Here is a 121,896-nt window from a genome sequence, read left to right as displayed (position 1 = left end):
TTTTGGGATCAAACTTGATATTTAAGATTTTAGCCCTGTGCCCAGGAAGCCAACACTGTGATCCACCCAGCTTCTCTCTTAGAGCTCAGAGAAGATAAAGGCCATAATAATCTCCTCACTGTATAAACTGTTATAAAACAGGTGTCACTTCTTTAGTCTCTGTGTATTAACAGCAATGATGTGCATGAGAGAAGAAAGAGGAGAATGACTGCTGGCTGTACGTGTCTTTTAAAAAGGCAAAGCATCAAAGAAACACAAATTCAAACAGACATTTTTATCATTTCTTCTTGCAGATTGCACAAAGACTGAGCCAAATATGAGGCTCACCACGTAAACAACACACCCTGTGCTCCTTTTGGAATAGCACTTCAAGGAAAAATCCAACAACAGAATTCATTAGAGTACCTGCAGATTTAGAAAAAGCTAAGCAATGAGAAAACACCTGAGACCTAATTAAAGTCAGCCAGAAAGGATATAATCTGAAAGTCATTAACAAATCAGGTGGGGCTGACAAAGAGAAGGATGTCTGAGTTGCTCTGTTGCTTTTCCTTAAGATTTCAAAACATGTAACAATAGTGGTATATGTGCAACAGAAGCAGCTTCACGCATTGCGAGCAGCCCCATAAGATGCATCCTGTTAGAGTCTCTAGAGGTTGTCGTCGGGGTCCGCATGACCGCACAGGCAGAAGCAGAAAAGGACGCAGCAACCGATGACCAGGAACAAACCCAACAAGATGTAGACCAGTGTGGTGGTCCAGAAGGCGAACAAGTAGAGAGTCTTGTTGCAGTACAGATTCACATCAGTCGCGGTCTTGTTGTAGTTGGGTTCATAAATTGAGTAGATCCACACATTACCTTGAGGAAAAAAATAAATACTGATGAATGTGGTGCAATCTGAAGAGAAGATGAGTTAGAGCATTGTTCCTGTGTAAAGGTCTAACTTTGTCTTGTCAAATGTACAACCCCAGTTCAAAAACGAGTCTGATGGCAGGAACAGATCTCAAAGAAGTTGGAACAGAGTGATGTTCACTATTGTGTAAATTCTTCTTTTAAATGTCTGGAAAGTGAGGAGACCAGTTGCAGGCGTTAAAGCAGAGGATTGTTGTCCCGTTCTGGTCTGATGCTGGATTCTAGCTGCTCAAGTAGCTGTTCTGGGCCTTTGTCCCTGGATTTTTAGTTTCATGGTGCTCAAATGTTTTCTATTAGTGAAAGGTTCCCTGAAATAGATGATGTCTATTGGGAGCACATGTTGCTCTGAAATCTCTTTGTACTTTTCAGCACTGATGAAGCCTTCATAGATGTGGAAGTAGCCCATGTTATAGGCACTAATGCAACTTCATACCATCAGGGACTTTGAACTCCCCACTGATAAAAACTTGCATGGTCTCTCTACTTTTTATTCTACAGGACACGGTGTCCATTGTTTTCAAAAAGAATTTCCCATTTTTATTAATCTGACAACAGGGCAGTTTACCACTTTGTCTGAGACCATTTGAAATAAGCTTTGATTCAGAGAAAATGTTTATGGGTCATGTTTACATATGGCTAATTTTTTGCAGGGGGACACTTTAACCTGCATTTGTAGATTTCCTGCTGAACTGTGTTCACAGACAGTGATTTCTGGAAGTGTTCCTGAGTCTATGCAGTGATTTCCAGTAGAGAATCATGTCTGATTTTGTTACAGTGCTGCAAGGGACTGAAGATCACAAGCATCCAGTTTTAACCTTTGGCTTTTTTCCCTTGCACACAGAGATTCCTTCTAAATCTTTTGATGATATTATGAATTGTAAATGGTTCGAAAAGTTTTTACAATTTTACATTGAGGACCAATTTTCTAAAATTGTTTCATGTTTGTCACAGATCTTTATATCTGAGAGGCTCTGCCTCTCTGAAATGCTCCTATACTCAGTCATGTTACTGACTTGTTGTGAATAAACTAATTATTTGACAAATGCTCCTCCAGTTTCTTTATTCATGCCAATTACTTTTCCTGGTTTTTGTTACCCCTGGTCCAGATTTATTTATTTATTTGTTTTTTGACATGCTCCCGCAATTAAATTAAACAAGCCAATATTAAAATGTTTAATATGTTAATATGTTCTTTTACAGGGAGAAAATATACAGATTTTAGATTTTTAAACCATTAAATTTGTTTTTTATTTACATTTTACACAGTTTCCAAAGTTTTTTGGGATTAAAGTTGTAAAGTGAAACTAACTGAACTGGATATAATGTATGAGGTTTAGAGGACAGAGAGCTGACAGACTGAACATGTGCTTTCTCAGTAAGTCGCATGGCCAACAGATGGTTCAGCAGAGCAGCAGTGGAGCGTCACTGAGACTGGAATGTTTTTCTAATTCATTTTACATGAAAACAGGAGGCGTTTTGCAAGTATTTATTAAAGAAGAAGAAAGTAAGGTGGACATCTAGTGGCTCAAATCTGTTACTACAGCAGGTGACTTCCACAGCTGGCACATCTGAAATATTACCCTAGAGCAGGGATCAGCATCTCTGCTCCTCACAGGCTGGTGTCCTGCAGGTTTTAGATGTTTTCCTGCTGCAACACACCTGATTCAAATTAATGGGTCATTAATATTGCTGGCATTTTACAGTATTCTTGCCTTAGTGTCACAGCTCTGGTAAGGTGGTGTGTTATATCTGCCACAAGTTCACAATCAGATATGCAACACGAGGATCCATACACACCTCCAGGTAATAAACTCCACAGGGAGTCTTTAATGGAGGGAATGTGAGAAATTAAAGCTTGGGGGGAGGAAGCTGAGTGAGAGATAATGTCTGTTATGTTGACTGCAGTGGACAAGGTTGAGGAGGTGTAGATTATTTTCTACAGAGCCATCATGATGCCTTACTTTTAAGTTTTTCTGAGTTTTATTAATCTAGATCAACATAAGATATCGTGCCCTGGTAGTGATCAGAAGTTTGCAGTTTATTCATCTTTGCAATAAACTCCTCATGAAATGGTAATAACCGGTCAGTCTTTCCTAAAGGTGACAGGTGCAGATGAACTGTGGTGCCATCTAATGGAAGATGCTGCAGCAGAAAGTCACATTTATCATGACAGTTTTCAAAGAGGTAAAAGCTTTTTTTTAAATTTAAAAATGTATTTCCAAAAACTGATGAAGAGGCAGGTGATTTTATTTTATATTTCAAATTCATTATAAAAGAGATAATGTACCTGTAACATAATTTTAAAGGCTGCATTCAGTATCAGGCAGAACTCCTCAGTGTTTCCATAGAGAAGTGTTAATATTTAATCTCACTGGCATCCATTTAGAGCAGTGGTTTGTCTGCTGAACGCAACTATTTACACGTATTTAGGGTCTCCCTGGCAACCACAAGCAGGCCTTTCCTCTGGTGGTGGCTAAATGAGTCACTCACCTGTGATGAACCAGCAGAAGAGAAAGAAACTCGTCAGCGAGTTCCAGGCGGTGCAGATTCGGCTCAGCAGGTTGACAGTGCCGTCTTCGGGCTCCTGAGCACAGGGCAGGCAGCTGAGCACTCCAAGTATCAGGCCAAAGACCCCCGACACAATCAGATAGATGGGGATGTATTGCTGCCGTGGACAGTCATTCAGGTATACTGACCCTGGTGGACACAGGGAAGAATGGCAGGATATTACTGAGTAAAACTATTAAACTCTAATAAATTATCCTGTTCGTCCATGAGTGATTCTGTGACTCACCAATTGCAATCTGAGCAATGGGCAAAATGCAGAAAGCCAACTTTGAACATCCTGCAAGACAATATAATCAAACTTCCTGGTTATTTTCTGTACAGAGCAGAAATTATCCGATGAATGTGTGTGACTGATTTTACACCTCACCTAGAATCGGTGCTGGGAGTTGAGAAGTTCTGCGTATCTGTCCGAGGAGCCTGTTGTTTGACATTATAAGCACTCTAACCTGTAGAGGAATATATGTGGTTAGTGAGTCGCCAGGTCGACACTTCAAACAACTGATTCTGCTCAACAAACAGACCAACCAATCATACCTTATTAAAATACACATGACTGAGATGATGAAACCAGTGGATATTTTAGTGAAAAAAGGCTAAATAATTAATAAATGGCTAAAAAAAAATGTATCCAGTAATTTTATTCATCTGGAAGTCTTTGCTTGATTTCTATGTTATTTATATGTGGTGATATCTTCTATAGGCTAGTAAAAACATATGCAGTAAGAAGATCTAGTTTGGGCTCTGTGTTTTTAAAAACAGGTATTGACTAAATAAATTTCCAAATACAATCATAAACTTTCCTCTACAGCACAAACACCAAAAAATAAAAAAAGAAAAGAAAAGAAAAAGAAAAGCTGCATGTACTGTAGATGTGGCTGCAGTTAATTTTTGGCCTTTTTAAATATTGACTAAATTTCTTTCATTTATCTCAAAACTACAAAAATGTTCGTCCCAACTGACTACCATTATAGACATTATTTGATAAAGCTGATAAAGTCAAGACATGGGGATGCAAACAAGAATGGTCAAAATCAAAGCAACAGAAGCTGAAATACCATGAATTTTACTCCACTTCACAAGTCCCCTTAACAAGAAATACATTACCCAGAATGCAACTGGATTTTTATTTCAAAAACAAAAACCTAGATTTCCTTTCTTTCAAATACCATACAGACAGTCAAATTTAGGGACAGGTGATAAGTTAAATCAGAAAATGAGATGTATATGTACTCTAAATGCTAAACTAGCCCGGTCAGAATATTAAATAGTTACAGTAAAGTGTAAAAGAAAAGAAAAAGTGTGCTTGCATGACAGGTTTTCCTCTGTATTACTCATGATAAGGTTTGGCTTCATTCCCACAGTCTGGAAGTCGAGCGATAACACAGAGAAAACTGGTGAAAGTGAACTTTGGTATCTGTTTAGCTCTATTTTGTATCAATAATAAGCAACAACCAATACGCAACTAAATTAAATTAAACACGGATTCTAAAAAAACAGAAACCATTTGTCTAACTTTTAAAAGCAAAGCTGAAATGTTAATAACTTGAGCAAAAGTCTGCGTCACATGTAGGAACGCCGTCAAACCAGAAAAGGAGATCACTGAACACGGTCTCGCCTTTAACTCTTAAGTCCGCAGATGAGCTCCGTCCCGCCGGCGAGCAGTCCGACCCAGCCGTCCGGAGAAGGAATCCGTGTCCAAATACAGCCGCACACAGTTCCTGGTGTCCGCAGGAGATTTCTGTAGTCTCGTCTTACTAGTTCTTCATGTACCTTTCCACTGGGAGGGTCAGTATTCACTTTTTGTCTCCTGCTTTGTTTCTGACAGCCGCGCCTCGTTCTGCAACTCCGGAGGCGCGCGTGCCTGCAGGGAGGAGCGCGGTCACGGGGTCAGATGATCAGACCACTAAAATAGAAACGATCCCTCGGATTTCTCTCTTCTCTATGCGACCTAAAATTATGAAAGCAGTCCATACAGGTAATGACTAATAAATACTACAGATTAATGTCTAAATTAGAAGTAAGTTAAATGTAATAGAATACAAAGTCTTCTGTATCAGTCACAGAATGGAAGTAAATTTTATACTTACTATCATCAGGTTGCTTTTCAGTTGTTTTTTCACGCTTCAAATGCAGCTTATGGTTCAACGGCAGCAGGGCATCTCCTGATAGACAAATGTTGTCAAATAAGCACTGATAAGAGCTGAATGGACCTTTTATTAAAATGCATTGAAACAACACTGTGAAGCTCTACCTACATAGAGCCATGTAAAACAAAGGGGCACATAAATATAAAAATAAAAATGATCTGGTCATTACTATTAAAATGTAAGCAAATGCAAACATATGACATGTCATTGTTTATTGCAGTCAAGTGCTGCCAATTAGCTGCACTTGATTATTTATAAATCTGCCACCACAGGGCGGTGTGGCTCAGTGGGTAGAGTGGTCGTCTTGTAGCCTGGGGGGTGTTGGTTTGATCCTAGGCCTGTCGAGCTCATGTCGAGGTGTCCCTGAGCAAGACACCAAACCCCAAATTGCTCCTGATGGGTCGTGGTTGAGCGCCTTGCATGGCAGCTTCCGCCATCAGTGTGTGAATGTGTGTGAATGTGTGTGTTGCTGGTCTGCAGCATTCAGATCTGTCTTCTTGACAAGACAGAAAGACGTTTCGACCTGAGGGGTTATAAGGTCATTTCCTATTGATGTTATTATTTTCAATACTTTATAATCCAGTAATTTCTGCAAAGCTCTGAGGAACTGCAAAAATAATAATAATAAAATAAAATAAACACAAGTCTTAAATTTTAGGCTCTACGACAACTATGATCTCGGTGCAGCAGCAAATCTGCAACAGACTATATGAAAAAGAAAATGAAACACTGTGTTGGCAGTGGTCGAGTGGAAGTCCAGACCTCAACCTGGTTGAAATGCTGTCGTGGGACCTTAAGAGAGCCATGCATAAATGAAAACTGCAAACCTTAATAAAGCGAATTAGAAGTGTGGACAAAATTATCCACAATAATGTGAGAGACTGATAAAAATATAGAGAAAATGCACCCTAGGCAGCTGAAGTCTCTACACATACTGATTTCAACTGTTCTTGCTGTAAACTGCGTGAGGGCATCTGAAGGTGGTTAAAGCAGAGTTTGCATATTGAAAAAGAGTTAGAGTGGGTTTTTTGCACTGATTTGTATTTCCTCACCATATTTAGAAAACACTATATTAATAGCCTTACATATTCATGCTATTTAATGGCATTATTACCTTTAGGTCAGCCGTGACATGGTTATAGCCATTTTATTACAGTTGCATTAAAACCTCTGTGGATATAGTTCGGAAAATTTCTTTGCTTATGTTAAAACAGACATTGTTTAAAAAAAAAAACTTCTTTCATGCTGGTGTTGGCAAACTTCCTGTCTTTGATGACTCTCTCCATATCTCCACAGCTTTTGATTTTTGATGCATGAAGCTGCAATCTTCATGTGGGGAAACTCTTCATGGAGTTGTGTTTAGCCTCTCGTCATCACAGATGTTGGTTCAGTAGCAGCCATGAGTCCCACGTCGTCCCACATCTTTACGCCCAGCGTGGACAACCAAAATGTCCTTCCAAATCTATGAACTCTGCTTTTGAGTTTTCACCAAACTTATGCCCCGTCTCCTTGGCTGATGCAACTAAACCCAATGATCCACATCTCGGTCTCTGTGCTTCTTCTTGGCATTCTGAAGAAGGGTCTGCATCACACAGAGACTTCAAGGTCTGTTCTACCCTCTTTTCAAGTTTAAACCAGATCACACAGTCGAAGCAACGATCTAGAGGTCCTTATTCATCCTTATTCTGTCCCTTTCTGGGGAGATTTCCTTGATACCTCTGTGGTCCATTGAAACTTTACATGTTTTTGTTTCTTTTTCTTCCAGAGACAGTACCTGAGTAATCTTCCTCCTCTTTTTTGCTGGGTATCTGCTATTGAAGGTGCTATTCTCCATGTTTTCTTCATCCACCCTCTTTCTTTTTAATGGACACTTCCTGTTTTGTTCCTGGCTGCTGCTGCTGTTTGACAGATTCTATGTCCACTAAAGTTGGTTTATAGGCAAGGCCACGTTTTTTGTATAGCACACTTTTTATGTATGAAGCAATTCAAAATTTCTAGATTGATGTTGTGTCTTTAGGGAGGAGGGTTTGGTCTGTCTTCTCCCTGGCTTATGTACAGATGTTGAAAATTTTTCACACATTCTTTGGCAAGTAATGTTTTGTTTAACTGTGACTAAATTATTGCTGTTAGAAATCTTAACAAATTCTAACTGTTATGCTCTGTTATGACAGCAGCTTCCTCAGTTGTCTTCTGTAGAGACAGCACTCTGTCCCACAGCCCAGCAGCCAGCAAATACACAAGTGTGCTTCACTATATCACCCCTGTTTTAGCATCTAGATATCTTCATGTTTTTCTTGTGTCTCTTTCTTTATTAGATATGGACCTAAATTTTACTTTGTTTTTATGTGCAGCATTGTACTCAATTGAGAGCTATTCAAAAGTAGACTTTCTCATTTGCATGCTGGACTTTTTCCCTTTTAAATGTAAAGAACAGCAGATTATTAAGGTCTTTTTAAAAGGATTAAATTAATCTTAATCAATGTGGATGTTTATCAGTGGTGAAATAACAATCATACAATAGTTTTTGTTTAACTGTATGAAAATTAAATAACAGTTTAGTCATTTTATTCCAAGCTATGCTATTAACAACAGATAACAGTAAAAACCTAACATTTTAATTGTGGCAACAACTCTTTAACAAAAAGAAAAAAGGCAAAACAAAACGACAACAATCAAAATCTTACTAAATACATTATAATATCAGGCAAAAACTAGCAGCGGTTTTACTTCTGAAGGAAGGATGCCTGTGTGTATGTCTGGCCAGCAGATCACCGCAGAGCCTTTTGTTATTAACTGAAATTGAATTCATGTTTTGGAGCACAGTCTGAGCTGCTGATCTCAGTTTTACTTCATTTCCATGATGTTGTTTTGTTTTTCCACCTGTGCAGCTGTTTCTTCCATCAGCGCCCACCTGAGAGGACAACGGTAACCAGGGTAACCTGACAGACGATGTCACAAATCTGTGAGGCACACGCTGGAGGATGTCTCGATGTAGATGCGACCTCTGAATCCTGAGCGATTCTGGCTGCCTTGCAGCTCGATCGCCAGGCTTCTGCTCCTCTCAGATTCTGTCGTCTGGAGTCGAGCCCCTCCGAGCAGAGAGTCCCACAGCAGGCCTCTGCTCCACAACTGCACATACAAACACACAAAAATGAGATTTTGTGTGTGCATGTGTACATCTGTCTTAGGGTTAAATCAGGGAATATGATAGTGTCAAACCTCGATAGAGATGTGTGTGTTGGGGTATCTTCTATAGAAGATGGCTCTGAGGTTGAATTCAGGATTTTGTTCCTCCTTGAACACCTGCGTTCTGATGGTGTCGTTCTCACATCGCACCACAGCATAAACATCTGGAGCTATAGATAAAGAAGAAAGAAAGGGATAAAAGAAATGAACAATAGCTCAAATGTTTGAAATCTTCAAGACATATGATGTACATAAAATCTACAATGTCTGACTCCTTTTCTTCAGGAGGTGTAACTGTCCTGAGTCACCTGTCTGTTTGGGGTGACTGAGTCCGGATGCTCTGCGGAGATGGACTGTGGTCACCAATGTGAGCTGAGGTAGAAAACACTGGAACAAAGAGGGAGATGGCAGGTCTTCCTGCAGTTCCCTATATGGAAATAAAAAAAATGAAATCAGCTGGGTGAGAAACAATGCTGCATTAGATGGCAACTGGAAACCCAGAATTTTCTGTTTCCCGTTAATTTTGGCACATCATGCTGTAGATTGAAAGTGATGTCATTTCGAGTTCCAACATCCCATTTTCAACATTCATCAAGCGTAGATCCCAGGACTTTCCTTGGTTCCATTTGTAGTCTGACGCTTGTCTGAGCAGTATTGACCAATCATGATTGAGCACATTTATGTTAAATCTTAAAACCCTAAGATTTTTTGTTCCATTTGAACTGTGAAGCTCAAAAGAATTGAAAAATTCAAGTGTAATATTTAACTTAAAAAGTTGGACAACTTAAGTTAGCTTGACCTTAAAATCCAAAATGGCAACCTGCTCATCAGTGATGGTGTTACAGTCATGCAGGAGTCATGAGTTTTTTTTCTCCTGTTTGAACATGTTCTATGTGCACTTCATTTTATTTCAAACTTTATTGGGCTTACACTTGTTTGGTTTTGTATAACATTGAAAATGAATTGTTCAGGGTTAAAACACCATGAGCCATGGGAGCTGAGTGAGTATAGAATGATTTATCAGTGAAATATAGTTTTAAATTTTGGCACCTCATGAAGGTCAAAATGCACATAAGATGCCAAAATATGCCCATATGCATAGATAGATAATATTAGTTTTTTTAAAAGACTAAATCTAAATTATCATCACATTTCTTCAACAACACAAATTTCCTCACTCAGTTTATGAGTATTTCTACTTTGACTTGAACACAAACACATTTTACACACCAGAATCTGACATGAGAGTGGGAGAAGAGACGAAGTAAGAAGCGTCCGGTGGTTCCTGGTAGGAAGGTGGTGGGCAGCACAACATAGCGACCCGGAGTCAGAGTCCCCCTCCACGTCACACTACGGGAGTCCATGTAGATGGAGCTAGCTGCCTGTTCCACCACACGCTGCACCCGGCTACGGCGGTTCACCTCCACCTGGCGGATGAAGAGATTGCAAGGGGGATGGTTTTTGAAGATTTGAAAAGATGAGGTCACTTTTCAGTCTGTTATTGCCTCACCTTCAGCACCTCAAAGCCGATAGGCAGGTTTTCTCCTCCTCCGTTTTTCCTCCACATCCTCCTGTCCTCCTGCTGCAGGCAGATCAGCACCTCCTCCTCTTTGTTTTGCACTTCAAACATGAACTAACAGAAAAAGGTCATTTGGATTTGCAGGACTTCTGTGGTAATTTTCTATAAACTTCTGCTTTAGTTTTACCTGTGGATTGTGCAGAAAGGTGTCCCTGTGGTTGATACATCCCCCACATCGACTCCTCCTATCCATCTGTGCTTCCCAAACTCCATCCACCTCTTCACCTTCATCTTCCTTTGCTATGTTCATTCCACTCTTATCATGATCAGAGGATATCCCTCTCTTTTGTCCTTCCTGCAGACTCTTTCCAAGTCGGGCTTCTTTGCGGTTCCCTCGTTGCTTGGCTCCTTTGGGCTTGACGTTGTTTTTATTCAGATTCAGAGTGGTGTTACTGTGGAGCACCGTGGATGGAGGTGCTTCTGAGGCAGCAGGAGCCAGAGTCCACTCCCCAAAGCACTGAGCTTCTCTCCAGTGTAAGCTCGGCCACAGCAGAGTTCTCTCCACCAGCCGGCACACCATTACATCTGTAAAGAAACAACAGAAGTCCTGGAAATCCATCCTGAAAGGGAAGAAATCAGCATGAATTCAACTGGAAATCAGCAGCAGACACCATGCATGCTTTATTTATTTATTTATTTTAAATTTAATAGGATTTAAAAAATTTTTCTAAAAAGTTTTACCAGAACTCCCCAACATCACGAACAACGAGTCCCATCTTCTCTCTTTCTGCTCGACTCAGTTGTTGCCACTGCTCTGACCTGCAGGGGGCATGCAACAACAAAAAGCTGAGAGCTGTTCTGTTAAACTGATGACATGGCATAAGAAACATACAAGTCCTGTTTCAACTTCTGGAAACCTTTATTGGACCATTTTGACCATTTTCAGAGTTTCTCAGACTTTCATAATGTAAACAGCAGATGTCCCCTTGTAAAACAATTCCCTAACTATTGTAAAATGACTGAAATTGTCCAGAAAAGTTGCAGTGGCGTTGTAAATTTGTTGTAAACCACACTGACACTGTTAAATGTCAGCAGAGACTGTAGTCCCAGGGCTTCTATAAAATGTACTCAGCAGTCAAACATGTGGCAGAAGCCAGAACAAAAAGGGTTCAAGCATCCTCACCCCTGACTCCAGGCTCCTCTCCAATCTGTGGTCCCCCATGGGTTCCTCATGCGTACCATAAAGAGTCGGGGCGCCCCATTTGTTTTCCACAGCTTCTCTCCCAGCCTCACCTTCCTCACTGCTGTGATCCCGTAGGCGTGTCCTCGCACGAGCCCACAGTCCAAAACCGACTCCACTGTCTCCCCTTCAGCTGGCTGAGAAATGCAAAATACACTGAAAATATTTAAACTCATAATTCAGCAACATCAAAAACATTGAAGGCTCTCAGAGTTTTAGAATAAAAACGCCCTACCCGTATGGAGCAGGTGATGAGGGATTTGCGTTCATGGACCTTAGCTAATGTCTGGAAGAGCACCTTCCTCTGGTCACTGTGTAGGCTAAGGGCTTCATGATCCAGGGCGAGAGGTTCAGAAACTCCGCCTGTAAAGTCGATGAGGGCCTCTGCAGTGTTTCCTCCTTCCAAGGCCTCGTAGCATCCATTAAGTCTGGAAGACAAAAGAAAAAGAGATTGATTAAGTGACTGGTTCAGTGTTTCATCCATCCTCCCCCTTGTCATGTTTCACTGTGAGGTTTAGGCATTTAAACATAGTTAGGTTTAGGAAACATAACATGTTATTGAATTACAATGATTACAGTCATATGGGAAAGTTGGCCCTTTCACTCTCTACTTTAGGAAACCCACATCGTAAAGTTTGTTAAATGTAATATTGTTATATGCATATCTCAAAAACCAATATTTTATTCAAAGCTAAAACAGTGATTTTGGGATTTTCAGGCTCTTGCTTTCATGGAACCCCAAAACAAATCTACAAAGCTGAATGGAGATGCTACAAAAAAAAGCCATCATTAGTACTGGTCAATGTCTTAGGGAAGAAGTTAAAGTTCCTTCCAAAAGAACATGAAATACTGTTTCTTCCAAGCAGTGTTTCAACATGTTGTATTGCCTCCTACTTGGCGTAAGCCTTCTCCAACAGGGCGCTCCAAAACTCTCTTGGTGTTGCAGAGCGGCAGAAGAGCAGTATTCCATCCCCACTGACTGGCAGGCGGTCATCCACCACAACATCAACCCATCGACCGAAACGCCAGAACCGGAAATGGAAGATTCCTGCATACAGGTCAGGACGCTTTGGGTTCCATTCCTGATCCATGTGGTCAGGAATTACCTGGAGGAAGAAAAAGCGAATTCAAGGCGACTAATTCAGGGTTCAAGACTAATAGTAAGAATAAATTTAAAGGAATGGCGAAAGAGAAGAAGGCTGATTGGAAAGTAAAGTAAGAGGGATGGACAAACCTTCTTCCATAGCGATGGCTCAGATGCTAGACAGGAAATGGCTGCAACCATCCAGCAGTTACCCAGACTGCCTTGGTGCAGGTCACGAGTGCTGATGCCATCCACAAACAGACGAGGATCTTTACATACTTCCTATAGTAGAATCAGAGGAGAGAGAGACGAAGTTAACAACAAAAAGAAGTTTAACCTGAAATAATTAGTCTCTTTTTCTGCCACTTGGAGCAGCGCAAACAACTGAAAACACATTGACTTATTATTACACCATTAGTCCACAGCAGAGGCTGTTGTATACATTCAGTAGACAGTCATTCGTTTGGACAGAAATAGATTACTTTAAAGAAGATATAAGGAGATGTAAGGAGCTTCTATGCTGCAAAACTGGAAGGGGGTGAGAGCAGTGTAAGTGAAGTAAAACATGTGGGCTTCTACACTAAAACAATGAGCTGAAAGACATTGAAATACTGTACATAACTGGTTGAGAATGTAGAAATTAATTCAGTTCAAGTCATCTTTATTTTTATAGCATTAGTCTCAAGGCACTTTTAAGTAAACAGTCTGATAGGTTTAATCCAATGAAGTCAAAATTATTACAATCCACATAAGTCCATTATATCATAACTTGATATACAACTAATTCATAAATGCTGCCTAGCTAAGGAAACTAATGGATATTATTAAATCACTGCATGCACAGGCCAGTGGGAGACAGTGAAGAGGAAAATCTCCCTAAGAGAAAGAAACTTCTAGCATAGCTAGACTCAGGAAGGGCAGTCAGGGAAGAAGAGGAGAAATACAGTTTAATGACAACAATAATGTAATATATTACACATGGAAAGTGAAAAGAAGAGAGCGCAGGGAGGTGCTCAGTACATCACTGGACATTCCCTATCAGCCTAAGCCTATAGCAGCATAACTAAAGGGATGGCTGAAGGTCACCATAGCCAACCTGAACTATGAGTTTTATCAGAATAGGAAGGTTTTAAGTCGAATCCTAAAGGTACAGAAGGTGTCTGCTTCCCTAACCAAACTGGAAGCTGGTTCCAATTAAAGTGCAGCCTGATAACTAAAGGCTCCACCTCCCATTCTGCTCTTACAGGCTCTACAAACATCGAGCAAACCAACAGTGAATTGCTCTGTAGGAAAATATGCAACAATGAGATCACCAAGTGCTTTATATAAGATTACAAGAGTTGTAAATTCCATTGGATTGAACAGGAAGACAATGAAGAGAAGCTAAAATTAGAGAAAAGTGTCTCTTGCCAATCCTCTTCAGAACCTATCACTACAGCATTTTGGATCAAATAGAGCCTTTTCAGAGCATCTTTGGGACAGCCCAATGATGAGAAATAGCACTCGTCCAATCATGAAGCACCAAATGCATGGACTAGTATTTCTGACCGTTCCCTTAGCAAAATTATGTTGGTGAAACTCCAGGAAACAGAAGGTTGTCCTAGAAATTACTGTTTTGCTTATCTCTGCAACCAATTATACACTGTTATTTGGTCTGCTTATTAGTTATTGCCGTTTTAAAACACAGTGCTGTGGAATAAACTGTTATTAATGACAGTGGCACTTAGTGTCATTGCAGTTTTATGAGGCCCTGCAAACTGATTCAGAGTGTCAGAACACAGCTGAGTGGGCAGATCCTCTCTGTGTGGACCCGGTGATCTTAGGGTCAGGTAACTGTAGAAGGGCTGCTGGACACAGACACATGCAGAAAGACGCACTCAGTGTTCATAACCTCCTCAGCTGCAACTCGAGAAAAGATATCAACCATCTGAACATCTGATATTGTGTTCATGTGAAGATGAGGCCACCCAGAGAGTGAACTGGATGGTTATGATAGCTAATGAGTGAGTTTTGTGGGTACGTGTGTGCGTCAGGTAAGTGAGATGACCTTATCATACACGCTTGAAATGCTTGAGTGGGGCATTAGAAACACAATACTGTTAACCCCTTCTCTTCAGCACAGAAATCAGCTGATTAATCACCAGTGGGGTTTTGCATTCATTGCAGCCACTTCATGTTCTCTACGAGGGACTGATCCTGTTGGGAAATACCTGGAATTTCCTAATTTTACATGCTGAATTAGGCCCTGTTTTGTTAGTAAAATACAAGAGAAAAGACCCATTCAGTCTTCATTGTGAAATGATAAATACTTTCCTAATAATGATAATACCTTACACTGTCAGGTTTGTATTTTATCCATCTGCACTGGACAATAATAAATTTAACCTTGAATCTAAACCTCATGTTTCACCACTTTTATTTAAGTCCACATAGCTTAACGTGGCTGCAGTTAACACTTACATGTAGAGACAGCTACACCCCTATCACAACACTGTGCTAAAAACACCTGGGCTATTTACATTTGCGGGTGCTTTTTCTAAGCTCAACTGTACACACACACACACACAATCATACCAATATAGCTGTCCATTAGCAGCTCACTCCCCGAAGGATAAGGTTTCACTGCCTGACTCCACTCCAGTTAGAGAAAGGGCTTTAATTAATCCAGTCTGTTGAAATGTAACATGTCAAGGCTGTCTCTTCATTTAGATTAGGGAGGAGAAGCAATATATTTATCAAATGACTGTTTACAGCTATTTGAATTGCTTTCAATTATTTAAAAAAACAAGGTGTACAGTTTAGACAGTGCAGCGTGAAGTTGAATAGACTATTTTTTTTACTATGTTAAACTCACCCATGGCCTCTTCCAGGTCAGGTCTGGCGGAGGTGCTCTCTTGTAAAAGAGGGATTGGTTGGAGGCAGGGAACAGAGGATCCTTGAACAGCGCGCCTCGGCGCAGGCAGGCCCGCCTCAGCTTGTGAAAGCTCTGGCCCTGGAAGTCATTCACTCGTTCCGGCATTCTGGTCGGACCTGAGATGCTAAATTTGAGGCGGAAATTAGATGGAGAAAGCAAAATAATTTTATGGTTTAAGGAACATGTTGAGAAGCTGAAGCCACGCTCTGTTAAAGCAGTGATTCAGCTGGTCTGGAGTTTATCCCAGCAGTCATATGGCAAAGGGTTGAATATGTCCTGCAGAGGTTGCCAATCCATCACAGGGATCTTACATGTCATTAAGTCTTCTTTTAAATTTTGATCAGTCAGACAAATGTCAAAAACACCAGCTGAGGATTACAGGTTTTTACCTGAGCTTTAACAAGCGTTATCATCCATATGGAAAACATGGTCTTTTTTAAAGAGCTATTTTTCCAATACTTTGTGGTCGGGCCTTATTATTCTAACATCCTTGTTTATTTGATCTTCCTAACATGTGGTTAATGATAAAAACCAAACCAAAATCTCTTCCCAGGTCTAATTTTGGTGCCTAAACTTATCCAAATAGTGACTGAAGATCAAAGTAATTTGATGTTTAAAGTGAAAAATTCTATGTGCATTTTTCCACCTAACAAGAAACTTGCCACACTGTTAAAAACAGGACCACCCAAAAAGGCCAAAGAGAGAGAGAAAAAAAAACTTAATAAAAATCAGTGTCTCAATAATTTGGAGCCCTGATTCAACACAGGCTAAAACTGAGCCTACAGAAGTTTGCACCTGGCTTCCATTGCATACCAGTGCACTATTTTTCAAGATCTGTTATGATGTTTGTCTGCAGAATCAACTGATCAAGCTATCCAAAACCAAATAAATGAGTGAAATAACACACCAAATCCCCCACAATGAAAAGGAGAAACAAAAATTGAGAAAATTCACAACATTTTTTGTTACACTTCTGATGGAAAATATGAGGTTGATGGACAAGCATCAAGGACTAACAAGGACACAGAAAGAATACAGAGAAAGCAGTATTGTGGGTTTCGCTGAGACTTGACCGCACGAAAAAAATCAAAGACTCTAACATGACTATATGCTGCTTTAAGACTGTTTGAGTAGATCAGGACCACAAAGTAAGTGGAAAGCTGAAAGGTGGAGGTGTTATTCAACTTGGACTTGTCATGGTAAATAGAATATCTAACTGTTTGGAGATTTATGAGCTGCGAGTTTTGCTATTAACATGTGTAGACATCTATTAGCTTCAAGCGAGCTCCTGGTTGGATATGATGGGAGCCGAGGGCCAGCATGATTACAGCAGCAGGGTCATGGTGCCGTTTTAGTCATTAGTGATATGAACTGCTTGGGTCTCTGAGTCAGCAGTGTGTGTGCGTATGTGAGCATCAACTAGAGCATGTGTGTGTGTGTGGGTGCCACGGTGGGGTCAGATCAGGGTCTTGCTGTGCAGAGTAAAAACTCTGCTTGCAGATACCATGCAGGTCAGTGTGATCAATTATCAGTGAGATTTTATTTATTTTTCCTGTATTAGATTCATGCAAATGTACACACAAAGTAAACGCTCACTTCGACCAAATCTGGGACCAGTTATCTCTTGTTTTAGGTGGTTTACTTTACATGTTGTCTTAATATATTCAGTTTTTGTTTGTTATTGCTGCTTCTTTACATAACGTAAGGGACTGATTGTGACAAGAGTTTATTTCTGGCCTTTTATCTTGGAATCTGGAGTTGGTGCATTGTTTTCTGACTCCTTTTTCTTGACCACAAGACATTAAGAACTGATGTGGTGTTTGGACTCCTTCACATCAGTTAAGGTGTCGTCTGGTGTCAGATCCCAGAACTGGCTGCACCACTTATGTTAGTCTGAATTAAACAAACACAGTAATAGTTCTAAGGAGGTTGAACAGCAGTTGACAGAAAGTCTGAGGACTAGACTCATGAGATCTGAGTTTAAAACCACTTCAGGACGGATCTTTTTAACATCACTGTTTCTTTCTCACCCAATGTTTAGTTTGGTTTGACGGTCTAAATTACTTATTAAGAATTAGGAAAGGAGTTTGGTTGAAGAAATACCAATTTAAAACATAAATCCACTGCTTTAGATGATTAAAAAAAACTACTTTTACTTCTTATAATCATAACTATAGTCAGAATTATTCAAAATTCATGCTGTTTTTACTCCATAATGAGGTATAGTTTCATGTAAATGAGATCTATTATACTATACATAACAATCATTAAAGTCATTAATGTTAAATTGTTATAATTTATTGAAAACAAGTTGACTAAAAGGTGTAACACAAAGGTTTGTACTAATTTTATATTTCATGCTTTATAAGCAGTCAAAAAGACCAAATTAATTTGATCCATGAGGACAAAAGGTGCATAGTAAATGTGCCTTTACAGCCTTTACATGTGTATGCAGCTTTGCTCTGTGTTTTATAGCTGTTGAATGCATGTACAAATGGCACCGCTTTCAAATTTTAAAGCCAATATGAGGCAATAAATTCTCAACTTGAATTCAGGCTGTTATAAATACACCAGCAACAAGCAATTCAGCTTCTATTTAGAAAGGTTTAGAAAGGAAAACTGTAAAACCAGTTTTTATGTATCTTTAGTGGTCAAAACATAGAGGTAGTTTACTTCTGTGGCCAAACCACACTTTGACAATTTCCAGAGGAAAACACACTCACAACAATAAAGGAAAAAAGAAAGTTAAAGTTGTATTAAGTTGGCAGAAAGGCAAACATGTGTTGACATATTTTCAGCGTATTTCAATGGTTCATGCATTACATTATATTTACACTGATAATGTGGGAAGAAACTATTATTAAAGAAGCGTCTCCAGCGTCTTGCACACAGTTGCTGTAATAGCCAGTGTAAACTACAGCTCAGTTTATATTAGATAAGGCAGGATTTTACCTTTCAGTCAACAGAAATTTATCCAGTTTCTTATCTCAGATGCTGCTGCAGATTCAGGATCTATCAGTCATTTGGAAAACCCCTTTTTTGAGCCCTCCATTCATGTTCTGTCTCACAAAACAGGCAGTCCGTGTCCACTCTTGTTCTTTCTTGAGCCACTGTCAGCTGTTAAAGGCTGCCTGGCTGCTGTTTCCACAACAACGCTTTCCTCGTCTTTCCTCCGAATCTGCCAGGAGTGTTTGTCTCATCTCCTCCAGGTTTTTTTTTAACTCAGCGTCATCTTTTGTTTTACTTGATCTTGACGTTAAAAAACTAAGTGTGAGCGCCTAGCTGATGTGAGCGCTGCAGGTCTACTTGCACCATCTCTTACAGCAGTGTATCATCTGTGTGTGTGTTTATGTAACTGCTTCTAAAGTTGATGTGTGAGAGCGTGTGCCTGTGAAATTTTATCTCCCTCTGCACAGACAATAGACAGACAGCTACCACACTGGGTGATATAACATACAATTATAGCCAGGGAGAGCCTCACACCAGGAAAATCTACAGTTACTGCAAATACTCTTGAGTTTCAGACACTTTATCCCATGACATCTGTGTGTAAACTGCTCTGCTGCAGGAAAACATAAACAAATGTGTTTCCAAAGAGTCTGTTTGTGTGTGTAGATATCACTTACTTCTGTCACTCTTCTTTTTGGTGGCTGCACACACCCTTTTCTTTCTTCCTCTTCTTGTGTTTCATGGCTTTTTCTTTCTGTCTTCATTGTAGCATGGCCTGTGACCCTTGTTCCTCTCTTTTTCTGTCTTATCTACTCCCTCTTAGCTTCTCTTTCTTCTTCCTCACAGACTCCTAAAGGATCCGTTGCTGTCAAATGTGGAGCCCCTGACACCTGAGAAACCAAGAGGCAAGCGTCTTCTAATTTAACCGCTTCACTGCCAAAGATCAAACAAATTACATCCCATGGCCAAATTATAGCAAAAATTAAGTGTGACTAAAAGTGTTTCTTTTAATTTAAATTAGGCTACTGTTGTCTTATTTTAGACTGCACTTTTATTCATCTATTCATCTTTATTTTCTTTGATAAGACAGATTTAGAAAAATGTGAATAAATGAGCATCAGAAGCTTCCAACACAACCTAGATCGTGTGCTATAATAAAAGCAGAGTGTGCTTTTATTAGGATCATTGTAGTGGGGTCATTTACACGGTTGTCTTTTTCACATTTTCACAAGGAAGAAGAATATCTTCTACGTGATTATTGGCACAGCCATATTACACACACATGCACAGAGAGAGAGAGAGAGACAGAGAGAGAGAGAGAAAGACAGAGAGAGAGAGAGAGAGAGAGAGAGAGAGAGAGAGAGAGAGAGAGAGAGGTATGTGTGCAACACTTTTAAATGACTTTGCAAAAATCTGCATCTCCCTTTGATAACTCTCTTCTAAAATCACCCACTTTGCTAAACAACCATACCTAGCCAAATCCAAACTGTCATTCACTCCCTGAATTTTGATTATTATTTCCTAGCTTTTTTTGTTTGTTTGTTTGTTTGTTTGTTTGGTTTGTTTTTCTTTTTTTCTTGTCATTTTAGGATTTATTTTTTAAGTTTATTTTTTCCATAACTGATTTCCCCTCTCCCAGAAAAAAAGTGTACATAAAAACAACTAAGAAACTGGTTCATACATTCACATTGAGCAAATTTAACTCTGACACTCTATTTACGGTGTTATCTGACAATAAGTAGGACAGCTAGACATAGAAAGGAGATGGAAATTTGAACATATAACTCCAGTACTGTAGTGAGTTCACCCAGAACCTCCTTAATAACTTAATGGTCTAAAAGAAATATATAACTATTCAGTGTAAACACAATCACCAGGGGGCTACACTCATTCAGAGGCTGTATTTTAGAATATAATATACAAATATATTAAAGACAGCACATAAATCATAGGTTTTAATGGCTTTCAGATCAGTAAAATGTCTAATAGTTTTAATATATTATTTGACCTCATTATCAAAGACAGAAAAGACTGGGTTTTGATTAGTGTATTGACATTTGTGAATATGCCATTTGGCTAAATATATAACAATATATAATATGATTTTTTTTTTATTAATTTATTTATTTATTTTCTCAGTGAAGTCAAACAAAGTATGTTCAAAGCAAAAGGAGAAGTGCGGTTTAATACATGTAGAAATCAACTTGCAAATATCTTCCCATAATTTGGTGGAGATGGGTCAAGAGCAAAATAAATTAAACACATCGTCAGGGAAGGAGCAGATAACCTGAGGCCTGCCTGTGTCAACATTAAAAGTTCATCTCAAAACTTTCCTAGTCTCATAGTGCAGTAATTTCCTATTTTGTGTGTATTTGCTTGCATTTGTGTTTGAGCTACTAAACTCCTCACATTGTTACACTTGGATCTCTATTTCTACTGGTGTGGGTTTATTTTATTTTATTTTCATTTACTCATGAACTGTCTTTGATCATTATAAAGCCTACTGAATGTTCGTGTTATGACGTGCGGTATATAAATAATTTCCACTCATCTGTATCGTGTTGTATATACGTGATGTGCGCGTGTTATCGTTATTTAACTGCATGTATGTACATTATTCTTTTGTGAACAGGACTTTTTAGCTATCGATAATCTTTCATGAGTTTGAAACATCGGCCATCGACAAGTCGAGTCTGTTCTGATACAGTGCGCATGCGTAGTAACAATACCGATGTGGCTAACGTGACACAAAAATTTAAGCTGTTTTTAGTTTGTTTATACGTTTTTAATGAAACAACCATGATGATAATGAAAGTTTATCTTCTGGTCTTGTTTTATGTTTGCGGCTTTGTTACAGCAGATGAAGAAGAAAGACTTCCGAATAAATGCGAAGGTACGACGGCAAAGTGATACCTGCACGTTTCTTTCTTCAACCATGTCTGATTTGTTTACAAATGTCCGTGTCATACGAATGATCAGCGTGCTCTGTTTAGCCTGCATACAAACGTTTAAATGTTGTATCTTCCGGTGTGTCAGTGTGTAAGTTTCTGACAGTGGAGCTGCAGGAAGCTCTGGATAAAACTGGTCGCTCCAAAGAAGTGCTGGAAGTTGGCGAAGTTTTGGACACAGGCAAGAGAAGGAGAAAGATCAAATACAACACCTCGTAAGTTATCGCGAGAATTTAAAAGACATTTTAATGCTGACATAGGCTAAATGCCTTTTGTTACTTATATTTTATGAGAAAACCTGTGATGAGAACTGGGAGGTTTTATAAGGTCTTGGTGAGCTGGCTTCCAACATCCAGTTCACTTAGCTATTTCTGTAGAATCCCAGCTCATCATAAAGACCTTTAACACTTTCAGAAAGCCCACAGTTCTCACTTTTGTGTTTTTAGAAAGCCAGCATTTAAACATCTGTTTTGATTTAGGGAAACACGGTTGACGGAGGCGGTGGACAACATATGTGAGCGCATCCTGCGCTATAATGTTCATGCAGAGAGGCCTGGCAGCCTCAGATACGCCAAGGTAAGCTTTCTCCACCTGTCATCCTCGACGTAACACTCAACAGGTCCTTAAAATGGTCAAAGATGGCATTTTCTTCAGTGTTAAAACACATGTATGTGAATGAGTGATTTTTTTTTCCACTTTTTCTTGATTTTTATTTAAATTTGTGTGACTGCAGGGCTCCAGCCAGACCATGACAACACTAAAGAATCTGGCCCACAAAGGTGTTAAAGTGGACTTGGGTCTGCCATTTGAGCTGTGGGATGAACCCTCTGTGGAGGTGTCTGTCATGAAAAAACAGGTGCGAGGGCAAGCAGTCCTTTAAATGTTGAAACACAAAGTTTTAAGATTGTTTTTTGTTATATGCACACTCATCATATATTCAATAAGTAAACATTGTAGTGATACATGGAACAGAACTGCAAACCTGACTTTAATGTAACTTTAAGTGATTATTTCCCAACAAGTGGACATAAAGAATGAAATCTGAAATTTTGTGTTGTGTGTTCAGTGCGAGACGATGCTGGAGGAGTATGAGGAGGTTGTGGAGGACTGGTACTTTCATCACCAGGACCAGAGGCTTGAAAACTTCCTATGTCAGAGCCACGTCCTCAAGACATCAGAGCAAGGTACGAGATGTTCGACATTTCTCAAGAAAAAAGCCAAATGTTTCTGCAATATAAGGGATTATTTTTTTTCCTCTGTGGTTCATATAGCTCTACATGTAATTTTATTTCCACATTCATTTATATATTTCTACTTTATTTGAATATTTTTTACTGTATGGTAATAGGATGGCCGTTTCCAACCTAAAGCAGAATTGCCCACCTATGAGGACCAGAGTTGTGCTTCTCTGAGATCTCTGCTTTTTCTTGACTGCCACTTAGGTTGGCTAGAGGTGATGTTTGTGTAGTGATTGTAAAATTAAATTTCATGAAGCCTTGAAGAATTCAGTCAGTTGGTTTGGAAAAGGATTATTTTCTCTAAACTTAACCTGCACACAACCCTCCCCCTGCTGGTCAAAGACAGTAAGACAGGCAGTTCATAGTCATTTTAACTGTATGTTAAACTCTTGAAGCTCTTTCTACAGTTTGGACATGAGAATAACTACTGCCTGGATCAAGAAATAAACAAATTTTCTTATGTGAGCACAATAAAAAAGACAAAAAAAACAACAAAAGAAAACAGAATAGCAGCAATCAGCTGCTGGTTGATGCACAGCCTGCAGAACGTAGCATAGTCAACAGAGACACTGACTTCAGTCACCGTGTCAGACTGCATTCTTGTTTTGTCATGTAGACAATCCCGTTGTGTTTGAATCAAGCAAATGATCCACTGTCTGTGTGTGTGTGTGTGTATGCACTGTTATCCATACGGGATTATTAGAAACTTCAGAAACTAAGGAAAATGTTTTATATTACATCTGTTTAACAAGAGAAAAACTGCTGGTAAATAAAATGTTAAAAGGGTTTTTTTTTTTTTTTTTTTGCACATAAAGTCAGTAAAAACTACACATAATAACTGAAGCAAGCCCACACTTCTCTCTGCAAAGAAACCTCCTCTTCCTCCTCATGATATGCGTTTTTCCTCCCACAGAATGTCTGAAAGAAGTGTGGAAAGGAGACATGGGCAGCAAAGGAGAGGTTGAGGAGGCAACAAGCACAGAGGAAAAGGAAGTAAAAAAGGAGGGAAGGACCCATGATGGTGGAGAACTTTGAGAAAAACACTGAGTTAAAGGATATACAGAAGACAACGCTACACCTCAGCTCTTCCCTGAGGCTGCAAATCAATGGACTGAAGTTAAATATGTATTGAAAAATGTTTTCAGAGGAATTGATGATCGTGGTGCATCTGTAGGAAATGTTACATATCTTTAAATGTTGCATTGACTTATTTTTGCTGTTTGATGGCCTACAGTGAATAACATGACACTTTATGCTGTTTGATGTCGACGTTTTCCATTGTTTAAACACATTAAGGCCTTTAACATGAGACTGTTTCAGTGTTAGCTGTTGCAGCGCATCATGTGCCAATATTTTGTGTATTTTTTACTCCAAACTTCAGTACTGAAAAGCAATATGTACAGTTTTTATATGTTAAATAAAAAGCTTTCCTATGACATTATTGGCTGTTTATGTTTAAGCATGGAAACTCTGTAAAATAGATTCTTTTATTAAGAAGTGTGCGTGTTACAATGCTGTTGCCAATCACTAATCAATGCTGAGTAGCCTCAGGTGTTCTGCTCCTGGCCGATCCTGACTGATTATTGAAGAAGTAACTGTAGCAAAGCAAACAATGCCTCTTGCTTCTGTTTGTTTCATGTTTCCTTTTTATATTTTGTCTCATTTAGTTAGTGTGGAGGGCTACTCTTATCAAACCAAACCGCTCTTTCTGTCCTATTCTGAGCTGGCTGCGCTGGAAGCAAACGCTCAGTTAAAGGTTCCTGATGGAAGTACCACTGCAGCAAAAACTGAAGAGGGCAAGACTTACATGGTGAAATGTCACGAAGACAGCATCGAGGTTAAGATCAGAGCTCATTTGTTTGATGCTGGCCTCTCTGAGGAGCCCACACGACTGAGGCTTGGAGCTGCCAGTGCTGCAGAAGGTCCCTGCACTGCCAAGCTGTCTGCAGATGGAGAGTATGTTATCAGAGCTCCACTGGATGAGTGTGGGAACAGAGTGATGGTTGGTGAGCTTCTTTAATGCCCAGCTGATCCAAAGCCAGATCACGGTTGCTTAATGCTCCCACCTAGTGGTCTAACCTGTTCTGTGCTCTCTGTGTGGCTTCAGTTTACAGAAAATGCTGTGGTGTATAGAAACCTGCTTTTCTTCCTCTTTCCTCTATTTTCACCCAGTGATGCTTTTCAGATGGGAGCTGTTGTTCCTGTGCTGTGTGAATATAAAAGGTACACTTAACCCTCTTTTCCACTAGTACCTACTCAGATTGACTCTGGTGAGACCAGCGATGTTTTATAGTTTGGAGACTAGAGAAAAAGACAGGAAGCAGAACTGGAGGTAGCAGAGGCTGTTGTTGAGGTTCTCTTTGGAAGTGAGAATATAGATGGAATAAGAAGAGGGACAGCACTTGATAGATGTTTTGAAGACTAAGAGAGGACAGACTAAGATGGTTCAGGCATATACAGAGAAGGGATGGTGATTATATCAGTAGAAGGAGGCAGCGAGGAGGCCAAAGAGGAGTTAAAGTTAGCTGGTGTAAGAGAAGAGGATATGGTTAGATGTAGGTAGATGATTTGCTGTGGTGATCCTGATAGAACGGCCAAAAAAGAAAAAGGTCTTTAAATTTATTAAACTTAATCTAACAAGGATGTAATTGAGCAGAAACCTGACAATGAAACTGTTACATTAATTCAAAGTTACCTGGGTTGTGCACTTATTTTCATAATCAAATTGCATGTCAACCATTTCTGTTATAGAATTTTATTTTTATTTGTTATGCAAAAGTCCTCCTTTTTCCATGCAGAAAGTACACAGTGAGCAGTGGACCGCTAAGGCCAACCTGGACTCCCCAGGTCTCTGTACAGTCGGCTCATCTCAACCTTGATTTCCACCTCAGGCTCATGACAAGTAGGTTTGCTTCAATACAGTAAAAAAAGAAACTACCACCCGTTACCATGAGGCATGGCATTTGGAAAATGTATATATTGGGTTTAATTTTAGAAGAAAATCTGGTCAAGAATTTTATTTATGGCATCTGATTTTCTCTTTCAGATGACTGGAACACTGAGAGAAACTCACCTGTTTACTTCATGGGTGAAATGGTCAACATCGAGGCCTCAGTTGATCATCATCATCCTCTACGCCTGTACATAGGTGGCTGTGTCGCCACTCTGACCCCCGATGTGAATTCTGACCCCCAATACCCTTTCATAGACCACCAGGGGTGAGTCCTTTAAGGTCTACCATAGTTCCTTCCTTCCCCCTTTCTTTTTCTTCTTCCAAATGAATCCTACTCCCTGCTGCCATAAATCCATCCGGTTCCTGCATCCCATTATTTTCAAGTGTAAATAAAAGCTCTGGGCTTGAGCTTAATCTGATAAGGATTTTCTTGTTCTTTGCAGATGTTTCACAGACTCCCAGCTGAGTGGCTCCAGCTCACGTTTCCTGCCTCGCGTCCAGGACGAACTCCTCCAGATTCAGCTGGAGTCTTTCCTCTTCCATCAGGACCACAGACACACTGTCAGTGCCAAATCCAGTGCTTTCTTTTTTTTTTCGTCACCAGTTTGTACAAGGAAGAAAAACGACTGAGCATGCTTCATTTTGTCTCCTGTAGATCTACATTACATGTTACCTGGAAGCTGTGCCCATTTCAAAGAAGGATTCGGAGAAAAAGGCCTGCTCATTCATAAACGGGAGGTCAGTGTTTTGGAAGTACAATCTAAAATATTTTGTAATATTCATGTAATGTAAACATGGTCTATTTGCTGTCAGGTGGAGGTCAGTGGATGATGATGATTATGTGTGTCAGAGCTGTGATAACTCTGCAGAGATGGTTCACAGCAGCATTGCCGAGTTCAGCCAGAAGAGGGAGCAAAGGAATAAAAGGGAGGCCGCACAAAATGGTGTAAATTGTGCTTTTAGTTCTGAAGATGACTTGTAGTTTGTCATTTATATTATTAGCAGGTGGATAACTCGATAGTTGTGTTCTTGCAGAGCTGCACAAGGAAGCTACTTTGGGCCCAATCATATTTCTTCCAGAGCAAGCCCACAGCTGTGAGAATCACCTATATCTGGAGTGACAAAGATGAGTTTAATAAAGACAAAAAAAGGCCGCTGATGACTGTGTACTCATCTTTTGAGCTTTTTGGTGGTTTAATTTCGATGTGCTTTAATTTAATATAGCAGTGTTATGTTCCATGTCTACATATCGGAGATTTACAGTCAGATCTGTATCTATATTTGCTGGTGTGAAGCTCTGTAAAATGGCCATTAATGACAATGAGAACTCAAAGGATAGTAATTGGTTTATTCTTTTCATTAGTTAAGCTGCTATATGTAAGAATCAGAAGCGATATACATTTACTATTTAGCTGTCAGTGTGTTGATCATAGACTTGTTATATGGTTTATGTAGTGATGGTTTGCTATGTGTTTCTTTTCTTTTTTTCTTTTTTTTTTGTTTTGTTTTGTTTTGTTTTAGCAAGATGGGACCTTAAGAAAAATGTTATGAAAAGTTTGAGAACTCCAAATTAAATGTTCATCATCTTATTGATGCTGTTAATACAATTAGGTGACTTTTGACAAAAGAAATGCTGTAGCAACCTGAACTCTTTCTGAGCTCCTTTACTTTTGCTGTAAGGTAGGAAATCCAAACACTCGGAGCCCAAATGAGGTTAAATGAATGATTGCTCATCACTCATTGTGTCATTAACTCCCGAACTAAAAAGAGGGGTAGCTTAACAGTTTAAAACAGTTTCAAATGTAATCAAATGTTCTCATGTGATTTGACAAGTACAGTTATTTTGAAACAAAACTGAAACTTGTTTATATTTGTAGGAAAAGAAGTGTTTGCTCATGTAAACGCTAGTGTTACGGCAAGCTAATAGTGGTTTGTACGGCTGTGGAACTGCTAATTTAACAATAAACAGCAGCAGTAAAATGAATTTGAAGATGTGGCAAATGCAATGAATGGGAATAGTGCTATCTAGCTTGTAGTTTTGGGAAAACAAACTAATGGTGATGTTAAAATTAGCCCATTAGCAAGCTAAGCTAACTTTGGCTTGCCTTGTTGTGGAACTGCTAATGTTAGCTTTTGTGCCAAAATTACTACAGGTGTAGTAATGGATATCTCCGGTGACTGAGTGACAAGTGTAGTATCTGCAGAAATTTTACTGTTAACATTAGAGGGATTTTTTCAAGGAAAGTCGCCATATCATTTGTTTCCTGTTCATTAGTGTTGGGGTATGGAGTACTGTTTATAGACTGGAATGAGGCAGTGGCACAGCCTAAGTTACACGATACTTTTTAAAATTTTATTTGACAAAGTCTTCGGTTTCAGTCTTAATTGATGCATTTCCTCTGGTTTCTTATTTAACTATAAACATTCGTCAAACCACCACACATACAAAAGTTTGCTTTGTGGGAAAGTTTGTGTCTTTATTGGATAGAAGACAAAACAAGATGTGACAGGAGAAGAGGGTAGAGCCAGTGAGGGGTTTGACAGTCCTTGGCCGGCATCTTGGGCCCACCAGGATGTCCCATAAATACTTGACCTGAAGAAAGCCTGGACTTTGAGTGCAAAGTATTGTTATGTCATTATCTGCAAAAGCTAAACCACTTCTGCATTTTAATCTTGTCTCTTGCGCATTGATCACTGACCTCAACAGGTTAACTTGCAGGTGAGTTTTCTTCCCTGAAGAACAACACGACTCACCATCAACACCTGTCGGCACTCGTTCCAGACGCAAAGTAAGGGAAACGCAGGAAAAACAAAAACATTGCATTTGGATTCATGGCAACGAGGATGATTTTCCACTCTGCTCTTGGTGCCAACTATGTTTTAGAGCCAAAACACTTAATCAAAATTGTGTGTGTGTTTCAAAGACATTACCCTCATTGTTAAAACAGCAAAGAAAAAAATTTAAATCACCCATAAACAAATACCTGGTGATTTTTTTTTAAATGCTAAATCTTTTTTGATCCAATAGAAGAAGCCAGCACATCTCCACATTAATTATGGATCTTCTTACGGCCGTCTAAGCACACAAGGAGTTATGTTATTTTAATGTCTTTACTCTCAATGTTTAACTTTTAATTTAAATATGTTGCTGTCACCAACATGTGAGCTGTGCATACTGCAACCTCACTTCCACAGTGATGATAATGGTATTGAATCAGTTTTTGATCAGTAACTTTAAGGTTTGTTGGTGTAAATACCATCAGGAAAATGGTTAATGGGTGTGACACAATATCTTATGTGAGGAAAAAATGTAACACGCAAAAACACCTTGGCTGCATTTACAGAGAGATAATCTGGAACAAGTTTGCTAGTCTGTATTCTTATTAGTGATGTTAAATTTCTTTTTTGGCATGGTGTTGACACCAATAATCAGCTAAATATGTCCATATTTTATCTTTGCTCTCTTGCAGAGAGCAACTTTTTCCCAGCATTCATGGCATTATTATTAAACCTGCTTTTAACATGATAACCAACTGACACGTAGACATGAAATGCAGTCCATACAGTCTCTGTGCAACCACAGTCTCAGAGTTTGTTAAACTGCAAAGAGACTTAACTCATTTGTTTGTGCTCTTAGATAAAAAAAAAAATGTGTGTATATATAGAGCAGCAAATTTGACAGGAAATGTGCTGGTGACATTAAACATGATGTCCAGAACACAAATGTTAGTGACCCGGTTACCACCTGAACCACCTCTTTAGGTTCAGGCATTGAAAACTACTTAAGGTAAAGGAAACATCGTGGCCTGCTTTAGAAAAGACTTTGTCAATCTCTACTACATTTCCAACAAGGACGTCCATCTTTTCTCCTCTCTAGATGACCAACAAGATCTGAACACAGAAACCCACAATATAAATCCATTTCTCTGAAAGCTGCACAAGTCTTCTCCATCTGCACAGAAAACTGACATAGTTTTAACTACTTGCAGAATTACATTTCATTTATGTAACTATACCATATTCAGCCTCAGGAATATGTTATTTTAATGTCATATCATTGCATAGAGTAAAAATAAATTGTATGTCTTTGTAACTAGTTTTTGTTTTGAATTGTAGCACAGCAGGACATTGGGTGTCAATTTGTTGAGCCAAAAGATGCCCAAGAGAGTTTATCTTGTGTGTCTTTATAACTGAGAGATAAAAACAAAACTAAGTCTCTATTCATTTCAATTTCACCCCCACGTCATCAAACCAAGATACATTACCATATTTTATTTACTTAAGCACAGCTAATCTATCAAACTCAGACATCCCATGAATTGTGCAATCTTATGTCCTGATGAGTTAATGTTGACTTTTATAATTGCACTTACCTTGTATTTTGTTTATTGTGATTTTTGTTTCTTAGTGTGCTGTTGTAGCTGCAGGGTGCAGTCTTTGGCAGCACAAAGCGCATGTCAAGGACCACCTTAAGAGTTTGCTTGAGTAGTAAAATGCACTCTTATTTCATTTTAGGAATGATTTCTGTTACCAATTAGTATTTGTGTTTGTTAAATTCTTCATTATACAACACCAATTTGCCTCTACACCAGTCCACTGAAGTCTCTTGTGTTTCGGTAGTTATGTTGCCAAAGTGTGTTATTGACGCATAAACGTGCTATTTCACTCCTCAATTTACTTTATTGCACTTGTCCTACGTCCAAGGATAGCATTTCTTAAGTGCACTGTAACTGCGCACACACACACACAAAGCACACCTGGGGAAACATTCCTCGAGGGAAGCCATCAATCAGTTTTATGTCTTTCACTGGGAAAGTTTCCTCCTCTCCAATCAAGCGTCTTCCCTCCTTCCTCCTGCCTCAGTTCTCCTTATATTTCCATCTGTATCAGTTTTGCCTCACATCTGAGAACCATCCACTCTAGCCAATTAACTTCAACCATTTTTCTTATTCCACTGAGGGATAATTGGAGTGAACCAGAGGGCAGGACCTTTGTCTGTTCAGTGAGAGATAAGACTGTTAGCAACAGGGTTTTGTCTGTGTTTTGAAATTTGCCCATTAAAAAAAAAAAAACCTGAAGCTGGAGGATGTTTTACAAAAAGGGGGTAAAAAGTTTTTTAAAGGCCATGAAATTTTGAACAGTCTTGAAATGTTAGTTTTCTTCTAAATCGGGGGTGAAACTACAAGAATTGGTAAAAGTTCAACTTTAAATATGATGTTAATCAACCTGTTTGTGTTACGAAAGATTTTTATTATGAAAAGCGCTATTAAAATCTATCAAACGTGAGTATTAATGTGACAATTTCAGCGGGTTATGAGAGATTCATATCAAACTTTCCACATCCTGGTTTCATTTGAAATCATGTAAGCCTGTCATAATAAAGACATAGTGTGTAAAATGTGTTTTCTTTCTCGCTGGGGAACTTTTTATTCCAAGTTTTCGGCTAAATTTATAGCAAAACATTAGATAACAACAAAAATCTTTAAAAAGTCTTCAAAAAATGACACTAAAAACACCAGATTGTCCATAATAATTCACAAAGTATTTCGGAAAGAATCTACAAAAACTTGTCTTGTTGCCTGTGAATCAACTTTTTTTAGTCTCGGGTTTTCTAGTATTTCTGCACAGAGACTTCAAACTACAAAATCTAATTTAAACAATTTAAATCTGAAATAACTGAACTCTTAATTGTGCCTGAGTCTGTTTGGGACTGATTGAAGAGCGCTGGTTACCGTTTGCGCTAGTTTAAGGTGCGGGATGTTTCTCTTTACGAAGTGGGAGCTCTTGGCTCAGCAGTTGCTGGGAGAGGGGAGAGACACCTCCCAGCTGATCCCGTTAATTTGCAACCCCCCTCCTTCTCCTCCTCTGCCTCCTCCCTCAGTAACCGGTGAGTTGCGCCCTCTCAGTGCGCTTGTCTTCTGCTCGGAGCTGCTCTTCTGCGGACGAGCTGGATGTGCGGACACTTGCTGCGCTGCTACGGATGATCAGGAGGCATCGCGGGGCCAGAGGGAGAAGGAGACTCACTGGGGACGCACATGGTGAGCTCTGACACGTTTTGTTTTTCATCCTAAAAGACTATAGCTGATAGCTGAGTCGTTGGGATTTTTTCTGTTGAAGTGCGGCTGAAAAGAAGAAATTAATCTGCTAGAAGTGCCCAAATTATGAAGAAATGTGAGGGAAAATATTTGCAAAGTATGGCCCATAAATGGATAATTTGGAAAAGGGGATATGGTGATGATTTTTAATGCAAATGCATTTCTAAAAGGGCTAATAAACCTCAGTATTATTGTCCGATTTTACTGCCCAACAGCAAGTTTTCATTCTTCGCCGATTATTCTTTGATTCAATCACTTTTCAATTAGATGAACATAAAATAAGTGTTTTTTTCTCTTTTTAAAAATTAGATTATCCTTTACATTTTGCAAATAATTTAATAATTTTTGCAAAGTAAATCTTAAAGTTGACATTTTAAAATATAATAATAATAATAATAATAATAATAATAATAATAATAATAATAATATTAATATTAATAATAATAATAATAAATAGCTGATTATTTCTTCTTTTTGCTCTTGTATTTTAGGATGTAGGTTTTTTTCCTCTCAAGTTGTTGCTGCAGATCAAAAGTAAAAATAACATAATGACTAAATAAAACAACATACTACATTTAGCTGACCTGGCCTTTATTAGCAGCCTATAATTAATCCTAAATGCCATCACACACAAGCCTAATTATCAACATTAAACATCTGATTTCAGTTGTTTGATCAGCCCGATTGCCTCCCTGTGCAAATATTATTGTTTCTCTCTCAGATAAAACTAATTGACTGCAGCCAATTTCTACTCAACAAGTGCAATTAGCTCTACTGAACTGAAGCAATTACAGTCCGGACTTCACTCTTAGCTTTTGCCAAAGTAATCAGACTAAATATGATAAACATTTATGTTTAATGAACCGCAGCAAGTGAGTGAATAGTGTTTGGTTTAAATGCAGCTTCAGGAAACCTGCGACTGGCTGCAGGCTGTTTGTCTTTTTAAGGTCATTTTGTTCTTCATTCCTGCAGCTTTTAGTATTCAAAAGTCACACAGACCTTTTCTTTCTTCCTTTTTTCTTTCTATCTTCCTTTTCTTCTTTTTTTCTTTCTTTCTTTCTTTCTTTCTTTCTTTCTTTCTTTCTTTCTTTCTTTCTTTCTTTCTTTATAATCAGCTGTTGCACAAGTTGATAAAAACAAGCTGTGCAGCTTGTTTACTTTTTATTATCTTTTAAAAAAAATCTTTGCTGATAATAAATTAGCTGACATGAGTAATGGCTGTTTTTTATTTGTTTTGGTACTCATATCAGACTCAGCCCTGCGGTGTTTGGGTTCATTTTACCGCCTGATTCTAATTATCAACCTGCCGTACTGTGATTTAATTGACACACTATTACAACCGGAGGCGAATTTCTCTCTTTTTAATTTTTTTTCTACCATCCTGCCCGTGGTTGTCTTTGGCTGGACTTCAACATGGGATCACAATGATTTCATCTCCATCTGTTTTTCAATATCATCATGTGAAGCTGGAGCTGAGTGGAGCCTCTTGCCAACTTGTATGAGGCTGTAAAGGGGGAGATTTGCAAGGAAAATCGCCTTTAAATATCAAGTGTGTAACATGTGTTTTTTTATTTAAAAATGAAGCAAGCAAAGCTCCAGCATGGGTCAATGCAGAGTCAGAAGCACCTTCTGACTTGGCCCCTGGGAGGCCTTGCAAATGCACCAAGTGGCACTTTGTTGGAGGTGCGAACTTGAAGGACAGAGGCCTTTAGCTAAAGATACAAGCAGTGATAATCTATTTTGTGCTGTGAGCTTCCACCTCCTAAGCAGCCCCACTAAAATTAGAATATTACACCTAAAACAGAACTCCTGGAATCTGCTCCGTGTGGAATAACACACATATGGGCTTTGACTGGGCAGGCAGGAATGCAGTTTGGGAATACAGACTGCATGCATGGCCGTCCTCTTCTCACCCAGAGTCCAGTGTTGTATTTCTGACGGGGCTGAGGACAATTGCAAATTAACAAAGGTGTCAGTTTGGTAACATGCGCCAACAGGTGCCTCGGTGCAGCTTCAAACATACAGGCTGTAGGAGAGAGCTTATATAATTGATCACATTTATTTAAAGGCTTCGGGTCTTGGAGCAGAGCCACAATGTAGACCCCTTGGAAATCTTCCCATCGACTATCTGCCTTATTAAATTGCACAACTTTGTGTTTATTTACGCAATTTGGTCTTTGGAAACCCATCACAAAGTAGCAGGGCGGCTTGAACTTGACATTTGCCTCTGTCTGGTCGGCCGGAGCTGCTGCCCATGACGAAGAATGTTAAAATGTGTGAGACAGGCCAAATCCAACTCATCTGCTGAACAGAAGTGCTCCAGATCCATGATATGATCACAGCTCTTAAGTGTGAATAGGTCATAGGCAACTTAACAGGTTGCAAGAGAGGATCCCACATATCAGCTTAATTTAAGATGACAAAGAAGTCCTCTCAAAAACACGCTTCAGAAAATTTCTGATTTAAGATTTTGATTTTAGTATTTGTTTTATTTCACTTCCCTATTAAGACATGCAGGACTTGAGCATGTGGCACACAGAAACATAAACCACAAAAACAATGATAAAAAACAATCTAATGGACCTTCACATCTCCTCTATAAAACACCTATTATACCAGTAAAAATATGGCATTTGTCTTCATAGCACTTTCTTGCATTGGATGAATATTTCTGCAAATACTTTTCCTGTTTGTATTTTAGTTAGCTGATATTTTTTTAAGCCTCCTTGCATCCATTGTGACTTTTAATATATATATATATATATATAATATTAAATTCTGCAACTTAAGCATGATTTAGCTTCTGCTCTTCTTCACGCTTTGCAACTCAATACACATTTCATCTGAATGAAGAATAGGAGATTCGCATTTGGGGGAGAAAAAAGAAAGGACTGCAGAGCATGAACATAAGCGTTGCTCTCCTCACTCCTCATCTGTTCAACTATGCTGTAAACATGCCCCCAGGTTGTCAGCAAGTATTTTTCCAGCCCCTGGCCGGCCAAGCATAGCTGCTTCTAAAGATCACCCGCTGAAGATGTTGATCTCATCATACCACTATTTGGCTATTTTAGCTTTCTAAAAGACACATTTCTGCCAAGTAATTTAAAAATGTCTTTATTTGCACTAGTTTTACTAATGATTTGTACGTTTATAATGCCTTTTTTAGTTGTACTACATGTCTACAAATGTAAAAGAAAAAGTCATTAGTAATGAGTTGACACCCAATATGTATCATAAGAAAAATTTGCTGTTTTCATCAAAACACGCTTTAATTGAAAATGCCGCTCATCTTCAACATGTGCTTCAGACGCGCTGTGTGAATTTATGGAAAGCGGCAGAGAAAAACTGCAGAAACTGTATCCGGTGGGTTAGGTTAGCGGTGCCAGACAGTTGATCTAGTTTCGTATGAGGAGAGAGTCTGGATTTGGCCTAGAGGGGCACATTATAAACCTCAGGGGCCTTTCTCAGATGAGCATCCATTTATCAAAGCCTTTGTAATGGGCCAATGTTTAATTAGACTTGTAATGTGACAAAGACAAAACCAAGTGCATGTCAGGGGGAATGTTAAACAACCTCCCCCCTTACTCCACCTTGTGTGTGTTCATCCCCACCTGCCTACACTCGCTCAAAATTCCCTGCCCAGAATGAATTCTTCAGTACAAACCCAACACTGCACCGCTTCCCTGGATCCTCTTGTAACCTTTTCCCTGCTTTTCTCTTTGAAGTTGTCTTCTTTTCTTATATGACTAGGATACTGACACCAAATGAAACCTGAGAACTAATTAATCACCCATCAACTTATAAGTCCTGCTTCTTATCAGTGCATTCAGGTTCCCGTGGGGCATGTCTCAACATGCCAAGAATGGCTAGCTGAGGCATTCTGGACCCCAGGAATGTGACTCAGTGGAACCAGGGTCACAGTCAGACCACTCATCACTGCACTTGTAGCGTTTCCTGTAGCAACACCACAAAACACAGCCGGCAATTAGACCCCAAATTTTCCCCCTTTTGTCCACGACCAGATTTAGCTGATTCACCTTTTAGCCCGCCGTTTGCTTTTGGAGGTCAGTAGCGGAGCAGTTTGTCCGAGGCAGCAGAGGGAGTGCCATGGCCAGAGCTGTGTGGTCCCGAAGGGAAGCCTCATATTTCGGTGGTTGGCTAATTGAGCGGGATGACGAGGCCAGAGAGGCTCTCAGCCCCATCCTCTCTTACGAGTTTGGTTTATGCAGCCCTGCTGACTTTGCTGTCAGTGTCAAACGCTTGTTAGAACATCATCAATCTCAGAGCAGTTAAGAATATTCCCAGAGCAGAATGAAGGGGGCAGGTGATAGATGATCAGGCAGATAAGAAGCAGAGAGAAAGTTGTTTGAAAATGCGCAAGAAGTGTGGTGATGGTTGACAAAATGAAATAATGAAATAAGAATTTCCCAAACATTGAGCAGGAAGGTGTTGAAATTTCTTTACAGGAAACAAGAAATGTGCTTCTGGGGTTTGTGCAACCAGTAGAAAAAAGCAATAAGTCACTGCTTCCAGAGAAAGTCGAGGGATTGTTCAGTTTGTCTGCATACAAAAATAAATGCCCTCTACCATAAATTTTGACAGAATAATAATTTACAGTTACCACCAGTTGTAAGAAACGGGAAGGGATTTGTTCACACACAAGAGTTTTTATTCACCACGGAAGTAAGAAAGTATGGGCTCAAGCCGAACACACATTTTAATCTATAAATCTTTCCTACCGTCCTCAAAACTAATCTCCAATCCTTCTTCACCCTCCCATCTTTTCTCTCTCCATGTTCTCATGTCTTCCATTCTGACCATGACAGGACACACTGCTCATGCGCAGGCCCCTCGCTAGCCTGCAGCCCCGACCGACGGTAAAACGATTTGAAAAGAGAGCAATAAAAGTGATGGATGCGGTCCAACTCAGGGTTTAGCTCCAGCTGTCGGGCATGTTTTTTGTCATTGCAGACAGACCTGCTGGGTGCGTGTCCCTCTTCACCCTCACTCATCATCTCTTTTCATGGTTGAAGGGAGTTTTAAGACGGATACCTTCTTAAAAGTTGTCAAGATTATAGGTTCAAAACAGTGGATGACACTGCTGTGAAGCTCTGAATTACATTTTTACGAGATGAGGTCTTTACTGGCATCTATGGAAAGCCAGTGAGGTGAAGTGATGCCATTTTCTTGTATCATCTGCTTGTAATAAAGGCACAGGTGGCCTATCTTAAATTTCCTTCTTTTTCTTCTTTAAATGTGCATCATATAAATCAATCAGTTTGTTTTTTCTTTTATGATATAATGCTTATGGATTTCTCTTAAAACTTATAACTTTTCTTTTTCTCCCACAGGCTCGATGACATGATGTTCCTATCCTTTTCCCCTCCCCTCTCCACTTCTCTCATTCCTGTTTTCCTCCGACTCTTCCTCTTTTTCCTCCTTCCGTCCCCTATCTCCTCTTCCTTCTCCCACACCCCATTGAGCTGGACGTCGCCTCATGACCCCTGCTACCACCCTAATGGCCGTCCTCGACACTGCCTGTCAGAGTTCATCAATGCCGCCTACGGAGTCCCGGTTAATGTTAGCCACTCGCTACACGGGCTGGATTCTGATGGCAACATCACCACCTTGACGGACCTCCACAACCCCCACAACCTCACCTGCTGGATGGCTCATGCAGGAGCTGACTCTGGAGACTGGGTCCTCACTCTGCCACTGGGGCGCCGCTTTGAGATCACCTACATAAGCTTGCAGTTTTGTAACCAAGGGGAGCCGTCAGACCCCATTGCTATCTCCATCCTCAAATCGATGGACTATGGACGAACCTGGAGGCCGATGCAGCACTACTCCAGCGACTGCTTAAGGTATTTCAAGCAGCCATCCCAGACCATTGCTCAAACGAGACACCAGGAGACAGAGCCTCTCTGCTCAGACCCTCGGCCCCTTCAGAGGCAGCGGGGCAGCATGGTGCTTGCCTTTTCTACTCTGGATGGACGGCCATCTTCTCCAGATTTTGATTACAGCCACACCCTTCAGGATTGGGTAACAGCTACAGACATCCGCGTGGTCTTCCACAAGCTATCCAGAGATGTTAGGATGGACATCTTTGATAAAGTAGAAGAGGAGGCACAGTGGCTTGATGGTTCACATAATACCAGAGAGACAGGGGCTCTGAGGTGGAGATCGGATGTCAAGGGTCACAGTGGAGATCAGGTGGACAAATTAAACAGAGATAATACACTGGCATTTTTTGACAGGGAGTCAAAAAACTCTGAGATAAGAGGAAGGAGCAAAGAGGAGAGGGTTAGAGAAGGCCGCCATAAAGAGTCAGGTCGAGATGAGGATGCACATAATGTGACAAGCAAGGAAGGGGAGGATAGTTTCAACACAGACTCACTTGTTTTGCCAAAGAAAGATGGTAAAGGCAGAGTACGTGGTCGCAAGAAGGAAAGTAATCACTGGGCACCTTGCCCTAACAGAGGGTGTAATTGGATAGTTGAAGGGCGGGCCAGGAGCAACAGAGGGCAAGAACTGAGGAAGAGGAGGAACAACAATCTCAACATAAAACAAAGCATCAGAAACCTACATGTGGGACAGCCTTCTGCTCTCACATCTCCTGCGCGAATTTCTCTAGCCCTCGCTGACCTGCAGGTCGGAGGCAGGTGTAAATGTAATGGACACGCATCCAGGTGTCGCCGTGATGATGCAGGCCGTGCAGTGTGTGTGTGTGAGCATCACACGGCCGGGCCCGATTGTGATGTGTGTGAGGATTTCTATTTTGACAGACCATGGCATCGAGCTACGCCCACCCACCCAAACCCTTGTGTTGGTGAGTCCTTGTTTCTGCTGATTAAAGTTTAATGTGACTTTAAGTTCAACAAAGTTCTTCCTTTAACAAAACTTTACACCATCTTAAAGTAATAAACAAAATCTACAAACATGTAGTTGTCTGTTTTACAATAATATAACTGGATGAAATAAAAATGCATGTAATTTACAGTGGATAACTTTCAAATTTAGCTCAGTTAAAAATGTGTTCTTAGTTAAAAATCTCTAGTTCTGTAGCACTTACAAACAGCAGGCTTTCTCATTTTATTTCCATCTTTATACTGATGGATTTTACAGAGGGATTTGTTCATATACAATACATACTGATTTATATAGTATCTTTTCCTGAAACACAACAAAAAATAAGACCTATTTATTTCTGGATGTTAAAGGTATTTTTTTATGTTTTATAGTGATTAAAATATGAACTCCTTCAGTAAAATTCTTTGAATCTTATATGTCAAAATGATGAAAAAATAGCCCTATGTTCAGATTAATCTTAATTATTATCTAAAAAATAACTAAATAAGTACAAAATGTAAGGACATTTGTGTTTGGGGAATTATTTCTTTGTTGTAACAATGCTTCTTTGCAGTAAAAAAAAAGTAAAACTGTTTAAAGTATATTTCTTTTTCATGTAAATTGGTCCGCACTTGTAGGGAAAATGGATTTGTGGGATAAGCAGCAGGGTTGAGTATGTGGGTTGTGCCAATGAAAGACATGTTAGATCTTCTTTCCCAATACCAAACAGCTTATTGACTCGTTTTGAGCTTCTAGTGCCCCAGGTGCTGATTATCGGCGCCTGATTGTCAGTGTCCGCTCCAAGCATGCCACAACTGACTGATTTGGATAGGGCCCATGCCATAAGGCAACATCAAGCTGGTGTTCTACAAACCCAAGTTGCAGCATTGTTTGGAGTGAGCCCTGGTACTATCTCCAAACTGAAAGCCAAGTTCCAAAAAGAGGGGATGTCAGAGACAGGCTGCAACGTGGGCATCTCAAAAAGACAGCGCCACAAAAAGAGTTCTTCCCCCTTTCAGCACTTGAGGACCTTAGGCAATCTTCCACAGATTTGCAGTCTAGGTTTGCAGGACGATATGGTTGATGGTTCTCCACCCAGACAAGCAGTTTTAAACTGCACACAGCCCGTCTGGTAGGGCTGCCAGGAGGCTTGCCATGACTGTCCTTCACCTTCAGGCCTGTTACAGAGTCCAGATTTTGCCTACTGCGGTTAAATTATACAATAAAAGCGTGGAGAGGACGAGGAGAACGCCATGCTGATCCAACAATCAAAATTATACAACAGTTAATAGCAGAATAAGCTGATTGACAATTAACAGAGAAGATTTAGCAAGTTTTCATTGGTGCAACTTCTCATCAACTTCTCATCCCACAAAAGCATTTTCCTGACAAATGTGGCTCCAAATAGATTTGGAGCCACATATTGTTTATTTCTTAAATAGAAATAAACAATACAGTTTTTACAGTATACATTTTATTGCCAAGAAGCATTGTTACAATAAAGAAATGATCCACCAAACACAAATTGCTTACTTTTTGTGCCAAGTGGAATTTACAAAACTAAACATTTATTTTCTAAACCTCTGTAGTACACTTTAGAAAACATAACCAAAAGAAATGTTTATTGTATTACTTTTAAGTTTGATTTTACCATTTTCAGTCTGACCTAATCCTGCTTGTTTGCAACCCTGAACTGGAGTAAGTGGATACAGAATATTACAGGATGGACAACTGTCCACAAATTTGTTGGACAAATTAAAACATTGGCCCTAAGTTTTGATAAACTGGCCCCTTCGGAAGAAAAAAAAATGTAAAAAAAATTTTGTCCCTGCAGTTAGACATTTTTATTAGTGTATTTGTTTGAAATGAACACTTTAAGCGCTGCAATTCTTGTGTGTTTCCACCAATTTAATTCAGGAAATATAGCAACATATCAGCCATGATTGTATTTTTTATGTACTGTAAAAAAACATCTTGTCTAAACACGTGAGCTCATTTTGCCGGGTATATATTAAATTGTGACCAAAATATGTATTTTTGCTATTAAAATATGCACCCAAATTTCTCTGGTCAAGCTCTAAGAAACAGGACCATCTCGTAAATTAAAGCTGCCATTTTATTTTTTGGTAAATTGGATGTCATCTTAAAGATACGTTTGAACTTTCCTCATATTTCTATCCAAAACTGAACCAAAACATTTTTAACAAACCAATATAAAACCTCAAAGATGAGGGCATTCTCACTGATCTTTTGTTTTGTTGTTTGTTTTAGCCTGTGAGTGTAACGGCCACTCAAGCAAATGTCGCTTCAGCATGGAGGTGTTTCAGCAGTCGGGTCGACGCAGTGGAGGTGTGTGCCAGAAGTGTCGCCACCACACAGCCGGACGCCACTGCCAGTACTGCCAGAACGGATACACCCGCGACCACACCAAGCCACTCAACCACCGCAAGGCCTGCCAACGTCAGTAACTTGATGTGTGTGTTTGCTGTATGTGTGATGGGAGAACGGGAAGAAGTGCTTGGCAGGTTTCTTTGATTAACGTTCCTGGAGGATAAAAAGGCAAATCAGAGTATGTGACAGAGTTAAAGTGTACTTTGCTGTGTGTGTTTAAATGGTCGATGTGTCCGTCCAAGCATACAGAAGTGTTTATGGTGTGGTTACGTTGTAATAGTGGTCAGCTATTCCTGTTAGCATTGCACACAGAAAGAAGAAGAAGAAGAAGAAAAGAAAAAAAACACCCTCTGAGCTGCCACCTGTATCCCCATCGTTACCACCCTAGGCATCTGCCATGACTCCTGACCTTTGACAGGTCACAAGTGACTGTGACACTCTGGCATGCGTAAGTGGAGGTCTGAAAACAAGCCTAATATATCCAAAGTGAATGGACTCTTTCAGCTTAGTGGACGTGCAGGATTGAAAAACAATACTAGCTATGGTTAAATATACTCATATTTTATCACTTTTTATGCATGAAGCAGCTGTAACTTGAAATACACAAGTGTCAACATTTAATTTCACATCTTAGCCTCACTTTATTGATGCTATATTTCATAGAGTAGGTATTCAGAGGCAAGTAGTAATGTAATTACTCATTTTCTCCAGTCAGGCTGTTTGGATTCATTGTAAGGATCTGCATAAATGTTATTCCAGTGTGACCAGAGTCGCTGAAGTGTGGCTTCCGTTCTCCATCTGTCAACTTTAATTTGGTCTTATTCTGTAATAGCTGTGGTAAATAAAAAGCCTCGCTCTGTAAACCATGATAAATCTAGGTATTAATCTTCATACACCGCTACAGCCTATGCTGAAGGAAATTGATAAGGACACAACATTTGTCTAAATTTGGGCTATGGTCGTTCATCTTGTCTAAAAGCCCAAGGAAACCATGCTGTGATGTGATATTTTCTTGTTAGCCTCTTGGAGATTTGTCTTCATTTACCTATCAAGAGATTACCTTGTATATACTTTGTTTTAGCAGGACTGTCCTTGTTTCACTCCAGGACAAGCCTGGAAGACAGATGCCTGCTGTCATTCATAGTTAAATGTGTTACTACTGAATGGTCTTCACCTATTTTCTGTCTGTCCATTGCCATGTATTTTTACTAAGATTTTATACTACATAACTTGCCTGCACTTCATTTCTTGAAGCGCTTATGAGAGATCTTGTAGTTTTGGTTGTAAAGTCTGACAATTTTTGGCTCATTCATTTATTAATGCTGGTGTTATAGCTTAGTTTATGTGAATAATGTCAAAGGTTTAAACTTCTATGCTCTAAAAGCAAATTCTTAGTGTCTAAATTTGCAAGACAAGGCCTTTGAGACATAAATTGTGTCATCTGCACCAGTTTGCAAAAGTTCACAGGGCACATCTGCTGCCAACTGCATGCAGTCCCAAATTTTTTGCCACACAGATTGAGAACCAATAGCAATGCATCTAGTGTGATCTACTTGAAGTCTGTGGTGTAGCAAAAGAAAAATATTTGCACTTGTGTAGAAAGACCTTAAAGGAAAACTGACACTATCCATGCTTTTAGAGTGCTTACTTTACCGAGCAGAAGGACAATAGATCAGTTAGATGCCCATTCGTGCAGTTGATATAGCTTTTCCTAAATATAGTATGAATAGAACTATATGCATCTTTCCAGAATCCCAATTAGTTCACACACAAGTGGCAACCATAAATTCATCTTAATCTAACAGCTGTTGTTTACCTTGTTTGGTGAACCTAAACGAAGATCATAAAAGGTGCTTTAACAGATTGCAAATGTGTCAAATGTCCCGCACTTTTCTTTTCCAGCATGTCAGTGCCATCCTCTGGGGGCAGTAGGTCACTGGTGTAACCAGACATCAGGTCAGTGTTTGTGTCGAGACGGAGTGACAGGCCTCAGGTGTAACCGTTGTGCACCAGGATACAAACAGGGCAAGTCCCCCCTGCGGCCCTGTATAAGTAAGTTTATTACCTGAAATTATATCAATTTGAAATCTGGTAAAAACGAAGGAAACTTGTTTTGAGAATTTCAATATAGACTAAATTGTTAAAAACTGAAATTGGCCTGTAAAGGTTTTTAATGGTCGTAATGTCTGTTAACTTGCATTCATTTTAAGGACCCTACAAAAAAGCATTACCTAATAAAAAATAACATATACTTGTTTTTGCTACACAAGAAAAAATATTGGTTTCTGTTAACAATGCTCAGTCCCTAATTAAAAAAAGTTGTTTTCTCCCCTCTAAACTGAGCCTTCTAGCTTCTAATAGTTTGTTGTCAGTCATAAAAAAGTGACGTCTTTCCTTCAGCTACATTTGCTCGTGGCCTAAATGGATTCAATCAATGTATCAAGCTCTTTAAGCCTTTTATCATTTAGCTAGATATAAAAGGCACCGCTGCCCTCCATGCTAATTTAGCTCAATCATTCATCATGTCTCCTTTTCGTCATCCCTAGAGACGGTTTCCACAGCAGCGTTAACATGAGCTCAACAATACAAGGAAACCTCATCTCCCACTGATCAGGGCTCAGTGTCAGATCAAGAGGATTGTTCCTACTCCAATAACAATGACAGGCCAGAACCAAAAATTTGCATTGAGTACAAATTAACATGCAAATTCCAGGCTAATCAGATGAGTACAGACAATTTAACCGGCGCTGACGCTTTGTAAGGCCCAGTCAGGTGATAAAGGAAGTCAGAGGCAGGGAGCTTCACACCTGTTACATGGCTTAAAACTCCCCCTTGCAAGGCCCAGACTCATAACTCTCCCAGTGAAAGGAGGGAGTGAAAGAAAACCTTGTTTGTTTTTACTGCCAGACCATCTCAGGCTATGTATAGCATCTCTCTGTCCCCACCACCACCTCCGACACCTCGCTTCTTCTCTCAAGCAGACAAAAAGCAATACAGCTAAAATCCTAAACTTTTTAAACCTTTTTTTATCACCTTGAATATATTGAGAGGTTCACAGTATTAATTGTATTTTTATTATTCTGCCTTTGGCTGCAAGTTTTAAAAAAACTTTGCCAACCAGACAGCTAAAGCATAGAAAGCTGGTCATTGAGCTAGCTGCAGCTAGCTTAGCGCCAACAAAAAACGTACTTGTAATTTGCTATTGTTTACATACAGACATATGTTGATTTATACATGAAAAACTATTGTTGCTATGCTTTACAAAATCAAGCATAAAAATAGATGAAAAAAAACTTCCTGCCTTAGCTAAGACTGACGATAGCAAGCCAAATTTTTGTTTTTGAGTGTTTTTTGAGTTCCTATATGTGCAGCAGAAACAAATTTTTTTAACTGAATATAAAATTCTAATTAAAATGTAGTTTATTGTACAATAATTTATTATTGTAATGTTGTGTGCTTATGTTTGACTGAGTGTCTTTTAGCTTCAACAAGTTTATTTTTCTCCTTTCCTGTTTGTTCAAGCCTAGTTTGATGGCAATTCATGAGTTGAATATGAATTATGTTGGTCTAAATATTATGATACCAAATTTAGCCTGCTGTGGCAAAAAGGTGCATTTTATATTTCTGCCAGTGGTGTCCTGTCATATAGTACTATACCATATCATACCATACCATACCATACCATACCATACCATACCATATCATACCATACCATACCATGCCATACCATACCATACCATACCATACCATACCATACCATATGATACCATACTAGCTTTATTTATAAAGCACTTTCACATGACAGCTGAAAAAAGTGTTGTATATCAGTGATAAATGAAGTGTAACAACACAAGACATAAAACAAATAATTAAACAATAAAATACAACTAAAATAGAAGCAAAAGACCTACAATTAAAAAACATAAAATCAATAAAAACAATGCCTCATACTGGATCAAAAGCTGGTAAGTAAAAGTGGGTTTTATGGTTTTAAAGTGGACACTGAAGATGCCTGTCTAACATTTAAAAGCAAAATTTCCACATTTTTTTGGAGCAGCAATAGAAAATTCTCTGTTCCCTCAGAGTTTCCAAATCGATGTTGGTACAACCAGGAGCAGCTGATCAGCTGAATCATTTACCAACACTAAGTATTATCCTTGCAACTCTAGATTAGATAGCAAGTAAAATGTAAAACTACACCAAACTCGTCCAGGACCATACACTGGTCCAAAGTGATCCAAATGCTCTGACTATACTACCATTACAGGGGCCAGAGCTCAACATATCAGCCTTGCAGTTAGAGGAAGGTTCTTTACTTTAAATGCAACAGCCAGTAAAATATTTCCCTTGTCAATGTTTTGTAATTTAAGATTTATCCACAAATTACCTGAGAAAATATTCAGCAGAGCAAATACTTTGGTTAAGGCAAATTTAGTGCAGAATGTGAATTATTTATGGAAGCTGCAGACATGTAGGGCTTATGGCATTATAATAAGATCAGTTAATTGGACTTAATTGTTGTTATACTTGGACCTTTTTTTTTTTTTTTTTTTGCCTGATCTGGTGAATTTGGTGAATTTGAAAATTATATTATAGGTATAACAGATAATTTACAGGTAAATATTGTGGACTAAAAATGCAAAGTGGAAAAATTGTTTTGCAAATTGTTTTAGACTGCTGTATATTAAAAACACACATCACCTCCCTGCCTTTTATATGTGGGGTACTGTAAGCTGGGTGGGGGTGTTGGGTGTCACTGGCCCAGTAGTGTCAGAGAAAACAGAATAGCCATAGGACGCAGCGTTGGCTTATATGGTGGCACTCCTACACTCACACACTTTTACAGGAGGCCTGGGTAATGTACATCCAGCCGACCACATTGTTCATTTTTATTCCCTAACACTGGCATGCACACATCCACACAAGTAGGGAGTGAGTAACTTTACTAGACTCTGCTTAATGTTTGAGACAAAACCATACAAGATGTGAAGGTCTGACCTTATTAAAATACTAAAAGTAAAGTTTGTGTCTGTGTGTGTGTTTGAACGCACCTCACAGAGTGTGTTTCTAGACCATAAAAGGACCACACACTCTGTCCTTTTGACATTTGCTTATCTTTTGTGCGGGCATGCCCTGTTCTGAGAGGCGTTGAAGCACAACACATATAAAACACCTCCAGTAAACTGACAGTTCAGGTAGGTAGCCTGAGGTTTCTCTCTGTATCCCACACCTTTCTGAAAATGTGTTTATGCTTGCAGGAATTCAGGAGGTTGCTCCCACCCCCATGTACCAACCTCAATACAGCATCGGTGAGTAAAACTACCAGAGAATTTTTTTTTTTTTATTGTAATCTTAGCTGTATAATTACTTCCATCTTTATGTAATGTGCATAATGTAATAACTGTATGTGCTCGCTGCGTGTGTCCTGCAGGAAAAGTTTAAAAATAAGGAAGTACATTGAATTTTTTTTCAGCAAATTAAACAAATTTTTTAAATTCTGTATTGCTACACTAAAGAAATTATATATTTCTTATAATTTACATATAAATTATATAATCTTTTCAAATACCTTTTTCACTAGTTTTTAGTTATTTTACCGTTATGTTTGTATTTTCTTCGATCAAGTTCTTTAAAGCCAATAAAGAAGGTTTGAGTCAGAAACAAAAAACGTCAACAGCAGCTTCAAGAAGGTCTTTAAGAACTTTCCATATGCAGTGATGAGATGTTGCAGGTTGCAGAATAAAGTCAAAGTAAACACAATTTAAATATAATTAGACTCAATTTTTGCTGATTACTGGACAGCATTGCAGCTGTTACAATATGAAGACTCTTCCTTCCCTCTGGTTGATGTCACCTCATGTACAAATCCTGCATGAAGGCGTTCTTGGGAGCTACAGCTCTTACTCCACGTGAAGTAGCTAACCACTCCCTCCTAGCGGCAGCTCGAGGACTGTCCCACCTGCTGCAGCTGGGATCATGTGTTAGTCAGTGGATACTGTGATGACAAATAGAAGCAGCCATATTGTAATTAGGGGAAAAGACATGTGCTGATATCCATGCTATGAAATGACACCCTCTCATTTGCCGCATTCTCCCTCCCTGTTTCTTTCACTTCCGCAGCTGAGGAGTGTGTTTCATACTGCCAGCCCTCACAGGTTAAAGTCAGGATGAACTTGGAGACTTATTGTCTCAAGGATTACGGTTGGTGCCATGATTTTGCTTCTTTACTGAGTTTTTAATTTATTCTTTCACAAAGTCATTTAAAACCGCATTGATGTCATTAAGGTAATTAACATGTTATAATGCACAATATACTTTTTATGTGGAAAATATAAATAAAATTGACCTTGTTAATTTAAATTTGCTGTACTTCAAGCACAGAATAAACTCAAGTCAGTATGGTCATTTTAAGAAATGTTTAAGCATGTTTTGTGTGTCTTTGTCAGTGCTGAAGGTGCACGTGAGGGGGATGGAGCGTTCAGGTCCCTGGTGGCAGTTCTCCATCTCTGTCCAAACCGTCTTCCGCACAGGGTCTACCTCCCGTGTTCGCAGGGGCTCCCAGTCCCTCTGGGTCCCCGACCGTGACCTCAGCTGCGGCTGCCCTGCCCTCCAAGTGGGTCGGACATTCCTGCTTATTGGCGCAGATGAAGGAGAGCGGGGTTGGAGCCCTGGGGAGAGTCGCCTGGTTGCGGACCGCTCCACTCTGGCTCTCCAGTGGCGGGAACACTGGAATCCCAAACTTAGGCACTTCCGTGGGCAGGACAAGAGGGGCCGCTGCCTTCCTATATCCCAAAATAGCCACCACCACCGCAAGGAGCACACAAAGACTCAAACTGTGTACATACCCCCTCACCTACTGACTGACACACACTCTGTGAAAGAGGATGAGACTCCGATATCAGTGGGGCCGCGCACACTCTCAAACAAAGACAATGGTGTTAAATCCACAGAGATGCCATCTTTCTCTTCTTATACTCCTGCTCGGGTGTGCACCACCCAGAATCCTGAATAAAAACCAATAATAAAAAAAAGAATGCAAAGAAAATACTTAAAGACTGACACTTTAATTTTTATCTTCCATCTTTGAGGACACACTGTAGAACTGTAGAGTGGGTACAGGTAGTAGAAATTGCTCTTTTTGAACTCACTTGTAACTTTTTGAAGGTATAAGTAAAAAACAAGAGGGTTTGTCTTGAAGAAAAATCCGAGAACCCCCACTCTACGGAGAAAATCACACCTGCTTGCACTGTAGCTGTTGGTGTGGGTTTGTAGTACTCATAAAGCAGAGTTCTGTCTAAAGTGGTAAAACTCACCGATAATAAAAGATTTCCACCAACAGTAACGGTGCTATGTGAAATATAGATATTCAAATTCTCCTTTTCTTTTAAAAACATTTGAAAATTAAAGTCTGAACAGTCATAAAGCATATTTGTCTTATAGATTTAAAAAATATATATTGTGTGTCATATTTATTTATTGAATTATTTTATATGAAGGGAAAATTTGACACCTAAATGACACATTTTGTGCAGGTTCACCGTGACGATTGATATTTGTCCTCACATTGACACAGTGGTTAGGCATAAAACATCTTTAACTTTTGTATTATTAACTGTAATAAATAATAATAACATGTTGATTAATTATTCTAAATTAAAATGATTTAATATAGAGGATTCATATCTGTTTGTCAACTACAAAAGCATGAAGAAATATGTCTTTTTTAAATATTTTGTGCAGGAAATTGTGGATTAATCTTTTTCAGGAACTGGATTTTTCTGTTTTGCTTTACATTCGCAGTATTGACATTAATTAGGGCAGAAGCTCAACTTACACCTGTCTCGTACACCCTAATATTTATGTAAACTGACTTTATCTGTTTATCTGTTCTCTCACTGAGCAGCTGACACAGAGACCAAACTAACCTCAGCCTTATTTTCTAACCATACAGGAATCTTCAGATAGTCCGTCAGGAGCCCAGATACAGATCTAAAAAACATCCGTTCGACCTGTCGTCATGACTTCTGTTTCCATTTGGGAAATATGGCATCATAGCTCATGGGAACTCGTTGTGGGGTATTAAGACAGATGGAGGAGCTCCGATTTGCCAGGCGGCCATATTGTTTTGGTAGCGCCGTGTCAGCTATTGGCTGTGCGGCTGTGTTGAAGCCTGTGATTGAAAATAAAAAGAGAAAAATAGACTTGCTGAGTGATGACCTCGGAGCAGGGCTGAACATACTGTACACGGAGGAGGGTGGGAGTGTGCTTTTTGAGCCTCTTTCTCCGCAGTTATGAGGTCCAACCAGCTGTCAGATTATCGGGGCCCCCAGACGAGCAGATCACAAACCCTTGTTCAGTTCCTGTCTGCTATAGCTCCATATCTGCTCTGTTTTCTGAAATGTATGTATGAGGAACTGACATTTTATTTAGTTATTTAATCTTTTTCCTCCAACTTTGCTCCAGAATACATTTTAGCCAAAGAAAATTTGTAGGGAATGCAATGAAGGACTTTCACTGGTCCTTATTCAATGTTAAGTAACTAGTTCCGTTAAGTATCACATTCTGACTTATAAGCACTAACTTTCATCATGAAATTATTGTCCACAGCTGCAAACTCAACATCACGCTAATGCAAACACAGATTGTCGATACTGCTGAACATCCGATGTCAGAAATCCAAGATAATAGTAATAATAATATTACCATTCACATTTGATTTGAGGAGGAGAAGTAAGTCACCGTGTGTCATTTCTTATTTAATTTGCTGTCTTTTTCTGGTAAAAGGTCCATTTCTATTTTAATATTAGAGCTGAGGAGAAAATTCTTTCAGTTACAACCATTTTACAGAGCGATTTAGACTGTTTAGAAGTGTGAATACATTCTGTTTGCTCTTTTAATTTACTGGTCTGCAATGCTATGATCTATTGGCGCATGCCATTTTCCTCAGCCAAACTAAAAATGAGTCGAAAACAAAAAGGTTGCATTCTTTTTTTTTCTTTTTTTTTTTTTTACTTTAACATGCAAAAGAAAAAATAATAATTACATTTAATGCTATGCTGAGGTTAGATTTCAAGATTTTAATGCAATAAATTAATCATCATGGGTCATTTGATCAATTTCTTGGTGATCAGCAAATATAAACTCAAAACATTATTTTTTTTAGTAGCATACATGCTAGTGTTTAAAAAATATGATATAAAATTGTTCAAATCATTTAGGGAATTTATAATAGATAATATATTATAGATATGAATAATCACCATATAACCTCCTTATTTAATTTTTTCTCTAAAACAGTGTTACGAAAATTAATGAGTATCAAATTAAATATGTTCTGATTCTCATTATTTAACATAAAATAGTGTAATATATATTGTGGATGTGACATTTTGACTTATCTGAGCAAAGATGTGTGTTGAGAGATAAAAAAAGCTCAAGTCAAAACTGAGCAGTACATGAAAAAGTGTGTTTCTTTTTTATTCTGTCATCTGACGTGATGACTGGGAACTGTGCACAGTCCACAGTTCTACATGTAAGAAATATTTATAATGTAAGATTTTCTCATGTTTATGTAAGAAATGTTGTACTCGACTGATGTAAAGTAAAACCACATTTCATTGTGTGATCATGTGGATTATTAATCATCAGATGTTTGAAGTGAAACACCTTGTCCTGTCTGAGATCAGAGCTGAGAAATTAGGATAAACACTCACTACGTCAAAACCAATGAGACGGGAGAGGGAACATAAAATCCAAGGTGACGCTACATATGACATTATGGGCTTTTTTTCCTTTAGAAAATGGGAAAAACTTTCGTTCTTGTAATTTTTACGGTCTCTGTCATATGAAACCATATGTAGCCTTGAAATCCCACAGATACCCATATAAAAGAAAAGAAAGGAAAAGAAAAGGAAAGAAAAGAAAAGAAAGAAAAAAAAGGAAAAGAAAAGAAAAGAAAAGAGAAGAAAAAAGTTGAATGTCTTTGTTTTCCCGGGTTTGTCTTTGCCACAAATCTCTCAAGACTTTTTATAATATCCTATAATTCGTTTTTTATGCCTGTATCTGTAAAAATCTGTTAAAATGAACCAAACTTTATATCTGCTCTGCTCTACTTTACCTCATTTATTTTCTTTATCTTTTTTTTTTAATCTGTTACTGTGATCTGTCCCTTCAGCTGTCCCCAGGTTCACTCTTCATTTTGATGCTTGCAAGTAATGAATAAATTTTGTGCTCAATGGCTTTAAAAAAAAAAAAAAAAAAAAAAAAAAGTCTTTAATTTAATGATGATGGTCCAGGTTGAGACTGAGTCGAGCTCTAACATGTAACAGCAGAAACTGCATTTTTCTAACATACTTGATGTACATGCTTTGGCTAAAAACATATTTATTGGCATTTCTTTTAATTTTTTATTATCTTTTATTTTTAGTTCTGTTCTGAATTATTTGCTTTTTGAGCCAGTGTTTAAAATCATCCCACATTATCTAAAGAATGAGGATATTTTTAGTTTGAAGTATAATTCTGTATTTAGTATTTTTCAGAATTGGGCAGCTGAATACGCATCAGGAAATAGAACTGAAGACCAAAACAGGGCTAAAAGGAGAAAGAATACTAGACTTAGCTCTATCCGTTGGTTGTTAACAGCTACCAAATGATTGCTAATGTTGCCGTGTATCCGCTAACTTATAGACAATTACTAAATCTTGTAGAAATGTCATAGAAATGTGAACAGTGAAGATGCATATGTTTTTAGTAGAGGACATTTAAAATGGTTTGCAGCAAGAAATCCAACCAAACCCATGAAAACAGCAGGTGCACACACAGCAACTATAAGAGTTAAGTTTAGCATGTAGCACACAACTCCTGTGTGTCAGAGGGGAGAGGTGGGAGTGGGGGAAAAAGTGTGTTAGTACATGCACAATCATGTCTTGGTGGTAAAGTATCTGCCTGTGTGTGTGTGTGTGTGTGTGTGTGAATGTGAAGCACCTGCTGCGTTGCTACAGGAAGCACCTGTCAGTGGTCGTCTCCTCTGTGCTGGCTCTGTCGACATGAGGGTTTGATCCTGAAACTCGCCAAACACACACACTTACACAGACACTAACAGACAACTTAAGCCAGCAGCTCTGCGCTGCTGCAAGGCAGCACATTGTCTGCAGCTTTGTTCACGTTACACTGGCCATACTTTGTTTTGTCAAGCACTGCGAAGGTGAGCAGGGCCGCTGTTTTGAGCAAATGGAAAAAAAAGTGATTTTTCTTTTCTGGTATGGGAGGCAGCAGCGTGTGAGTGTGTGGTATTATGTTTACAGCCTGACCAGGGTAGTTTTTACGAGAGGTGACTCCTCTTGCACTGCAGCCAGAGCCAAAGTTCAACTAGACTTCTTGTAAGCACACACACACACAAACACAAACACTTCACTTTACCCCACTGTGCTTCTTTCTCACCCACAGTTTAATTTTAGTAAATTCATCAGTTGCTCTCATCCTCCACATTCTTGTTTTAGATCTAAGAGCTCAGAGTTTCTGCAAGTTTCCCTATCAGTGTTTTCAGTACCAGCACACACACTCACACACACAGGGCTTCTGTTAACCTGAGAGGCAGAGGGTCAATCCCTGTGATCCGCAGCCTGCATGCCTTCCATGCAGACATGCCGCCGACACAGCAACCCGACTCCCAGCTAGATTACAGCTAATCAAGCATGGCAGAGCTTTAGGCAGCGACACCATGACACACACGGAGACACACACAGCTAAAACATGTGTATTTTGTGACACAAACGTGTAGCATTTCAATTTCAAAATTTTCCACAATTTGACTGAAGTCAAGAGAAATCACGGACTATAAAATAGAACTGAGTTAACAGTAGAAAAAGACATCGGTCAGTGAGTTGCAGGCTATATTTTTGTCCAAGTTCAACGTTTTGGCCTTTGACATTTTGTTCTCCTGAAAAGGATGTTATAAACAAGTAGTGGATCTAAATGTGACCTGATAAAGCAAAACCTGATAGATGATCTGTTCTACTCTAAATGGGACTATAAGCATAAAGCAAGTTTCAATGTACTTTGGCAGGTCACCTAAAAACAGTAATTCTGCATCAGTCTTGCATCCTGTCTCTCCTCTGAGCTCTCTCCACCGAGAAAAAGTCTTACTCTTACTGTGTCACTTTCTCTCTTTCTATTTCTTTTTCTCATTCATTCATTCATTTTCTATACCGCTTAGTTCAATTCAGAGTCGTGGAGAAGCTGCAGCCTATCCCAGCAACTAGCAGGCGAGAGGCAGGGTACAACCCGGACAGGTCGCCAGTGCATCACAGCCTTTTTTTCTCATTTCCTCCAATAATGTCCCCTTGGGTTTCTTTGCTGAATCAGCCATGGTGGGTGTCCAAAACAGCCAATGTGTTAAAATCCAGTTACTGGCGTTTGACTCGGTGCTGTAAAGTAAAATGCAGCTGTCACGTGATGCTCCAGGTTAGACAACAGCCCTGGGTCCCTACAGGACAATGGCAGTTTCAGGAATGTACATGTGAATGCTTGTGTGCCATCAAAATGAGTCAAAAGCATGGGTTTTTAAGCTCCAAAAACTGATGTAGTATTGCTTTAATCAAAGGCTGTGTGATCACTAGAGTGGGCCCCTGCTGGCCATCAGATAAAATACAGCTTTAAGCTGCTTCTGCATTGGCTTCACTTCACAGACCTGGAGGCTGGATTGTTTTTTACATGCAGAAATGTTGCCCTGGTAAGTTATCCAGATGTTTAATTATACATATAAGTTTTTATTCTTGCATTTTTGTTTTTAATGTGAAACTTATTTTAATTTTAAACAGCAAAGCTCAGTAATTGCATGTTTTTGGAAAAATTTTTAAAAAAGAGTTTTGCACAAGTTTACATGTAAATCAAAATGGAAGTTGCATTGTTTCTGTTGGGTTTCCCACCAGAAAGTTTTCATCTTAACCCCTCAGAGTATTCTCTTGTAACAAAACTACTCTTACAAGCTAAACGATGTATTTTGTTTCAGTGGATTAAAGAAAATCCCCCAACAGTAACACAATGGTACAGAGAGCTACAAAGATTTTGCCGATGAAAAATCTCTCTTCTGCTCTAAAGGGAAAAAATGCTTAATTAAAAGTATGGTAACCAGTCGTATCTTATGCGCCATTTAAATTTCAGACTTGCCACAGAAGGGTGGACTAACTTTTAGAATGAACCCAATATTATAAGAATGTTTTTTTTTATTATTATTCTGTTTTTTGTTGTTGTTGTTGTTCTTTTTTTTGTTTGTTTTTTCATTTATTTTTCTATTTTTTCCCCTTTTTTGTATTTCTGACCATCTTAAATTAATCTCTTCTATGTTTAAGAAAAAAATGGAGGTTTATGCTGGAATATAATGCATTTCTTTTCTACACTAATCTAGTTTACTAATGCACTTATGTAATGTTATTATATGGCTGTGTTTGTGAGTGTTATTTTATTTTATTTTATTTTATTTGGTGCTGTTGTGAAAGTTGTGTTATTGTGCAGCTGTGGTTTGTTTATTGTTTGTTTGTATACTTTTTGTGGAAAAAATCATTTAAAAAAAGTAAAATAAAACATTATCTACAGATATTTAAAGCAGAAAGTCAAGGCTTTAAGAGACTAAAGTTGTGGGGCAAATCTGAAGTTCTGTCACAGCAGGCATTTAGAAAACGTATGACTCTAATATGTAAGAATTTCCATGTGAGTTGCCACTGTGTAATAATTTTCCAGGAGATGATGAGGACCTGGCCATAGCTTGACTTTTCCCATTAAACATTTTTCCAGCAGCTCCAGGTGTCGACCAGCCGCCTGCCTTTGGTCACAAACGTCTGGGATGTAGGCCTTCGTCAGCTCTGTCGTCTTTGTAGTTGGCAACGCGAACCTGGTTTTGTCTTTGTAGTCGTCAAGTGGAACCCTATCCCGGCAGCCACCGTGTTAGAAGAGACAGGTGATTTATGCTGCAGGGGGAAATGGGGTGATCCCACCATCCGTTTCTCCTTTTCTGGAAGTTGAGGCTTGTTCTGGTTGTAGTTACGGCGTCTGCACACACCCTCCAGTCTATTAGTATTCTGAGAGCTGGACTCAGAGGTCCAGGATTAGCGATCAAAAGGCCGATTGGGGGGTTTTCGGGTAAAAGGAAACACTAAACCGATCTGCCCAGGTGGTGTGCCTGAAAAGAGACTCCCATCTGTGGCATGGATGGGTCGAACATGGGCCGTGTGTTTGTGTTTGACATTTATGGGGCGTACACTTTTTGGTGAAGTTCATCTAGTTGGATTTGAACCTTGACCAATTGGATTTCAGGCTCTGAAAAGTGACCTTTGACCTTTTTACAACATATGTCCCCTTGATTTTTCCTCAACCACATTTTAACTTTACATCACACTATGTACCACCCAGTTTATTCACCAGCCAAGCCAGGATATGTACTAACGTTTGGTCAGTTTAAAACCTTTATACTGAAAACAATTAATTATTTTCTATTGCTTGATTAAGAAGGTTAATGGGAAAAGCTCAGAAAATGTAGTTTTATTGTTTTCCTGTTGGGTTTTCATCAAACTTATTTAATTCACTAGGATAATGTAGATAAATAAAACAAAAAGATTTATAAAGTTCCATGTACTAGTATTTAGACTACATTCATATATACTTCAAATCTGGCTTTTATGCTAAATGAGAATATCCTCAATGGGCTTTTTTTCGGTAGATATTGCATTTTAAGCAGCAGTTAAACAATGCATCTCAATTTTTTCTGCTGTTTTTATTTTATTTCATGCATCTATAACATATATTCATAGCTCAACATTTGTAGCTGATATTTTATGAGACATATAAAACAGAGTGATGTTATTATGATGTCTGATAACCAGATAATGCAGAAAATGTGAAAAGATTGCCCTCAAATGTGCTAAAAACTCAGAGTCCAAATTTTTCTTATCAAAAAATATCTTTATTGTCTTACACTCTCTACTCAGATGTCTTGACTTTTTCTATTTAAATCTCCTGCCAGCCATCTCACAGATGGTGGTCTCACAAGTGGGTGGTCTCATCTTCAGCATCTGTGTCATGTGGCAGAGAGGTCTTGGCTTCAGGGAGGTTGTTACACTGCAGGTAGCAGAAAACTACTTGGACCTAAATGCAAACACAGAGACAGAGAGATACATGTTCACATGGAAAGTAGCACAAGCCTTAACTTTTACATCACATCTAAATATACTAAGGTGGAAAATGGATAGCTTGTAATTAGGAGAATAAACATATATATATATATATATATATATATACACACACACACATATATATATATATATATATATATATAATCCTAAGAACACAGCTCTGCTTTTCTTGTCCGTACATCACCATGCCCACCTGTATCACCACCTCCTGAGAGATGTCCACACTGGGCCTGCTGTGCCCAACTCCAGCCACAGGGGGGCGTAAGAGGCTGGGCCCAAACACTGTAGCCAGGTTTAGCTGAGACATCTTATTAACATCCTGCCTCTGTGCAACTCTGGAGAAGAAAAATATTTTTAAAAACATGAGATGCAGAAAACTGGAGACACCACATAGAATCTAATTCTGAATTATAGCTACTGCTTGGCTGTGGGTTTCCGTCGTATTGTAAAACCAGGTGTGACAGCATTCAGTGTTATGAACCAGCTGTTCTTTCATGATGTATGTGGCTAAACATCGTTCACATCTGTAGACCTATAAAAACTAAATCTAGCTGAAGTAAAATCTAAGTAAAATGATCATTTAATGCCTTCAGGACAACTGGAAGGTACATGTGGTTGTGTTTTCTTTTTCGGACCGTTGGAGGTGATGCAGAAGGTAGATGAAGGTGTGGCGGTTGGCATCAGGACAGGACTGCAGCAGAGTCAACATGGAGACGAGCCGTGAGTTTAAGTCCTGGATGTCTTCAAGGGATAGAAAAAACGTGCAGCTTAAATTTAAAAAGTGGGGGGAACTGTCATTGAAGCTTATGGACCATTTATTGTAATATACAGCCGATTTGACTAACATTAGCTTTATTTCACAAATACAAACAAACTCTAAACAAAAGAATAAAGAGGTGAAATCATGTCAGGGTTTATATCCTTGCTAAAGGCTACCTTGCTAAAGATATCAGGGAATACACAGGAACGAACACAGTCATTCTTTTTTTAAATAAATGCTGCTGCAGGGTCCTCTTTGGTCCACTGTCCTGCAGGTTTTCTGCACAATGACCCATTAGTTTGAGTCAGGTGTGCTTAAACAGGGAAACCTGCAGGACACTGGCCTTTAAGGACCAAATTTTGAGATCCCTGCTCTACTGAGAAGCGTTCAAAAGATGCAAACTCCTGTATATAACCAGTGGTTATATAGGAAATATTTAGATTCTTTACTTAAATAAAAATGTCAATACAGCAATGTAAACTTACTCCCTCCATCACAACATACAAAGATGCTTTACATATGTTTTACAAGCAGGAACAACAATACAAAGTGCAATATTAAAAAAAAGCACATTGCTCAAGAAACTTAAAACCTAAAAAACAAGAATATTTAAAACAACAGGTCAGAGCAATTACAGGTAATAGGAAGTGAGTTCCAGAGGTTAGGGGCAGCAATCAAGAAAGCACGGTCACCCCAGGTTCTGTACTCGGCCATGAGGGGAATGGAAAGAAGGTTAATATAAGAGGAGCAAGGACTGCAGGGTGGTGTATGGTAATGATGGAGGTCAGCCAAATAGGAGGGAGACAGGTTGTTGAAGGTGTTGAATGTGAAGAGGAGGATTTTGAATTGAATATGTTGCAGAACTGGAAGCCAGCAGAGTTTGCAGAGCACATGGGTGGTGTGGTCACAGGAACAGATGTGAGAGAGGAGTTGATTGTGGGCAGAAAAATGAGGTTAAAGTGCAGCATATTAAAGTAAAAGTGCTGGTTTGGTCCTTCTGATTGGTTAATTTCATTATGTAACTTCACTGATTTTATTAATGACGCACCAGTTGGTGTAAAGGCACTATGTTACTGTTGTGGCTGCTGCTTTAATCACAGTTTTGCACACAATTACACCAAATGCATCTAAGAAATCATGAGATAATATGTGAAAAAGGAAACTTAAAGAAAATTCAGGTTCTGCTGCAAAAAATGTGTTTAAGGTGTCTGGTTTTTCACTTTGATTTTTGGTGGGCTATTTGAACAATTAATAATAAAATGAAGTCAGACAGTGATTAACAGCTTCCCCATCTCAGGCTTCTGAGTTATAAAATATGACAATTTATGAGACATCAGAAGCCAAAAATGTTGGATTGCACTGTTTTAACTATTTTAAGTGTTTTGTTTACCAAAACCTTAATCTTTAGTTAACTAAATTAAACCAAACTAAGAACTGCAACAGGAATGAAGTGTAAAATACAAGATCTATATGAGGTATATAGCAGAATGTGTATAGAGAGTAGAATATGCTACATAAGTTCATGTCATTTCCCATCACAATGATGAATTAAACTGGTTAAAAATATATATACACAAAGAAAAATGGCTTCATAAAGAGTAAAGGTCGTCACGTGCAGGGTGTGTTGGTCTTACCCAGAGTGCTCGCCAGTTTCTGAAACAGCTCAGTGGGTATGAGAGGCTCAGGCAGCTCTCTGAAGTAAAGTTTGAGAACACCAGACACGACATTGACTTCTGCACTTCTCAGTCTGGTTACTGCTTCCCGCAGGTCTGAGTAGAACCAACAGAGGATGACTCTGATCAGAATTACCCTATCTTCCTTTTTTAACAAGCATAAAAAAACTATATGAGCAAAAAGTCAAGTGTGTTAACCAGCAGACGAGAGATTATGACTCAGAGTTTCTTACAGGCATACGAAAGGTTTGTCTTTCAAAAGAGAAATGTTTCATTTTGAGCTTGCATATACACAACATAACACAAAATAAAATGTAAAAAAAATTGTGTGGTCTCAAAGTTAGGCAAAATTATTCGAGGGGAGCTTATAAGGCTGTTTCCAAACTATTTGGAGTTCATCTTTCTGAAAATATTATTAAGTGGAAAACATTAAAGACATCGTCAACTTTCCGACACGTTAATCTAGTAGCCTGATTATGCAATGCTCAGAGAAACTGTAAAAAAACGAATAAATAGCAACATTTCTGACACTTCAGGAACCAGTTAGCATGTTAAATGTTAAGGTTTGTAACATTAAAATTAGAAAAAGACTGAAAGACACTTAAAAAAAAGAAAAAAACAAAACATCAGGAAAAATCACAAGACTTCTTAACCAATATTCTTTGAACAAGACCAGAGTGGAGATATTTGGGATAATGTACATCATTACGGCTGGTGATGTACTAAACATTTAATGAATGTCAAGTACAGTGGTGGACTATTAAGTCAACCATAGACTCTTCTGTATATGAAAATATCCTGGAAATTACATGTGAGGTCATCTGTGTAACCACTAAAATTTGGCCGAAACTGCGTCAACAAGACAATCGTCCATGAAAAAAAAAGTCTAAATGTTGTAATGACCAAGTCAAAGTTCAGACCTGAACGTGACTGAAATGATGTGGCGAGACTTCAATGTCTCAATATGAACTGAAGCAACAATAAGCAATCAATGCTTAGACTGGTAACACAATGTAGAAAATGATAACTTCAAGTTCTTGCTAATAAAAGTGATTCTACAACCTCATGACTCATGAGATGTACTTTTTTTTCACACCTAGATTCTGACTTTGATGGATAAATAAAAACTGTGTAATATTTCACGTCCTGTTGTCCATCTTTGGTTACATTTTCTTAACTTTATGGCTTCATAAGGACCAGATGAGGTCAAGTTTTGATGGTAATCAGACATTTTTAGCCAAGCTGCAACCATAGTGTTTGTTGTGGTTTTTGGGAGTAACTGTTAATGATTGTTTCCTGATGCATGAAAGCACACCAGTCTTCGCCTTCCTGTGTAAAAACAGTTGACCTGCCTCACTTTAAAATGCAAATAAAAAGCTGGTGTTTTTTTCTGTGTGCTTTCTTACTGCTGTTGAACGCAGCTTTGAGCGCGCTTATGTCGCTGGCAGTCCCTGAGATCCTGTAGATTCCCACCTCATCCAAGCCTCTCCTCTCCACTTCTTCTACGCAGCATCGCACCACATGAGGAACCAGCAGTCCCTCCTGTCTGACAGAGGGTTTAAAATCATCAGAAACATGTCAAGTTTTTGACTCTTGTCCCACTTCTGCTTCGCCTACGGTCCCACAAAACAAGCTGCTTCTCCTTTCAAAACCATCTGCACAAAAAGGCGCAGAAGGGAAATAAAACTCTGAAGTAAACTGTTGCTTTTAGTTTCAAGATCTCTAGTCATGCTTCGATGGGGTCGGCTGGCACTATTTTCTCTTCAGTGTGAGGCAGAGACTTACTGTGCCACTGTTTGAATGGAGACACAGAAGACAGGAAGGTGTTGAGCTGTGGAGCTCGGTGGCTCGAGCGGGTGGGAGCAGTACTTCAGGGATAGTATCACCTCCACCTGGCCGAGCTGTAGCGTCTGTCTCCTCCACCGCTTACTCAGAGTTTTAGACTCAAGCTGATGAACACACAAATTACAGAGTTAGTCTCTTTTATATTCTACTTTTTCAAAAACTGTTTGCTAGTTTTCCCTCAATCCAAACGTGATTGATCCACTTCCATGCTCATCGACAGAAGAGGTTCTTTTCTCATGAAATTCTGCTCCATTTCTTCTCCAAATATTCCTCCGCTCTTTGCAGTCATGGAAATAAGTTCCGGCTTCATCTTTCTCCAGGACTTCTGATGGTCCGTTATGTGCTGAGCTGTGAAGTTTTTCCTCTGATAATGCTACCATGAAGATGGCATTGTGCCAGTGAAGCTGAACAGAATAACACCACCCGTCCAGGATCTAATAAAGCTTCCTGAAGGAAAACCATTTTATTTATTTTCCTTCCTAGCAGTCACTTACTCTCAGAAAGTTGTCTTCATATTCCAGATGTCAACTTAACCTTCTCCACATTCACCTTAATAATCATAATAAAAACAAATAAAATGTTTTGCCTCCTGTTGAAGCTTTAAGTTATGTTCATGTAGCATCAGGTGATCTTTCCTGATTAAATGGATATTTGTGACTGTTATCTCTGTTAGGAACACAGTTAACATTGTTAGCATTTACATAATGTGGGAGCCAATAAGTGTTTAAAGTATTTAAGAGGAAGCAGACAGTAGTAGTAGAGGCAGGTGTTCACCTATACAGGGAAACCAGTTTTTGACTGTACTTTTGCCTCCCAGATGCTGTTGCAGGGACAGCAAACTGTTTCTATATGTTATTATCTGTATTGGACAATAGATGTATTGTTTTTTGGTATAATAAACTGGCTTTCACTGGAGTGAACAGCATTATGCAGGTTCTCATTCAACAGCACCAAGGTGAAGGATGTGTCGAGCTTATTCATCTCAGTGGCTTTAAGGGTTAGCTTATAGCTACAAATTGCACTAGAAAAAATTTATGTTAGTCTGATCAATACCAAACTTTTAAAAATGCATGTAAATTTGTTAGTATAGTGGTTCTCAAACTTTTTCTACCGTGCCCCTCTTTGGAGGAATGAACATTCCCAGCTGCCCGGATTGTCTCCTTGTTATGGGGTGTAGACCAGAATGTTTCCAAGTTGGCAGAACATTAGTTTGTCTGCTACATTTCCCGAATCCCATGCGCCCCCATGCCATGTTTCCCCACCCCCCAGTTTGGGAACCACTGTGTTAGTGTAACCAAAAGCATTTAGACCTTCAAAACCAGACCAGCATACTTAAATAATATGGTTTAAGGTCAAATAACTCCTGCATGCATTGCAACTCCTCAGTAAAACTCAAAAGGACCTAGACATCCTGCACAAGGTCTACAGCTTCATATTTTTGTATTGTTTGACATTTTGTGTGTGTGTATTAATACAGCTAAATTCTGCTCTCTAAAGCTGCTCTTATGCACACATCTGTTCCCTTTTTGTGTCAGACGGTTTAACTAAATTATTCTGATAAGAAGCACATTGAGACTATATTATGTCTCAGAGTTATATAATGTTGTACTGCTGTTATAAAATTTTGTTTTAGAATCATATTATCTCACAAAATCATTATTCCAGTAACTTAAAGAAAAATTTGTGCAGTAAATTCTACTAAAAAAGTCTTGAACATCCTTCACATTGTCCACAGTTTTTGTCATACTTTGGTGAATAACTATTTTACCTTCTCTTGCATGTATTATGACAGGACAGTTGTCCAAATAGACTTTTAGGTCAAATTAAAACAGTAGCACATCTCAAGTGGCCATGTAACCACCTGAGCAAGCTGCACACTTAACCTAATAAAAAACATCTTTTAAACTGAAAAATCTCAAACTCTGGTCCTTGAGGGCCACCGTCCTGCAGGTTTTACATGTTTCTAACTAAACGGTTCACATATAAATGAGGGAAATATTGATGTTACATGTCTTTGATGCACTGTTAGAGTTTAAAAGTTCTTGTACCTTTACAGTAGTTTTTCCCAGAACAGTGTCTTCCTCTGTATCTGACTGACTCACACACAGGACCTTCATGCTCTGTGCGCCGTCCACCTGGAAAGACAGCTCCTGTTTCAAATAAGGAAAACATAATTAAAGCTGACAGACTTTCTCAAGCTTCAGAAAGGAGAATTTTTTTATTTTAAAGTGCTTCAGTCCTGTCTAGCAGTTAGACTTCATGTGGATTTTATTGGTAATGTTTAAAGCACAACCTGGTGACAGAGCAGGAGCAAAGCACAACATCATGTCAGAGACTGTCTAGACATGCAAAACAATTTACTATCCTGCACGTGCTCTTTTTCTAATCTACACAGCCATAAAACATTCATTCAAATGTGATGGATTTAATATGGGTATTCTTTTTTGTGTGTGTGTGTGTGAGAGACATACACACCTGGTCCCAGTGTGGGTTGAGGCCTTGGACTGAAGAGTGAGTCTGGGTCTGTTTATCGTAAAACTCATAGCCATCCACTTCCACACATATATACACACCTGAGAGAGAATAAGTCCAAGACATAAACTTCCTCATATTTTTATATTTCTTTATGTTTAGTGTAACATGAAATGGAAACATACAAGCTGGTTGCTGTAGGCCAGACGCTGAATGGATCGCCACACTCAAAGTCCCACATAATGACTCCACTTCCCCTCCTGGGGAGAGACAAACAAACTAACCATCATGGAAGCATGGATGGACCAACATGAATCTAAGCAGGCTGAATGAAAGGGTAACGCTACGTCAGGACAGAGATGGAGGAAGGTGTAAGGAAAGAACGTGCTGAAATTGCTGGTGGGCCACATGAAAGCTCATGCTGTGAGTGTATTGTATTTCAGAAAGAGGATATGATTTCTCTGCAAGACAGAAAACAGCGGAGGAGAGACTGAGACGGTTTTTATACCAGCATAGGAGCTGTGAAGAGGTGGCTGCTGGGTCATTCTCAGTTTCACACATGCACTAGTGAGAGTGAGAAGGTCTGGAGGAACAGTTTCAAGGTCTAGGAAAACAACACAAGTCAGATTTAGGCAGCTGACACAATAACAGTTATGAGATAAAAAGAAATGATCGCAGGACTACAAGTTTTCTTCGGGACAAAGGTGTTATCTAAAGACCTGTCTGAACTGACCAAATTAGTCTGAAATATACGAAAGCAACTATATGGCTACATAAGAAACTCCTGTTTTGTCGGCAGCAGTGATTCAGAGGACTGCATGACTGTGACAGCAGTCTGTATAGAGATAGGCTAAACTGTACAAAGCTGCAACCACTAAAACACCATCAAGACACGTCCTCCTGTGGTTTGTTTGTTTTTTTTTGCAAATCAGGCTGCTGAAGTTAGAAAAGTTGAAGCAAAGCAGATCTGAGTTACAAAGCTAGACTAGAAGTAAACGGATTTTATGAGCTGTAGCTAAGATTGACAGTCAGCTGACTGAAGTGGACTGGCTGAAACAACCAGCAACACCAAAGTATCTTCCCCCCATTCCCTGAAACGGAATATTTAATGGTTAGATCATTTACACCCCATATAATGTCATTTTGGTGGAACAGCACCAGACATTTCCTGGGAAATTTTCTTTGAAATCATTTCTAAGAAATCTTGAAGATTAAAAGTTTCCAACATGATTAAAGAGATAAGGAAATATAGATTATTTTTTTATGGAGTACTAGATCCTTCAAACTCTTTGAGTTAAAAAATCTTTGTAATGAAATAATCTGGTGTTTGTTTAAAAGTCATTAACATTGTTTCTTTTATACGTATGATTGTGGGAACGTGGTGGTACAAATACATGCATGGAAGAAAAAAAGAATGTGTTTTGTAATGAGTAATGTGCACATTTTTAATGTGTAGAAATGTGCACATTACACTATGTTAAGGATGGGCATAACACTGAGTTTTGCAGGAATAAAGGGCTGCTGTGATGGCTCCAGTGTGCAGGGGATCCTTTGGGAAATAATTTCCTAATTAAATAGGCAAATATTAGTCCTCAATCAGAAAAAGGGCAGTTTTTTTGCATTCATTTACTTGTTTTCATTAGTTTTTGGTTCACTGTAATTATGACTCCTTTTTCTCCTTCTTTGGTTTATCAAAGTGACAGAACCTCAAAAAAACTGTGCACAAGAGCGTCTCGAAAATTTTGATGGGGATGCCAGGAGGTCTAACTGGGAAAAGGGTGGTAGATGTAAATAAGACATTTTGAAAGTGTTGTCACATCTGGTGGTTTTTTACATCCTCTTCATGACACATAAACAGTTTAAACAGACAAACATCACATATGCAGATTGTGGGATGATGCTGCATAAATGCTGCATAATGATCAAGAACACTGTTGTAAAATATATATTTAAAAGTTCATTACATGGTGTTTTTTATTTGAACTTGGACCTCTGAGGTTTACCCAGGTAAAGGTTAGTTTATATTGAATATTTTTTAGAATTTGATTGTTTGTTTTTTGGGTGGCACTCAGCAGTTTTTACTGGCTGAAGAGAGCTCAAAAAAGAGACAAGATGCAAGAAACTTATTTCTCAGTTAAAAACCACTTTAGATAAAAGTGGCTTAATGACAGAACGTAAATAAATCAATATATTTTCTCTTCATCTGTGAGTAAATGTTTATAACTCTAGAGTCGTACAGTTGTTGCATCTTAGCTGGATATCTGTTAAAGTGGTCCAGTTGGTCCTCGTGAACCAGGATAACCAGCATAGTTGATTAGCTTAGCACTGATTATTGTTAAATTTGGAAAGAAAAAAAAACAAACATTATATTTCAGCAAAAGCCAAACACAATGCAGCCAACAAGCATATGACCTTTACACATACATTTGACTGTATTCTTTCTTACCCCAGTGTTGTGTTTGCACGGTATGAGAAGTGACGCACTGCCTCTAAGCCTGCAGTGGAGGCAGTCACAAAGCCAAACTGGCTTGTATGCATCTGTAAGCTGCAGAGCACCTTTCTCTAGAAACTGCATGCAAAATTATCATTCTCTAACTTGGTCTGATTGATTTTAGGTGTTTATGACAATGTCCATTTAACATACAACTGACCTAATAAAATAATCTGTGTTTATGCAGCCAAAACTAGAATATAAACTTATAAATAAATCTATTAAGCCTCACTCACTGTCTGTGGTGAGTTTGTGGATGGCTTCTCTCCATTCTTCCAGTTCATACAGGGAGGAGAAGAGGAGATTGTGACTCTACAGTGAGAGATACAAATCATTTTATAAACTCAGTCTTTAATTACTTAAGACTTCACGATCATTGTACTGGAAATATTAGGATATGTATGTGTGTTTGTGCACCTTGCCACTGGGACTGTGCAGCTCCAGCCTGTAAACAGGAGAATGTATGAGCAGCATTAGCTCCATTTGTTCCAGTTTCTTCTTGCTGCGAGCTGCCAAAGCCAGACCTCTTGAACCCTTCTTCATACAGAGAAATGTTAACATTTCACACATCTGTTGAAACTAGCAGTTTAATGTTATTTCTGCATCTCTTTAATACGCACCGCATGCTGCTGTAGCTGCTGTCGTAGGAGGTGCATTTTTGTTCTTATAGTGTGTAAGCGGACGTTTGTGTCATGCTGTCGTTCTTGGTCTGCAACCCAGTGAAGCCTGAGACCTGCCAGAGGCAGATACCAGCAGAACCTGTACTGATCCTGCTTCCTGCAACAAAAATATATATATATATAAAAATATTATTTACCAGACCTTTACCAGACATGTAAAAGAAAGACAGGTTGAAGATCATCTTATGAGGCTTTGTAACTGTGTTGAACAAGGTTGATGCAAATTAAGCATGCAGGTTGCTGACTTTAACTATTCCAAATACTTGAGCATTTGTTTTCTCAGCACACTCACCCTTTGGTTGCATGTTTGAATCTTGTGCACAGCAGGAGGTCGGTGTAAAGGAAGAGGTGACGCAGGCTGCGTTCACCATCGCTTGCATTCACCACAAAGCCATCACGCATCAGCTGACGCCTCTGAACATGCACAGACACATGCTTACTGATATACTCTTAGACATCTACACCTGTGTATTATCAGTTCATAAAACACGACACTCACCATGCCGTGACTAAGCGTGACCTCTCGTTTACCATGTAAACTCTCGTTGACACCAGACAGGAAGCTGCGAGACAGTCTCAGAGCTTCCTTTAAGGCTCCATAATCCCTGTGCTCCTCTGGTGTTGTCTTCAGGAGGTCCTACAAGCCCACAAAGATGTTGCCAAGTCACACAAAAACACACAAATACAATTAATCAGTCAAAGAAACTATCCAGGGTTTTCTCACATGCAGCACTAATGTGGTCTTGGTTACTCTATCCAAAGGTTTGTACAGTAGAGCTGTGAAGGGAAAAGACACCTGTAAGACACTGACAGCTGGAAATATAATGAAATAAACACATCTACAATATGTACCTTCAAATGTGTATTTAGTCCGAGTTTTGTCTGCACCATTGTTAGACATCATGCTCTGGAGAAACAACAGATAATGTGACACTGAAGCAGTATTTTACATTTGTACTCATGTATTATAGTCTGGAAATGCTGAGTTTGTGGTACCTCTGCAAGAGTTCGAAAGCGAGAATCAGAGTGCGTGCACTTCTTCACAACTTCAACAGCTTTCTCGTAGTTCTCAATAAAACCTCCATAAAGGCTGATGTGGTTTACCTACAATTTAGAATGGTTGGGCCATACTTTTACATCTCTGTACACACACCAACTTCCCTCACACAATAACTGCACGCATGCATGCATACAATGAGAATGTGATCCTTTATTGTAACATTGACTGCTTTGTTTATATATTTATTGCAATCTCTCTGTGGTGTCAGATATGAATTAAAAGGTTGTTTTTGACTTAGTATTCATTAAACCCAGTTAGCATTTTTGAGTTGAAATTTGTTTATATGTAGTCGAAACCTGCTATTTTAGTTACTACTTTTGACTGGTTCTCTTGCCTAATAAAGGGAAGAGCATTTGAGAAATTTATCTGGATTTCACTTCAACATCTTTCCCAAGGTTTCTTCCACTCCCAATCTCTAAGCCAGGTTTTAACTTTCCGATTGGTGGATGGCTGCCCTTCTCTCTGAGAGCTGCCCAAACAGCATGTAGAAACAGCTTTAGCAGCAATACCCTGAAGCAATCATTTCCCATATGATGTTATCAGTCTGTCAGTGGCTTTTTCTTCTTAGACCAATCTGTTGTAGATTTGCTGCTGTGTTGTCACGCAACACAGTTTGAATCTGGGTTAAGAAAGTAGAACCACAACTCTTGTTTTGTCTCTATTCCTTTTGTGCTGAATTTATGCAATTCATCTGCCCATTTCTCTGTTATTTCAGCATTACTGTGTTTTTAAAATGATTCTGTCTTCATCCACCTTGACAGGAACAGGTGGAGCAGTAGATCGTTGCCAGGAATTTACCTGAACGCTACTGGATGTTGTCACCTACTTCTGTAGAGGTGAATGGATGCAAGCACCTGCTGACTCAGTTCTCAGTTCATCCATTCCTCACAGAACATGCTACATAACCACACAATCTCACCCTGCAATAGTCAGGAGTCTACAACATCTCTATCTACTGTGCAAAAACAGTCACCGTCGATAACCTGGGGCTCAGTGCCGGGAGAATTTGACAATTAAGTGAAATCCAGGAACTATTGCCTGATACTGGCCAGGCTGCAGAAAAAATGTGAGACTGAGACTACTGTATAACTTGTGTTAATCCTGCATATAAATACTAAAGCATGTGTATGCCTCTTTTTTATCTTTAGGAAATGTTTAAATATAAAAATTCCAGAAAATATAAAAAACATGCCATGGGTCCATTAAATGTTGTAATTCTGTGCTGTTGTCTTTCAGCCTATCATGCAGCTCTTTTTCTCCTTATCTTGGTTCTCCAAGACTCCAGGAGTCTTCCACCTTCATCCAGAACTCCACTGCACATCTACTCTCATACATCTGCCCTTCAGAAATACTTTTTTTACCATAACTTGTCTCTTCTTATTAAAATAAACAAATTGCTGCATTCAAGCCACATGATTCAACTTTCTTCCCGATTCTGAGGCTCATTTTGAACTTCAGCGAGTCCTGATCGTGTCTACATCCCTAAATACATTGAGTTGCTGCTATGTGATTGCTATTTGTGTTACCAAGCAATTGAAAAGGTGAACCTCATAAAGTGGGTGGTGACTGTATATTGTGTGCTTATCGTTATTCTGTCTAAAGATTAAGAGATATTGAGACTCAAAACTGAAACATAATGACAATAAACTTACCATTTTCAGAAAAAGGTCCCCCACCTCAAGCTCAAAGTGTCTGTATCTCATTCCTGTTTCCTCATCAGAACTGAGCTCTGTCTGAGAGTGAGTGCTTAGACGGTCCTTCAGGTCTGAATAGAAGCTTTGGTGAACATCTCTAATCTCAGGCACCTGGTAGAAAACAGTCTGGACCTGTGGACTGGATAGCACTGGCTGAGAAGTTCCAGCCGAGGCACGTAGAGCCTTCATGGGCTACAAGAAAGTCATTTAAAAGTGCAATAAGTCATAAGATAGAGCAGAGCTAAAGGCCAGATATGCATGGCAGTGTTCAAAAGTTAAAAATAAAAAGAGAAATGGGCGTGGAAGTGAAATGAACAAAGTATACAGTTCCAAAATATCTGTTCAGCTACGCTCTGACAGACACTGAAACCAACACTATAACAAGCGGAACACACAGCACATTCACATAATTACACACACACACTAACACATGCATAATGCTTAACTACAGAAGCAAACAGCAACCTTACTCAACCATAACACATGGCCTAAAATAACTTTCATTTCAGTTCTCATATCCATAGTTTTTTTTTGTTTTTTTTTGTTTTTTTTGTTAAATGAGTCATAACTTTACAGAAAAGGGAAACAGGGATTGGTTGTTGATGTTAATCACAGAGAGAAAAGGAGAAGAAATTGACTATAAAGCAAACAGCCTGCCAGTATTATTCCATCATTTCCTGCTATCAAAAGGAAATATTTTCACAATTTTCTGAAAACAAAATAACATCAAGGTCCTTTGTGAGCCCAACACATTCACAGTGCCTTGAGAAAGTATTCATACAAAAATATCCCAAGCACTGAACAGCTCATGGAGCGCATTTCAGTTCATCATTTGAAAATGGAAAGAGTGTGTGTGGTTCCAGAGTTTTCAGATTTTCATTTGTCATACTTTTCTACTTCGCAGTCATGCACTACTTTGTGTGTTCATCCACAGTTTGTTGTTGTAAAGTGACAAAATGAACATAAATAAACTAGTTTCGTTAATTTTATACCTGTAAAGCTGAATTAATTAGTGCTACATAATTCCCATTTTATGTTTAAAGGGACATTGTGTAACATTTTTTTTTTGTGAAAATTGAAGCATGCTTGTAAATATGTGTTATCATTGGTGTATTATGACCTCCGGTAATGATCTGACACATTTGTAAGTGAATAATATTAGATTTATTTATACATATGACGGCTGTAGCACCAACATGGAATCCATGCGAGCCAGAGCACAGTGATTGATACTTGGAGAGGCTTCCTACCTCGGCAAGCTGAAAAATCTGTTAAATTGTTATTCACAAAAATTCAGGACCATGCATATGCAGCAGCAGCGTGGGAGGCGTTTTCACCATCGCAAAGAAAGCGAAAAAGGACACTTAAGGGTAAGGTAAGAGATTTTTTCCAGGACCATTTTTACTATATTTCTTAAAATCCCCTTTACACCCTGATTGTAGCCAACTAATTAAATCCTCTAACACAAAAATAAAAAAAAGAATCAGTCAATTGTGGAACTGAAAAAACACCATCCAATCATTTTAACCAACCCATTCTAAAAGCTTGGTTGTGATATGTCCCCCTTAACCACTCTGAGCGTCCCCCTTAGAGCACTTGTAGAGGAAATGAAGTGAGAGGCGAACTTGGTTAGCTTACTACATGTAAATACGGTACACACTTAAACGTAAGGAACATTATGTCAGGTATTTTCTTACCTTTGAATGAGCTATGCAGAAACGTTAGCGAAGATAAGCGAATCGATGCTGCCCAGCGCTCGTGAACCCTCGGGAACAAACATTGCATGTTTCTGTATTTTGCTGGCGTGGTTTCGGGGGGACGTCTAAAGGGGTTCAGACTTTTGAATTGTGTCTTTTTAAAAGGCAGCATGTCCAGACGATACAAAAAAGGGGGAACAGCACTGGTCTAGGTGGGAGGAGCTCAAGAAGTAGAGAGATTTTAAAAGGGATGCTGAAGCTGACAGCTTTTTCTCTGACAAGTAAGTCAGCGGTACTGCCAAAATGAGCCTGTTTTTGTTTTTAGTTTGATGGGATGCAGTTTGCAGTACTTATAAAATCACAAACCTCTTCACTTGAGCGTACACTCCATGAACTATTGGATGACGTGCTTTCATTGGTGTTGTCAAGGCTTCTTGAGACAAAGCAGCTGCCGTGGATGCAAATCGTGTTTGAGATATTAAGGTGCTGGAAAGTGCCATACATTAGAATGTAATACACAATTCCAACACTAGATGGCAGTAATTCCTACACAATGTCCCTTTAAAGCCAAAGTGTAACTGAAGACAAAGACTAAGCTAGGCTATGCGCTAGCTAGCATTAGCTAGACTACCTTAGCTACAAAAAGCCAACAGAGGCTTTAATATACTTCAAACATTCATAATTAACTTAACTAATCAGATAAGATGCATTTGTCTTTACAGGTGTCTGTCTATTGTCCAGTGCTTTCCAGTTTAGACTTTGTGTTATTAATTATTGCACATCAACTTGGAGTTCAATTATTCTTTAGAGAGACAAACTCTATTAAACCTATCTACCCTATTAAAAACGAAAACTAAACAATGAGATATTAAATTTAAACCCATGACTAATTCTCATACAACTGAAAAAAAACATGTGTATGCAGAAGGATTTAAAGCTATCACAGAACGGGAAGTAACACGGTATATTTAAATAAAGTATAAAAAAAAAACTGTGAAACAAAACTGTCTAAAACTGTCTGTCTAAATATAAGTCAGCTTAATAAGTGTGGCAACAGATGAAGTAAAAAATGGAAGTTAAACAGTGATGATAAGAACAGGGCGTTTCCTATATAGATTGAATTATGTCTGAGAATATGATGGTGTATGAGACTAAATTTTGATACTGAATTAGAGTAGGTTCCGGTCCTGTTTTAATATAAATGATGTAAAATGAGTGAAATTAGAATTTATTTTAATGCTTCCATGTGTGTTCATGTTACCATCAGCAAGGTGTCCAGCTCTCTGAGATAAACCTCCTCACTCTCAAGGATACCTTTCAGGACCACAAGCCTTTTCTCCAACATTTCCTCTGGGCTGCATAGCGTCTGGAAAACAGACATTTAACAAAATGACGATACATCAGGGAATCAGTGTAAATTGACTCAACAAAGAGAGCAAGGGGTCAATTATATCTTTACGTGAACCTGACAAATGACAAGATTTGCAAATGAATACACTGTGTTAAAATTATTCTGCATATGCTGTTTTTGTTCATTTCTCCTACACAATCAATGCAAAATGACAGTAAATACAGTTAAATTGATATTACTTAATATAATAGGCTGGGTTTTATTGAAAAAGACTGCAGGTGATGAAAACAGTGTAATATTTAATTCTTAACAGTTTCAAAACATTAATTTTTAGGAACTAAAAATTAAACCTTTCATGTTTTTTGCTCTATGTAAGAGGTCATTTTTCTAAAACCAAATCTTTATGCCTTGTAGGAAAATGATTTTACTAATAAAGGCATGGTTTTTCTTTTATATAATGACAGGAAATGGCCAGTTAGTAACTGCACATATTTAGCAGAGATCATTTTGACACCCTCAGACACCCTAAAGAGGCCTACCATCTCACTCCCCATTATTCAAACCCAAAACATCACTCCACCACCACATTGCTGCCATCCCACCCTTATTATAAAAGAAAATCAGGAAGTTGTATGTCTGTCTGTGTTTAAAATTGTGGTTAAAAAAAAAAAAAAAATCTATTTCTGCAATATAAGATACTTCCCTCTGGGTCAGTGTGCTTTGACTTTGCTTGTGGTGTTAGAGAGGCAGTAAAAGTTAATTTAACAGGCTCTGCATACTCCCTCTTCCTCACTTTAGTTTCCCTGATAATTTACTCAAATACAGGTACATGAATGGATAAAGAATAACTAAAATATTTCTCTTTTAAAGTAGTAAGTGCACCCAGTCGGTGTTGTTTTACTAGGATTTTTGGTGCATCTTGTATTTCCCATTTAGCCTTGGATCCATCTCAATTTACCAGCTGGTATCATGGAAATTAGATGACTGAAAGACTAAATGCCCACAAGAGAAAACAAGTAACTATAGAGTCTAGTGAGTGATAGGCAACACTTGTAATGTGGATTAAAGGTGAACTCACTGGAGTGTCCGGGAAGTCTATGCTCTCAGTGTTTAAAGGTGAGAGAAAAGAAGACACTGCCTCCTCCTGGAAAACATCCTCCTCCAAAACATCCACCTCTTCTTCCACTGCAGCAAACACACACATACAAAAGTAATAAGTATGAAAAGACAATAATAAAAGTTCTTCAAGCCCTATTAACGTCGAAACACTAACATTGTTCAGTTAGTGATGATGTTGATTGTGCAAGTAGGACTTGCTCAATTTTAGCAAAGCATTTTTTAACAAGTATCATGCGTCATTCCCCCTCACCTGGAACACGATGTGAGTCCAGATAAAACACTGCTTCTTTGTAGATATCCATACAGCAGAGATGAGTCTTCTCCTCGCAGCACAAGCAGAGTACTGGAGGTGCACCGTGTGAGCAGCTCAGAAAACTTCCTCTTTCTGTTTAGGATGAATACAAAAGAGGAAAAAACTGCTTCCTGTCTGCACGAAACCTGGTGAATGTTTATGAGAACTGCTACCTGGCCATTTATCTATTCCTACTGTTGCACCAAGCTTCCTGTAAGTTGGTCTATTTCAACATATTTGCCACAGAGTAAACGTTATTTAAATGTGGCTAATTTCGGGTTGGTATTTTACCATTGAACCTTCTCAATGTGTATAAGAGCTAATTACTACTCTTCTATAAATGGGGATGTCATTTCAAAACAATTCAGCACAAAAAAGGATGCCAATTTGTATAAATCCATTTAGTTGTAAGCTACAGTCTGAATGTATGTTAATTAATATTATAGCATGCAGCAAAACAAACAGCAGCCCCAAAACAATCTAATGTGTGATTTATGAATTAAATAGAAAATAGTTTGCTGGTTTTTCTTCCTTTGTGTTAACATTAAACATGACAGATGACTCTGTTTTTGCAGATCAAGGTTGCCCTCTGCAGGACAGCAGCTGTTAGCGCACCTTCATGAAGCACCAAAGGAAATTAACAGACCATTTCCACATTATGTTTTATACACAGCAACAAATACATCTAGTTTTAAAGTTTATTATGTCAAATCCTGCTGCAAGCTTTGGTGCATTCTTCTATTGGTTGTCCCTTAAATGCTTTCTACTGAAGTCCACTGAAGTGGTGTTTATCTTTTAGGGTGGAGTTCATGAAGGATCTGGATAAAATCATGACAATGTGTTTTCATAAACACAAACAGCTGCTACAAATGATACTGTGTAATAATAGCTGTTTAAAAAAAAAAACAAGTATTGTAACATTTAAATAAGATAAAAGAAAAGATAAGATAAGATAAGATAAGATAAGATAAGATAAGATAAGATAAGATAAGATGTGCCCACACTGCAATGAAAACACACCTGACAACTATCTCCATGTCTTGTGGTCCTGCACACCTGTCCGCAGGTTCTGGCTTCAGGTATGTGTGGACATGTCAACATGGTTTAAATGTAATATTCCTGCAAACCCCACACTGTGTCTACTAGGTGACTTGGGTGACATTAATATGGCAATTAACTCTGCACATATGATACGCACAGCATTATGCATCGCAAAGAAAACTATCCTTGTGAACTGGAAAACCAAAAATAATCTGTGGGGGCCAGCAGTTGGAGTCGCCTCGTGGTGGGGGGTGAGGCCACTGGTGGCGCCTGGGTCGGTGGGCATCGGTCCTGGGCTATTCCGGGGGGGCTGGGCAGGGGTTCTGGGCTCTGATGCCTGGGAGTGGTCCTCCTCCCTCCGGGGTGGTGGGGTCCGTATGTGCCGGGGGTCTGGGCCTGCCCGGATGTGCTGTCATGGTGTGGGTTGGTGCATGCCCTGGTGTCTTGTTGTCGCCCTGGGACCCAGGCTATGGCCCGGGGGCAGGAGGGGTGTAGGGGTTTGAAGGACGGCTGAGTGGGATTCGGGGGATTATAGGGGGAGGTGCTGGGGTGTGAGACAGGGATGCTTGTATGTTGTGTGTGTGTGTCTATGCTTTGGATGATGTTTGTGTGGGTGTGGGGGTATGTTTGTGTACATGCGTATGCATGTGCTAGGATGAGTCGGAGTGTGTCTGGGGAGTGAGAGTGGGAGGTTTGTATGCTGTGTGAGTGTTTATATTGTGTGGATGGGGCTGAGGAGGCATGTATGTGTTAGGATGAGCGGGAGTGTACAAGGAAATAGGTGTGTGCATGTGTTTCTGTGTGTGGTTGGAGCGGGGTTAAGTGCACTTGTGGGGGGGGCCTGGGAGGGCCTGGGGGTGGTGTGCCATGGGTCTGCCGCTGTCCCCATCCTCTCATTCCCCGTTAGGCATGTGGGGGGGTGGGTACCTTGTGGGGTCGGTGACGGCTCACTGGCTGTGGTCCCTGAATGGCCTGGGGATAGAGGATGGGTTTCAAGGAATAAAATTGTTTTCAATTTGGACCCAGTTCTTTTTGCCAGAGTGAGGTCCAGAGAGTCAGGGGTGATGCCAATCATGGCCCCAGCTTTTTTAATCAACTTGTTAATTTTATTTTTGTCATCTGCACAAATGCTGCTTCCCCAACACAACACAGCATAGAAAATAACACTGGCTAAAATTCCCTGATAAAGAAGGCTTCTGCTTACATTAAAAGATATATTAAAATATGCTCACTGCTCTTTTAAGCTTTTATTAATCATACATTTATTAATGCTGCACAAGCTATTTAAACATGCTAAATGGATCTGTAGTTTAACATTTGGTATAGCCACTTACTGTGAGGGAGTTCCTGGTCTGGGTCAAAACTGACCTAAACCATACTGAAAATTGGCATAAAATGAATGCTTAGGGTTTGATCATATAAAAAGAGTTTTGAATAGTATAATAGTATGCTGTTAACTGTTTGTTTTGAAGAACAGTGAGATTATGAATTGTAAAGATGATATATGCATGTGCATGTTAGTCATATTGCTGTGCAATTTAGTAAAAACAACTTTGAATAACTATGTTCCTGTTACATGCAATATATTTGAGCACACTTGAGGGCAGCAGTTATTGTTCCCCGTCCAGCTTTATGTTCCGTTATAAATGAGTATACTGGGGGGAGGATCACAATTATTTTAAGTTTCGTTATAACTGCTCACTCACATGTTGGGAAAAGGTGGTTAGAAGTTTCTATATTTCTTCAGAGAGAAGTATCTCAAAACGTATGCCCTAAATATAATTATGTCGTAAATATTCATAAAAGATCAAATATTCGACATCCATATTTAGCAAAAGTATGTTGACCTCTAGGATTCGTAGTTTTGTGACATTCTTTTTTCTTCACTTCAAAAAAGTAATGATTTTTCCAGCTTTCAGAGGAATATTGATTTAATTTTGTTTTGTAGTTAATACTTATTTTCAGATGTGGTTTGGTAAATGTAGAACAAAAAGTAAATTAAGTTGTGTTTGGTTAAATATTTCTCCCTTTTAGTAACTAACTGGCGTTGCGTTTAATCTTTGGAAAGTGTGATTAGCGTCAGTTACAAGGAGGTAAACCCCACATTTGTGCTTTTATGAAAGATGTCATACAGATAAACATCTCCTCTTCCTTCTCCTCCTCCACTTTTAGAAAAAAAAAAGTGGGCAAGAACATAGACTATAGCGCGAAACACTTAGCTGAAATGTGATGCTTGACACAAACAGGATAGTGTGCTTTCCGGACTATTTCGCAATTTCCCATGTACAATCTTTTGGATTAAATTTGCAGGAGCAGGAAACTGACCAGCAAGTTTTCAAAGTAGTCATTGAAAACACTGCAGACCCAGTTCAGAATAAAATAACGTTGTAACTGGGGCACGAGTAGAAGCAGAAACATAAAAAACAAGTGTGTAATAGTCTTTGTGGGCAGAACTGAAGCAGAATCACTTGTTAATGACTAAAAACCTCTTTACAGCAGCTAATGTTTGAAGAAATACATATTCTCCGAAGTTTTAAGAATGAAACTACTGTGTTTGTGTGGACATTAGGGTTTTCGAGTAAGATTTTCCCGTAATTCGCCCGCAAACACACTTCCTGTTCTGCGACACCCCTTTCACTTTCCATATTGTGCGATTTCATTGTAAGTTTCTGTTTTCTGGGAAGTGAAACTCATGTGGAGAGGGATGAAGGAATTTGAGGTCAGCAGGGTTTAAGGAATCTCGTTGTGCTAAACCATAAAAGTGCAGCCAGATGGTGAAACTTCAAGTGTTTTTAATCCACAATGTGAATATGTTTGAAATTCGCATTTATGCATTAAATGAAACTTCGAACCTGACTCTGCAGAGGTAAATTTATTGATTTGTCTTAGTGCACAGTGACAAAGCTTTATAGCAAACTAAATCCGTGTCATACAGTTTAACAATGACTACACACTTTGACATTCTGATGAAAGCTCTGCCAGATTAAATCTGATAAGCTGTAATAATTGTGTGAACATAATAGTGTTCAAACATAGCAACACAATTACAGATTTTGTACTTTAACACTTCCCTTTAAAAGCTGCGTGTAATCTGTGCAGTGGGAGTAAAGTTTATCTTGCTGTTGCCAGGAACTGCATGCATACTGTTGCACAATTCAGAAGAATAAGACTATTTCACATGAATGGTGTCAGAGTGAATAAGAAGTAGGAAAACTTATGAGGATAACTACAGTCCTCTCAGTCCTTAGAAATGTCTGCTCACCGCATTTATTTAAAAAACAGGATGTCTAAGAACATTTTTGCTCAACATTCTTTAAATGTAAACAGTACAACCCTTTCCTGTTGCTTATCTGTCTGCTTCCCCAAAAGTTTTATGTGCTCTTTACACCAAGTCCCAGCTTCCAGTATCACACATAACCTTTGAAATTACACCATACAGTTTTATCTAAAGCATTTGTAGATTATGCAGTGGTTAGCAGATGTTTGCAGATAATATTGAGGTTGTCTTGTCGGTGTGCCTGAGAGCATTTTGGTCAATGAGTCCAGGTTTAGGTTAGGCAAGGCAAGGCAAATTTATTTGTATAGCACATTTCATGTACAAGACAATTCAAAGTGCTTTACATAAAACATACAGCAAGTGCATTAAATAAACAAAGATTAAAAGAAATAAAATTAATTAAATAAAAACAGAAAGAAAAGGCTAGATAGACTTACAAAACATGCCCCATACTGCAATACATTCTGGAAACATTAGATATTTAGGCATAAACATTTCTCCCAGATTATCAGAATTAACAAAGCTAAATTATGTCCAGCTATTTAAAACAGTAGAGGATGATCTCTCACGGTGGGGGGCCTTATCCATATCACTCATGGGAGGTTTGCCACAATTAAAATGATAGTTCTACCTAAAGTCAACTACCTATTTTCAATGATACCCACTAAACCATCCTCCAGCTGGTTTAAGTCACTATGGAAAAACAAGCCACCACGGCTCATCCTCAGGAGGGAAGCTGGCATCCCTCTAGTCTTACGTCCCCGTTCTTCACTCTCTCACACACACATGCAGGGCTTTGAGAGGTGTGTACGTTGTGCTGGGTGGACCAGAGGGGGCCATCTCAGTAGCCTCCTTGGCTGCACCCTGTGTCCGCTCACCTCTCAGTTTTAATTACACTTAGACATTAAAACACAACAACACAACACAAACAACTTTTGGGTGGAGTGCCATGTTGTGCATGGTGGGCGGGGCTGCTCGTGTGGTCTCCCTCCCAGCATGGTGTGGTTACTGCCCCTCAATTTTAATCGCAAACAACATACAAATAGTCATGAGCAGGCAGGGTGAGGGCGATGGGGCTCTTTCACACACCTGTTTCTTGGGCGCCACGGGGGGAAGGCAGGGGGTTGCTTGGAGTTCACTAAAAGGGTAGAGTGACCCCAATCTTCATCTCCTCAGAACTCGTGATAGTGGGTGCAGGCTGGTTCTTGTACAAATCAGATCTGGAACTTAACTAACCTAGCATCTTTGAAGATAACATAGGTTGTTTACGACACCAATCTACAGATTTACACACCTGAGATGTGTAAATCTGAGATTCTGAGGGGAAGAAGGGATTCACTATGTCTTGACCTTATCTGGTCAGCGTGACCCCCAAGTATTAATTTAAAGGTATAAAACTTTGTCCTGACTTTGGTCCAGCAGAGTCCTCAGCAAGTAATGACGGTTACTGTCACTTACTTGCAAGCAATTATTTCTTCATTTTTTCTTCAATAAAACTTTGTTATACTTTTACACATTTCAGACTCTTGGTGATTAATTTTTCTGCAACACCTCTTCCTTTTTTCTAGTTTCCTTTTTACTTCTCTTCCTTTTTTTGTCCCCTCCGGTCAGGTCCAGCAAGATTACATAAATTTGATCAATCCAAACAAATAAATTAGAAGAATATATTTAAATAAATACAGAAAATAAAAATGCTAATTTGTTCGGCACAACACAGCAGCCAGGCCATCGTTCTGTTTGCTCCTGATGACCTGAAGCCAGTTAACACTGTTTTAAACTGTATTTTAGACTTTAAGTCATGGATGGCAGAGAACTTCTTACAGCTCAATCAGGACAAAAGGACAAAACATTTGAACTATCTGTCCTAAAGACAAGAGAGAAATCCTTTTTTATCAAAATTACAAAACTTTAAATATTCTCAGTGTGTTAGAAACCTGGGTGTCCTTTTTGACTCTGAGCTGGATTTTATTCCACACGTTAGAAATGTCACAAAGACTGGATTTCATCATCTTAAAAAAATCACCAGTGTCCGCCCAGTTCTCTCTCTTGCCAGCACGGAGATGCTGATGCATGCTTTTTCTAGTAGATTAGGTTACTGTAATGCTCTGCTCTCTGGTCTTCCCAAAAAGTCTATTTCTTTCTTACAATTACTCCAGAACTCAGCAGCACATGCTTGACAAGGACCAGAGGGCAGAAACATGTTACACCGGTTTTAAAATCGCTGCATTGGCTCCCCAAGAGTTTCAGGATTGATTTCAAGGTTCTTACAGTTGTTTATAAATGTCTTGGGCCTTCTTATTTATCAGATCCTGCTTTTAGATTATGAACCCTCGCGGACCCTGAGGTCCTCTGGTACCGGCCAATTAGTTGTTCCCAAAGTCAGAACCAAGACTTATGGTGAGGCCTTGTTCTACCACTACAGGCCTTAACTGTGGAACAGTCTGCCAGAGAACCGCAGGGGTGCAGAGACTGTTAATGTTTTTAAAAAGAGGCTTAAGACCTTCATTTTTAGTCTAGCTTATACCTGAATTTTTTTTGTTTTATTTTTGCTTATTTAACCATATATTTTTCTATTACTTTTATATGGCTTTCTGTTTTATTGTTTACTGTTATATTGCTTCATTTTTACCCAAGTACAGTTTTTAAGCACTTTAATTTAATTTTAATTTTATTGATATTTTTCCTGAACTCCTTTATTTGTATCTTTATTCTTGTCACTCTTATCAGTTCTTATTGTTTATAAGTGTATTTATTCTTTTTTTTATTGATTAACTCCAGTGTTTCCTCTTGGGGTTCCTTCATACCAGTAGCTCTGCCTGCTCTGTCTGTGGGGTTGTTGCCATGGTGACTGCCCTTGTCTGGGTGGCTGGGGGTCCTGCACTGCAGCCCTGTCGCTGTGGTGTGGACCCCGGCCTGTCCTCACCTGGGTGGTTTCTGTGGTGGTGCCCTCTGTGGTCATGGGTGGGCTGGCTTCCGGTGTGACTGGATCCCCAAGGTATGGTTTCTTCACAGCAGCGTCAAGCCAGATGTTTTCATTTTATTTTTTTCAGACAGTTATTAGTGATAAGACTTCATGTTTGTACAGATTGGGGTATGGGCGGGTGGGGGGGAGTGTGAATGCGCTTGGATTGTATGAGTGTGAGTTTGTATACAATTGTGCCTTTTTATTCTTTTTTCCATTCATTCATTCTTCGATGTGTGAAGGCTTTTAATTTATTTATAAGAAAGGCTATTTCTTATCCAATACTGGATAGGATAAGTTAAAATAAATAAACAAAGAAATAATCCACCAAATACTAATTTACTGTCTGTGTGGGATAAAAGTATATATAAAGTTTTTAAAAGAAATTATTAAACACCGTGGTAAACAGACTGTCTTATTTGTAACTGCTTTTTTTTTTTTTGTTTTGTTTTTTTTTGGTTTGCTTGTTTGTTTGGTTGGTTTTTCTTCTGGTATCAAATGGGAAAACTTATGTTTGTGATAAAGATGCATCAAAAAGAAAGCAACACTCATTCATTGGATTTTGTTGCTAAATATGCAACAAGCATATATGACTTCTTATGACGTCTCTAAAAGGCATGGAATGGCCTACTGAAATAACGAATCATAAAATGGTAGATTACACTCGGTTCAAGTGGAAACAATCCGGTTAAAGTAACAATAATCTTGTGACATGAAAAATTTTATTGCCAAAATGAATCAAAGGTTAGAAAACATTAACCTGACATTACCATCTTCAGCATGTGAATATCCTCACAAAACTAAAGCAGCATCTGGCTTCAACAGTGAATCTAACGCGCCAACAGAAAGCCAAAATTTATAAAAATACTGATATTACAAACTGGAAAGCAGAAGTCTAATAGTCCCTCTGATGCTTATTGAAATATATGTTTGAAACAAAATGTTTTGTCTATCACCTAATAACTACAAAATCCAAACAGAAATGATCCACTTGCTAAACATGTTGTATGTCGTCAACGTACGACCACGACATTTTTAATCTTATGCCGTGACGGCCTGTGTGGCGACCACTGTCGTGGTCGACGGCTGATGTCTGGCCCTGATCTTCACCTCGCGATTCATCTGGCACCAGACACATACGTAGCACCAACAGACTGTACAGCAGTCATCACAGCATGAGCCCTGCAGGGGGGGAGAGGAGAAAGAGGAGAAAGGACGATGGGATAAGTCCAGTAGTCAGTCACTGCTTCTACTATTAAATTGAAAGAATAAAAAAAGATTTTCCCCTCAATTTTCTATGAGAGAACCATAACACTATATTAATCTAAATATTAAATACAAACTCCTTTGGGCTAAAAAAAAAAAAAAAATCCAGCTGCCTATATGTAACTAATATGAAACTGTTGAACATGGAAATGAGTTTATAATGGTCACACTCCACCCCAAGCTTCACACAATCAGGATTAAAAAAATATACATATATATATATATATTTACCAAAACCTGATAACACCCACAAACACATGCCTCTTGAGTGCAATGTGAAAGTGCTTAATCTGCATCCATTTTTGTGTAAAATGACGGCAGTAGACAGGTTTTAACTGGTTCCAGCTCCGGCAATGTTTGACAACATTTGAAACGGACGGCCCTATTTACGTATGTAAGGAAGGATATGGTCTTAACCTGATGATTTAAGAGTTGTGAACTTGCTTTTGGGTCAGGATTACAATTAAGTTATGTTTAGGGTTAGGTATTAAGTTGTGATGTTAAGATTAGGCTAGGGACTAGGGATGGATTGGGTCAATGGAGAGCCTTTTAAAAAACATTTTAAAAGTTTAAACTGTGCTTTGTTTAGTGCTGGTGCACGAATTTTCAGCTCCAGCACAACTAGTGAAATTTTTAGGTCTTGAGCTGTTTCTTTATACCTCTTGAATGTCTGTTTTCCTTACATGGTTTCAGAAATAGTATTGAGTATTTTTTTTTATTTGTTTGTTGTTTGTTTTTTGCTACTGCATTTGAAATTCTAATATCGGAACAAACCACAACCCTCCCATCAGCTTCAGGTCTAAGACCTTTGGCCTTAAAGCAGTTTTCATCTGCCTTCACATCCACAACCAGCACACAGGAAGAGCACACTACCAAAGCTTATTAGCTGTTCACCTTACTACTACAGGTGGCAATACTCACATTGCTTGACATTGTAGTCTGCTTCCTGCATTTGGTTTGCTTTTAGGGAACTGAAAACTGCTTTTCTAGGTGGACTATAATTGACTTCATTGCTGCACAGCATTGTGGTTGCAGCCTTAGAGTTGCAGCAGCCTCATCTTTTACCATCAGTCAATCCACAAAGCTCATGTCATACTGGGCTTTGTTATGCTGAAAAGAGCCAACTAGCCCTTGAAACCAAAAACACATTTAAATGGAGACCTCTCTGTAACAAAAACTAAATGCTGTGCCTTGAGAAGTGCTGTTAGTCCACTTGTTCTTTGCAGTGTTGCGGTGCAGGTTGCTTAAAAAAAGGCAAATCTCACGAGCTTTAGGAGACATTTAAGTTGATAATACACCGTTATAACGCTGTAAATCAAACCCATGAACCCTATGTCTTTATGGCTTCAGGATGTGACTATATGAATTTCTTGGTTGTCTGGTTTTATCATTGCAACTAAATATTTTACATAAATGTAACCAAGCTTGAAGGCTGTACTTGAAATCCCCTGAGCACACAGTATTGAATCTGCTGTTGCTGCTCCCATGTGAGGATATAATATAGTCCCACCTTAAGCAAATACACCTGCAACAGAAACACAGATAAAAGACTAAAACATTTCTATAGGGAATTTATACATTCAATCTTTCCCATGTTTACATTGGCATAATCAGCCTATAGAGAACTAGAACTACAACATTTGCATCTAAGTAGAGGAACTACACTTTGTGGAAATACAGATTACTTTATGCGATTTCATACAGTTATGTAAAAAGTAAGAAGCTAGTCAGTCTTTCAGTGTCCAGGAGTTTTCATAGCTATCAGAACAAAATAATATTGTCATCTGGTTCTCGCCAGATCTTAAATTTAGGTTGATAAAATCTCAGATGAACAGCAAAACATAACATCTAGGTGTGTGATAACACGATGCCAAGGAGGAAAGACATCAGCAATGATTTTGGAGAAGTAATTGTTGCCGCTCATCAATCTGTGAAGGGTAATAAGGTCATTTCTCATACAATGTTCAGAGAAATGGCAGAAAAAAAACACAGTTACATCACAGACTCAGATTATTAACGTTCAAAACAGTATATTTATAAAAAGACTGAGCAAGTTTAGCTTGTCAGGAGCAAACCTCGTTTTTTAAAAGATGCATCTGAACAAACCATATTTCTGTAACAATGGGTACCAAGCGTTCTTACCTTTTTACGAAGATCATGGTGTTAATGAAAATCTTCTTATCCTGGATGTGCTCTTGGGGGAATAATAAAGCTAATCTATCTATCTACATCAACAAATGTACAACAGAATGGCTGAAACAAAAGAAGTCAAGGTGCTGCAGTGACCGAGTCAAAGTCCAGACCTTAACTTTGTGAAACGTTGAGGTAGAAGATGTAACCTAAATGAGCATCAACAACCTTCAATGTAAACTGAAGCAATATTGTAAAGAAGAGTGGGGCTAAAATTCATCCACATTGATAAAAGAGATTGATAACATCACCCAGAAAATAACGTTAAGTTATTGCTGCTAAAGGTTTTACAAGATAAATAAATTATGGAAATGTATTTGGCTTTTCAAACACTGCTTCTGCATTTTGGATTAATTTAATTCTTGTCCAGTCTATTATTTCAAAGTGCCAAAAGTGAAATCATTTATTTTAAATGATCTACTCAGTTAATATTTTGATAATTTCAGAATTTCAAAAAGACTCAGTTTGTCTAAAAAATAGATTGCATTAGATGCATCTTAGAAGGGTCACTCGGACTTAAAGTCAACACATTCAATGTGAAATCCTGGGATTTGACTTTGGATCAATACACAGATTCAAAGACATTTTAACATGTGTCCCAACTCCCATGCATTTTCTGGACTTACGGGGATGTCGTAGCGCTCTCTGATGGAGGAGCGGAGTACGCAGGACACCACACCGCAGAAATCCAGGAGGGGCATACCACAGCACCAGCCATGTTTACCGGCTGTCTCACACTGCATGCAGGGGAAACACCAATAACCACAGCAGCCTGGTGGGCACAAGAAGATTATTCAGCTTGAGGGTTCAAAATGAAAGAGGCTGCAACTTTCTTCTCTTTTTTGTCAACATTGAATAAAAATAAGTAGGGCCGGGCGATATATCAGATATACTCGATGTATTCCGAGAAGTTTTACATGCGATATATAAAATGTCTATATATATCGAGTACAAACATGACACGACAGCGTTTAAAGCGTCTCCATGTGATTTTCTTTGTAGTTTAGCTTCTCTCACTCACAGCCCACTGCCCCGCCCATCCAGAAAACTTACCTGTGCGCATGCACGTTGTTTCAGGGGGGACATGAAAGAAGCATGCAGCTAGCTAGCTAGTCTAGGATCATTAAGAGATGGAAGCTGAATGCAAGACGTCTATTTTAACCAGTAATAAATGACGACAAAGACGAGGAGACTAATTGTTCGTGTTTCCTGATGGTCATGAAGTTCTTAGTAGACCAGAGCAGGAAACTCCTCCACCTGCTTCTCCTCCTCACGCTGCTCTTATTACGAGATAAGAGCTAATCTTAAACCAGATATTTTTGCCTGTTTTACAGGTGATGCAACTATTTCCAACGTGCTCTCTGCTGATGTGAGTGTAGCTCATCTGTGTGTGCATGCTGCACAGCATCTATAGACATAATGTAATTACATGTCAACATAAGATAAATAAAACCAGGCTGTTTAGTTTTTATAATAAAATGACTAAATATAAACCTCTTCTAGAGGAAAGAGGATCTTAGATTACTTCTGTTGTGACCTGATGCAAAATTATAACAACCTAAACAGCTCCATAGTACAAAATAAAAAGTTTGCTGAAGGGGAAAATTCCAATAAGATGAATTTTGCTGAGTTTACTTAAATCTAACTGGTGTCTTTTTATGCACCATAACATTGAATTCAATATTCACAGTGCTTTAGAGGAGATCTCAAAACATCAGGATGTATATCGTGTATCGGGATAAAGAGAAAAAATATGGGGATATCAGTTCTGGGCCAATAAATCACCCAGCCCTAAAATGAAGTTGGTTCTTTCTTCTGATGACCACAATATAACTTTGTCTTCAGTGGAGAAGCCCAAATAACCCACTGTATTCTACCTGCTCAGTACAAACAATGAGCATGCAGCAGAGTATTTATCTGCATGTTTTTATGTCTTCCATGGAGCTGCCATTACTGCAGTATCTCCACTCTGATCTCAGGTTTTTAACTGAGTGTAGAGGAGTCCCTCCTCTTAAGGGTATTAGGGTGTGTGTTCACTCTTTGGTTGAAACGTGCTGGCAAGGTGCTCGAGAACTCTGTGACAACAATATTTAGACACTGTTTTATAAGAACTATCAAGCAAGCTGTGATGTTTGAAGAGTTTTTTTGAATGTCACCAACTATTTTAAATCTCCCCACAGTCTTAAGTATAATTAAGATCACATTCAAACACCTAACTGAGCTCAAACAATGTTGGATCCTGAAACTGAACTAATAATCAACTGATGGATGTTATGCTCTGTTTGTGCTCTTGGCTATTTGCCAATTCTTAGTCAACACAGGAGTAAATTTACTCCTGTTATAAACTCAAATTCAAACATGTTTTTCATTTACTGTATGCCTTTATCTCTAACCACTTCCAAGTTACAGTCTTTTGAACTCTAAATGTCTCAACATCCATTATCTTAAAGTGGCATATCTTCTTTATGATCAAATAAAAAGAATGCAGAAATACTTCTTTTTTCCTGTGCTGGTTAACTTACAGGTGCCCATATCAGTGCAGCAGTCGCAGAGGCCGGTGCTCCATCTTCCAGGACCTTGACCGGTGGTGACTGACACCATCTGGACTGACTGATGGACAGGCATGCTCGGAGCATACGGAGCATACGGAGCAGCCGGAGCATACGGAGCATACGGAGCAGCCGGAGCAGCCGGAGCATACGGAGCAGCCGGAGCATACGGAGCAGCCGGAGCAGCCGGAGCATACGGAGCAGCCGGAGCAGCCGGAGCAGCCAGAGCAGATGGAGCAGACGTGACAACTGTGGAACTGGAGCTTATCATGGTAATTAGCAGGCGAAAGGCAGGCTACACCCTGGACAGGTCACCAGCCCACTGCAGGATCAACACAGAGAAACAAACATGAGGACGCGATGCTAACCATCATATCAAGTTACAATATATGTATTAATCTATCCATTCAGACCTAGACAGGTCATGTGTGCTAAAATGCATATTTTAATTGTGTATGGTCATACACCTTTTTAAGTAGATCATATAGTAGCTATAGTCATTGTTGGTGTTGACATCTTTTGGTTATGTGGTTTTTCAGTGAGCAGGACTTGTAAAGGTTGGAACATATGAAATAAACCATCAAACGAGGCATGTATGTACCAAAGATAATGATGTCCCTAAATAGGTTCATGTTAAGCATTACTCTCAAAATGTGTGTTTTTTATATGCAGTTATGTGTATTTACTCATTTAACTATTAGTAATGTGTCATTTGTTAACAAGTCGGCACAAAAAGCCAAATCTTCAGCCTCGACTAGTCAGTCCATGTAGGCAGCGGCAGGACTTCTTAATGATGGACACAACATGCAGCCAATTACATGCAAGGTCAGACTAGGATCATGCCATTATATGAAAGAAGGATTGGAGGGCAGAGGATGATCCAAAGACAGCAAACATTTTTGCTGTTTAAACATAATCAGTCCGGCATGAGGGCCACAGCTTTTAGTTGTCAGTGTGCAATAATGGAAGCATTATACACCTAAAAACTCAATTACTGGTGAAATGTTATTGAGTATTTCTCCTTTTATTTCCCCAGTGTTCCTAGTATTCTTTTCAGTATTTTATTGATCCATATTTACAACATGTTGTTTGGTAATTATGGACAACATTTAGAAATGTCAAACTTTATTGTCTGTGAGTCATTTCCAGGTAAATATACAATGCAAATGACTTGTAAATGGCTGCATGCTGATTCAGATGGGCTATTTAAGTTAGTTTTTAATATCAGTCACAATATTCATAGTACCCTATTTGACAACCACTGATAGCCAGGAAAGCTGAATCTTTTAAGTCTGCTGGTCCAAGTTTTTAGGACTCTGAGTCTGCCAGAGGGGAGGGTGGTGAACAGTGTCCTCCTGGGTGAGGTTGCTTCGGATTTCCAAAAGGAGATTGACAAAGAAAAAAAAGTGAAGAGAAAAGGGAAAGAGGATGAGCAGTCACACGAAGAAGCAAGAAGGGAAAGAACCAGGAGCATGTGAAGAGATGAACTGAACTCTGAGTTTTTTTGTTTTCTTTCCTTCAAATGTAATGTTAAAAAAAAAAACAAACATTGGATATTAGATCTGAAATTAAATGTCTCCTTATACATCATCATACAGACGTTTAATCGTTCTTTCTACATATAAATTATTATAATGCTAAAGCTGTTCTCCATTATACGAATAAGTATTAGGACCACTGAAGAAATAAAAAATTTAATTCTGAGGAAAAAGTTAGAATTCTGACTTTTTTCTCAGAATTTAATTTTTTTTTTCTTCAGTGGCCCTAATACTTTTCCGTACCATTATTTTAGTCGGACAAAAATAAAAGTTTACTTACCTTTTTCAAAAGTTCAGAGAGCAAGAAGATGATGAACTGTGAGTGAGCTGTGACAGTTTGGGTTCTCCTTTTTCTTGCAAGTCCAGCCCCCCCAAAGTCTCATTGGGGGCGAAACCAGTCATGTAAATCCACTGTAAGTAACCAACTGTTTAACAGCAGGACTTCTAAAGTGACAATTGCATCAATATTTCAGTTGAAATTTTGATCAGTTCAGGCTTTAACATTAAATCAAGGGTTTTTATTGTTGTTTTTAGAGAGGAAAAAAAGAAAAATACATCAACTGATTGTTTCTGCAACATGAAATGTCCTTGAGGTCATTTTAAAATAAATCTTAATTTTATTTTTTCATCTTGACAGCATGCTCTCTTTCATACAAAATGAAAAAAGACAAATAATCCCATGGTAGCACCTGCAGATTGCAGGGGAAGACAGAGGAGTAAGGATAAAAAGTAACGCTGCAGTGGCGACCCTAAGAGGCAGTGGGGATTATTACACATCATAAACAGTTGGATGAAAAATAGGAGGCCTCTTAGGGTCACTCCCACTTTGAATCAAGACAGAGCAGCGACAATGTGGAGAGTTTGCAGTGACCCTGAAGGGACCCCATCTCCACCTCCAGGAGAGAGTGGGTTTATAAAAATGAGACGTTTTCTGTCTGGCAGTGACAAAAGAAAGATATAAAAACAGTAAGACTGTAGAGGAGACCAAAGCATTAATTAGTAGTGCAGATAATCCACAACATATTCAGCTCAGAGCAGCTCAGTCTGTCCTTCTGATGGCTACCTGTGAGGAGGCTGGAAATAAAAACAGATAACTTGGATAATATCAAGTTAAAGCTGTCTAGTTCAGCTTTACTGTAAAGCTAAGAATGTTAAATTATAGAATTCATAGGCCAGAAATCTGATATGTAATACTAAAGTTCATAGATGGAAGTGTGTGCAAGTGGTGTTTATATTTTATTTTCCATGTCCAGTCGGCTTTACGCTTCTGAAAACTATTCATGTATTTACTCTATTAGCTTTAAATCAAATCCTAAAGAATTGTAATGCAGGTTTCAGCACGTAGTTTAATATTTTGTATTGGAACTACATTGGATCATATTGCCCCTTTTTAATTAAATAAAAATAGTAAATAATGAAGTAAAAGTAGACGAAGTGAAACCTGTCAAAGAACATTTTAAAATAGCACTTGAAGAATTTACTGCTGTTACAACAATGCCTTTAAAGATAACATTATTAATATATTTCTGCCATTTTTATAAGTAAACAATATCACAGTACAAAAGCAGTGAACACTGGTTGGAGGGGCCCCCTATGAAATTTTGCTTGGGGCCCCCAGAGACCTAAGAATCGCCTCTGGTTGTACCAACAATGGTCTTTCTGAGCACACACAAGGTGTCTCTTCATTTATGGCCTCGACCTGAGTGGGCTACATAAAATGTGGAAAGCAGGTTTGAATGTATTGTCGCTAACCACAGCTGAAATATATGAAAGATTGATTTTACTGTTATTTTACTGCTCATCTCTGTACAGGACAGCGTTCGTGTGGGTGGGGGCAGCAGTGTGAGGGTTCAACTGTAGAGGAAATGCATGTTAGGCTAGTCTAGTTTACTTACTCCCACAGTAAATGACATATTGTATAATTGTGTTTTTTATAAGCAACCCTGTGTTTTAACATGCTACCTCCACCATGTTTAAATTCTTTAGTTATTTTAATAATTGTCTGCTCCTCTATGGTAAAGTAGGCTACTGTGCAGGTTTTCTCCATGTGCAGGTTTATGTGAGTTCGCACAGATCAAGACTGGAAAACCTGGGTTGGTAATCAGCTGCGTAGTAACACTTATTGGGATTGCAAACGTCTGGGTAAATCAATCCGGGAATGTTGATCCTGCTTTGTAGCACAGGCCTCTGGTAGCACCATCATACAAACAGGAAGATATGGACACACCTGAGCAGGAGGTGGCAGCAGCACACAAGAAAATGAGTTGATGGGTTGTAGATTTGTAAGCAGAACATTCTTCTTTATTAACTGATTAAGGCAGGAAGGATCTGTAAAAATATACGTGAACAAGTCATCTGGAAAAATGAGAGGCAGAAACATAAATGCACAGATTAAGATATCAGAAAAGCTTAATTTTGCATTACTAGATTATAGGTTAATATCTTGTTTTCAGACATTGGTAAAGTAATTCAGTGGTTCTTCAAAACAATGTGTAGTACTGGCTGGAAAAATCACAGGGACATTCAGCTTTGTTTGAAAAGTTGTAAACCCTTTAAAATGCTTAAGTTCTGTATTAGAGATAATGACGTTGAGCTTGAGCCTGTCTGCTCGAGTCTGTGTCGACCAATGACACGGAAGTGTCGTAAACATTGTTCCGATAGTCTAGACCCCTGCTGTTTTTGTTTGTTTTGTTTGTTTTTTGTTGTTAGTTTGTTTGTTTTTGCAACAGTGCCATCTACTGGATGATTGTAAAACCGCAACTGTATTTCTGGAGCAGCAGGTCCTCCAGACCCCAGACAAAATGTTTCCAGGACGAAATTGTCTGGAAACTGCAACTACTAAATCAGCGTCAAACTCAAAGACCCATTTTTCTCAAAAGTTAAACTTTTAACATTTTATAAGAAGTTACAATCTTAAAGTAAACATTACATTGCACCCAATTAAAAATACTCATATTTAATTGCTCATGAAGCTTCAAACTAATCTATAGAAAATCTATAAAACTATAAAGTTTTTAAAAGAAATTATTAAACACAGTGGTAAACAGGCCTGTCTTATTTGTAACTGTTTTTTATTTTGTTTGTTTGTTTTTTTGGTTGGTTTTTCTTCTGATATCAAATGTAAAAAATTTATGTTTGTAATAAAGATGCATCAAAAAGAAAGCAACACTCATTCATAAGATTTTGTTGCTAAATATGCAACAAGCATATATGACGTCTTATGACGTCTCTAAAAGGCATGGAATGTGAACAAAGGCCTACTGAAATAACGAATCATAAAATGGTAGATTACACTCGGTTCAAGTGGAAACAATCCGGTTAAAGTAACAATAATCTTGTGACATGAAAAATTTTATTGCCAAAATGAATCAAAGGTTAGAAAACATTAACCTGACATTACCATCTTCAGCATGTGAATATCCTCACAAAACTAAAGCAGCATCTGGCTTCAACAGTGAATCTAACGCGCCAACAGAAAGCCAAAATTTATAAAAATACTGATATTACAAACTGGAAAGCAGAAGTCTAATAGTCCCTCTGATGCTTATTGAAATAAATGTTTGAAACAAAATGTTTTGTCTATCACCTAATAACTACAAAAATCCAAAAAGAAATGATCCACTTGTTAAACATGTTGTATGTTGTTAACATATGACCACGACATTTGCATCTTATGCCCTGACGACCTGTGTGGCGACCACTGACGTGGTCGACGACTGATGTCTGGCCCTGATCTTCACCTCGCGATTCATCTGGCACCAGGCACATACGTAGCACCAAAAGAATTTACAGCAGTCATCACAGCATGAGCCCTGCAGGGGGGGAGAGGAGAAAGAGGAGAAAGGAAGATGGGATAAGTCCAGTAGTCGGTCACTGCTGCTACTATTAAATTGAAAGTACTTAATCTGCATCCATTCTTGTGTAAAATGATGGCAGTAGACAGGTTTTAACTGGTTCCAGCTTGGCATGTACACAACACTTGGGTCTTATCTTCTCTAAGGATTCTGAGTGAAGCGTATCTCTACCACCCATAACATCTCACATGCTGGTTCTAAAACTGACAGAAACAACTCACAGACATGAAGAAATTAGACTGAATAATTTTTTCCTCTCTTTTTAAAATAGTTTTAACCTGTGATGAGGACAGCTGGTAGATTCACTGTGTGAGGTCTACATCCACAGTCCAGTCAAAGGTTGTAAACTAAAGGTCCTTTTATGGTCTGTTTTTACGGAGTGCAGCTATCTGTTGTTTGACGCAGAAGATGAACAATACCGCAGGACATCACGGGAGCAGTGCTGAGCAGAATTGCTGACATGCAATCAGCGAAAGAAACAAACCAGAGAAGAAGAAGAGGATCAGAAGGAGGGGGAAAAAAAGCAAAAGAAGAGTTAAGACGAACACAACAACTGTAGAAATTGTGCACGCTTTTAAAGACTATATGTGAATGTTAAAGGCGTGTCGTGTGGTTGGAAACAACTTCAAACAATGTCTCAAATGATGTCAGCTCGTGGGAGTGTTTTTTTTGTTTGTATTTTGCTACTGGATTTGAAATTCTAATATCGTTACAAACCACAACCCTCCCATCAGCTTCAGGTCTATTATTATTTTTTAATAAGTTGCACATTTTTTACAGAATTTGGCCTTAAAGCAGTTCTCCTCTGCCTTCACATCCACAATCAGCAAACAGGAAGAGCACACTACCAAAGCTTATTAGCTTTTCACCTTACTACTACAGGTGGCAATACCCACATTGCTTGACACTGTAGTCTGCTTCCTGCATTTGGTTTGCTTTTAGGGAACTAAACACTGCTTTTCTAGGTGGACTATAAATAACTTCATTGCTCCACAGCATTGTGGTTGCAGCCTTAGAGTTGCAGCAGCCTCATCTTTTACCTTCAGTCAATCCGCAAAGCTCATGTCGTACTGAGCTTTGTTAATAAAACAGCCATCAGGAAAGTCTAGATAAAACAATTAAACCCAGTGCATCCATTAATCCATGATCACTGGGTCTTTAGGGATGCTGAAAAGGGCCAACTAGCCCTTGAAACCAAAAACACATTTAAATGGAGACCTCTCTGTAACAAAAACTAAATGCTGTGCTCTGAGAAGTGCTGTTAGTCCACTTGTTCTTTGCAGTGTTGCGGTGCAGGTTGCTTAAAAAAAGGCAAATCTCACGAGCTTTGGGAGACATTTAAGGTGATAATACACTGTTATAACGCTGTAAATCAAACCCATGAACCCTATGTCTTTATGGCTTCAGGATGTTACTATATGAATTTCTTGGTTGTCTGGTTTTACCATTGCAACTAAATATTTTACATAAATGTAACCAAGCTTGAAGGCTTTACTTGAAATCCCCTGAGCACACAGTATTGAATCTGCTGTTGCTGCTCCCATGTGAGGATATAATATAGCCCCACCTTAAGCAAATACACCTGCAACAGAAACACAGATAAAAGACTAAAAAAATACTTTTGTGTTATTTTCTGCCACAAACTCAGTCAACCACAAAGATTAATGAGTGGATTAAAAAAGTTGGGGCTGTGATTGGTATCACCCCTGATTCTCTGGACGTCATACTGGGTAAGAAAATCAGTTCTAAATTAGGAACTATTTTATTTCTAGAAAGCCATCCTCTACACAACGTTTTTAATAGTTTTAAAAGCTCTTTTAGTGAATGTCTTGTTATTCCTCAGTGCTCTGCTGAACTACTTCTACTTGCAGCTGTCAGATTTTTATGGTAAATGGTCAGTATTTATATTCCGCTTTCTGTACCTGGAATGATACCCAAAGCACTTTACATTATACATCACATTCACACACACATTCACACACTGATGATGGAAGTTGCCATGCAAGGTGCTAACCACCACCCATGTTTACATTGTGTCCTGTGGTGTCTTGCTCAGTGACACCTCGACATGAGCTCAACAGGCTGAGGATCAAACCGACAACCCTCAGGCTACAAGACGACCACCCTACCCACTGAACCACGCCGCATTGAACATTTGTCATTTTTGTATTGATCCATGTTTTGAGTATCTTTATTTTCTCTGAGCTTATTGTTGAGCTCCTTTTTTACAGTTTCTGTGTTTGTGTCTGAATGTGTGTAATGTTTGGTGGCAAGCAGGCTTGGGGGAATAATAAAGCTAATCTATCTATCTACATCAACAAATGTACAACAGAATGGCTGAAACAAAAGAAGTCAAGGTGCTGCAGTGACCGAGTCAAAGTCCAGACCTCAACTGTGTGAAACGTTGAGGTAGAAGATGTAACCTAAATGAGCATCAACAACCTTCAATGTAAACTGAAGCAATATTGTAAAGAAGAGTGGGGCTAAAATTCATTCACATTGATAAAAGAGATTGATAACATCACCCAAAAAATAACGTGAAGTTATTGCTGTTAAAGGTTTTACAAGATAAATAAATTATGGAAATGTATTTGGCTTTTCAAACACTGCTTCTGCATTTTGGATTAATCTAATTCTTGTCCAGTCTATTATTTTAAAGTGCCAAAAGTGAAATCATTTATTTTAAATTATCTACTCAGTTAATATTTTGATGATTTCAGAATTTCAGAAAGACTCAGTTTGTCTAAAAAATAGATCGCATTAGATGCATCTTAGAAGGGTCACTCGGACTTAAACACACTTAAGTCAACACATTCAATGTGAAATCCTGGGATTTGACTTTGGATCAATACACAGATTCAAAGACATTTTAACATGTGTCCCAACTCCCATGCATTTTCTGGACTTACAGGGATGCCGTGGCGCTCTCTGATGGAGGAGCGAAGTAAGCAGGACACCACACAGCAGACATCCAGGAGGGGCATGCAGCAGCACCAGCCATGTTTACTGGCTGTCTCACACTGCATGCAGGGGAAACACCAAAGACCACAGCAGCCTGGTGGGCACAAGAAGATTATTCAACTTGGGGGTTCAAAATGAAAGAGGCTGCAACCTTCTTCTCTTTTTTGTCTACATTGTATAGAAATAAGTAGGGCCGGGCGATATATCAGATATACTCGATGTATTCCGAGAAGTTTTACATGCGATATATAAAATGTCTATATATATCAAGTACAAACATGACACGACAGCGTTTAAGCGTCTCCATGTGATTTTCTTTGTAGTTTAGCTTCTCTCACTCACAGCCCACTGCCCCGCCCATCCAGAAAACTTACCTGTGCGCATGCACGTTGTTTCAGGGGGGACATGAAAGAAGCATGCAGCTAGCTAGCTAGCTAGTCTACGATCGTCAGGCTGTTTAGTTTTTATAATAAAATGACTAAATATAAACCTCTTCTAGAGGAAAGAGGATCTTAGATTACTTTTGTTGTGATCTCTTACAAAATTAAAACAACCTAAATAATAACACTTTAATATAAAATAATCAAATGAACAAATATATCAGATATTGAGTATTTATAGAAAATAAAATAAACCTAATCTTCTAGGATTGGTGGGAGTTGTTGGGACGTTGGGGCACCCCTCTAATATTACAGTCGGGAAAACTCTGGGTTTTATTAAATGTTTAAGTGCAGCTCCATAGTACAAAATAAAAAGTTTGTTGAAGGGGAAAATTCCAATAAAGATGAATTTTGCTGAGTTTACTTAAATCTAACTAGTATCTTTTTATGCACCATAACATTGAATTCAATATTCACAGTGTTTTAGAGGAGATTTCAAAACATCAGGATGTATATCGTGTATCGGGATAAAGAGAAAAAATATCGGGATATCAGTTCTGGGCCAATAAATCACCCAGCCCTAAAATGAAGTTGGTTCTTTCTTCTGATGGCCACAATATAACTTTGTCTTCAGTGGAGAAGCCCAAATAACCCACTGTATTCTACCTGCTCAGTACAAACAATGAGCATGCAGCAGAGTATTTATCTGCATGTTTTTATGTCTTCCATGGAGCTGCCATTACTGCAGTATCTCCACTCTGATCTCAGGTTTTTAACTGAGTGTAGAGGAGTCCCTTCTCTTAAGGGTATTAGGGTGTGTGTTCACTCTTTGGTTGAAACGTGCTGGCAAGGTGCTCGAGAACTCTGTGACAACAATATTTAGACACTGTTTTATAAGAACTAGCAAGCAGGCTGTGATGTTTGAAGAGTTTTTTTGAATGTCACCAACTATTTTAAATCTCCTCACAGTCTTAAGTATAATTAAGATCACATTCAAACACCTAACTGAGCTCAAACATTGTTGGATCCTGAAACTGAATAATCAACTGATGGATGTTATGCTCTGTTTATGCTCTTGGCTATTTGCCAATTCTTAGTCAACTGACGAGTAAATTTACTCCCGTCATAAACTCAGGTTCAAACATGTTTTTCATTTACTGTATGCCTTTATCTCTAACCACTTCCAAGTTACATTCTTTTGAACTCTAAATATTTCAACATCCAGTATCTTGAAGTGGCATATCTTCTCTATGATCAAATAAAAAGAATGCAGAAATACTTCTTTTTTCTTGTGCTGTTTCACTTACAGGTGCCCATGTCAGAGCAGCAGTCGCAGAGGTCGGTGCTCCATCTTCCAGGACTTTGACCGGAGGTGACTGACACCATCTGGACTGACTGATGGACAGCCATGCTGGGAACAGACGTGACAACTGTGGAAAAGCAGAGTGGCTCATTTTTTCATATCAGGTTCATTCATTCATTTATTTTCTGGTTGCTGGGAAGCTGGAGCTTATCAAAGCAATTGGCAGGCAAGGCTACAGCCTGGACAAATCACCAGCCCACTGCAGGACCAACACAGAGAGACAAACATGAGGACGCGATGCTGACCACCACATCAAGTTACAATATTTGTATTAATACATCCATTCAGACCTAGACAGGTCATGTGTGCTAAAATGCATATTTTAATTGTGTATGGTCATACGCCTTTTTAAGTAGGTCATATAGTAGCTATAGTCATTGTTGGTGTTGACATCTTTTGGTTATGTGGTTTTTCAGTGAGCAGGACTTGTAAAGGTTGGAACTTATGAAATAAACCATCAAACGAGGCATGTATGTACCAAAGATAACGATGTCCTTAAATGGGTTCATGTTAAGCATTGCTCTCAAACTGTGTTTTTATATGAAGTTATATGTATTTACTCATTTAAGAATTAGTAATGTGTCATTTGTGAACAAGTCGGCACAAAAAGCCAAATCTTCAGCCTCTGCTAGTCAGTCCATGTAGGCAGGGGCAGGACTTCTTAATGATGGACACAACATGCAGCCAATTACATGCAAGGTCAGACTAGACTAACACAGATTTTAACAAGTCCTCCATGCCTGCATCAGAGGCTGCATGTGAGGACTTTGCAGACCACTTCAGAAGTAAGATCAATGTTATTAAATCCAGTCTTTTATCTCAACTACATGTTGATTTTAACAGAACTAAGGCATTGTCTTTATCTGAGGAAACACTGGAGAGTTTTGTCCTGGTTGATGCGAAAATGCTTGGTCGAGTTTTCTCCCAACTAAACCCAACAACCTGCCTTTTAGACCCAATTCCCACATCACTTTTATAATTTCTTTAAGCCTGAGCTTTTAAACATAGTAAATTACTCTCTTCACATGGGCGTCTTCCCTGCTGCCTTTAAAACGGTGGTGGTGAGGCCCCTTCTGAAGAAGAGTAATTTAGATCCAAACATTCCTGATAACTACCGACCTTTTGAAGTGAAATGGCAGAAAGAAGTGGTTTTATTCAATTGCATGAGTTTTTGAATAAACAAAAATTGTTAATGACCTTAGACTTAATTTAGACTCACAGAAACTTTCTGTCCTGGTTTTACTGGATCTTAGTGCCACCTTCGATACAGCTGATCACCAGATTTTATTAGACAGACTCAGAAGTCTGGTGGGCCTCTCAGGTACTGTTCTTAAATGGTTTTACTACTATCTCACACACATCAGAAATATAACAAAAACTGGATTTTATCATCTTAAAAATATCGCCAGAGTCTGCCCATTTCTCTCCCTTGCCAGCACGGAAATGCTGATGCATGCCTTTATTTCAAGTAAATTAGATTACTGTAATGCCCTGCTTTCTGGTCTTCCTAAAAAGTACATCTTAAACCTACAGCTACTTCAGAACTCAGCAACATGTGTTCTGACGAGGACCAGAGGACGGGAACACATCACACCAGTTTTAAAACCGCTGCATTGGCTCCCCATGCATTTCAGGATTGATTTTAAGGTTCTTTTAGTAGTTTATAAATGTCTTAATGGTCTTGGGCCATCTTATTTATCTGACTTTCTTTTAAGTCATGAACCCTCGCGGACCCTGAGGTCCTCTGGTACTGGCCTTTTGGTTGTTCCAAGGGTGAGGACCAAGACATACGGCGAGGCCTCTTTCCATTGTTACGGCCCTCGTCTGTGGAACAGTCTGTCAGAGGGCCTCAGGGCTGCTGAGAACGTTGATGTTTTTAAAAAGAGGCTTAAGACCTTTTCATTTTACTCAACTGTACTACTTATTTATTTATTCATTTACTTATTTATCGATTCATTCTTAGCTGTTTTTATTGTTTCTTAAGGTTGTTTAATTTTAATTGTAACTCCAGTGTTTTCATTGTGGGGATCCTCCACGCCGAGGGTTTTGCCTGCTTGGTCTGGGGGCCTGAGGCCCTGCACTGCAGCCTTTTGGCTGTGGTGTCGGCCCCGGTCTGTCCTGAGGGGTGGTTGCCGCTGTTGGACATGGGTGGACTGACCCCTGGTGTGGATGGATCCCCATGACACTGATATTGTTTCCTCACAGCAGCAGATGCTTATCACTTTTAGTATTTTATAATAACATTCAGTTCAAGACAAAAATAAGAAGGGGGAGGGGGGGGCTGCTTGGTGTGTGTGCGTGTGTGTGTGTGTGCGGCTGTGTGAAATATTTTGGTGAGTGTTTCTATTATTATGTATTTCCACTTTGTTTTGTTTTTAATATGCATAAATGTTTTTAATCATGTAAAGCACTTTGTGTTGCCTGAACCATAACAGCAGATCAGCACAACTTCTGCATGGAAGTCACAGCACAAACATGTGTGTTGCCGCTTGAAATGCTTTGTTTCAGTTTCATGTGAGATGCAGAAAAGAAGTGTTGAAATGGGGCACTATAATACTAATACTAACACTGAAAGATGGCATACAACCAAAACTGGTTTTGTTCACTGATGTGGAACCATTATTCAGAAGAGAACTAACGTTCTTTATTCTTCTGCTGTCACTATCACAGCGTGATAGACTGTGAAAAACACACAATGATAAGACCAGCACATATTTAAACCTTTAAATGAATTATGCATTTTTATTTGATTTGATATTTTATTTGAAGATTTATCTTCCATTGACAATGCTGCGTTGTCTAAACAAGGAGCTTTCCAGTGTTGTTTATGATTTATTACAACAAATACACAGACTGCTGTGGGTTGTAACCAACGGGAATAAAAACCAAACATACAAACAAAAACAGCCAAAACTGCTGCAAGCCACTAAACATCACATCATACTATAAAAGTCTAAATGAAGAAAAAAATGGTCCGATATCAAAGTTAATGTAAAAAAAAGGAATGCTGCACATCAGTGAAGCAGCCTCAGGAGGAGGTTCAGAGATGAAGGAGATAAGATTATCATTAGATAAACTCTCTGACTTCCAGCCAACACATTTAAGAAAAAGTGAAAACTAAGCGTCTCGGACATGCCGTCCTCAGATAGGGCCAGGAGGTAAACATGGGCGAGCCCAGAATATGACTTTCATTCTGGCTACACAGCATTTCTGTTTCCTATTGCTAGCTCCAGTTGAATCAAATCAATTCAGGAAATTATTGGTGTTAATCAGCCCTTATAGTACCCTATTTGACAACCACTGCCCTAGATAACCAGGAAAGCTGAATCTTTTAAGTCTGCTGGTCCAAGTTTTTAGGACTCTGAGACTGCCAGAGGGGAGGGTGGTGAACTGTGTCCTCCTGGGTGAGGTTGCTTCGGATTTCCGAAAGGATATTGACAAAAAAAGTGAAGAGAAAAGGGAAAGAGGATGAGCAGTCACATGAAGGAGAAAGAAGGGAAAGCATCAGGAGCATGTGAAGAGATGAACTGAACTCTGAGTTTTTTCGTTTTCTTTCCTTCAAATGTAATGTTAAAAAAAAAATATTGGATATTAGATCTGAAATTAGATGTCTCCTTATCTCTGGTGAAATTGAGGTTAAATCAAAAGTGCTCAAATGCGTGAAGTCCCTTTGACTTCCGAAATTTTACTGTAACATATTTCAACGAGGCGTTTCAGTTCTTCAAATAACAAGAGTTTGCATAAGTTAAGCACATTGTCACGGCAGGTCGAAAATGTCCGTGGCAAAAGCCCTACAAGTTGTTTTTTTATGCGTATACACGAGGTCATTGTTTTTAAATTAACAGGTTCTCTAACCGTGTTTTAATTTATTATAATGCTACAAACTGTTCTCCATTATTTTAGTCGGACAAAAATACAAAAATTTACTTACCTTTTTAAAAAGTTCAGAGAGCAAGAAGATAATGAACATGTGAGTGAGCTGTGAGAGTTTGTTTCTCGTTTTCTAGCAAGTCCAGCCCCCCAAGTCTCCCTCCACATAAACGTTTACTTATCACTCAGTGGGGACGAAACCAGTCATATAAATCCACTTAAGTAACCAACTGTTTAACAGCAGGACTTCTAAAGTGACTATTGCATCAATAGTTCAGTTGAAATTTTGATCAGTTCAGGCTTTAGTCAGGCTTAATCAAGGGTTTTTATTTTTGTTTTTAGAGGGGAAAAAAACAATTTACACCAAATCAAATCAAATCAAACTTTATTTATGTAGCACTTTTCATGCAGGATTGCAGCACAAAGTGCTTCGCATAATAAAAATGCAACAGTTTTTGCATCTTAAAACCTAAGTCACAACCAAGTTTCATTCAAAGCACACACACGAAGATAAAAAAAGCACATGCATATTAAAACCAAAATAAGCCTTTACACATCAAAAAATATCTCGACATATGGGAAAATTTCAAGCTGGGAACTGGTTCCCTCACAGCAGAAGACCAGCCCAGACCTGCTTTTTTTTTTTTTTTTTTTTTTTGCTGTGCTACTTTTTCAGTTACAATTTCAGTTCCTTTTCCTGACAAAGAGCACACATTTTAGTTTCATCCAGGTGCTTAAAACCCTTGAAAATGTTTGAATTTTTAATCTGAATTACCTTCTTTTCATGCACCAGTTTCTCCAGCTCCAGCTTTGCTATTATAATTTGCAGTTCTTGTTTTTAATGTTGAGTTATAACTTTCTTTTGTATAGAGCCCCCTCACAGAGTCTGCTCCGACCTTAAACAAGTCAAATACACACATTTACTTTAATGTATATGCATAGTCATTTTTCATGGCTCTCTAATGCCAATGTGATACTGACTACCCTCATTAAATTAGAGCTCATTCCATCTTCTGACTGTCTTGTGGTGGCTTGTCTTGAGGTGGACACCACAGGCTCAGGTTCATGACTCTTCCCATGAAATAAGCATTGCAATTGATTATTTATAGGATAAAGAGCACTTGAGCACACTTATTAGTACAACAAGCCGACCACCACCAGTAGTGAGACAGTAAAGGTACATCCGTGTGTCAAGACAGGCAAATTGTTAAGTGCATAAAATTAGAAAATAATAACTGAATTGTACTCAAAAGCGTTGCTTGCCACCAGAAAAACCAGGTAGATGCTTGGGGCCCTGAGGCAGAGGAGGGCCTCTAAGAGTCAAGCAAGTTTAAATCAAGACAGATAATTATATTAATTCATTTTGACAGCATGCTCTCTTTCATACTAAATGAAAAAGACAAATAATTCCATGGTAGCACCTGCAGATTGCAGGGGAAGACAGAGGAGTAAGGATAAAAAGTAACGCTGCAGTGGCGACCCTAAGAGGCAGTGGGGATTATTACACATCATAAACAGTTGGATGAAAAATAGGAGGCCTCTTAGGGTCACTCCCACTTTGAATCAAGACAGAGCAGCGACAATGTGGAGAGTTTGCAGTGACCCTGAAGGGACCCCATCTCCACCTCCAGGAGAGAGTGGGTTTATAAAAATGAGACGTTTTCTGTCTGGCAGTGACAAAAGAAAGATATAAAAACAGTAAGACTGTAGAGGAGACCAAAGCATTAATTAGTAGTGCAGATAATCCACAAGATATTCAGCTCAGAGCAGCTCAGTCTGTCCTTCTGATGGCTACCTGTGAGGAGGCTGGAAATAAAAACAGATAACTTGGATAATATCAAGTTAAAGCTGTCTAGTTCAGCTTTACTGTAAAGCTAAGAATGTTAAATTATAGAATTCATAGGCCAGAAATCTGATATGTAATACTAAAGTTCATAGATGGAAGTGTGTGCAAGTGGTGTTTATATTTTATCTTCCATGTCCAGTCGGCTTTACGCTTCTGAAAACTATTCATGTATTTACTCTATTAGCTTTAAATCAAATCCTAAAGAATTATAATGCAGGTTTCAGCACGTAGTTTAATATTTTGTATTGGAACTACATTAGATCATATTGCCCCTTTTTAATTAAATACAAATAGTAAATAATGAAGTAAAAGTTGAAGAAGTGAAAGCTGTCAAAGAACATTTTAAAATAGCACTTGAAGAATTTACTGCTGTTACAACAATGCCTTTAAAGATAACATTATTAATATATTTCTGCCATTTTTATAAGTAAACAATATCACAGTACAAAAGCAGTGAACACTGGTTGGAGGGGCCCCCTATGAAATTTTGCTTGGGGTCCCCAGAGACCTAAGAATCGCCTCTGGTTGTACCAACAATGGTCTTTCTGAGCACACACAAGGTGTCTCTTCATTTATGGCCTCGACCTGAGTGGGCTACTGTGAAAGAAATTTAGCTGCATATGGTAATCACTCATATACACTCGTATTAATCACATGTAATTTTCTTTATTCATTTAATATTGTTAATCCATTTACTTTTCATGTGTGAACCATAACATGCTGCATTTAGGAGTTATTTGCAGCCACATCCAAATATACTGGAATGATCTTCTTTGGTATTGATCTGTCATGGCTCATTGGTAAATTAAAATGGATAATATGGCTCTTTGAGATCAAGGTGTCAAACATATATAAAAGAAGAAAAATACATGCTATTTTACTTTTAAGAATCAACACTGAAGACCTGATCTATATTTCAATCAAGCAAACTAAGGATTTGAAATCTGTCAGAAAGAAGAACAAGAAAAAAGAGGATGGATTAATAAACAGTTTGCTTAGAGGAAAATAAATCCCTGGCACTTAGAGAAAATGGTGATTAATAAATGGTAAAAAAAAAAAAGCAAATTAAAGGAGCTCCTCTTTTAATTGTCAGCAAATAACCAGATAACCAGATGGAAATTAGTTAAAGTAAAAGAAAGGAAACTTGAAAAACTAGTTCAACAAACCTACATTAATATAGGTAAAATATTTTTTATTTTGGTTGTTGTTGTTATTTGCAAAAACACAGGAAAGTGCACTATAAGAATTAATACAGAGGGACCAGGAGAAAATACAAACTATTTCATAATAATCTGATATCCATGGATGTTTTAAACTGATTCTCTTGTAAAATAAAAATAAAGAATTTGTAAAAGAATAAAAGAGAAAAAGCTGCTCGAGCTAAATTTGGTGATGATGGAAACATAATTAACAGAAATTTAAATTGGCCTAATGTCCATATCATCTTGGAGTTTAAAGAATTGATTAAGAAAACTCCAGCAGGCTTCATGTCTTTCCAAAACGATGCCACATTGGCCTTTATGGATCCTCCTACATGCAGGGAAAATCTACCTGCTCTGATTTGACTTTTCTGCAGAACGAGTGACGTAACTGACAAAGTTCTGACTGACCTGAACGAACAGACTGACGTTTACTTGACCTTTTCCTTCCAGCAGGATTTTCTCCAGGACGCTACTCTGCTTCCACACAGGGATGGTTGCTGTGCTTCATAATGCCGCTAACTCTGATGCCATTAACCAGAAACACCTTTATTTTCCTGATAACCAGGACTGATGATGTGGATCTGCCTACAGGAGAAGACGTCTATACTAAATCTCTTTTGAATATGTGTATGTACATTTTAAAATCAAACATGATATTGACCCTTGTGACATTTTGGGATAAACTTTAACAGGTGGAGAAAATTATCACCATGTACACATGTGCTTGTGCTGTTTAAGTCATCTTATCATACTGCTGATGCTGGCTGCTTTCACAGGGGTGATACCGGAGCAGTCGACTTCAGGATCCAGTCGTACAATTTCGTTATTTATAATAACTTGTTTTTCTAGATTACAGGAACAAGCAGATTTTATAATAGATATCTGATATGTTTATGTTGGTATGTGCATGTGTGGCACTATCCTGTGGATGGTTTGAGTGAAAGTCAATGATGTGTTTTAGAATGTTTGTTTGTCCTCATCTTTCTCTCATAAAGCTGGTTGCTCTGGCGACGCAGATACTGTTCTAAAAACCGGATGGTAAGCTGGTTTTGGACGTGTCTCGGGTTGCTGACCTTGGCAGGCACCGTTACTTCTGTTTGTCTCACTCCGCTCGACGTCTCCCTACTTCTCCTCCTCGCTCCCTCTCTCCTCTGCCCCTCCCTTCGCATTCTCTGCTTTGCATGCTGACGGCTCTCTACCTCCTCCTGACCTGCATGAGGATGTGTAACCAGACAAGGTTGAACCTCAGTCCATTTCAGGTTCTCTCTAGCAGGCCTCCTGGTCTTGGAATTGAGCCGGCCCTACCTGGAATCGTCATTGGTGAGGATTCAGTGTTGGTTTATTCCGAAACCTTTTCCTTGTGCTGTTAGGGTTCCTGTCTGTCTTCCCTGTGTGTGTGTGTGTGTTCCTGGATTGCCCTAGTGTGTGCGTCTGGCTCCCTCTGTCTGTCTTGTACGTCATGTCTGTTCCCAGCCAGGAGAATCACAATAGCAGCAGTCACCTCACCTGGGCTGATCGTCATACCAGGACCTCATCCACCAATCAACCACTACAGTACTTAAACACCGGACCTTTCTTCATTCCTCGCCGGGTCGTCCAGTTACTCACCTGGTAGATCGTTGCCGCTCTAGTTCTTTGTCTACATTCTACGCGTTTCTCATAATCCTGTCTTGTCTCCAGATTCCTGCTTCTCCAGATCTTATCAGTCCATCCTGCCTCACCCACCTCCTAGATAAGTCTGCCTCCAGCTCCTGTCAGCTCCGTGCAACGCTCCACCTGCCACCCACTCTACCTGGTCAACCGTGAACTCCTGTGGTCCCTGGATCCCACACTCAGATCAATCTGTTTCTGGATGCAGCTCAGAAACTCTATTAAACCCTTTAACAAGAAAACTAACCATTCTCTGCTGTTTGGTTGTTCAGCGTTTGCATCTTGGGGTCCAGTAATCATTCCTGCCTGACTCATCGTAACTTCTGCTTTCTGAGGCTTTACAGGTGGTGATAGCAGCTGGCTGTGTGCTGGCTGAGCATTCCTGATGCTTCTAACTACATTTCAGCTGTTTTACATTATTTACGGGACCTCATGCAGGTGATGACTTGTACTTATGATGATATTGGTTTACTGGTTTTACCTGGGTTGGTAATCAGCTGCGTAGTAACACTTATTGGGATTGCAAACGTCTGGGTAAATCAATCCGGGAATGTTGATCCTGCTTTGTAGCACAGGCCTCTGGTAGCACCATCATACAAACAGGAAGATATGGACACACCTGAGCAGGAGGTGGCAGCAGCACACAAGAAAATGAGTTGATGGGTTGTAGATTTGTAAGCAGAACATTCTTCTTTATTAACTGATTAAGGCAGGAAGGATCTGTAAAAATATACGTGAACAAGTCATCTGGAAAAATGAGAGGCAGAAACATAAATGCACAGATTAAGATATCAGAAAAGCTTCATTTTGCATTATTAGATTATAGGTTAATATCTTGTTTTCAGACATTGGTAAAGTAATTCAGTGGTTCTTCAAAACAATGTGTAGTAATGGCTGGAAAAATCACAGGGACATTCAGCTTTGTTTGAAAAGTTGTAAACCCTTTAAAATGCTTAAGTTTTGTATTAGAGATAATGACGTTGAGCTTGAGCCTGTCTGCTCGAGTCTGTGTCGACCAATGACACGGAAGTGTCAAGAACATTGTTCCGATAGTCTAGACCCCTGCTGTTTTTGTTTGTTTGTTTTGTTTGTTTTTGCAACAGTGCCATCTACTGGATGATTGTAAAACCGCAACTGTATTTCTGGAGCAGCAGGTCCTCCAGACCCCAGACAAAAAGTTTCCAGGATGAAATTGTCTGGAAACTGCAACTACTAAATCAGCGTCAAACTCAAAGACCCATTTTTCTCAAAAGTTACACTTTTAACATTTTATAAGAAGTTACAATCTTAAAGTAAACGTTATTTTAAACCCAATTAAAATACTCATTTTTAATTGCACATGAAGCTTTAAACTAATCTATAGAAAATCATAAAACTATAAAGTTTTTAAAAGAAATTATTAAGCACAGTGGTAAACAGGCCTGTCTTATTTGTAACTGTTTTTTTGTTTGTTATTTGTTTTTTTTTGGTTTGCTTCTTTGGTTGGTTGGTTTTTCTTCTGATATCAAATGAGAAAATGTATGTTCGTGATAAAGATGCATCAAAAAGAAAGCAACACTTATTCATAAGATTTTGTTGCTAAATATGCAACAAGCATATATGACGTCTTATGACGTCTCTAAAAGGCATGGAATGGCCTACTGAGATAACGAATCATAAAATGGTAGATTACACTCGGTTCAAGTGGAAACAATCAGGTTAAAATTATAATAATCTTGTGACATGAAAAATTTTATTGCCAAAATGAATCAAAGGTTAGAAAACATTAACCTGACATTACCATCTTCAGCATGTGAATATCCTCACAAAAGTAAAGCAGCATCTGGCTTCAACAGTGAATCTAACGCGCCAACAGAAAGCCAAAATTTATAAAAATACTGATATTACAAACTGGAAAGCAGAAGTCTAATAGTCCCTCTGATGCTGATTGAAATATATGTTTGAAACAAAATGTTTTGTCTATCACCTAATAACTACAAAAATCCAAACATAAATGATCCACTTGCTAAACATGTTGTATGTCGTCAACGTACGACCACGGCATTTGAATCTTATGCCCTGACGACCTGTGTGGTGACCACTGATGTGGTCGATGGCTGATATCTGGTCCTGATCTTCACCTCGCGATTCATCTGGCACCAGGCACATACGTAGCACCAACAGAATTTACAGCAGTCATCACAGAATGAGCCCTGCAGGGGGGGAGAGGAGAAAGAGGAGAGAGGACGATGGGATAAGTCCAGTAGTCAGTCACTGCTGCTACTATTAGATTGAAAGAATAAAAAAAGATTTTCCCCTCAATTTTCTATGACAAAACCATAACACTATATTAATCTAAATATTAAATACAAACTCCTTTAGGTAAAAAATAAAATAAATCCAGCTGCCTATATGTAAAACACAACACTTGGTTGGGTCTTATCTTCTCTAAGGATTCTTAGTGAAACAAATATATAGGATCAGGAAGAGGGAAAAAAAGCTAAATAAGAGTGAAGACGAGCACAATAACTGTAGAAATTGTGCACGCTTTAAAAAAAAAAGACTATATGTGAATGTTAAAGGCGTGTCGGGTGGTTGGAAACAACTTCAAACAATGTCTCAAATGATGTCAGTTCGTGGGAGTGTTTTTTTTTTTTTGTTTGTATTTTGCTACTGGATTTGAAATTCTAATATCGTTACAAACCACAACCCTCCCATCAGCTTCTGGTCTATTATTATTATTTAATAAGTTGCACATTTTTTACGGGATTTGGCCTTAAAGCAGTTTTCATCTGCCTTCACATCCACAACCAGCAAACAGGAAGAGCACACTACCAAAGCTTATTAGCTTTTCACCTTACTGCTACAGGTGGCAACACTCACATTGCTTAACATTGTAGTCTGCTTCCTGCATGTGGTTTGCTTTTAGGGAACTGAAAACTGCTTTTCTAGGTGGACTATAATTGACTTCATTGCTGCACAGCATTGTGGTTGCAGCCTTAGATTTGCAGCAGCCTCATCTTTTATCTTCAGTCAATCCACAAAGCTCATGTCGTACTGGGCTTTGTTAATAAAACAGCCATCAGGAAAGTCTAGATAAAACAATAAAACCCAGGGCATCCATTAATCCATGATCACTGGGTCTTTAGGGATGCTGAAAAGGGCCAACTAACCCTTGAAACCAAAAACACATTTAAATGGAGACCTCTCTGTAACAAAAACTAAATGCTGTGCTCTGAGAAGTGCTGTTAGTCCACTTGTTCTTTGCAGTGTTGCGGTGCAGGTTGCTTAAAAAAAGGCAAATCTCACGAGCTTTGGGAGACATTTAAGGTGATAATACACTGTTATAACGCTGTAAATCAAACCCATGAACCCTATGTCTTTATGGCTTCAGGATGTTACTATATGAATTTCTTGGTTGTCTGGTTTTACCATTGCAACTAAATATTTTACATAAATGTAACCAAGCTCGAAGGCTTTACTTGAAATCCCCTGAGCACACAGTATTGAATCTGCTGTTGCTGCTCCCATGTGAGGATATAATATAGTCCCACCTTAAGCAAATACACCTGCAACAGAAACACAGATAAAAGACTAAAACATTTCCATGGGGAATTTATACATTCAATCTTTCCCATGTTTACACTGGCATAATCAGCCTATAGAGAACTAGAACTACAACATTTGCATCTAAGTAGAGGAACTACACTTTGTGGAAATATACCTCAAAAATCTTAAATATCCATCAACAGCTTGGCACTGGAGAAGCTGCTGTCTCCATCGCAGACCCTCTACCTCCATTTCTTTCTATCCCACACCCGTTCTCAGATTTCACTCTTCCATCCCCATCTGATATTTCTGAACTGATTCAGAAATCCAAACCTTCCACCTGCCTGCTCGACCCTCTCCCAACAGTCCTAGTCAAAGCTTGTCTCCCTTCACTGGTTCCTCACATTACTGCCGTCATTCATTCCTCTCTCAACACCGGATATGTTCCACTAGCCTTCAAGGCTGCTGCTGTCACTCCGATCATCAAAAAACCTGGTGCTGATCCGTCTGACTTCAATAACCTTCATCCCATCTCTAATCTTCCCTTCCTCTCCAAAATTCTCGAAAAGGTTGTTGCCTCTCAACTCCACAAACACTTCACTAATAATAACCTTTACGAACAATTCCAGTCTGGCTTCCATCCTTTTCACAGCACAGAATCTGCTCTGTTAAAAATTACAAACGACCTGCTGATGGCGGCTGACTCCGGTCTTCTCACAATCCTCATCCTCTTAGATCTCAGTGCAGCATTTGACACCATCTCACACAGCATCCTCCTAAATAGACTGGCAACCCTTGGTGTTTCTCATACTCCTCTTACTTGGTTCTCCTCCTATCTCTCCAACCGCACACAGTTTATTCAACTCAAGGCCCAAACTTCAGAGTCACTCCCCGTCTCGGCCGGTGTACCCCAGGAATCAGTCCTGGGCCCCCTTCTGTTCATCACTTAACTTCTCCCCCTTGGCTATATTTTCCGTAAACATAATATCAACTTCAATTCCTACGCAGACGACACCCAGCTCTACATCTCCTCCAAACCATACTCCTGTCTTCCACCTTCCTTTCTCTCTGACTGTCTCCAGGAAATCCAAGCATGGTTCTCCTCCAATTTTCTCAAACTCAACAGCAGTAAAACTGAAGTTCTACTTGTCGGCACGCCCTCCACTCTAACCAAATCTCACAGTTTCTCCATTAGCATTGACAGTTCTACCATTTTCCCCTCCCCTCAGGTCAAGAGTCTCGGCGTCATTCTCGACAGCACCCTATCTTTTCAAGCCCACATCAGTAGCATTACTCGGTCTGCTTACTTCCACCTTCGTAATATCAATCGTCTGCGCTCATCACTCACTCTGCATGCTGCTGCAATCCTTATTCACAGTCTTGTCACATCCCGCATCAACTACTGTAACTCACTCCTCTTCGGTCTTCCCAATAAATCACTTCAGAAACTGCAGCTTCTCCAGAACTCTGCTGCTCGTATCCTGACTCGCACCTCTTCCTTTAAACATATTTCCCTTATCCTTCAACAACTCCACTGGCTCCCAATAAAATACAGAATCAACTATAAGTTACTGGTCCTCACTTTCAAAGGTATTCACAATCTGGCCCCTCCTTATTTGTCTGATCTCCTCCATATTGCCACTCCCTCCCGTGCACTCAGGTCATCCTCATCCGTTCACCTTACTGTTCCCTCTGCCCTTCTTTCTACCATCTGAGATTCGGAATATCAACTCTCTTCCATCATTCCCATCTGCACTCAAAACCCACCTGTTTAAACTGGCATACTCCCTATAAGTCATGTAAACTGACTGTTTTGTGTAATTTTTATATTAATGTCCGTTATCTGCTTTTAACTCTTATGTAATTTATATTTTTATTTTTCCTTTTGTGTACGATGACCTTGGGTGTTTGAAAGGCGCCAAGAAATAAAATTTATCATTATTATTATTATAAATACAGATTACTGTTGCAATTACATACAGTTATGTAAAAAGTAAGAAGCTAGTCAGTCTTTCAGTGTCCAGAAGTTTTCATAGCTATCAGAACAAAATAGATTGTCATCTGGTTCTCGCCAGATCTTAAATTTAGGTTGATAAAATCTCAGATGAACAGCAAAACATAACATCTAGGTGTGTGATAACATGATGCCAAGGAGGAAAGACATCAGCAATGAGTTTGAAAAAGTAATTGTTGCCGCTAATCAATCGGTGAAGGGTAATAAGGCCATTTCCCATACAATGTTGAGAGAAATGGCAGAAAAAAAAAACACAGTTACATTTCAGACTCAGATTATTAACGTTCAAAATAGTATATTTATAATAAAAAGACTGAGCAAGTTTATTATTAATTTCTGCCACAAACTCAGTCAACCACAAAGATCAATGAGTGGATTAAAAAAGTTGGGGCTGTGATTGGTATCACCCCTGATTCTCTGGACGTCATACTGGGTAAGAAAATCCGTTCTAAATTAAGGACTGTTTTATTTCTAGATAGCCATCCTCTACACAACGTTTTTAATAGTTTTAAAAGCTCTTTTAGTGAATGTCTTGTTATTCCTCAGTGCTCTGCTGAACTACTTCTACTTGCAGCTGTCAGATTTTTATGGTAAATGGTCAGTATTTATATATCGCTTTCTGTACCTGGAATGATACCCAAAGCACTTTACATTAAACATCACATTCACACACATATTCACACACTGATGGTGAAAGCTGCCATGCAAGGTGCTAACCATGACCCATGTTTAGCACCTTGCATGGCAGCTTCCGCCATCTGTGTATGACTTGGTGTCTTGCTCAGTGACACCTCGACATGAGCTCAACAGGCTGAGGATCGAACCGACAACCCTCAGGCTACAAGACGACCACCCTACCCACTGAACCACGCCGCATTGAACATTTGTCATTTTTGTATTTATCCATGTTTTTAGTATCTTTATTTTCCTTGAGCTTATTGTTAAGCTCCTTTTTTACAGTTTCTGTGTTTGTGTCTGAATGTGTGTAATGTTTGGTGGCAAGCAGGCTTGGGGGAATAATAAAGCTAATCTATCTATCTACATCAACAAATGTACAACAGAATGGCTGAAACAAAAGAAGTCAAGGTGCTGCAGTGACCGAGTCAAAGTCCAGACCTTAACTGTGTGAAACGTTGAGGTAGAAGATGTAACCTAAATGAGCATCAACAACCTTCAATGTAAACTGAAGCAATATTGTAAAGAGGAGTGGGGCTAAAATTCATCCACATTGATAAAAGAGGCTCATAACATCACCCAGAAAATAACGTTAAGTTATTGCTGCTAAAGGTTTTACAAGGGGGCGGCGTGGCTCAGCAAGGTAGAGAGGTCGTCTCGTAACCCGAGGGTTGCCGGTTCGATCCTCGGCCAAGTCGGGTTCATGTTGAGGTGTCCTTGGGCAAGACACCGATCCCCTAATTGCTCCTGATGGGTCGTGGTCGAGCGCCTTGCATGGCAGCTTCCGCCATCTGTGTGTGAATATGTGTGTGAATGTGATGTATAACGTAAAGCGCTTTGGGTATCATCCCAGGTACAGTAAAGCGCTATATAAATACGGACCATTTACCATTTTTACAACATAAATAAATTATGGAAATGTATTTGGCTTTTCAAACACTGCTTCTGCATTTTGGATTAATCTAATTCTTGTCCAGTCTATTATTTTAAAGTGCCAAAAGTGAAATCGTTTATTTTAAATGATCTACTCAGCTAATATTTTGATGATTTCAGAATTTCAAAAAGACTCAATTTGTCTGAAAAATAGATTGCATTAGATGCATCTTAGAAGGGTCACTCGGACTTAAAGTCAACACATTCAATGTGAAATCCTGGGATTTGACTTTGGATCAATACACAGATTCAAAGACATTTTAACATGTGTCCCAACTCCCATGCATTTTCTGGACTTACAGGGATGCCGTGGCGCTCTCTGATGGAGGAGCGGAGTAAGCAGGACACCACACAGCAGCAATCCAGGAGGGGCATGCAGCAGCACCAGCCATGTTTACTGGCTGTCTCACACTGCATGCAGGGGAAACACCAATAACCACAGCAGCCTGGTGGGCAAAAGAAGAATATTCAGTTTGGGGGTAGCTAGCTAGCTAGCAAACTAGTCTACGATCGTTAAGAGATGGAAGCTGAATGCAAGACGTCTATTTTAACCAGTAATAAATGACGACAATGACAAGGAGACTGATTGTTCGTGTTTCCTGATGGTCATGAAGTTCTTAGTAGACCAGAGCAGGAAACTCCTCCACCTGCTTCTCCTCCTCCCGCTGCTCTTATTACGAAATAAGAGCTAATCTTAAACCAGATATTTTTGCCTGTTTTACAGGTGATGCAACTATTTCCAACGTGCTCTCTGCTGATGTGAGCGTAGCTCATTTGTGTGTGCTGCACAGCATCTATAGACATAATGTAATTACATGTCAACATAAGATAAATAAAACCAGGCTGTTTAGTTTTTATAATAAAATGACTAAATATAAAACCTCTTCTAGAGGAAAGAGGATCTTAGGTTACTTCTGTTGTGATCTCTTGCAAAATTAAAATAACCTAAATAATAACACTTTAATATAAAATAATTAAATAAACAAATATATCAGATATTGAGTATTTATAGAAAATAAAATAAACCTAGCTCCATAGTACAAAATAAAAAGTTTGTTGAAGGGGAAAATTCCAATAAAGATGAATTTTGCTGAGTTTACTTAAATCCAACAGGTGTTTTTTATGCATCAATGTTAAATTCAATATTCACAGTGTTTTAGAGGAGATCTCAAAACATCAGGATGTATATCGTGTATCGGGATAAAGAGAAAAAATATCGGGATATCAGTTCTAAGCCAATAAATCACCCAGCCCTAAAATGAAGTTGGTTCTTTCTTCTGATGACCACAATATAACTTTGTCTTCAGTGGAGAAGCCCAAATAACCCACTGTATTCTACCTGCTCAGTACAAACAATGAGCATGCAGCAGAGTATTTATCTGCATGTTTTTATGTCTTCCATTGAGCTGCCATTACTGCAGTATCTCCACTCTGAACTCACTCAGGTTTTTAACTGAGTGTAGAGGAGTCCCTTCTCTTAAGGGTATTAGGGTGTGTGTTCACTCGTTGGTTGAAACGTGCTGGCAAGGTGCTGGAGAACTCTGTGACAACAATATTTGGACACCAACAGAGTTTTTTTTTAATGTCACCAGCTATTTTAAATCTCCCCACAGCCTTAAGTATAATTAAGATCACATTCAAACACACCTAACTGAGCTCAAACAATGTTGGATCCTGAAACTGAACTAATAATCAACTGATGGATGTTATGCTCTGTTTATGCTCTTGGCTATTTGCCAATTCTTAGTCAACAGACGAGTAAATTTACCCCCTTTCATAAACTCAAATTCAAACATTTTTTTCATTTACTGTATGCCTGTATCTCTAACCACTTCCAAGTTACATTCTTTTGAACTCTAAATGTCTCAACATCCAGTATCTTTAAGTGGCATATCTTCTCTATGATCAAATAAAAAGAATGCAAAAATACTTCTTTTTTCTTGTACTGGTTCACTTACAGGTGCCCATGTCAGAGCAGCAGTCGCAGAGGCCGGTGCTCCATGTTCCAGGACTTTGACCGGAGGTGACTGACACCATCTGGACTGACTGATGGACAGGCATGTTGGGAGCATACGGAGCATACGGAGCAGGCGGAGCATACGGAGCAGGTGGAGCATACGGAGCAGCCGGAGCAGACGGAGCATACGGAGCATACGGAGCAGGCGGAGCATACGGAGCAGGTGGAGCATACGGGGCAGCCGGAGCATACGGAGCAGCCGGGGCAGACATGGCAACTGTGGAAAAGCAGAGTGGCTCATTTTTTCATATCAGGTTCATTCAATCGTTTATTTTCTGGTTGCTGGGAAGTTGGAGCTTATCAAAGCAATTAGCAGGCATCCAGGGCCAACACAGAGAGACAAACATGAGGACACGATGCTAACCACCATATCAAGTTACAATATATGTATTCATCTACCCACTCAGTTCTAGACAGGTCATGTGTGCTAAAATGCATATTTTAATTGTGTATGGTCATACGCCATTTTAAGTAGATCATATAGTAGCTATAGTCATTGTTGGTGTTGACATCTTTTGGTTATGTGGTTTTTCAGTGAGCAGGACTTGTAAAGGTTGGAACATATGAAATAAACCATCAAACAAGGCATGTTTGTACCAAAGATAATGATGTCCCTAAATAGGTTCATGTTAAGCATTACTCTCAAAATGTGAGTGTTTTTATATGCAGTTATACATATTTACTCATTTAAGTATTAGTAATGTGTCATTTGTGACATTTGTCAGTCCATGAAGGCAGGGGCAGGACTTCTTAATGATGGACACAACATGCAGCCAATTACATGCAAGGTCAGACTAGACTAACACAGATTTTAACAAGTCCTCCATGCCTGCATCAGATGTTGCATTTGAGGACTTTGCAGACCACTTCAGAAGTAAGATCAATGTTATTAAATCCAGTCTTTTATCTCAACTACATGTTAATTTTAACAGATCTAAGGCATTGTCTTTATCTGAGGAAACACTGGAGAGTTTTGTCCTGGTTGATGCGAAAATGCTTGGTCGAGTTTTCTCCCAACTAAACCCAACAACCTGCCTTTTAGACCCAATTCCCACATCACTTTTAAAACATTTTATAATTTCTTTAAGCCTGAGTTTTTAAACATAGTAAATTACTCTCTTCACATGGGCGTCTTCCCTGCTGCCTTTAAAACGCGGAGGTGAGGCCCCTTCTGAAGAAGAGTAATTTAGATCCAAACATTCCTGATAACTACCGACCAGTATCCAACTTACCATTTTTAAGTAAAATGACAGAAAGAAGTGGTTTTATTCAAGTGCATGAGTTTTTGAATAAACACAAGATTTTAGAAAAATATCAGTCTGGTTTTAGGACAAACCACTGTACCGAGACGGCCCTTTTAAAAATTGTTAATGACCTTAGACTTAATTTAGGCTCACAGAAACTTTCTGTCCTGGTTTTACTGGATCTTAGTGCCGCCTTCGATACAGCCGATCACCAGATTTTATTAGACAGACTCAGAAGTCTGGTGGGCCTCTCAAGTACTGTTCTTAAATGGTTTTACTACTATCTCACAGATCGCCAATTCTTTGTAAGTATACATGCTCCTCAAGGATCCATAAAATCAAGTGTGGGGTTCCCCAAGGATCAATTTTGGGCCCAATACGTTTTAATTTGTACATGTTATCTCTTGGAGATGTCATCAGGAGACACAGCATTCATTTTCATCACTATGCTGATGATACGCAGCTTTTCATCGCCGTGTCTCCTGATGACCTGGAGCCAGTCAATGTTCTTTTAAACTGTCTTTTAGATATTAAGTCATGGATGGCAGAGAACTTCTCACAGCTCAATCAGGACAAAACTGAAAGTTTTAATTATCGGTCCTGAGGGCAAGACAGAGATCATTTTATCAAAACTACATACTTTTAATCCCTCTCAGTGAGTGAGAAATCTGGGTGTTCTTTTCGACTCTGAGCTGGATTTTATTACACACATCAGAAATACAACAAAAACTGGATTTTATCATCTTAAAAATATCGCCAGAGTCTGCCCATTTTTCTCCCTTGCCAGCACGGAGATGCTGATGCATGCACAAGGGGCGTTAATGTTTATCTAAAGAAACATTCAAATTAAATGTTACCGTGTCATTTAAAGTCTTGTATGACTCGGGTTGGTCTTACAGCTCAACATGACAAGTTCACTGAATGTTAAATTATAGAATAGAATAGAATAGAATAGAATAGAATAGAATAGAATGCCTTTTATTGTCATTATACACATATACAATGAGATTAAGCCATCCCCAATGTCAGTGCAAAGAGAGCAGTATAGAAGATAAATAAATAAATAAAAGATCTAAGGTATAAAATATTTACAGAAATAAACAGATGTGCACACTCGAGTTATTTGCAGATATAAGTATAATGTATATACCTGTATACTATACATGTGTATAGTGTTCGAGCTGAAAATATATGAATACAGATACAGATGAGAAATAAAAAAACTAAATACATCTTGTGTGACAGGCATTTTTGCTGTTTAAACATATTCAGTTTGGCATGAGGACCATGGCTTTTAGTTGTCAGTGTGCAATAGTTTAAGTATTACACACCTATAAACTCAATTACTTGTGAAATGTTAATGATTATTTCTCCTTTTCTTTTATTTTCCCAGTATTCCTAGTATTCTTTTCAGCCTCTTATTGATCCATATTTACAACATGTTGTATGGTAATTAGTCTTTACCTAAGAAAAACATTAGAAATGTCAAACTTTATTGTCTGTGAGTCATTTCCAGGTGAATATACAATGCAAATGACTTGTAAATGGCTGCATGCTGATTCAGATGGGCCATTTAAGTTAGTTTTTATATCAATCGCAATATTTGTGGAGAGAGATTTGTGGGTTTAGTGTTAGCTAGATAGCTGACAATTAGCAAAGAGTTTGGGCCTCATGTACAAAGGATTTAGTAGCTTTCATACTGAAAGATGGCATACAACCAAAACTAGTTTTGTTCACTGATGTGGAACCATTATTCAGAAGAGAACTAACGTTCTTTATTCTTCTGCTGTCACTGTCACAGCGTGATAGACTGTGAAAAACACACAATGATAAGACCAGCACATATTTAAACCTTTAGATGAATTATGCATTTTTATTTGATTTGATATTTTATTTGAAGATTTATCTTCCATTGACAATGCTGCGTTGTCTAAACAAGGAGCTTTCCAGTGTTGTTTATGATTTATTACAACAAATACACAGACTGCTGTGGGTTGTAACCAACGGGAATAAAAACCAAACATACAAACAAAAACAGCCAAAACTGCTGCAAGCCACTAAACATCACATCATACTATAAAAGTCTAAATGAAGAAAAAAATGGTCCGATATCAAAGTTAATGTAAAAAGAAGGAATGCTGCACATCAGTGAAGCAGCCTCGGGAGGAGGTTCAGAGATGATGGAGGCTCCATCATTAGATAAACTCTCTGACTTCCAGCCAACACATTTAAGAAAAAGTGAAAACTAAGCGTCTCAGACATGCCGTCCTCAGATAGGGCCAGGAGGTAAACATGGGCGAGCCCAGAATATGACTTTCATTCTGGCTACACAGCATTTCTGTTTCCTATTGCTAGCTCAGTTTGAATCAAATCAATTCAGGAAATTATTGGTGTTAATCAGCCCTTATAGTACCCTATTTGACAACCACTGCCCTAGATAGCCAGGAAAGCTGAATCTTTTAAGTCTGCTAGTCCAAGTTTTTAGGACTCTGAGCCTGCCAGAGGGGAGGGTGGTGAACTGTGTCCTCCTGGGTGAGGTTGCTTCGGATTTCCGAAAGGAGATTGACAAAAAAAGTGAAGAGAAAAGGGAAAGAGGATGAGCAGTCACATGAAGGAGAAAGAAGGGAAAGCATCAGGAGCATGTGAAGAGATAAACTGAACTCTGAGTTTTTTCGTTTTCTTTCCTTCAAATGTAATGTTAAAAAAAAAAAAAAAACATTGGATATTTGATCTGAAATTAGATGTCTCCTTATACATCATCATACATTAGATGTAACATCGCACTGTTTAACATGTACATAATAATTATAATTTAGAGACTCTACAGTCTAATACTAGGCTGGAAACAATGAAAGATCATACATTTAGGAACTTTTATCAAGTGTGTTTTCTTAATTAATATGATCATCTGAAACTGCATTATGGCACGTGTAAATGTTGCTTTGCAACCAGTGCTCATTGATGTGTGTTAACGTCTTCACGTGACATTAACAGAGAAAACTGATCAGTTTACTTTACATGTAGGTTGTTGAATTTTATTACGAGATCATATCTCTGGTGGAAATGAGGTTAAATCAAAAGTGCTCAAATGCGTGAAGTCCCTTTGACTTCCGAAATTTTACTGTAACATATTTCAACGAGGCGTTTCAGTTCTTCAAATAACAAGAGTTTGCATAAGTTAAGCACATTGTCACGGCAGGTCGAAAATGTCCGTGGCAAAAGCCCACAAGTTTTTTTATGCGTATACACGAGGTCATTGTTTAATTATTAACAGATTCTCTAACCTTGTTTTAATTTATTATAATGCTACAAACTGTTCTCCATTATTTTAGTCGGACAAAAATACAAAAATTTACTTACCTTTTTAAAAAGTTCAGAGAGCAAGAAGATAATGAACCTGTGAGTGAGCTGTGAGACTTAGGTTTCTCTTTCTAGCAAGTCCAGCCCCCCAAGCCTCCCTCCACATAAACGTTTACTTATCACTCAGTGGGGGCGAAACCTGTCATATAAATCCACTGTAAGTAACCAACTGTTTAACAGCAGGACTTCTAAAGTGACTATTGCATCAATAGTTCAGTTGAAATTTTGATCAGTTCAGGCTTTAGTCAGGCTTAATCAAGGATTTTTATTTTTGTTTTTAGAGGGGGAAAAAGAACATTTTACACCCACTGATTGTTTCTGCAACATGAAATATCCTTGAGGTCATTTTAAAATAAATTTTAATTATAGTTTTTCATCTTGACAGCATGCTCTTATTCATACTAAATGAAGAATGACAAATAATCCCATGGTAGCACCTGCAGATTGCAGGGGAAGACAGAGGAGTAAGGATAAAAAGTAACGCTGCAGTGGCGACCCTAAGAGGCAGTGGGGATTATTACACATCATAAACAGTTGGATGAAAAATAGGAGGCCTCTTAGGGTCACTCCCACTTTGAATCAAGACAGAGCAACGACAATGTGGAGAGTTTGCAATGACCCTGAAGGGACCCCATCTCCACCTCCAGGAGAGAGTGGGTTTATAAAAATGAGACATTTTCTGTCTGGCAGTGACAAAAGAAAGATATAAAAACAGTAAGACTGTAGAGGAGACCAAAGCATTAATTAGTAGTGCAGATAATCCACAACATATTCAGCTCAGAGCAGCTCAGTCTGTCCTTCTGATGGCTACCTGTGAGGAGGCTGGAAATAAAAACAGATAACTTGGATAATATCAAGTTAAAGCTGTCTAGTTCAGCTTTACTGTAAAGCTAAGAATGTTAAATTATAGAATTCATAGGCCAGAAATCTGATATGTACTACTAAAGTTCATAGATGGAAGTGTGTGCAAGTGGTGTTTATATTTTATCTTCCATGTCCAGTCGGCTTTATGATTCTTAAAACTATTCATGTATTTACTCTATTAGCTTTAAATCAAATCCTAAAGAATTGTAATGCAGGTTTCAGCACGTAGTTTAATATTCTGTATTGGAACTACATTAGACCATATTGCCCCTTTTTAATTAAATAAAAATAGTAAATAATGAAGTAAAAGTAGATGAAGTGAAAGCTGTCAAAGAACATTTTAAAATAGCACTTGAAGAATTTACTGCTTTTACAACAATGCCTTTAAAGATAACATTATTAATATATTATTGCCATTTTTATAAGTAAACAATATCACAGTACAAAAGCAGTGAACACTGGTTGGAGGGGCCCCCTATGAAATTTTGCTTGGGGCCCCCAGAGACCTAAGAATCGCCTCTGGTTGTACCAACAATGGTCTTTCTGAGCACACACAAGGTGTCTCTTCATTTATGGCCTCGACCTGAGTGGGCTACATAAAATGTGGAAAGCAGGTTTGAATGTATTGTCACTAACCACAGCTGAAATATATGAAAGATTGATTTTACTGTTATTTTACTGCTCATCTCTGTACAGGACAGCGTTCGTGTGGGTGGGGGCAGCAGTGTGAGGGTTCAACTGTAGAGGAAATGCATGTTAGGCTAGTCTAGTTTACTTACTCCCACAGTAAATGACATATTGTATAATTGTGTTTTTTATAAGCAACCCTGTGTTTTAACATGCTACCTCCACCATGTTTAAATTCTTTAGTTATTTTAATAATTGTCTGCTCCTCTATGGTAAAGTAGGCTACTGTGCAGGTTTTCTCCATGTGCAGGTTTATGTGAGTTCGCACAGATCAAGACTGGAAAACCCTGGGTTGGACAGTTCTGTAAAAATGTACGTGAACAAGTCATCTGGAAAAATGAGAGGCAGAAACATAAATGCACAGATTAAGATATCAGAAAAGCTTCATTTTGCATTACTAGATTATAGGTTAATATCTTGTTTTCAGACATTGGTAAAGTAATTCAGTGGTTCTTCAAAACAATGTGTAGTAATGGCTGGAAAAATCACAGGGACATTCAGCTTTGTTTGAAAAGTTGTAAACCCTTTAAAATGCTAAGTTTTGTATTAGAGATAATGACGTTGAGCTTGAGCCTGTCTGCTCGAGTCTGTGTCGACCAATGACACGGAAGTGTCGTGAACATTGTTCCGATAGTTGATTGAACATGACAAAAATCATGTGACTCCACCAACCGAGGCCTTTTTACGTATGTGCTGCATAGCATGTCTCAAACTTTAATTTAATACTACTGTATAAATACAGTAACAATATCCCATTTGCATAAACATCCTTTTCCTCCTACTCTTCCTGTATAAAAACTCCACACTTCAACACTGATTGAAAAAACAATAAGTCTGGGTTGAGAACATGTCCTTTACTGAGTCACAGATGAGACAAGGAGCCGAGTATGTGTCTGCAGACACAATATAAACCTAGCAGAGCTCTTAGATCCAAAGACTCTGGTCAACTAGTCCAGACCAGAGTCCAGACTAAACATGGAGAAGCAGCATTTAGCTGTTATGCTGCAAACAAGTGGAACAAACTGCCAGTGGAGATTAAACTTTCACCAAATGCAGACATTTTTAAATCCAGGTTAAAAACATTTCTTTTCTCATGCGCCTATGCATGAAATCTGCACGAAAACTATTTAACTTATCTTGCTTTTAATCATTTTAATGTAATTTATTATTTTATTGTCTTTCCCCACACGGAAATTTTATTTCTTTTTTTTTTTTTCTTTCTTTATTATTGCTTTCTGCACCCTGCTGAAATGTTTTATGTAAAGCACTTTGAATTGTTTTGTACATGAAATGTGTTATACACATAAATTTGCCTT

The 121,896-nt window shown here is 38.8% G+C and overlaps 8 protein-coding genes across 21 annotated transcripts in view; 3 read left to right on the top strand and 5 right to left on the bottom strand.

Annotated features, from left to right (window-relative positions):
* Positions 1-211: 211 nt before the first annotated feature.
* On the bottom strand, positions 212-5,335 carry LOC121640803 (transmembrane protein 272-like). Of its 2 annotated transcripts, none has more exons than XM_041986683.1 (5): positions 5,093-5,335; positions 3,845-3,923; positions 3,704-3,754; positions 3,400-3,606; positions 212-855 (listed from the first exon to the last, which is right to left on the bottom strand). In XM_041986683.1, the coding sequence occupies exons 2-5, from the start codon at positions 3,906-3,908 to the stop codon at positions 647-649; spliced, it is 531 nt and encodes a 176-aa protein (XP_041842617.1). In that variant the 5' UTR covers positions 3,909-3,923; positions 5,093-5,335; the 3' UTR covers positions 212-646. The 2 variants fall into 2 exon arrangements, with proteins under 2 accessions (XP_041842617.1, XP_041842618.1); XM_041986684.1 differs by having other exon boundaries at positions 3,845-3,925; positions 5,102-5,335.
* A 2,916-nt stretch (positions 5,336-8,251) lies between these two features.
* LOC121640802 (calpain-5-like) lies at positions 8,252-19,390 on the bottom strand. Of its 2 annotated transcripts, none has more exons than XM_041986681.1 (13): positions 19,194-19,390; positions 15,508-15,691; positions 12,804-12,935; positions 12,464-12,675; positions 11,805-11,997; positions 11,513-11,706; positions 11,071-11,148; positions 10,517-10,949; positions 10,321-10,443; positions 10,041-10,237; positions 9,119-9,237; positions 8,844-8,980; positions 8,252-8,753 (listed from the first exon to the last, which is right to left on the bottom strand). In XM_041986681.1, exons 2-13 carry the CDS (start codon positions 15,670-15,672, stop codon positions 8,577-8,579), a joined length of 2,160 nt encoding a protein of 719 aa, XP_041842615.1. In that variant the 5' UTR covers positions 15,673-15,691; positions 19,194-19,390; the 3' UTR covers positions 8,252-8,576. The 2 variants fall into 2 exon arrangements, with proteins under 2 accessions (XP_041842615.1, XP_041842616.1); XM_041986682.1 differs by lacking the exon at positions 19,194-19,390 and adding an exon at positions 18,520-18,872.
* Positions 19,391-21,220: 1,830 nt separating this feature from the next.
* cnpy4 (canopy FGF signaling regulator 4) lies at positions 21,221-24,138 on the top strand. Its single transcript, XM_041984388.1, has 6 exons — positions 21,221-21,409; positions 21,553-21,679; positions 21,944-22,040; positions 22,198-22,320; positions 22,531-22,648; positions 23,616-24,138. Exons 1-6 carry the CDS (start codon positions 21,229-21,231, stop codon positions 23,735-23,737), a joined length of 768 nt encoding a protein of 255 aa, XP_041840322.1. The 5' UTR covers positions 21,221-21,228; the 3' UTR covers positions 23,738-24,138.
* A 113-nt stretch (positions 24,139-24,251) lies between these two features.
* Positions 24,252-26,819, top strand: LOC121639228 (zona pellucida sperm-binding protein 3-like). Its single transcript, XM_041984387.1, has 8 exons — positions 24,252-24,704; positions 24,810-24,925; positions 25,501-25,604; positions 25,749-25,920; positions 26,099-26,216; positions 26,311-26,393; positions 26,469-26,599; positions 26,691-26,819. The coding sequence occupies exons 1-8, from the start codon at positions 24,315-24,317 to the stop codon at positions 26,774-26,776; spliced, it is 1,200 nt and encodes a 399-aa protein (XP_041840321.1). The 5' UTR covers positions 24,252-24,314; the 3' UTR covers positions 26,777-26,819.
* A 4,765-nt stretch (positions 26,820-31,584) lies between these two features.
* Positions 31,585-51,191, top strand: ntn5 (netrin 5). The gene is made up of 7 exons (XM_041984526.1): positions 31,585-31,693; positions 37,102-38,579; positions 40,871-41,059; positions 42,893-43,042; positions 46,249-46,299; positions 47,111-47,191; positions 47,437-51,191. The coding sequence occupies exons 2-7, from the start codon at positions 37,112-37,114 to the stop codon at positions 48,000-48,002; spliced, it is 2,505 nt and encodes an 834-aa protein (XP_041840460.1). The 5' UTR covers positions 31,585-31,693; positions 37,102-37,111; the 3' UTR covers positions 48,003-51,191.
* Positions 51,192-55,764: 4,573 nt separating this feature from the next.
* Positions 55,765-73,383, bottom strand: si:dkey-33c9.6 (active breakpoint cluster region-related protein). Of its 2 annotated transcripts, none has more exons than XM_041986718.1 (22): positions 73,268-73,383; positions 72,977-73,083; positions 71,809-71,913; positions 68,809-69,042; positions 67,093-67,200; positions 66,949-67,003; positions 66,821-66,873; positions 66,596-66,733; positions 66,389-66,510; positions 66,037-66,193; positions 65,834-65,953; positions 65,653-65,728; positions 63,434-63,529; positions 63,111-63,185; positions 62,929-63,026; positions 62,502-62,603; positions 60,394-60,557; positions 60,015-60,154; positions 58,570-58,704; positions 56,811-56,916; positions 56,369-56,510; positions 55,765-56,128 (listed from the first exon to the last, which is right to left on the bottom strand). In XM_041986718.1, exons 1-22 carry the CDS (start codon positions 73,317-73,319, stop codon positions 56,027-56,029), a joined length of 2,487 nt encoding a protein of 828 aa, XP_041842652.1. In that variant the 5' UTR covers positions 73,320-73,383; the 3' UTR covers positions 55,765-56,026. The 2 variants fall into 2 exon arrangements, with proteins under 2 accessions (XP_041842652.1, XP_041842653.1); XM_041986719.1 differs by having other exon boundaries at positions 65,834-65,950.
* A 7,914-nt stretch (positions 73,384-81,297) lies between these two features.
* Positions 81,298-106,234, bottom strand: LOC121639403 (placenta-specific gene 8 protein-like). Of its 3 annotated transcripts, XM_041984602.1 has the most exons (6): positions 105,740-106,234; positions 88,413-90,221; positions 87,841-87,962; positions 86,568-86,916; positions 84,672-84,817; positions 81,298-81,771 (listed from the first exon to the last, which is right to left on the bottom strand). In XM_041984602.1, exons 4-6 carry the CDS (start codon positions 86,863-86,865, stop codon positions 81,631-81,633), a joined length of 585 nt encoding a protein of 194 aa, XP_041840536.1. In that variant the 5' UTR covers positions 86,866-86,916; positions 87,841-87,962; positions 88,413-90,221; positions 105,740-106,234; the 3' UTR covers positions 81,298-81,630. The 3 variants fall into 3 exon arrangements, with proteins under 3 accessions (XP_041840536.1, XP_041840535.1, XP_041840537.1); XM_041984601.1 differs by lacking the exon at positions 87,841-87,962; XM_041984603.1 differs by lacking the exons at positions 87,841-87,962; positions 105,740-106,234 and adding an exon at positions 92,819-92,831 and having other exon boundaries at positions 88,413-88,448.
* The window catches only part of LOC121639404 (placenta-specific gene 8 protein-like), a 63,553-nt gene continuing 32,064 nt past the window's right edge, over positions 90,408-121,896 (bottom strand). For 2 of the 9 annotated variants that reach the window (XM_041984611.1, XM_041984613.1), the window contains 3 exons: positions 96,635-96,757; positions 94,896-95,041; positions 91,471-91,944 (listed from right to left, as the gene is read on the bottom strand). In XM_041984611.1, the coding sequence (XP_041840545.1) occupies positions 91,804-91,944; positions 94,896-95,041; positions 96,635-96,737 (390 nt within the window). In that variant the 5' untranslated portion in view covers positions 96,738-96,757 and the 3' untranslated portion in view covers positions 91,471-91,803. Of the gene's footprint in view, positions 91,945-94,895; positions 95,042-96,634; positions 96,758-100,621; positions 100,766-106,324; positions 107,451-112,708; positions 112,855-114,366; positions 114,643-119,029; positions 119,098-121,896 lie in introns of those variants that run through there. The other 7 variants (XM_041984607.1, XM_041984604.1, XM_041984612.1 and 4 more) reach the window with 7 other exon arrangements.

This window comes from Melanotaenia boesemani, chromosome 5, assembly GCF_017639745.1.
Source record: "Melanotaenia boesemani isolate fMelBoe1 chromosome 5, fMelBoe1.pri, whole genome shotgun sequence".
Lineage (NCBI taxonomy): Eukaryota > Metazoa > Chordata > Actinopteri > Atheriniformes > Melanotaeniidae > Melanotaenia > Melanotaenia boesemani.
Note: the sequence above shows the minus strand (reverse complement) of the source record. Positions and strands in the feature narration are given on the sequence as shown.

Coding starts and splice junctions, on each gene's coding strand:
- LOC121640803 (XM_041986683.1), bottom strand. CDS start 3,908: ATGTCAAACAACAGGCTCCTCGGACAGATACGCAGAACTTCTCAACTC. Junction 3,607..3,703: donor CATTGCTCAGATTGCAATTG/GTGAGTCACAGA, acceptor TGTGTCCACCAG/GGTCAGTATACCTGAATGAC. Junction 856..3,399: donor CTTCTGCTGGTTCATCACAG/GTGAGTGACTCA, acceptor TTTTTCCTCAAG/GTAATGTGTGGATCTACTCA.
- LOC121640802 (XM_041986681.1), bottom strand. CDS start 15,672: ATGCCGGAACGAGTGAATGACTTCCAGGGCCAGAGCTTTCACAAGCTG. Junction 12,676..12,803: donor AGCCATCGCTATGGAAGAAG/GTTTGTCCATCC, acceptor TTCTTCCTCCAG/GTAATTCCTGACCACATGGA. Junction 10,444..10,516: donor CCTTTCTGCACAATCCACAG/GTAAAACTAAAG, acceptor TTTTTCTGTTAG/TTCATGTTTGAAGTGCAAAA.
- cnpy4 (XM_041984388.1), top strand. CDS start 21,229: ATGCGTAGTAACAATACCGATGTGGCTAACGTGACACAAAAATTTAAG. Junction 21,410..21,552: donor ACTTCCGAATAAATGCGAAG/GTACGACGGCAA, acceptor CCGGTGTGTCAG/TGTGTAAGTTTCTGACAGTG. Junction 21,680..21,943: donor AAGATCAAATACAACACCTC/GTAAGTTATCGC, acceptor GTTTTGATTTAG/GGAAACACGGTTGACGGAGG.
- LOC121639228 (XM_041984387.1), top strand. CDS start 24,315: ATGCCTCTTGCTTCTGTTTGTTTCATGTTTCCTTTTTATATTTTGTCT. Junction 26,217..26,310: donor ATCAGGACCACAGACACACT/GTCAGTGCCAAA, acceptor TGTCTCCTGTAG/ATCTACATTACATGTTACCT. Junction 26,394..26,468: donor TGCTCATTCATAAACGGGAG/GTCAGTGTTTTG, acceptor ATTTGCTGTCAG/GTGGAGGTCAGTGGATGATG.
- ntn5 (XM_041984526.1), top strand. CDS start 37,112: ATGATGTTCCTATCCTTTTCCCCTCCCCTCTCCACTTCTCTCATTCCT. Junction 38,580..40,870: donor CCACCCAAACCCTTGTGTTG/GTGAGTCCTTGT, acceptor TGTTTGTTTTAG/CCTGTGAGTGTAACGGCCAC. Junction 43,043..46,248: donor CCCCCTGCGGCCCTGTATAA/GTAAGTTTATTA, acceptor TTATGCTTGCAG/GAATTCAGGAGGTTGCTCCC.
- si:dkey-33c9.6 (XM_041986718.1), bottom strand. CDS start 73,319: ATGGATATCTACAAAGAAGCAGTGTTTTATCTGGACTCACATCGTGTT. Junction 63,530..65,652: donor CCACAAACTCACCACAGACA/GTGAGTGAGGCT, acceptor TTGTTTTCCTAG/ACCTTGAAACTGTTCCTCCA. Junction 60,155..60,393: donor TCCATTCAAACAGTGGCACA/GTAAGTCTCTGC, acceptor ACCCTCTGTCAG/ACAGGAGGGACTGCTGGTTC.
- LOC121639403 (XM_041984602.1), bottom strand. CDS start 86,865: ATGATAAGCTCCAGTTCCACAGTTGTCACGTCTGCTCCATCTGCTCTG. Junction 84,818..86,567: donor CTGCACTGATATGGGCACCT/GTAAGTTAACCA, acceptor TGTGCCCACCAG/GCTGCTGTGGTTATTGGTGT. Junction 81,772..84,671: donor GAGAGCGCTACGACATCCCC/GTAAGTCCAGAA, acceptor CCCCCCCTGCAG/GGCTCATGCTGTGATGACTG.